Genomic DNA, 144179 nt, shown 5'->3' on the forward strand with positions numbered 1-144179 from the left:
CACACTGTAGGGTGACGATGTCACTACATGACACTAATAGTTACACACTGTAGGGTGATGATGTCACCACAACACACTACTTGCTACACACTGTAGGGTGATGATGTCACTATATAGTTACGTATTCAACATATATGACACTAGTTATTGTGGCATGTTGGGCCATTACATCACCATACAGTGTGTAACTAGTATTAGCTGTATTGCCATGCTGTGAGATTATCACCCTACATTGTGTAGCTAGTAGTGTCATGTTGGGTAACTATAGTATAGTGACATCGTCACTCTACAGTGTGTAACTAGAGTGTTGTGTAGTTACATCATCACCCTATAGTTTGTAACTAGTAGTGTCATGTAGTGACATTATCACTCTACAGTGTGTAACTAGTAGTGTCATGTAGTGACATCATCGCACTACAGTGTGTAACTACTGAGTAGCGTCATGTAGTGACATCATCACCCTACAGTATGTAGCTAGTAGTATCAAATGGTGACATCATCACCCTACAGTGTGTAACTAGTAGTTTCATGTAGTAACATCATCACCCTACAGTGTGTATAATAACTAGTAGTGTCATGTTGGGTAACTATTGTTATAGTGACATCATCACCCTACAGTGTGTAGCTAGTAGTGCCATGTATTGACATCATCACTCTACAGCGTGTAGCTAGTAGTGTCATGTTGGGTAACTATAGTATAGTGAAATGATCACCCTACAGTGTGTAATTATTAGTGTCATGTAGTGACATCATCACCCTACAGTTTGTAACTAGTAGTGTCATGTAGTGACATCATCACCCTACAGTGTGTAACTAGTAGTGTTATGCTATAGTGTGTAGCTAGTAGTGTCATGTAGTGACATCATCACCCTACAGTGTGTAACTAGTAGTGTTATGCTACAGTGTGTAGCTAGTAGTGTCTTGTAGTGACATTATTATCCTACAGTGTGTAACTAGTAGTGTCATGCTACAGTGTGTAGCTAGTAGTGTCTTGTAGTGACATTATCACCCTACAGTGTGTAACTAGTAGTGTCATATATGCTACAGTGTGTAGCTAGTAGTGTCTTGTAGTGACATTATCACCCTACAGTGTGTAACTAGTAGTGTCATGCTACAGTGTGTAGCTAGTAGTGTCTTGTAGTGACATCATCACCCTTCAGTGTGTAGGTAGTAGTGTCATGTAGTGACATTATCACCCTACAGTGTGTAACTAGTAGTGTTATGCTACAGTGTGTAACTAGTAGTGTCTTGTAGTGACATCATCACCCTACAGTGTGTAACTAGTAGTGTTATGCTACAGTGTGTAACTAGTAGTGTCTTGTAGTGACATTATCATCCTACAGTGTGTAAGTAGTAGTGTCATGTAGTGACATCATCACCCTACAGTGTGTAACTAGTAGTGTTATGCTACAGTGTGTAGCTAGTAGTGTCTTGTAGTGACATCATCACCCTACAGTTTGTAACTAGTAGTGTCATGTAGTGACATCATCATCCTACAGTGTGTAACTAGTAGTGTCATGCTACAGTGTGTAGCTAGTAGTGTCTTGTAGTGACATTATCACCCTACAGTGTGTAACTAGTAGTGTTATGCTACAGTGTGTAGCTAGTAGTGTCTTGTAGTGACATTATCACCCTACAGTGTGTAACTAGTAGTGTCATGCTACAGTATGTAGCTAGTAGTGTCTTGTAGTGACATCATCACCCTTCAGTGTGTAGGTAGTAGTGTCATGTAGTGACATTATATATATCACCCTACAGTGTGTAACTAGTAGTGTTATGCTACAGTGTGTAACTAGTAGTGTCTTGTAGTGACATTATCACCCTACAGTGTGTAGCTAGTAGTGTCATGTAGTGACATTATTACCCTACAGTGTGTAAGTAGTAGTGTCATGTAGTGACATTATCACCCTACAGTGTGTAACTAGTAGTGTTATGGTACAGTGTGTAACTAGTAGTGTCTTGTAGTGACATTATCACCCTACAGTGTGTAAGTAGTAGTGTCATGTAGTGACATTATTACCAAACAGTACATAGCTAGTAGTGTCATGTTAGGTAACTATTGTTATAGTGACATTATCACACTACAGTGTGCAACTATAATAGTGTCATGTTGGCTAACTATATAGTGACATTATCATTCTACAGTGTGTCCTAGTGGTGTCATGTTTGGCAGCAATAGTGACATTACAGTATAACCTCTATATAATTAATATTATATTAATTTAACAGACACTTTGGGACCAACCAATTGCAGGTTTGTTGATATTTTACTGTTACAAGGAGGTTATCCTATCTCAGAGGTAATAGGGACCTAATACACTGATCAATAAGCACCTTCATAATACAGTTTAAGACTGTTTCCAAGGTAGCTACAGAGACACATAAACAAAGCTAAACACAACAATGATTATTTAGAGGCACTCAATACGGAAAAAGTTAACCTGAATTGCCATTATAAATAAACACCAAGTCGCATGTTTCTACCTTTTGTTTCATCAAGATTGAGTTTGCAATTTGTTTTTGCATAATTCAGCCAAAAGTGGTGTCCCACCTACTCCAACACCCTTATATCACCCTACATGGTGTACAGTAGCTAGTAGTGTCATCTTAGGTAGTAGTGTCATCATTGGGTACATTATCAAGAGTTTGAACGGTGTAGCTCCGTATTATGCAAAACCCCAGTAACAAACCATAAGTATAAATTGGAATTCTTAACAAAGCTCTGAATGAACTATACAACACTATTTCATAGCACACATTACACGTGAAAAGTCAAGTTTGTCACAATATCCTTTAACAGTATTAGGAAACAGTTCTCAAGAGTATTGATGACCTGCAGTACACATGATAATAAGCAGCAACACAGAACAGAATGTAGCTTACATTGAGAAACACTACGCTGTGTCTAGCATGGTTCGAATCGACCATCTTGTTCCTTGGTGTCTTCTCTATAACACATACTTCTCCAGATTCTTATAGCACACCTACAAAGTTAGAGTTGAACATGATATAACAAAACGGAAAATGGAGAAAGCACATGCACAAACATACTTTTGGACTACATTATCCAACACGCACACACGCACATGCACACACTAACAAAGCAAAAAAAAAGCAGAGCCATGTGAAGCACAGCTACAATGCTTGCCACCCAGTAAACCAGAGCTGGGATGCCTGTGCACTACTCAGGAGCTTGAGCTTCAATAAACCACAGGAGAACTGTCCAAGTCTCATGGAGAGAGGTTGCAGAACTATACAGTATTATCATACTGTAGGATATACATTTTAAAATGCAATCCGTTACAGTGACTGTATATTGTTTCACTTCCACAGAGTTTCGAATGAGACCAAAAAGCTGCTAAAGACCAAATGGCCTTGCTTCATGTCGGATTTGTCAAACCCAATAAATGTGTATAGCATATAAGTACACTCACCAGCAGTAACATGTAATTCTTGGGTGTCCAGTAGCATGTCTGTAAAAAAGAGATGTAATGAAAATTAGACTCTGGGATGGGTGTGAAACTGCAGTATGCAAACTATAGACACTACTATAGTACATGACACTACACAGAGAAACATGTAGTGAGAGACACGTGTATCCATGTATCACATACACAGAGACACATGTAGCAGCATTACATTATGACTACATGTGTCTCTGTGTACATGTGTCTACTGTTGCTAAACTACATGACACTACTATAGCGTGTGTGGTGTGTGCGTGTGTAGTGTGTGTGTGCAGCATGTATGTGTAGGGTATGTGTGTAGTGTGTGGTATGTGTGTAGTGTGCGTGTGTGTGTAGTGTTCGTGTGCATGCCTTAGTGTAGTGTGCGCGTGTGTGTCTCTGTGTAGTATGTAGAAAGTCTGTGTGTAAGGTATGTGTGTAGAGTGTGTGTGTGTGTGCAGTGTACGTGTGTGTGTAGTATGTGTGTGGTGAGTGCAGTGTGTGTGTGTGTGTGTGTGTGTGTGTGTGTGTAGTGTGTGCACCTGTATGTAGTGCAGTGTGTGTCTGTGTGTCTCTTTGTAGTGCGTAGCATTTGTGTGTAGTGTGTAGAGCGTGTGTGGTGTAGTGTGTATTTGTGTAGTATGTGTGTATGTGTGTATTTGTGTATGCAGTGTGTGTGTGTTTCTGTGTGTAGTGCAGTATGTGTGTGTGTGTGTGTGTGTCTGTGCTTGTGTGTGTCTGTGTAGTGTGTAGCATGTGTATGTGTGTGTGTGTGTGTGTGTGTGTATGTGTGTGTGTGTGTGTGTTTGTGTGTGTGTGTGTGTGTGTGTGTGTGTGTGTGTGTGTGTGTGTGTGTGAGTGTAGTGCAGTGTGTGTGTGTGTGCGTGTGTGTGTAGTGCAGTGTGTGTGTGTGCAGTGTGTGTGGGTCACTGTGTGTGTGCGTGTGTGTGTGTATGCCTATCTACTTATCTATGTTGGTCCATACGCACTTACGTAAGCAAAATCGTTAAATGATAAAAGCAGCTTGTACGTAAGAAAAGCGAAATGAAGTTTGTAATAAACAGTTACGAGTAAACTTTGTGATTTCTTTCTGGCAGGCTGAAACATGGGTGACACGACTCTTCTTAGACTTTTTGATTTACTTTCTCTTCAAGTTTTACAGGCATTTAATAACTGAAAAACATTGGTACAGGCCTTGTAGACTTCCAGGAATAGCTTATCCCTTTGAGTTGAAAGTGGGTATGTCCCTTACGAACGTGAATGAAAATGAAGAGCAGCTTTGAGGCTTTGTTGAGAGGATTGGCGAGAAAAAACATGATAGTTAAACTATAAAACAGTTTAGAAGATACTTCTGTGCATAACATGCCATCTAGCATTAATTTTACTCTTACTGTTATACCACGTCATCACTAGCACAGTTAGGTGGGCTACATTTCAAAGGTCCCAAAAGAGTTTCATTCACAATTACAAGTGGGGGTACTTTGTACAGAGCCATTGGAAGGGATAAGCTTTTGAGATGTTTGCCATGAAGACAGCAGGAGAAAATTCTGTTGGGGAATGCATTTTCACACTTTTAGATACTTACCTAGCTCTGGTTTTATTTTTAAAACCAGATCTGGAGTGTTCGAGAAGAGCAACTGTGCATGCTTCTACATAGAAAGATAGTTAACAAACAAGTCTTACCAGAGATTTCTCTCACTTTCTTAACGAGGAAAATCTCAAAAGTTATCCCTTTTAATGGCTATCTGTACAAACAATCCCCACTCTTATTGCCATTTTTGTGCTATGATGTAATTGTGGATAAAGCTCATTAAATAACTGGACGGGACAGACTTGTACTGGAGCACACTGAGAGTGAACTTTAAACTTACAAGCATGCACTAAACATGTCACAATGCATGGCCAATCTTAGGGAAGAATAATTCACTACCATGAAACTTGACAATGATACAATATACAAATAGAAATTGTGACACAAAAGATCTAGAGTAGTAGAGAAGTCAAGGGCATTATGTAGTGTGGAGAACAACTATCAAATGAGTATATTCATACTTTCATTTAACAGTTAAACTTACACTTAGAATTTTCCTCGGGTATGTGATACCAGCGCTCTATCATCTGGCTACAAAAAAATAAATCAAGTGCATTACACTGCATATACCGTATAGCCTAAATATTTTAAGGGGAAACTTTTTTTTGCTGATTGTGCAGTGTTGGGGGGGGGGGGGGGGTATCAGCAAAATTTTATCCTTGAAATATTTAGACCTCCCATAGAGAGTAATACATTTGGGTAGTACAGTGGAACCTGTGTTACGGTCACCTGGATTAAGCGGTCACCTTTGTATAACGGCCATGGTCACGAGGTCCCAAATATTTTCCAATACAAATGTATGCATTGTGGTCTGCATTAAGCGGTCACCTGTCTAACGCGTATAACGGCCAACCAAGAATTTGCCCATGAATCACTGTATACATAACTTTCTTCTTCGTATAGCGGTCGCTACCTTTTATGGTGGCTTGTTAAGCAAATTTCCTGGCACCACGGCATCATTTCAATTAATGCGCCGGGCAATTATCCCACTTCCTACCTTTCAATAAATACTATATAATCTATCAGTCTTCATTGCTTAATCGTATTCAATAGCTATAACCAACATCCATAACAGGCTCACCTTGCTGTTTCTGTACTAAAATATTACTACATTGTGGTTGGCGCGAGCCTCTTTATAATAATTACTCATTTATAACAGTCATAGCCACTAAAATGTTGCTGACCACCTTATGCAGGTTTTCTCTATAACAGCCACCTGTATATAAAGGCCAGATATATCTGGTCCCAAGGTGACCATTATAGACAGGTTCCACTGTATTTGTGAAAATTTTACCTTTAGCAACACTTAACCCTTAAACCTGCATAATCAAGAAAACTGGATTTAAACTTAATAAATACACATGCCTTGCATAGAGCGCTGTAACTTTCGAAGCATCCATTCTATGGCTATGCGATTTACATTATTCTACTTGTGATGGAACAAGGATTAAAATGATACCTAGAGTTTTACCCTAATGTTACATGGTGAGGCCATGAAAATAACTTTTTGGTAGGGAACATGCAAACTTTTTATTACATACCTCTATAAAATGGTCGATGACTCGATGGTAGTTGCTCCTATCACCTTGCAGTGACTTCCATAGGACTTGTCGTGAATTTTTGTATCAGGCAATATATGATTTACGTGAGTAATCCCACAATCAAAAGTAAGCATGTGGCAAGAATTATGAAACACGGAGACTTGACATGTCGATGTTCATCACTTCATAATAAGTAAGCCACTGTAGTCACAGTGCTCCTCCAAGTAGCCCAGTGGACACACTTTTTAAATCTATGTGTGTTTGTAAGGCTGTAAGAATTAAGTTATCTCACCTAGTGTCACCATGCGAGTCCATATTGTGTAAACATGCATTTTCGAAAAGCAGATTTAAGGGTTAACCTTGAAAAGAAATATTTAGGCTATACCTAGTAGTAATACCCCCACCTTTGATGTTGGCCATGAAAAACAAATTTATAAGGTGTCTGTATAAGGAATAAGGCGTCTGCTCTAGTACATTGCCTGCCTTATGATCTCAGGGTGGTTGACGATCCACAAAAGTTGGATTTCTTACCAAGAGTGTACCTTAACCCTTGACTTCTACATACAGCAAAAACTTAAATGAAAATTTCAACAATTTGTTTTGATAAAAGCAACTATTAAACTTTCGTGCTGTAAAGTTTCCCACCCAAAGCTTCTTTTTCCTAGGAGCTTCGGTGATTATATCAGACCATGTATGGAATTATTGGTAAACACCACTTGTCACCCTTAATCACTCACAAACCTTAATGCACTAGTTTGTAATGTACCGGACAGTAAACCAGCCACGTCTCAGGATATTAAACTAAAATTTTAACACAAGATAGATAAGCACCCAATACCTCATTTAACCTATTAAACAGAAAATAAACCAAAAAGGTAGGTTTCCAAGATCACGTTACAATTATTGAATGTAAAAGTGCTACTTGAAATGATGCTTGTACTGTCCTATGCCAAAATCCCTTGTTTAAAGGATGAAGATCGTACAATACAGGATACATTAGAGTGACACCTCCTTGACAGTAGGTAGTATAGGCATGCTGTCTACTTCTAATAACGATACAGTCGAGTCCTTTGTGGAGACTTAAACCCATATGCATGCCATACAATGGTGATGGGATAAGGTAGAGGTTTAACCAGTTTGTATACAATGCATTTATTGCTCTTTCTACTCCACAACCCACATTTTAAAATAAAAGCTGGTAGCCAATACTACTGGATTTTTTTTTTGCGCGATTTTTTTTTTTTTTGAAATATAATAAGTAAATAAACAAGAAACAGCAATTGAAGTACATGCGATGGAAGCATGCACCTGACCCTCACACATTGCAAGGTCAAGTGCTGCGATAGTAACTGGACTGGCAGGGTTACAGTAAAGAAAAACTGGTGGAGCATCTAATCCAGGACACTACACTGGTCTTTCTAAGCAGCAGGCAGAAATGCTAACCTCTTGTAAGCAATACTAGCCGCACCTCCCATTCCCCCAAAAAGTAGGGAATACCAATGGGGTGAAGGAGCCCATTTCAACATCACTCACTATAATATAGCTAAGATCAGACCGACTTTCTTCTTTTGTGTGTGGGTGGGGAATAAGTGATCTAGTACACTTCCCACAGAATTTCTGTGTAACGTTTCACCAGCTCTATGGTGGGTGCTGATTGGCCACTTATTCCGCACTCACACACTAAGAAAAAATTCTGTCTGGTCTATGCAAGATTACCATAGCCACGCCAACTGGTGCATTTTATTTAGAGAAAGTAGTCTGGTACCACACTAGCCTTTCAAAACAATATAATCTCAACGTGTGTATCTACTTATTCTACTTACCTTTAGTCCGTTTGAGCAGTTTTCTCTGTGTGCTGACCACTCCTTGGGGGTAGACTTGAGTTCTGGACAGAGCCTGGTACCACTACACCACGTGCGTACTGAATGAACGCTAAAATTTTAATTATTTGCCATGTCAGGAACAGAGGAAATTAACGCCTCGACGTGTTAACAAACCAGGTCAGCAGTGTTTATAAATTCTTAAACTTTGAGCATTGAAACTTATGCAATTGGAATTTGCGAATTCCAATTGCCTAATGTCCTAGTGACCAAACGGTAAAGTAAATAGGCGCTTCGCGCGCGCAGCGCGCGAAGCGCCTATTTACTTTACCGTTTGTAATATTAGACTTATAATTGGCCCCAAAATACACGGATCGTATAATGCTGCAATAAAAAGTACTGAAACAAGCTGGATCGGATAGTACGTAATGTCCAAATACTGTAAAACAATAAGAAGTGAATATCCCTACTGTGCTACACTCAATGCACAGTAGGGGTATTCACTTCTTATTGTTTTACAGTATTTGGACATTACGTACTACTCCGATCCAGCTTGTTTCAGTACTTTTTATTGCAGCATTATACACTGTCCGTAATCTAATTTAAAATTCCAAATTGTTTCTTATGCTTGTTTGTGAAGTCTTTTTGCAAGCTCATGCATGACCACTAAATATCTGCTGAGTTACTCACAGCACTATTATATATATGCTAGATTATGACACATACAATAACAACTTTTTTGTGTGTGTGTGTTTGAATAATTAAAAAAATAATAATAAAAATCAGTGGGCGTGGCTCTACATAAGCCTGCAGACAATAATGGACGTGGATTCGTGCATACCTACAGACTGATAAATGGACGCGGCTACCATATGTCTACAGACTGTAATTTACGTAAGTGGGCGTGGCTCACAAAAGAAGCAGAACTACGCTATGACACGTAGTAACACGTCCACATTTAATTTAGCACGTGGGGTCAGACCCGAATAATCTTTAAAGCAGGACCTGGATGACCCGACTCGTTGTTACTAACAAAGACTTACACATTGCTATATAGTTTGCCGTGAGTTGCTCTCTCTGATAGCGATTCCGGAATTCCGTAAATTTTGCATAAAATTTTCTCCGTGAATCTTCCATTGGAGAGTTGGCACAATCATTTCGCTGCCATACGAGTGACTGATCTAACAATTGGATCGTTTCTAGGGTTTCTGGGGGCAATGAATATGATGGTGCAGTTAGTTTCCCGCTACAAATATGTTTGTGTGGAGTTTTATGCTAATTATAAGACTATTTTGCAATATAGCCACCACAATGTTATGTTCTTTTTGCAAGAAACGACCCAGCACATGTTAGTTACACCAAGGTGAGCATTTTTGTCCATGTAGTTTTCAATATTACCATGCTAAAAGTCAGCAAATTTGCACCACAAATGGCTCATCTCTTTGATGCACCATTTTGGTAGCTGTCAAAGAGCTGTACATTAAGAGACAAAACAATCATATAACCAGCTATAAATCAACAGTACAACTCCTTGCTTTGCATGCACATTGTATTTTTGAGTGGAGATGACTGGAACAGAGTGGTTGCACTTCACCATGTGTGTGTTGTCTTGCCATCCGCAAGATGCTAAATGCTTGCAACTATTTAGTGGCTTTCTATGGAGGTGACCTTTATTCAGAGGGTCTTACAAGTAAGGTTACACTGTGGTCCATGTAATAAGGTATTTATAACAGAAAACAGAATTTCAAAATGTTATTGCAAAGCTCGGTTATAAGCATTTGTTCAATTGTGCCATTTTTGGGCCTTTTTGCAATGGAAAGATATGGAGAAAATTTTGCCTATTTTAAAGGACAAAATTGCTTATAACTCTACCATCCTATAATGGATTTTTAAAATCTAAGTGTTTATGAGATCCTCAGGGAGTACTACTCAAGGCTATGCTAAATAAAAATTATTTCCATTAATTTTAAAATTCTCCCGGAATCGCTATCTCTGATCGATATCAACAGCGAGTCACGTACGCGTGTTTTTGGTGCAACCGGCGCCGGACCACATTTATTCGAATAGTCAGTTTTGTTAGGCGCAATCTGTGAATTTGTGCAGTTTATAAATTGCGCTAGGGACCCGCCGATTATGCTGGCATAATTTTGAGCATAATAGGTACCTAAAAGCATTGAGCATAATGCCAGCATAATAGGTTAAATATTTGTACGATAGTGTAAATTCTTGCTGGAAAAATGACAATTGCAAAATAAGATCGATATACTCTAATAGAGCAGTCAGTAACTCTAATAGAACAATCATCAAACTGACTGTTCTATTAGAGTATATTGATCTTTTCTCTTACATGCAAGCATGCAGCAAGAATTTATTATTTGTGCTCCAGCCACTCATTTTTTTCTTTCTATACAGTGTTAAACTAGTAGCAAAGCATATGAACTAAAGCATGAACATTGAGCATAATCGAGCATAATAGGTAAATATTGAGCATTAATTTAAGCATAATAGGTGAATTTTTGAGTAGTGAAGCATAGCATAATAGGTAAAATTATGAGCATAATCGGCGGGTCCCTATTTCTCTCTCAGTTTTGCCCTCTGCGTACTCAGCATTTGTGGTAGCTAGCAGGTTCATCTCGTTTCAATCAGCTGATATTGATGGGCACATGTACAGTCAGTGTTTTTCTAGGATTTCTCTTTTGGAGGGGAATCAGGAATTTGGGGGTGACCAGGTGAAAGTCTGTGTATAGTTGTCCAAGTTCACAATTATGTAAAACGCTTGAATAGTTGCCAAACTGGTTAGTAATTTAAGGCTGTGTCATGAGTGTTGATTTTTTTTTTGATTGGGTGAAGCCATGCAGATTGTATGATCAGGCTTTCTGAGATTAAATCCAAGGGGTATTTGTGACAGCTGTGCATGCCATTTTTGTAATTAGAAAATTTTACAAATCACACATAATTTAAAGACAATTTTGAGAGTTAGGAAAAATCTGGGTAGACTTGGGCTCTCAGATATTGAATAGCCATCACTATATGCATGAAATTTTGTTAGTCAACATAACAGGTTAATTGATCTGATACTGAATCTGAGAGCATTTTAAGGTTGCATTTGCAATTTTTAACCTGGGAAAATTTTACATATTAACCACTCTGAGATTGAATCTGAGAGCATTTTTGGTGTGCCATTTTATTAAGAACAAGCTTGACCTAAGTATAGTGTAGTAGTCACTCACAATTTTAGGGGGTGAGTCTGAGATTTTAGGGGGGGGGGGGGGGGGGGAAGTTTTCTAGCAGTTGTCCAGCACAAACAAACACTGCACATGCATGCTCCACCAGTAATGAAATGTATATCAGCACAGAAGGTTTGGTGCATTGTAACTCGTGTCCCAACATTATGTCTTTAATGTCCAGTTTAATGGTACACGTATTTATAGTTTCACTCTCAAATTATCCCATGCATGCAGATGTAACACAACACGCAGTTACATAATGTCACCTCATACAGCTGTTAGTACAAACATATAGTGTTTGGAATCAGTTATGCTGTGTTACACATGTAGCTAAGTACACTCCAATACATGAGTTACAAAGGCACAGCTCCATTTGATCAATTTTGATGAACAGCAAGACCTAGAATAGTTATATCCACTTTCATCTTGCCCGGCTGTAACCACATATCTTCCTAGACGTCGTTCATGGTACCGTACATACCCATGATGAGCAACTATTGCACCTGACCTATGGAATCCACACATAAACACAAAATTTGTTTGCATAACTAGACCTCACCATGTCAGTCATATCATCATCCAAGCTACACAAGAATGATAATAGTCATCAAGTGATTCTAAATAAACAAACATTATCTGTTAATAATGCATGTGACACATCATAACTCATCGGTATATACAACAGACTATGAAAAGAAATTCACTGATTCACCAAGAAATCCAACTATTCACAAAGAAGGTTAGAACAATATAGATACAAACATGTATATGTTTACCAAATGAGTACACAGAATGTGATGATGTATTTTGAACTGTTTGCTGAAGCAATTAATAGGTGCATAATTATAATAATTTTAGTGGCATAGTCTAACTTATTTCAATACATTTCATTTTAAACAAAGGATAGTTGAGTTAGTGGGTAGTCTGCACAAACAGAGTAAAGTCAAATAGTTAACTGAAAACAGGTGCCAGATTTCATGTATTCATCTGAACGTGCCCCCAACAATAATTAGGCCACTACACTTTGCTTTCAGTCATGTTCAGCCAGTTACACAGCATTGCATGGGAAGCTCCTCTGGAACCATTCCAGTCACTACAGTAACATAAAATACAGATAACTTCTGTTACATGTGTAGGGAAGCCATTATGTGAAGCTAGCTACCACAAATCAACATCTTCCACTGTCAGCATAAAAGAAGACTCAAGTAGGTCCATGATGTTCGCATTATAAGTACTGCAGTACGCCAAATTAAGATACCAAGTGACGTTGAACAGTGAAGAAATCAGGGGGTCTGTTCCAGGTAGTTGTAAAGCTAAGTACCATGTGAAAATACACACATAGCTATATAGGGGGTCTGGAGACATGCCCTACAGATTTCATTTACTGACTGCTCTATTAGAACAAATGACTGTTCTATCAATCTTTTTCCATCAGAAAGTTGATAGGTGGGCTCCATAAATTGACTGCTGGTTGCAAGGTTTGGTCTCTTGCAAAAATATCAGCTAAAGTCCAGCCTGACTTGTCCTTCACTACTTCTTGGCATTATTACAAACTTGGGCGGAACTGGACTACTTGTTCAGTATTATAATATTGCTATATAATTAACCACCCATCTCCACAATGTCCAGGTCTTATGACTAGTGGCTATAAATTTAGCATACATAATTTACTATACTTCCATACCTCTGTAAGTATTTTCTTGTAGTGCACATGTCCATTTTCAGTTGAATGCACACACTCTACTACGTCATAAAAATTCTCAACTGTTGCAACTAAACGATGGTGGCCTAAGACAGTTTTTCATTCTCATTCTGTAACTATTACAGAATTTTGTGAAGGGCAGGCACAAACAAAGCAGGTTTAGTTTCTTACCCTTTGCTTGGCAGGCAAATATAGAACATCTTCCTGAACTTCACTGCATGAGCTCTGGGTAGTTTAACAAAACAAACCAGCTTCTTTGTTTCAGCAATGAAAGGGCTAATTAGAATCATGCACTTCTTTCCACTCCATTCAAAACGTCTGTTATCTTCTGCACCTTCTAATCCGTTAAGTTACTGTTTTGTTGTGATTGGGATCAAGATATTTTCCTCTACAGAAGCTCTCTGTGCGTGACCCTCTTTCCGACGTATATATCTCTAAACTCACTGATAGTGATTCGAAACTCACACCTTTCATACACTGCCACGAGGAAATCTCGTGATCCAACACTTCGAATGACAGTAGGTTGGCAAACGATACAACTGTAATGTGTCGCATCTCGCATTGACCTTTGCCATATGTCAGTACGACACCTGCACAATTTATAAATTGTTGCGCATTTTATGAATTCGCAAAATGCGCAGTGCAATTTATAAATTGCGCAAATTCACAGATTGCGCCTAACAGTTTGATGCAATAAACACTGGTATGGAAGCTGTACTGTAGTCTATTAACACTCAGCGGTAGAACCTTGACTGATGGCCATGGTAAAGAAGGATAAAAGATAAGACAATAGCGCAAGCATTGTATGCTTATCAATATACCAAAGGTATTTTCTTAAGCGAACTAGAAACGTTTCTGCGAAAAAATTAGGGCTGTAGCTGTAGCCACTTTTCCGCTACGCTTGACTGAAGGCGTCAGGCAGGCAGGCGGGCGGGCGGGCAGGAAGGCAGGCAGTAGAAAATTCTGTTGAATAATTTTTTTTCAAAATTCTGTAGCAACTTTATGCAAGCATTTCGGGTCGATCTTAAGACACTTTTGGGCTTGGTTTTACCCAACCAGTACTGTCGTGTCATTGTGAGGCAAAATCGTGGCAGATTTTTGGGTTATATTATATCATGGATCGCCCCCACACCTTCGATGTCCCTAATATACAGTTCGATATGATACAAGTACACAGAATTTTCAACTAGAGTAGGGACCAAACACATCGATAAAAAGTACTGAAACAAGTTGAGTAGTGAGTTGAACAATAAAAAGTGTTCTATCATTACTGTGCATTTCTGTATATAACACTTCTAATTGTTTTACTGTGATTTAATATTGTTTGCTATATGCTCCAGCTGGTGTCAGTACTTTTATCGATGTGTTATGGTCCCTACTCTAGTTGAAAATTCCACAATTTTTGTGTTCTTGTTTGGTAACTTTTTTTCTAAAATAAAAACTATTATGACTGGTGTACCGCATCAACAGAAAGCAATGGTGCCGCGTGCCCCAGCTATATCAATTTATTGTCTGAAAAGTGAAGTATCCATTACACTTCGTTGTCAGCTATGTTCAACCAGTTACATAACATTATGAATCAAGAACTGTTTGAAAAGCACACCTGCAATCAAAGTAGCCACTATGAAAAATACGGACGATTTTCGTTACAAAGGGAAGCCATCACGTGCTACCGCCAAATCGACACTTTTCACTGTCAGCAAAGATGAATGGGACACAAGGAGGATACTGGTAAGTTCATGAAGAATACATTGTATGAACTATGGTATGCCAAAAGGCATCTCTTGGGCCGAAGTGATGTCGAACAGTGAAAAAATCAAGCCCACAGCCTTAGCCGTTATTGAGTTAAGCTTGTCTGAAGGGATCAGTCAGTCAGTCAGGCAGTAGAAAATTATGTTTTATAAATTTTTAAAAAGAACTCATAGCAGCTTGTTGAAAGCATTTTAAGTTGATCTGAAGGCTTGTTTGGGCTTAGTTAACCAATACTGCTTCATTGTCATTGACACTCCCCCTCCCCATTATATACTCTTGCTAAAAGTAAAGGCATCTATACAAACAAACACAGCACACAGTTATGTATGCCTCCTATCTAGCTGACTGGGTCACCTGCACACTACTCAGGTGCTATGATTCAGCGTCTGCAAATTCTATTGGAGGTCAGGACTGGCACCCTACAAGAGGCTGTACTAAATATGACTGCTGAGTGAAGGTGTGGCACCCAAAATCTCACCTGAATATCAACTCATTGCTTGGAACATGGGCAGTTGGGATCAGCAATATCCTTATAAATATAGCTGGTGGGCAAGTGGTTCAATTGTGCGTGCGTGTGTGGGTATGGTATGTAGAAGAATGAAAACATACTACAGTGTCAGAAAGAATCATTTTACAAATGATATAATTGGAATTGCTATTACACAAGGGGCCTACGAGGAGGCTAAATGTACTGCAACCCAAAGAAGCTACAATCAGATCATGGGATGCTAAGGTTTAAAAGATACCACATTTATGTACATTTACAGTTACCATTTCAGACATGTGTACCCAAATAAGTGATTCCTTACCAAAGTGATGTTCCTCTGTGATCTGTAGAGCCCACTACAGGTCCTCACAATCCCATGTGATCCAACTCTGCATGTTATCTTCAGCTAACGTCTGAGCCTGTATAAGAAATACGTGTCAACATGTTAGCACTGCTTTAGTAGGGGTCTAGGGGGTGTGACAAGAAATTCCTATTAGGCAGGTCACTTCGTACACAAATGACACATTTAGGGATGCTGATTTAGAACGGTGACCCTACTACACATGTAAGGTACCACAATGAGTGTTTCATTGTATGCATTACATAGTATTTACCACTATCCAACACATTACATGGCTTTACTTGTATTGCTAAAGATAAGTGCTAAATTATCTCACTTTGTTTGATTGACAAAATTGTTCTTGATACGAACACTAGGAAGCCCACACATAAAAAGCAAAGCCTAGAGTTGCTACACACAAGATCATTCCTTGACACTAGTTGATACCTTGAAAGCATAAATTATATTTAATCCCCTGAGATAGCCAATGCTGGCAAATACTCCTAGGACAGCGATAGTGTCTCATAGGGCAGAAGTCTAACAGGTGAGGGTGCAGGTACAAAAGGCTTGTGAGACATGAACATTTGGTTCTCAGTTACAGAGCCTGAAATTATGGCCAGACATCTGTCATTTTCTGACCATTTCTGGCCAACGCCTGAACACCTTTATGAAATTTTAGTATGTCCGACTAAATAGCAGGACTTGTCAGATCATTTCCAAAACACAACTTCGGGCCCTGCATTTACATGGGTGGGCTGCTTTTCCAATGTCCAAAATTAAACATAGACATTTTTGCTTGAGCAACCACAACAGCATCAACTGGACATCACTGACACATGAGAATATGTCACGGTATACTTCCACCCATGTAAGCAAACTATTTTATTGTACAAACAGCCAGAGAGAGTACTCTATAAAACCTGTAGTAAAGTTACAGACACCATGAAGTGACAACAAACCAGACACGGGGCCAAGTACAATTAAGAGTTTTTAAGTAAAGTACTTTTGAATTTTCCAAGTACAAGTACTCCAGCGGCAATCAAGAGAGTACTTAAGTACAAGTACATGCTGGAAGTACTTAAGCAAAGTACAAATACATTAAAGTTTTGCTATAGCAATATATATACTGTATTCAGTGTATTGTAGTATGTAAGTGTGCCTAGGGGGTTGGTACTTTCAGGTTTTTGCCAACCATTCTCTCTCTTAAACTTGTAAAATGCACTGACTTAATCAGCAGCATTGCTTTTGTTTGCCAGAATGCTATGACATCATTAATCATGACTACAAGATAGGGTACAAACTATGTACAATGTTAGCAGTATTTACACCCCTGTACAAGTACTTAGAAGTATTTTAAGTACTCAAGTCTCAAGTACATACAAGTACTTAGTAAAGTACTCGAGTATAAGTACAAGTACATTGGGGAAACTAAGAAAGTATTTAAGTAAAGTACAAGTACTTTAAAATCTGTACTTGAGTATAAGTACTCGTGTACTTGGCCCCATGTCTGCTGAACAAACTACATATGTTTGAGGGGGTGTTTGGTGCCCCTGAGTAGCCGTACAGTACATCCACAGCACATGATCCTCAGGTAGACTGTACTGGAGCAGTGTGAGTAAACTTTGCTGCTCAGACAAACACATCAACACCAACAACTGGACATCACTGACACGTATGAAAATATGTCACACCACATTGCTAATCTCTGGTATAAATGATTGAATACTAACAATGATACAATTTGGCCAGGGGTCAAGGGTATTGTGTAGTACTGTAGCATGGTGAACAGAGCCTATCAAAACTCATAAATTTATGATTGGGGGAATAAGGTATTGTATAATACAGCTGTACATTGCATCATGTAACAATTTAGAAATGACGCTTGGCCTTTGCCAAACTGGAAATCCCTTGTTTGTCTCCTTTTTTTGACTGAGGACAAAAGATTACAGCACATATTGGAGTAACACCTCTGTGACAAGTAAAGATCCCTTGTAGAGTGCCACACTCAGTGATGGGAGAGTTTACATCAATTTAAATGCTCCTCTTACTACAAATCTAGCCCATGTTGTAAGAAAAAGCTGGTAAGCTAATATCACTGGATATCTCATTACAGGCAGTATAGTGATCCAGCCACGCTTGCCATACACTACACAAGTGGTGCGTTTTATTTAGAGAAAGTAGTCTAGTATTGTTTTAAAAACAATAATCTCAACTTGTTTACTTTTTGCTACTTACTTTCAATCCATTTACCTGTGTGTGCTGATCACTTCAGCTCATAGCGAATCGAGCCAGGTGGCCAGGGCCTACACACTGTCATGTGCAATAGTAATCTGCGAAAAATTTTAATATTACTGCTGACGGGAAGAACTTGCTCAACGTGGCAACAAACAAGGTCAGCAGTTAAATGTTTCATTGTGCATCCTTTGTTCATTCTATCCAGTTAGGGTTGATTCACTCCTCTAGCAAAATCAATCAAACGGCTAGAATTTTGACAATTGGAATTCACCAATTCCAATGTACAAAAACCAAAATGGAAAAGAATAAGCGCTTGGCATGCTGCACGCGCCAAGCGCTCCGTTTTGATTATTATACATTGGAATGGCCTGAAAGTACACGGACCCGTATGCAGGCACACAAATACACACACAAAGTAGGCAAATAAGCATTTTGGTTACCATGTAGGTAATGCCTGCCCAGCTCCCACCTGTGCATTGTTTAGGTAGTGCAACAGAAATTCTAAGTACTGAGAATCCATAAGTGGTGTAGTAAAAATAGCCACTGGTAACATCCTACACAGACCCAGGAGGCATTATTTAGAATATGAATGGCCACACATCTTATATTAAACTAGCTTAGGTTACTACTGTGACTATTAACTTACTTAGGCTTGAGAAAGGCAAACAGATACCTCGAGTAACACGATCGGCGGGCATTGTTTAGAAACGTGAACCAGCTCCGTAAATCTAAAAACTGCCAAACAAATGAACTCACTGCAGTAATAGTTCACCTTGTGAACATTTTTCAACATTGTGTAACAACACAGTTTAACTTCAAAAATACTGCAATTGGAATTCGCGAATTCCAATTACCTTAATCCTAAAAAGATTATGGTTGGCGGGAAAATACACAGACCCTAGCAGACTAAGTGTGTATACGTATGGGATATAGTACTGCTGCAGTACTATCCCATGCATAGGCACACTAGTCTGCTGGGACAAAGTACATTGAAAAGTATTTAAGTAAAGTACAAGTACTTTTGAGATTTATAAGTACAAATACATATGGCTTTCAAGGCTATGTACTTAAATACAATGCAAGTACTTTTGATAGTGCTTAAGTACAAGTACACATTTAAAGAGAATTACTACTCTTACCACCTAGTGTTTGTTTGTGCATGTATGTGAAATTTCTACAAACATCAGCTGTGCAAACCTGGCATGTGTGTTGACTGTACTATTGGAGTATTTGACTGACTGCTCTATTAGAGTGTCTCAATCTTGTATGCTTTTTTAAAAATGAGGCACGTGCCCCCTTGGATCTGCCACTATCTCTCTCTCTCTCTCTCTCTCTCTCTCTCACACACACACACACACACACACACACACACACACACACACACACACACAAACACGCACGCACACACACAAACACGCACGCACGCACACACACACACACACACACGCACGCACGCACATACACACACACACACACACACAAAGCTGTGCAAAACATAGCTACTGCCTGCCCAGCAAAGCAGCACTGGAATGCCTGTGCATCACTCATGTGATTGAGCCTTGAACAGGCAAAATCTTCCTGGGACAGGGGTTACAAAACAGTCTATGATGTCACATCATTAACGAGATAATACGGATTATTGAGATAAAAATTAATGGTTTCACTTATCGAGGGGAATATTAGCAGATATTTGGCAAATCTGGGAATAAATTTTCACCAGACCAAATTCATCATCATGTCATCATCAAAACTAGTTACTCATTCAAAAGACCAACCATCATAACTTAAATGGGCATCTAGTAGCATGATAGTACATTTGTGAATATTATGTGAAGAGTGTTTTAAAGAACCACTTGTCTAGGACATCTGAAAGACTACCAGCTGTATACCGCGTTGTTAAGATTGGACTTTATGGGTGTGGCATTTCTGACATAACATAACTACGTATCTACACATATGCATTTATTCAAGGTTTAAAGGGTAACCAATTCATCTTTACTCACAGAATGTGAATACCAATGATTGAGATGCTCTAATATAGCAGTCACTTACTCAAAATAGACCAATCACACAGCATTCATGCTAGCTATGCACATCACTATTCCACTTGTAAACACGCATGCACCCATGTACACACCCACACACCGGTGAGGTGTGTTCTAAATTCTGCAGTACTACTAGTTCACTGGTGTAATAGTAACAATACCTAAACACTATTAAGCCAGTATACAGTATAGCACAATCTGTTACCTTGACTGGGGACGATGGTAGACCACTCCAAACAAACTCTGCTACCTGTCAATCACCTGGAAACACTCCATTGCTCTGTATTCTTTCCCACGTTCAATAAAATCCAACTTGCAAGGTTGTCAGCTCATCAGCACAAATTCACATTTAAGTTATCCCTAAAATGAAGACACAAGCTGAAAATGTTATTAGGTAGTTTGCCCAGAGTTGGGGTCATTACTCTAAAAGTGTAACTCGTTACATATCACTGTGCAATGTAATGCATTACAGCTACACATTACTCCCAGAAAAAAGTAACTAATAATACTAATAGATTCATTATAAACTATAAACTAAGCCCGACCTTCTAAATACAGGCTCCCAGCCTACAACTACAGGTGAAAAGAGTGAGACACGCATTTCATGGTGTAGTTCAACCTCAAAAACATATCTTGTTGTAACATCTTGGTCTCTTCATACTCTATCGCTCTTTGTTCTTGTGGCGGATCTGAGGGGGTTTCAGGTTCAGGAAGTTTTCAATAACTGTGATCCCACTTAGCTACAATCTATGGCTATGCACTTAGCTATAGTCCAGCTGGGGTTGTTAACTCAGTCTTATAGCTCAGTGGCCAATAGCTACATAGATCTATAGTGAATCATAAAATAATCACTCCAAAACATTGTTTCACAGTTGATCCAGGCCTTTGCAGAAAGCTTTGAAGCAAAACAGCACTAAAACGATAATTATTTTAGAGGCGCTTAACAATGTTGGGAGTAACGTGTTACGTAATATTATTACTTTTGTGGTAACTAAGTAATATAATGAAATACGCTATAAAAATGGGTAATATAACTTAAGTTACTTTACTTACAAATGTAACACGTTACCTAAGTAATATAGTTACTGTAACAAGTCTAATATTACTTATTATTATTACTACTACAAGTAACGAAGTTACTAATCTTGTTAGTTATCCTCTGAGTAACGCCTAGCCACAACGAAGTAACGATGCCTACTGAATGAAGCTTATTCACCAGCTTCTTACTTATAACCAAGATTTGCACATTGTCCAACAACGCAATCATGTCATGTGATAAGGTGGTAGTTTCACACGTGACAGCTTAAGGCTGTGGACACAAAGTAATATAATATGTAATATTATTATAGTTACTTTATTTTATGGGTAATATGTAACTGTAACTAAATAGTTCAGTTGCAAGTCATATGCAATATGTAACTAGTTACATTTAAAAAGTAACTTGCCCAACACTGGTGCTTAACATGCTTCAACGCCGTAATGCCATTTTTAGTGATTTCAAAGGCAAAAGTATGAACTTTGGCCAGTACAAAGGTCCCAATGTGATATACCATGTATAACTGTTGGTGATTTTATAATTCACAGGAATTGTAAATAAATTAGGGGCACGCACAAATTTTCAGAGAGGGTTTCAGCTGAAACCCCTTGTATCCGCCACTGTGTAGTGCTGGATATAATGTGCATTAAAAAGAAGCAACCCGTTACAATTTCCAGGTGTAATATCCGTCATATATTACTAGTTACTTTTTGTAATGTAATGCGTTATATTACTTGTTGCTGCAAAAGTAATAATATTACATAACGCATTACATTTGTAACACATTACCCCCCAACTCTGGTTGTGCCCAGGTAAGTATTATGGTTTGAAAAGCTGACAACGCATGCAAATATGCCTGAGAGGAGGGCAGGAAAACAATTTATTTGGAGTGGCCTTAGCAGCTGCACAATACTTACATTGACCAAACTGTATTCATTGTAAGCACATATGCAAGCACACACACACACACACAGAGTAGGCAAATAAGCCTCTTGGTTGCCGTGTAGTAAATGCCTGCCTAGCTCCCACCTGTGTACTGCTTAGGTAGTACAACAGAAGTTGTAAGTACCCAGGATGTAGTAAAAATGTCCACTGATTTCCTACACAGAACCAGGAGGCGTTATTTGGAATATGAATGGCTACACATCTTATATTAAACTAACTTAGGTTACTACTGTGACTATTAACTTACTAGGCTTGAGAAAGGCCAACAGAAACCTCAAGTAACACGATCACAGCGGCTTGTTTGTTTGTTATTGGCGGGCCACCATCTCCGTATTCTCCACGCAAAAATATAACCTGCCAAACAAATCAACTCACTGCAGTGATAGTTGGCGTTGTAATCATAATTGCTAATTTTCAAACATTTTATACCAGCATAGTTCAACATTTAAATTCTAGATAATAAAAATACTGCAATTGGGAATTCGTGAATTCCAATTGCCTTAATCCTAAAAATCAAAACTTATAGGTAATAGGCGCTTCGCGCGCTGCGCGCGCGAAGCGCCTGTTACCTTTAAGTTTTGATTATAAGGGTTACGGTTGGCGAGAAAATACACGGACCCAGGTGTAACACACCAACTCTTAAAGTGAAAGGTCAGTGGTTCAATTCCCACTGTAGGCAAGTACTTTTAGGAACATATTTTTAGGAAGCGCTTTGACTGCTCTATTAGGGTATTTTAGTGTTCTATTAGAATATATCAATCTTTTTTAGCTTCACTCCAATTTCGGCAAGATATTCTAAGGGTGGCTATATAGACCCCCTCAGCAGACCGAGGGAAAGCTTCAGCCCCCCACCGCCTATGGCTACAGGTACTGCAGCGAATCTTCCATGATGAAAATAAGTACCGCGCATTAAACATCATGTAAGTCTGTTCATCTAAGTAGATAATGAGTTACTATATTGTTGAAGCCAAATGAATGATTTTGTGATTTCAGTGTGCCAAGCCAGCATACTGAAAATGATGGTTGTTTAGCATAGTATCTTGCCAAATATTCTATAGGGTAAGAGCTTCACCAAGTTTGTGGATTTAGGATTCAAACAAACATGAAATAGAGAAAAACTGACAGTTTTTAAACATTACATTGTCTGTAAACAACACCAAAGCCCAAAGGTCAAATCTGAGGTGGTTTGTCATATGCAAACTTTGCCAAGTTTCATGCTTTTATCCAAAAGTACACAAAAAGGTCTATTTAAAATGCTTAGAACCCCGACTATTTGTAAGTATGGTATCTAACAATCATTCAAATATGTACAAGTTGAGCTGGATCCTGAAAAACACCTAAAAATTAAAAGTAGATTTTTTTCTCTTGAGAGTAAACACTTCAGCCAACCAGATGATTAACGGCGACACCAAAGGTGTTTGCAACAAACTAGTATGGTTTGGTTCCATTACAAGTTAGAAAAAGGGCTGTAATGGAGATTACACTTTTAAGGCTTACCCATAGGAAATGTATAGTGAAAATGTTGATTGACTGTAAATATTATGTCAGACATTTGAACGAAAAGATTTAAAATATTTTTAGCAGGTCAAGTAGTACTACAAATGAGCCAAATTTCAACATGGTCTGTAATTGCATCTATGAGTTATTAAATGTTTTTGAGGATTCAGCTCAACAGGTACATGCTATACCATAGCTAATACCATAGTAATTATCCCCTATAGTATATTCCATACAATTATTATTATTATAATAAGGCCAGGCAAAGTAGATTGCTAGTTTCTCATCAGCCACTTCCTCATTTTGATGCAGGCGGGCAGTCATTGAAGCACACAAAATCACAACAACAGTAGGCTAGCCATTTCTGTCACTACAAGGATTATCAAGAGTCTTAAAGCTATACATTTTACTACCTTCCCTAAGAAGAAAGAATTAGCTGAAAATGATAGTAATTGTAATATTTACACAGGGAATCCACCCAGTAAAACTGACTTACATTGGAGCCCTGCACATAGCTGAAAATTATGTATAGTTTGTCAAAATCCTAGCACAGCTGATAATTATAGCAGTAATGGAGGTGGCAGGGTTGAAGGTGATGCAGGCAAACTATAAATACAGTTTGGTCGCTCCATATTCCAAATATGAGACCAGGACAAATGACTTGCTGTATTAATTTTTTTTAATTCACAGAGGTTGTGTTATAGATAATATATGTCACGTACAGTATATTATCACCTTGCATTTACTCAAAAGTTTTTAAGGTTTACTGCTTCTCACTGGTGGAATGCAATACCATCCGACTTCCATCCTACTATCACAGACATCCACTACCAGCAATTCCACCATGATTGTACTTCGGAGGTTCCAGGTACAAGGCACAACACTAACTAATGGTATTGCCCTCATGATTTTGTTGCTATAGAAGCCTTTAAAGCAAAAACTATAAATAGAATGACCTCACTTCCTTCCGCTAGTCGCCTGTTTGAGTTGCGAACAAGAAGTTGTCAAATACACTATATATGTATACAATGTATAGTGTATCAACTCCATGCAGATACACAATGTAATCACAGAGTTGATATGAAAGTGGAGGTTATTCCATCCTTGATACCATCGATAAGGCGAACACATGTAGACTCTATGTATTTTTGTAATTTGTGACATGAATTTCTATTTGCTTGAAATCCACCTGTACTTCGAAATTAAAATCTATGAAATTCAGATTTTACTGTTCCTACAAAAATTTCTGGTTCGAAAATAACCAGCTATATGGTAGTATATCAGTTGACAAACAATATAATTGTATCTTTATTGATTCTGGTTGTAATTCTATTTCTCCAGAAGACTGAGTTATAGTGGAGTAATTAACAGCCACTGGCGAGGCAATCAGCTCGATCAGGGTATAACAGCAGCAGCAGCAGCAGCAGCAGCAGCAGCAGCAGCAGCAGCAGCAGCAGCAGCAGCAGCAGCAGCAGCAGCAGCAGCAGCAGCAGCAGCAGCAGCAGCAGCAGCAGCAGCAGCAGCAGCAGCAGCAGCAGCAGCAGCAGCAGCAGCAGCAGCAGCAGCAGCAGCAGCAGCAGCAGCAGCAGCAGCAGCAGCAGCAGCAGCAGCAGCAGCAGCAGCAGCAGCAGCAGCAGCAGCAGCAGCAGCAGCAGCAGCAGCAGCAGCAGCAGCAGCAGCAGCAGCAGCAGCAGCAGCAGCAGCAGGACAGCATTGATTCCCAACAATGGCCATTATGGATAGTTTACTGCACTCACAAATCAAGGGGGAGGCACTATATATTCTGTACTCTGATCTTCGTCCTCGGTCAAAACAAAAGTCAAGCAAGAAATTTGCAGTAGGTCAAAAGACAGGCTTCGATTGTAAAAGGTATACCACAATTGGTACTTTTAAAGTTACAACATAACTGTATTTTTATGAAAATATGCAAGAATTTGGTCAAGAGTCAAGCATGGATTTTAGCAAAGGGTCAAGGCATTTTTCTTTTTACTTTGATCCAGGACGAAGATTGGAGTACAGGGTATATGGAGTATCACCCCCTTGCAAGTGTCATTCTGTGATGCTTGTGAGAGCCTAAGTGAGAGCCTAAGTGAGATGTGATCTGTGTACATGACAAGAGGCGCAAAGTTGCTTGAGTAAATAAAACTTAGCTTCATTAGTTGGTTTGTCAATACCAATTTAACACTCCTGGAGCTGGCCTTTATTCCCGGATTTTGGGAGCCTGGAGATCCACCAGATCTTTTTCATGTCAGCTCATGCTGTAGGTACAGTAGATCTGCGACTACGGTCAAAGTCTTGACCAGGGAAAATTTCACCTTGACCCTTGACTTGCAGCATTTATTGTCTTTGACCTATGACTTGAGCATTTCTTGTCAAACTTTTGACCTCCACTTATTTCTCTATTTTCCTATACACACCTGTGCTTGTAACCTAGTATAATATTTTTAGTGCATGCTACCAACAGCCAGGAGAGAAAAAATCGTTATAATTACGCCTGTTGGAGCTTTAAAACATCTTCATGGAGATCCTTACTTCTTGTGAATTACATATAATTCCGTAAACTTGATAATGCTACGTATAGTTTTCGATTGTGGGTTTCGAACCTTCCGTATCGTCTTGACCCACTGTAAGAGCTATTTTGTGGCCTTGACCGTTGACTTAGAGTTTGACCGTAGTCGCAGATCGACCTACAGCAAGACCCTGAATGACACCCCCTTGCTTTTTCCTCTCCCACACACAAAGCCGTTTGGGTATATACAAGACTACCGATATTACGCTCATAATCACGTACCTCATCTCTGGCACAGATTTTGATAAATTTTTTTCTTTGATATGGCTGCTTCGATTTTCATCCCGAAATCCAATTCCTTCCTTCCTATTTATATATATCCTGTACAGGTGCGAAAGAGAAGTACAAGTTAAATATATACATTGTGTTAAGCCCTAACTTGAGGGTGTGCTCTTTAGAGTGCTACTCACTTCTAGGCATTCTTCGATTTTCACCGAGTGACGATAATATGTATATAAAAAAATCCCCCTGGTTTTCAGTAATTCTTGAAAATCGAAAAGCGAGTGTAAACGTACATATAAAGTAGTCTGGCGCCGCCCGCGTATTTTTTTGCGAAGGGCAGGCGGCGCCAGACTACATATAAAGGTGTGGCATTGGCTGTGTGCAAATATTAGCTAATCATTAGATCTTTAGTTTTGTAATGTTGTACAATTAATTGCAATATCTGGTAATTTGTTCTACAATTTAATTGCATCTGGGTAAAAGGAATATTTTAAATGAGATAACTGTGGCCCTAAAATGGTTGCTTGAATCAATTAATGTCCTCGGGTAAGTAAATTATTCCTGATGAGTGAGTTCCCTGTTTCAGTTTCAACAAGATTAACAATTTTATCCATCCCTGATTCCCTTCTAACTAAAGTGTTGTACAGGCTCAGGTCCCTAGAGGGGTAGTTGCCTAATAAGTTGACCCAGAAAGAAAAAAAATGAGAAGTCAAGATGTACTGGCAGAATGCAGGGGAAATCCCAGATCCAGGTTGTGTGGCTCCTCAGGCACTTGCAGCTAAGTCACTGCCTGACCTGGGATTTTTTTCTGTATTCAGCAGTTCTCAATTACAGGTCTCTGACTCCCTACTTCACAGACATACTGTTGAGCTGGGGAATAACAGATTGTCCACTGCATCCCATTTAACATGTTAGTGACAAATACATTGAAAAATCACTACAATACTGCTTGCTTTCCTTTGTACTTTTTCTAGTTTATCAATATTAGTCAGAGTATAGGGTGACCAAACTACACAGGCATACTGTAATATGGGTCACACTAAAGAATGATAGAATCTTTCCCTTACACTTGTTGATCACTATCTCAAATTGCACTGCAGATATGCTTGGACATTGTTTGTTGTATACAGAAGTAACGTGGAAGTTTCAAGAAAATGTTTCATCAATATAAATTCCCAAGTACTTGGCTTGTGGATCTTAAATACTTAGCCTTCTCTATACATTTGATGCAGTTTATAAACAAACGTACACAAGTTCATTACACAATAAACTGACTGAGTACTCACATTTTAATGTGTCTATCTCGTCCACCACTAGCCACTTGTTCCCCATTAGTACTCCAGTCAACACTAAACACTTCATCAACATGACCTGGTAGATCCATCAGTAACTTCCTGTTCTTAATATCCCACACCTGTAGGGAAGGGTGGGTAATGAGTGGGTGGGGCTGATGGTGCAGGTCACCTTTAGTGTACTATCTGAACTACCACTACACATTAACCTGCTGTCTGCTGACCAGGAGATCTGTATGGGACAGTAGCCAAGAGTTATGTGAGATACATGTACATGCACACAAGTTTAGTACACAACTTGGAATGGTATAAAATTATATATAGCACATTATCAGTACTTCCAGATGTGGGTGGGAAGGATTTTTCTTTTTTAAAGAGATTGTATCAGTGCCTGTGTGACACTCACATGAGTAAGCAAAGCAGAATGCTACGGTAGCTACTTACAGAGAATGTCTTTAACATTAAGGATGTACCAAGTATGGACATTTTAGAATCAAAAACATTTAGTGTTAATATACTATGTGACTGGATTTTACAAAACCAGGTTTCCACACACATCCAATTCTTTGACGTTAATCACTTGTAACTTGACAACTCAATATGCTATTGAGCTACAATTTTCACACAATGCTTTCATTGCATTATACAATAACAGGTCCAAATTTGAAACTGACAGCATTTTTATACATTGAGTTATGGTCCTTTAAAGTCACAAATCTGGATGTGTGTGGAAGCCTGGATGTGTCAAATCCGGCCACATAATTATGTTGATTGAAGCATTACAAATTCTAAAAGGTGCACACTGGCATCTGCAGCACCATCCCATAGACACAGTTAGAACTTTTGTAGATAGCTCCTTTGCATGCCAGTTTATATGACAACTGAACTACTAGTGACTGTCATTGATCCCTACAAATCTTGACCAACGCAGACCACTTAGAAAGCAATATTATTTAGATATTTACCTAAAACTGCTCAAAACTGCGTCAAAAACCTCATCCCTGAAGTACCTTGGGAGGCTGTGCCTTCCAGATCAACCTTCTGCTGCTCCAGATGCCCACTTTGCCAAGCCCTGGATCCACCTCTGCTTTTTTAAAGTTCAATATGACATCTTCAAAATGCACACATAATCACATACACAATACTAGTTCAGCTCACCTGATATACAGCACTGACATGACCCCTCAAACTAGTGATGTACCTGTATGGTGTGTATACTAGTAACATTACTAGTGTAACTATCTCCTCACTGACTTGCCCGTCCTGCCATCCCATAACTTCACTGACTTGTCAAATGAAGCACTAGCAATGAGACGAGCATCAGGAGAGAAACTGACTTGATTGATAAGTTGTTGATGACCTAAACAATATCACACTGTAATAGCCTGATGTTACAGGGTTTGCAATTTCAAGTAAAATGCATAGTGAGGTTACGCATGTGTATTTGCTATACTGTATTTACTCGATTTGTGCCCCAGGGGTACTATTATTTTTCGTCCAAAAATAAGGATAACACCCATGGAATAGTGCCGCAATATTTGAGGATGCGCTGCTAATATTTTAAACCTGCCACTACTATAGCTATTCTACATTATAGTTTTATAAAACAATCACAACACGTTGCTACTTACTTTGTCTACACAGAACCTTCTTTCACTCAAGTCCTTGTAGCACAACTATGTCACCCCTCGTGCTATGTGGTCAATTTATTAACTAATATCCGGAATTTTCAATATGTGACAGCTGTTCAAGTTTTACCAGGACAATGCATTCCTCAAATCTACATTGAGATTAATACTAAAGGTATGAGAGCACTAGTAAAGAGTAATTATGAAAGTATAATGTGGCACTATTCGAGGGTGTGGTACAATTTAAAAACTTTTCAGAAACAAGCTTCAAATAGTACCGCACTACGGTACTATTCGAGGGTGTGGCATAAATCGAGTAAATATGGTATTTGGCTTTTCTTGAAGTGAAATAAGTCATGTTACACCATCCCTGTTAAAGAGATTTGTCGAGTGTATAGCAGCCTGAGGCACAATATGGACCATTGTGGTACCAGATAAATCGCTTGCAAAAACACGCATGTGTACGCATTCACACTACACAATTTGTATGAAATTTCAAGTGTTGAAACCCTGTAGTGAATACTCAGAGGCGGTTGGTCACACCATAACATGATCACACACTGCTATGTGTAATTGTACAACCAAATATGGCAACAAGTGCATGACAATAATTTTATATCTTAGTTGGAAGGTACACAAGAAGGCTTTGTCAGTGCACTCATTACTAATGGGTATGTATTGTATAATTCTTAGGAAATAGGAAACAGGAAATTTTACATTAGTGTTTACAAGGTTAAATTACGTACACACACAGCACAAGTGCTGAAGGTCTGTAGGACTCTTGGTCCTACAACTTCAAACAGGCTGTAGGCCTACAGACCTTCAGCACTTGTACTGTGAAGTCTAATAAAATAAATAAATAAAATACACTATAGTTGACACGGATGGGTAGAAATACGCATCCACACACTGCCCAAACGATTATGCTATTGATCATTCGTCTCATTTAGTAACTGTCAACTAGTTGAAACTTAGCAACTACATTGAGCCAAGATTAACCTGTAAACCCAAACCCATAACTAAACACTCAACGTTGCCCAATATAATGATAGTCATATCTTTGAACTTGTTGGGCATCAAAGCCATGAACAAACTACATTCCCAGGTAATATCTTGCATGACAATATGCAGGTTAAACTGTAAGCAGTGCCTTTGAACGCCCACACAAAAGTGGTATACGTATAATAAGGACACTATAAAACCATAGTACATATTTACTATAAGATATGTACTGTATTGTACCTACCCATCATTCAATGGTTTCTTGCCAGTGGATGGTTGCCATAGGAACAGTGTGAAGTCATTAGATCCAGACACAAGCAGTTCTTCACTGATCACTTCCTAATATGGTAATAACCAATGTACTATCAGTACCTATTACTGGTACTCACCTTCACTGGTGGAGGTCACCTGTGTAGAGTAGAGATTCAAATTAGCAACACATTAAATAATGTCATTACGTGAGGGGCTAGAAAATCAAGAGCCTTCTCCATATACTATACAATACCAAAATGGCTTCTAGAAACTTCACAGATACCGTATAGTGGGAAATTTTCGAAAGGTCAAATTTTCAAAAACGAGTGCTTGATAGTAAGTTTGAAAAAATATACTTGATACAGTTTCTCTCTGCCATTACCACGTCGCACTGTAGATAAGACAGATTTATGAACCTAACTGGAGGAAGCTAACAATTGTTGTATTGATCACGTGTATGTAGCTACAGTAGAATTTGCTGCTTTGATTGCTCAGTATAGACAAAGGCCGTGGTAGAATCGTGTCTAGCTACTTATTCCTCCTTTGTGGCTTGAACCATATTGTTTGGTAGACTATACTAGTCTGGCGCCGCCCGCCCCTTCGCAAAAAGTAAGGGTCTGGTGAAATACAAATACCTAATCATTTCAAAAGGAATTCAAATAGACAGCGCACGTAATGCTTGTTACGTAAGATGATTGCACTTCAATTCGAACAACAAAAGTATTGTGTTGCCAAGGCGATTTCTGTGTGAACGTCATTGGCATGCACTAATTGGCTATTGCCGAATCTGGGCGCTAGAAATGATTTAGTATCTGTATTTCACCCGACCCTTACTTTATGCGAAGGGGCGGGCGGCGCCAGACTAAGACTATACATGGCTTTAATCCACTGAATGGCCTGCAGATTGAGCCATCACTAGTTAGCACTATTCATCACTTCCAGATATTCACTATCATTTCACTCAAGCTGGAATAATAATTTTCTCGAGCTCTTAGGCTTCAAGACTCATGGTGACACTCATTGTATAGCTTGCATCGTGTTTGCCAGTGGCCTAGTACCTATAGTTAGCTAACTGATAAAGTAGAAAACATGCAGCACTTACCCTTGTTTATAGTTTGATAGGTGTTTTTCTGGTAAGCAAATTACATAAATATGTTATTGAAAGGCAGTCGTTTTGAATTTTTTGAATATTTAACCTTTCAAAAATTTCCTTTTATACAGATATGTATGAGGTCTCTGATACTGTATACCAATTAAATTTGGCGGTGAACTAAATTTGGTGACTTGGTGATTTGTCACTAAACCGCCAAATTAAATTTTCTTCAATATTATTTTGATACCTTGGGTCCAAGCTTTTGATACCAGTTGCAGAAGTAGGTTTCAACATCCCAAGCATGACTTCGTGGATACTACTTAAATACACCTTTAAATTATCACATGCAAATGGGTGTGGATTACAGACTAGACTAGATAATAGATACTAAACAACTCATACTTGAATAGTGGGCATGGCTCCACGTAAGCTTGCAGGTAGCAAGACATGAATTCGTGTGCAGCCATTGATAAATGGGTGAGGCTCTACGTATGCCTACAGACAGCAAATGATCATGATAAGTGGGCGTGACCCATGACTGCAGAAGGGCCTGGATTTTCTTTAAAGCAGATCAGACCCAGACCTGTCCCATGAAAACGACTCTGCCAGACTCATGCATGCAGTGACTGAATCCATAATATTTCAACACAAAAAGGATTGTACGTTACAGCACGCACCTTACACCACTCGTGTGCACCGCCAATTTTTCAGTGACAGCATTTCACCAAATTACATTTTTGCCAACTGCAATTTTATAGCAAATCACCAAATATCAGTTTTGCCAATATTTGTTGTTATACGGTAGGGCATACAACATTACTAGCCAGAGAACTACTACACAATACCTTCTGGTTTGTCATTAGCTGATTCATATGGTCCAGTCCTTAACACATAGTCAGTGTTGAGACATAGTGTGTTCACCTGACAGGAGCTCACATGATCCAGTTACTACTACATGTACACCACTAACCCAGTGACCACATCCTGATAGTGTCCTACATAACATAATATTCCTATGGAAGATGACGGAATTCTGCTTTGTATCCTATAGTGTGGAGTACATACACTACTATCCTATAGTGTGGAGTACATACACTACTATCCTATAGTGTGGAGTACATACACTACTATCCTATAGTGTGGAGTACATACACTACTATCCTATAGTGTGGAGTACATACACTACTATCCTATAGTGTGGAGTACATACACTACTATCCTATAGTGTGGAGTACATACACTACTATCCTATAGTGTGGAGTACATACACTACTATCCTATAGTGTGGAGTACATACACTACTATCCTATAGTGTGGAGTACATACACTACCATCCTATAGTGTGGAGTACATACACTACTATCCTATAGTGTGGAGTACATACACTACCATCCTATAGTGTGGAGTACATGCACTACTATCCTATAGTGTGGAGTACATACACTACTATCCTATAGTGTGGAGTACATACACTACTATCCTATAGTGTGGAGTACATATACAAGATCCCTAACAGGAATTATGTACCATAAAATATTATGTAATTATCAATGCAAAATATAGTGTATACAAGCACAGGCTGTTATGATCGCAGTACACAAAGTGTTATAACTACCAACACAATTAATGATAAATGTACGCAAGGACCAAAAGTTGAAAGCAAGCACAAAGCTTGTATAGCTTCTAGAAAAAAATGTTACAGTGGTTGTTACATGTAGACCTACATGTAGCTAATTGACTATACTTTCCATTGGCATCACAATAAAAGCTAATGGAGGTAAAAGCTAAGTCCACACTGATCATTTCCAACAGTTTGACTTCACATTTACAAGTCCCATACAATTCAGTCTCACAACTATATGCAGAACGTCTATATATGGTCTGCATATGAGCATACTTACTGATGCATTGGTCTCCATGACAACCATGTTATCCACTGTCTGTGGCCAGTTAGGAATTTCCCCAATTGTTTACCAGTTACTGGGTCCCATATACACACCTGTAGATTGTATGATAAACTGATAACAATTGTATCGTGGTGTGTAGAAGAGAAATTTTCACAAGTATTGGATATGTCTCACACTGTGTAGTAGGGTATTAACATACTGTGTATAACTGTGTAGTATAGTGGAACCTCTCTTAATGGTCACCTGAGTTGGGTGGTCACCTCAGCAAAATGGCCATGTGACTGGTCCCGACTGATTCCTAAACAGTTTGTACAGAAATAGTTTGCATTAAGCAGTCACCTCTATAACACATATAACAGTCAGCTTTTGGAAGCACTTCGTTATACAAAAAAGCCTCTTACAAAGCAGCCACAGCAAGTCATAACAGTGAGTAAACCAGGTACACTACTTTATACTTCTATAACATTTTATACTCACAGTTGTCTGTATAGATAAACTTATAGCCACTCCATGGCTTTGTCTCTTCACATGATTCCAATTAAAGCTCACCCCACAATATGCTAATTTTTTGAATTTATCTCGGAATTTACAGTTGTGTAGTTACTAGTTACCAGGTAACTGTCTTTCCAGTATAAAAACCATAGCCTTTCCTTCACTGGCTTTGTAGCAAGGCAGCCTAGTGATAATGTCTCCATATAGTGGTTTCTCGCTCTTGTTGGTCATCCTTTCTGGTTTCTGCTACTTTGTTTATGCCTGTTATGTAAGTAATGGATTGAAGAGTAGGCATGTGTGAGGATAGCTATAATCCCAGGAACCATTGTATAAAGGTCAAACCTTGGTTTGTGGCCTATGGCTGCTTTATAGAGATATGATAGTGAGTTAGGCAGCCACCTCTCTATAAAGACCAAATATTTCTGGACTGAAGGTGACCGCTTTAGACAGGTTCCACTGTAGTAGTAGTAAGAGTATTATTAAGGGTGGTAGAGGGAAATGAGGTGGACAACTCCATACATTTCACTCACCTTGCCAGCTTTACAACCTGATTCAATCTTCTTCCCATCTGGTGACCAGGCAATACTGAGGATCCAATGGGAGTGAGCTACATGTATGTAGAGCAAGAGAGAAAGATAAGATACTACATCAACCTTTTAGTATGTACACTACAATAAGGTACCACTCAATTGTGTTAGCTATACAAGCACATTTCAACAACAATATGAACACCTAAAATGATACCTTTAATGTGACCATTGTAGGAATTAATTGTGAACCACAGTGCTTATATTTTTAGTGAAACAAGTAAAAGTTGGAAGGTTGTCTATACCTGTTGATATACTAGTGGACATTAAAGCCCTAAACTTCAGTCTATACCCATGACTTAATTAGGGATTAAATGTCCACTGCAGGTATAGGCAGCCTTCACCACTTTTAGCTATTCCTTTGTTTCACTACTTTTTTGCTTTGATGAGTTTGATCCCTATAAAATTCCTACTACTTGTTTGTTTGTTTATTTTTTCATAACATAATGAGCCCACGCATACCACATTAAAAGAAAGAATGGCACCATGCACACCAGAATAAAGTAATTTTACATCAGAACAGGTACCCCAACAAACAATTATGTAACGGAAAGAGAGGTGACCACCACGCTCTGTTTTCAGCTATGCTCCACCCATTACACAGCACTACAAACAAAGAACAGTATGAGAAGCGTCTCTGCAATCGATCCAGTTACCATGGAAAATATGGCCAATAAGCATAATAGCCAACACAGCCGCATCACACTATCATAAATCAATACCTGCATTGTCAGCGAAAATAACTAGGACACAAAGGAGGACAAAGGCAAGTCCATGATTCATGTATTGTATGTACTACAGTTGACATGGCAAAAAGACACATCTCGGGATGAAGCAATGCCGAACAATGAAGAAATCAAGCCCATAGTCTGTCAAGTTATGCTTGGCTAGAGGCATCAGTTAGTTAGTTAGTTAGTCAGTTGGCATAAAATTATGGTGAATAGAAGCTTTATTAAAATTCCGTAGAAAAGGGTTTGGGGCTAGTCTGATTACATTTTTGGGCTTAGATGTGACTAACCAATGCTGCCAAGCTGTCATGACAGGAAAGTGAGGCTGGTTTTAGGGTGATATTTTTGGCTGGAAAGAAAATCCCAGTTCTGTATGATCACAATGCCACAAAACTGCTTTATAGTCATGTGTTTAAAATAAAATAATGAGCTCATTTATGTTGTTTACGTTTGAATGTCATGGACTTCAATATGAATTCAGCAATTACCCATGTTTTTTTGTGATATAGGAAAGGTCATTCAACAACAGTTGCAGTGATATGGATGAGTTTAATGTATTGCTCTCATCTTATGATTTAGATGGAGCTGCCAAAAGGTGTGTACTTGTTGAATATTTTCATTTAACTCATTTAAATTTCAATGAGTTTCAAAGTCGCATAATTGATGCTGTCTTAGAAAAAACAGATTAGTTGGTTATTCAACCCACTGGCAGTGGTAAAAGCCTGTGTTATCAATTTCAAGCTGTTTATACAAAGCAATCGACACTTTTAATTACGCCAACCATTATTCTGATGCAAGATCAGACACACGAGTTGGAAAACTTGGGTTGTTTACTTGGGATCAGCTCAAGTAGATCCCAATGCTGAAAAAAAGGTATTCAGTGCTGATTTGAGTGCAGCAGTGGTTTTTGTGAACCTAGAATGGTTGATTAGTGACAAAGACAACCATGTAAAGGTTCAGGCACTAAATGCAAACAATCAATTGGGTCCAGTAGCCATACACGAAGCACATCTCGTCTATGATTGGCAAGACTTCAGACAAACATACAGAAAATTGAAGACTTACATGCATTTTTTCCCAATGTTCCTCTGGTGGCTCTCTCTGCCACTGTTGTTCTTCAAGTAGAGGCAAAATTGAGGTCTTTTATGCACGATCCTTTAATTGAGAGAAGCTCAGTGAATCATGCGAACATTTATTTGGCTGCTAGAGTGTGAAATTCTACAAGGTAAGATGGCTCAAAACAATCTGTTTCATTAGACTCCAGAGATTTCAACAATTTTGTAGATCTCATAACAGATTTGATTAAGGGGCAATGTAGCATTATTTGCCTGTCACGTAGGACCTATTGTTTTAGCTTTGAGGGAGAGGGATGTGCTGGCTATTGGATATTATGGCAAAATGAAAGAATCAGAGAAGAGAGAAGCCTACATCAAATGGAAAGGTGGAGATGTCCAGGTGATTGTTGCCACACATGCATTTGGGCTTGGTATAAATAAGAGTAATGTAAGGTTTGTCACATGGAATGGTTTGCCTCCATGCATGGGCACGGGAGTTTGGAAGAGCAGGAAGGGATGGTAAACAGTCTTATGCGTACATTTTCTATAATGATAATGACATACAGCATGTTGGGTACTGGGCTAGAGACATGGCAAGGCAGCATCGTCCTAGTGACATTGATGATGCTGCACAATAAGAAAATTGCTTCTTCAGTTATTTGGAGAAGAACTGTCTGACATTACTTACCCCAAGTAAGGTTGTGATATCTGTGATCAAACCATAGGTTTGCTCACAGACAGAAAACCAGAATTAGCCTTACTTATACAAGCTATTGATGAATTGAAAAGCTTAGGTGAGGTGAAAATTACTGCATGGCTGAGGGGTGGAAATGTTGCTTGGATGCAAAATATTATCAAGGCAAATCCTTCAGCATATGGGAAGAGTCCTCATGGACTATCTAAGGAATGGTGGAGGTGCTTTATTCATCAGTGTGCTGCAGCAGGATATATTCTATGTGCAATTAAATTAGCTATTTTTGGATCTGCAGCTACAACCATTCAAGGAGTATACGCAAAATTAGAACCAACATCTAAAGGAAGAAATGCATTGACCAGTCAAGAAGCAGTAATGCTTCCACAGTTGAACGTGCCTAATGAAAAATTGCAGACATCTGTATTAGGCCTGAGCGATTATATCGATTCTACGATTAATCACGATTGCCACTGAACAATCGCGATGTCGATGTGTATTATAGAATCATCACGATGTTATGATGTCACACGCATGCGTATTGGCGAATTCAAGATGGCGACGCATTCTTTCGCGGAAGAAGATTTAGTAACTTTGTTACCGTTAGAGAACTCGACCAGTGTTGTGTGGAAGCATTTCGGCTTCCCCAGCAGAGATGAGAAAATGATAGAACCTGATAAGAAGAAACGAAAACGTGTTTTTTGTAAACTGTGCAAACGGGACTACTCTTATGTTGGGAATACAACAAATTTGTGGCAGCACTTGGAAGAATGTCACGTGGAAACCTATCGAGAAGCGAAAGAAGAAGCCAAACAAGCCAGTGAGAAGGAGTCGTCGAGTAGTACTACTGCTACGAGTGTTTCCATGGCCAGCAGCGATCAACCGACGATTGATTTAGTGATTGCTCGAAAGCAGCCTTACCCTCGAAACTCCGCGAGGTTGAAAGTTTTGAATGATGCAGTCTGTTATTTCATTTCGAGAGATATGCACCCGTATCAAACTGTAAATGACACTGGATTTCGAGCCATGTTAGCTGCCTTCGATCCCCGATATGTTCCCATGGACCGCAAAACACTAGCTACTAATTATATTCCCAAGCTTTATGACAAAGAAAGGGAACGGATTTGTGGTGAGTTGTGTAGTTCTGAAATAAGTAGCTATGCACTTACCACTGATGTTTGGACTTCACGTCACAATGAAGCCTACACTGGTGTGACGGTTCATTTTGTGGCTAAATCTTTCCAGTTAAAAGCTTACCTGCTAGAAACCGTTGAATTTCCAGTGGCTCACACAGGTGTTAACATCGCTGCAGAGCTACAGCTGGTACTTGATAATTGGAAACTGCCAGAAGACAACTTATCTGCTGTTACGACAGATAATGGCAGCAACATTGTTGCTGCCTTTGACATCACAAGATGGCTGAGGATGCCATGCTTTAGTCATACTTTGCAGCTCGCTGTTGAAGTAGTGCTTAAGCTTCCAGAGGTATCACGAGCTTTAGCTAGAAGTAGACAGCTAATTGCCCATTTCAACCGCTCTTCAAAATCTACTTACCTTTTTAAACAAAAACAGATTAGCCTTCAGCACAAACAATTAAGTTTAGTTCAGGATGTTAGTACCCGATGGAATTCAGCCTATTACATGGCAGAACGCCTGTTATCCCAACAACAGCCACTGTGTGCTACCCTGTTAGAGTTACATAGAGGTGACCTGATGCCATCTGATACAGAGTTCAAGACCCTGGAGCTATTTGTAAAGGTAATGGAGCCTCTTGTTGAAATAACTGAATCCATTGGTGCACAAAAGTGGGTAACTATCTCTGCAGTACGTCCTGTGCTTTATAAGTTACTTGAAGTATACTTCAGACCGAAGGAGGGTGAAAGGATTACACAGCTAGAGAAAACAATGAAGACAGTCATGCGTGCAAACCTAGCAGATCGTTACAAAGGTTCAGTGCTGAAATTACTAAACAAAGCTGCATTCTTAGATCCGAGATTTAAGGCACTGTCTTTTCTTCCAGATGATGACAGATTAGATGTGATTGCTTCTATTGAAGCAGAGACAGTTATGGTGGCACAAAACATTGCATCAAAAGATACAGAATCAGCAGTGAGTTCATCTGCAGAGTCTGCAGAAGCAACTGAAGAATTGGACTTACCTCTTTCAAAGAGATGCAAAGTAAGCAAAGCAGAAAAACGCCTCCTTTCTTTTGTCGATGACATAGTCAAGTCTAAACATCGGGGTACAAGTCCTGCTGAAAAAGCAAAAGCTGAAATCCACAAATATGTAGATGAAGAACCAGAGGCTGAATCACCATTGGTTTGGTGGAGGATGAACAGTGCAAGGTATCCTTGTTTGTCATATGTTGCCAGAAAGTATCTTGCTATTCCTGCAACGTCAGTACCAGCTGAGAGGGCATTTAGCCTAGCAGGCCATATTGTTAACCAAAAAAGATCAGCCTTGTTATCTGACAACGTGAATAAACTAGTGTTTTTGGCAGAAAACTTACCGTGATTCATACCAGTTAAACTATACCAGAATACTATACATGATTTTGATAAAGTGATTGTATTGAACTATAACTGCTTATGGTCTTGTACTTTTTGCATTGAAATGTTGTACGCAAGTTCATATTGTTTTTTCTTTAAAATAATTCATACAAATTATGACATACAGTGTACGTACATACAATGTTGCATGTCAATGCATGTGAAGTTATAACATCGTGATGGTTATCATAATCGTGATATGTTGCTTCTTACAATCGTGAAAGTAGCAAAATTTCACAATCGCTCAGGCCTAATCTGTATCTAAGACAGCAGAGCACAAGAACAGGAAAAGGAAAGCATATTCTTCCAATTCTCAAGCCCCTACCATGTTCCAGTGAAAATTGGGTGCCTTTGCAAACCAAGAAAAAGTACCAATATCCAGGATGGCATGATGAAAACACTGCTGGAAACGTACTGTACTTTGCTGAAAACATTGAATCTTTGCCCCATTATAGTGGTCCACATTTTTTGTGGTCAGACATTCAGCTAAGTAAGAGCAGTACAACTAAAAATAACTTTACGATGCAGATTAATTTGAAATCAGAACATCTGCACTATTGGCTCTCGTGGTGCAATGGGGTCAGAAGATGTGGTCAATGCAACCATGTTTTGCCACGATCATTTATACTGGACTACTGGACTGGAATACTGGAATGGACTACTGGACTGACATTTTTTTTGGTTTTACACATTTTTAAGGTGGGGTTACTGTACATTTGGGTGGCTTGTAACAACATTTCAACACTGAGTGGTGAATATGATACTAAAAAGTAGCTCTGATAAGTCAAATGGGTTCAATTAAATGTATTCTATCCACTGCTTGACAGTATCCGCTCTACTGTATAGCAGATACTGACATGTAGGTATACCCAGAAATGTTTCTCTCGCTCATAGAGGCACACGTGATTATTGTGATACAACTTTCTATAACATATGCATATTGCGAATTGGTGACTAGTCACTGGAGTCCATGATATGTAATTGTGCAATAGGGACACATTAAATTAACCTACGTACTTTTATAACTTGTATGTACTGTGTGCCGTACTGTATGCCATTGTGCTATGACAATGCAATTTTCTACTCCTATTAACAGCTAAATGACATTGTAATACAATTAAGGGGGCAAGCAACTATGTCCTATGGCTTACATCAATAAAATTATGTGTTTTATGTGAAGCTGTAAAAGCAACACAGATACTGTTCTCCACCTGATGAGTAACACATGTTGTAGTTGAGACATTGAACTTATGTTTAGTGCAAATCTGACTGAAATCCTCTGAAGTATGTACAAATTATCGCATGGTTACAAAACACTGTAATTTTAACACTAAAATTGATTCTCCTCCTACAGCTAATTGTGAAAGTCCCCAAAAATTCTTGCTGTGGCTTGTAATAGCATTATCTTTAAAAGTATGGAAATAGATTTTTAGGAATGACTACTATGGCTTCAAAAGAGAAGATTACTAAAACTGTGAGACTAGATTCATAATTTGTAGAATTCCCATTCTTTAGGTCTAAAATACTAAACTGAGTCTTACAGTCAGTACTTCTAACTGGAGATGGTGATTTTTAATTACCATAAACACATCTGATACAAAAGGGAGTGGAAAGCAAGCATAGATCAATGAAAACCAAGATTTTGCATGTGAAGCCATAGGAATTAGTAGCGTGCCCCATTTACAGAATACAGACATTTCATTCCAGTAATGAAATATTATATAGTTATACAACGGCCACGAGTGCTCTGCCTGATATAAACGCATGAGCCTGAGGGCCGTTAGGCCCGAAGGCAAGTGCGTTTATACAGGCAGAGCACGAGTGCACGTTGTATAACTGTTATGTACCACTTACCTAATAGGTGGGGAGAGTCTCACAAGACAGCTGTAACGCTTATAAAGGCCAGGTTTCTAACATCGATTGTGGGTAACCAAGCCGGACGTTGCGATGACGTTCCCCCTGCAGTACTGCAGCCACCTGAGATATTGAAAGCTAGTACGCTATGGGTTATATCACTAACCTGCATTCGCTGTTCGACTCTCATTATGTAGTGCTCAGCATGCCAGCGTGATCACTCAATCGCCATATAGACTAAGCGCCAGACTAATCGCCATAGTGATTCCCTCGAGCGAAAAAAAGTAGCTAAATAGATGTTTTAAGTAAACAAAACCCAACTACTAAACGATACTAGTCTAATTCTTACTATTCACACTGGCTAAACTCGAATCTGGTGGCATGACAAAACTGGTTACCACAATCGAATGTAAAGGTTAGTATTACTTAGAATATATTTGTTTTATTGAGTCATTCTCGAAGTGGACTACAGTTTAATATGGGCTAAGATGGCACCAGACTAGTAAGGTGTATAAGTACGTTTATATATATGTAGACTAGAGTTGTGGCCACCCGTGTTGGCTTCTTCGATCGCCATTGGCTGCTTGTAAACATTATACGTATTGGTGACGTTATGGCCCACAATCGACCTTTACATGTCAGGCTATAAAAGAATTCGAGTGATCTGTGAAGTGTCCTTCCACCTATTAGGTGAGGTGTCGTAGTGGTCTTCGCCACCGGCACTTGTGCTATGCTGCACAAAACCGCAGCCAGTGCAATATCTGTATATTGCACTACGGTCGGTGCATTATAACTTATAATGCACTCGTTGTGGTCTACAAAACTGCAACCAGTGCGTTATAAGTTATAATGCACTCGCTGCAGTCTGCAGCAGTGCAATATACAAATTATGGCACTGGCGGTGCCTTTGAACTGCCCACGCAGAGTGGTACATAACCAGTTATGTGATGGGATCTAGTTTGTGTGTTCACACACACCATTATGTTACTGTATAGCAGATATACTGACATGTGTGTATGCCCAAAAATGTTTCTTTCACTGTTAGACACACGAGATCATTGTGATACAACTATCTATATCAGTAGATACTGTCAAGCAGTGATTAGAATCGATTTAATTGAATCCATTTGACTTATCACAGCTACACTGTACTTTTTAGTATCATATTCACCACTCAAGGATGAAATGTTGTCACCAGTCACCCAAATGCACAGTAATCCCACCCTTAAAAGTGTGTAAAACTTTAAAATATGTCAGTCCAGTAGTCCAGTCCAGTGATTAGACACTACCCAGCCACTAGGTAGTCCATAAGTGGGCAGTTGAACATGACAGATTAATGGTCTAAAGTAATCACTATTGTAATTGCTTGTGGTGACACATTTACATTACCTACAGATGTCTCAGATGTGGGACTTGGGGCTGTCCTGTCAACAACCTATAGTGATGTTGTTGAGTATGCACAAAGCTACAAAACAGTGTCTGGCAATGATATGGGCCACCATGAAGATTAGGTATTACCTGACTATTTGTACATTACAAATACTTGGGTCATCAAAGTCTAGCAGGGCTTGATCACAATGTCTGCCCTTAGAACTTCATGTGTATAACTTCCAAATATTGTTCATCTTACTGGTAGACCAAACCAATAAACCGATTCCCTGTCCAAATGGCCTAATGCTTTATCGACGTATTAGAGGTATAACATGCTTTTGGTAGTGAATACAACCTTCCCCACCTTGTTTCGGGAGTTAGTAAAACGCGGAATACGGAATAACGGAATTGGGGAATAACGAAATAAGCAAAACTTACCATTTGCAAATTGTACAAATAGTTACATGCTCTATAGCAATCGCACTTTATTTACACCTTGCAACAGCTCTGCATGGCACGCCACGGCGATGGATAGCTAAACAGCAGCTAGGCGAGCATTAAATGGGACAAGCAAGCACACAACCAATCACCGTAGAACGATCTACCTTCGCTAAACTTACTTATCTATACTCCTTAGTTGATATAGCTACAAAGCGCCAAGACCTAGTTCTATTCTTAGGTTAAACTAGCTGCCCTTCATGCGCATACGACAGAATTTATTAGAGTCACACTAGAGTTCAGTAGGGAAGTCCAGTGGTTGCGTGTCTTTAAATGGATTTCAAAACTCTTCAAGTTTGAATCAAGAGTGTAGCTAAGTAAAGTTAGCGAAGGTAGATTGTGCTAGGGTGATTGGTTGTGTGTTCGTCCCATTTAATGCTCGCCGGCTGCTGTTCTATCCATCGCCGTGGTGCGCCATGCAGAGCTGTTACAAGGTAAATAAAGCATAATTACTATAGAGCATATAATATTTCTACAATCTGCAAAAGATTAATTTCGCTTATTTCGTTATTCCGCAATTCCATATTCTGCGTTTTACTAATTCCCCCTTGTTGCACAGAGTGGTTAAGTCAATACAAACAATGACGATTGTAGCTGACTATACTAGTCCATCTTTTGTGGTCACAAAGTCAAGTCTTCCACTACTCAACAATAGTCAGTTATTGATTGTGGAACAGGAAGAACACTCACAGCTCCTACTGCTCACGTAACTACATACCAAACATGTCACTACTGAACTGTCTTCCTTATGAGATCCTGTTTAACTGTCAGCGGCTACCTAACCAGTACTGATCTATCAGTCTGACTACAATGAGGAGCTGAGGAGAAACTCCTTCTAGTAAAATGAGATAGTACATGCCACGTGTCAGATCAGCAGGAACACTCATAATTATAAAAGAGAAAGAGTATACTCAGCTAGCCCCTGGACAACAAGTCCTTCTAGCAATGAAGAAGCTAGATGCACAATAGACAGGACCTTGGATGGTTATAGAAATGACTATCAACTGCACTACTGAGTATAGACAGTATTAGACACTGCCAAATACTCAGTCCACATCAAAAGAATGCACCCCTTGATACACAGAATACCACAATGGAACAAGACTGTAGAACTCTCCTGTTTACTTATGAGTGAGCTCAGACACAGTCAACTCATTCTACATTAGACATCATCTCCTCCACAACTAGACCACATCCTGTGACTACTGGACAAGTTGCCAAGACAGTTCATAGACTTGGCAGGACACTGAGGACTCGTAAGAGACATGTGATAACTGAACTGTTTGTATATACTATTGCACATTAATGATTTGTATTATACAGCTATGGAGACTATTATATGATTGTATCCTTGTTATACACAGTGTCTACCATGTGATCTGTATCTTCAACACATGTACACAGTACACACTATACTATACACACCTTTACAAACATGATGAGGAGTCTCGGTACTGCTATCCCATAATCTAACAGTACAGTCACCTGATCCACTAGCTAGACCCCTGTACAACATAATGATAAGATATATGAACGAACACACACACACACACACACACAAACAAGCACACTTGTACTTTGCAGCAATTGGTTCAAAAGAACCCAATTGTAATACTGAGGATGGAGCTGGACTGTAATTACAATCAATACACACATCTACACAAACTTCCGACATTTCATAAGGTCCTTATACACACACTCACCTTCCATCAGGACTAAATGATACTGCTATGACAGCCTCACTGTGACCTGTGTGTAACAACAGGAACATAGTAATCACTATCAATATGAAGTGCTCTTTATCATACAAGTTCATAGTATGAACTTTTAGCTGTAGTAATGGTCTAACAGGAACACCTCTGAGACTCCCCACAAAATGTGGACATGTTTACAACTAAACACATCACATGATAATCCCAGTCCAGCATAAACACACTTCACTGATTATAATAAGTAACCTGTACATCTACATACACACAGACAGACATACCTGGTATACTAGTGGTACATCTCGTCACTGTGTTTGAACCTTAAACCTGGCCTGTGGCTGGTACTGTATTTCTCATCTTTTAACTGTTCCAGTGTCTCCTTCAGGCTCTTGTCTATTCGATGATCACCAACAAAAAATTTATAGGAGATCTTATCCTGTGAAATAACAAATTGAACTACAATAACAGCAACCAAGTTTGCTGAGCCTGGCAAATACAGACACACAGCACATGGGCAATTCCATGAAAATGTCAATCAAGACCTTAAAATTTAAAAGTGCATTTGGAATAAATCCTACTGTGCCATTTTAAAGCTACAGTGGAACCTCTTTTAATGGACCCACCCTGTAAAGGACACTGTACATTTAACCTCCTTATAAAGGACAGTTACTGAAGTCCCTATAGACCTTTACCAATACAATTTTACCTCTGAAAGAGGACAACCTCCTTATAACAGTAAAATTTCACCAAAATTGGTTGGTCCCAAAGTGTCCGTTAAATAGAGGTTCCACTGTAGATACATGATGTTCCCTATTATACTGTTTATAGCCAAATATGGTCAACAGACAACAACATATGGTTCCTTCTTTAATAAGCAATGACATCACACTTTACTGGCAATCCACTAGACTGAGTCTTTTTGTGACACCTCATGAAAGGTGTATGGTTGATGGGATTAGAGTGACAGGGAAGAAGACAATGTGAAGAAATGTTTGATCTGACCAATCACGTTACTAACAGTGACGTACTAGCCACTAGGACTGTATAAACTTCGTCAAGTTCTCCGAAATCGACTGCAACCAGATTTTCTATATAGACAAAGGTGGTGATGGCTTCACTGTATACAGTACATAGAGTTTGTTGTATTTCAAGCCTTTGGGGCAGGCTTAAGTATTTCCAACAAAATAGAAACAGGCTTTCAACTTTGCTAGTATTCCATTCGAAGATGTCAGGCATCAAGTCAGAAGGGAAATTCACAATCGTACTGTCAGTTGAGTTCCCTTGAGAGATAACCAGACAATAATATTAAAGTAAACAGATGCACAGGAAAAAATTGAGCTTGGTAATGGCTAAAGCCAGAAATCTGGATGGTAGAATGGCTTAGAGGAGGAGAGAATGCTCTGCACGACAATAACCCATTAAACAAGTACATAAAAATTTGGAGCTTTCAACTAGAGTAGGGAATAAAGCACTTTGATAAAAAGTACTGAAACAAGCTGGAGTAGTGCACAATATTAAATCACAGTAAAACAATAAGAAGTGTTATATCCCTACTGTGCATTTCCATTATGTTATCTTGGGCACAGTAGGGACTTCTTATATTTTTACTGTGATTTAATATTGTGCACTACTCCAGCTTGTTTCAGTACTTTTAACCAGGTGCACACCCACAGGCCGGCCATCTGTGAGCGCGTGACTGGTTTACTGAAATTGTATTTGTAAAAGTGTGTGTGTGTGTGTGTGTGTGTGTGTGTGTGTGTGTGTGTGTGTGTGTGTGTGTGTGTGGGTGCGTGTGTGTGGGTGTGTGTGTACCTATATATCTACCTATCTATGTTTGTCCGCATGCACCCACGTGAGCAAAATCGTTAAATAGTAAAAGCAGGAAGTAAAGTGAAATGAAGTCTGCATTAACTTACACACAGGTAAACTTTGCTCTGAAGTGGTTTCTTTTCAGCAGTCTGAAATACAGGTGTGGTGACTCTCCTCAGACTTTGTGAATCACGGGTTTTACAGGCATTTAACAATTGAGAAACAACAGTGCAGGCCTCGTAGACTACCAGGAATAGCCTATCCCTTCGAGTTGGAAAGGGGGCTTATCCCCAACGCACGTGAACAAAAATGAAGAGCAGCTTTGAGGTTTTGTCGAAAGAATTTGTGGGGAAAACACTATAGTCAAACTATAAAACAGTTTAGAAGATACGTCTGTGCATATGTTGTTAAAAAGTGGTTTGTTTAACAAGCGCTTCCTTAGCAGTGCATAGCAATGCAATTGAAGAATTACAAAAATTTCATGAATTATGAAATCCGAGAATTAATATTTAATAGTATATACATTCTCTTATGTGTGTTGTTATGTTTGTTTATCACTGTGAGTTATTTACCTTTAGAATTAATTATGTGTTGTTGCACAACATAATAAAATAGTAATACATATTTGTTTAATTTCAGATGAGTTAGCTAGCTGCATGGCACCTGGTAGTTGAAAATTCCTTTTTTTTTGTGTACTTGTAGCTATGCAAGATTGAATTAAATATGATGACAGTGTGGGAACCCATAAATGTAGACACATTCATTAGAGATGTACCGATTCAACTTTTCTGAGCTTTACCAATACCAATCTGATCTAGGAAATTTATTACCGATCTATCGATATTGTACTGATCTGATATCAGTTATCTAATATGACTGATCTTGTACAGGTAGTTCTTATAGCATTTTATAATTTCAGACTAAGCTAATTGGTCAATTGTTAGCTGAATGATCACAGCATTGTTACTGGAGTCAATACCAATGATGGTGTAGCCTCAATTACACCCACCCAGAATAAAAGCAGTGACAGCACCCACAAATATTTTAATGCATGCTCCTACCAAGACTTTTAAGCTGTCGTAGCAGAGATTGTAATTGTTTAGTCTATTTGATATGGTGTAGTTGTTTTCTACCAAGGACCTCTGGTAAGTTCAAGGGTAAGTTTCAGTATTTAAAACAGCTAACTCGTGCGCATTTATATACCTTTCCCCGCTACGGGTAGCTTCTCGTGGAGTGGGTTATTCAACCCGGCCCCACTTTTGGGTGTCCATGTGAAAATGGTGTTATATTATGGGTTTCGATTTTCCGTTATTGGACTTCTAAGTGTGATCAAGGTCACAGGATTGAACTTGCAAAGTACCCGTGTAGCAGTATTTCCTGTCATAGGCCTAGCGCCCTTCCCGCGTTGCCTGCTGTCTCGAAAGTACACACGTGACATTATAATACCTGTATTTCATGTTCTCGACGTCTGCTAAATCAGCGCACTGTCCACTGAACTGTCTTCATCGCGCCCGAAATCGCACATTGCAGTATCACGTGGATTCTTACATCACGTGATCACAAAGCAGACGCACGCCCATGAGGCACAGAAATCCCTCTGAAATAGCGCGCGCCCCTACGATTCGTCTGGGTAAGAGCATAGAGTATAAGGGATATGGTAAGAGTTATACATACTGTATTATAATATTATGGCAAAACTTCATTTAAAAAGCGTTCAAAACCACATAGTGACCTTCTTTCTTTTTTTTGGTCTTCAACTTGCAGCTAGGCTGAAGTTGCAATTCCAGCTAGCAGGGCCGCCCACAGGGGGGGGCAACTGGGGCATTTTGCCCCGGGCCCCAGTCTGAAAGGGGCCCAGGAGGCCCCATGAAGGGCCCCCTGAATACCTGTTTAAAAGATCGATATACTCTAATAGAGCAGTCAGATCTAAATACTCTAATAGAGCAGTCACAGTAGTCTTCAGAGGAGCAGTGTAGCAAGCTTATAGATAAGGAAATATGGTTGGTGATGGGTAGTTATTGTCATTGCCAGCAGGTTGTGACCTTTTTTTTTTTTTTTTTTTTTGGTCTTCACCTTACAACTTGGGTCAAGAGCCCCACTTTAACTCTTTGCCCTGGGCCCCTTAATTTCTCTGGGCGGCCCTGCCAGCTAGGGAACCTGAAACCCCCTCTGAAAATTTCTACCCCTATATATTATATCAGAAATCAAAACGCACAGGTATTAATCATATTACAAAACTGATTAAGTGTAGGGGAGTTAATTACAGTGGGGGGGAGAAGGAGGGAGTTCCATAACTTAACAGTGGAGGGGAAAAAAAGAAAATTTATATGATTCTATTCTAGTTTGTAATTGGGTAAAGTATCCTCTTCTTGAATTGCGTTAATTGGGGATCAGTGAGTTGGAGGGATGTGTGGTTTACATTACTACCCCAGAAATCCTTCCTTGTTTAGTGGCTTTTTTTCAGCGATCCCTGTTTCATGGCTTATTCCCCTTTTAATTTTTTTTATTCATTAATATAGAACCATCCTGCAAGATTATGCCAGAAAAAGTCCTTTTATATTGCAAGAAAAAATCTTGTAGGAGAAAGGTCCTGCAGTATTCTTGCAGGAAAGGTCCTTTTTTATTGCAAGATCTTGCATTTTTGCTCTTGCAAGATGGTTTCTTCTGGAAGTAGATGTAACTGAGTGTCAGGTATGTCAATTAATAAGATTGTGTAAACATAATAACTTTTAGTTGGTCTCAACAATGTAGTATGGTTGGCTAGTTTAGCTTTTGACTGGTAGGAATAATCATTAACCACAAACCTTGTAGCACGTCTCTGTACTGACTCAATGCTAGATATATCCAGAACTTGAGGACTTATATAAAATGGTAGACCCTTTTGGCGATCCAATAATCGGTACACCTCTACCTAGCACTGCATACTGCACAGTCTGCTCCTGGCAATTAGATTTGTGTAGTACATATAATCTAGTATCATTCAGTATTTGATCATAAAATATTATTTTAGGTGGTGTATTAACTAATAGCTACACTATAGAATTATAAATTCCACTATTGTTGTGATTTGTGCATATGGTGCATCATTTCCTAGCCCAGTTATAATCAAAATAATTTCATAACAATGTTAAACACATATAGCTATATGCATACTGACCTAGGTGCTGAGAAGAAAACAATAAGGATCAAAGAAATAAAAAGTAGTGAAACAACTGAGGTAGCTAAAACAAGGAAGGTTGTCTACACCTGCAGATATATACTAGTTAATATCAACACTAAAGTTCATTTCAGTTAATCATGACTGAATTATGAACACATGTCAACTATATTAGTATAGGTAACCTTTCTTGTTTCAACACTTTTTAGCTATATTCCCTTGTTTCACTACTTTTTAATTCTTTGATCCCTAATTCAATTTAAAATTCATAAGTTTAATTTCTACTAGTTTGTTTACTTTATTAATAACATATTTTTGACAAATAAACCACATAAAAAAGAATAGCACCAGGAATGCTATAAAAGTAATTTTGCATCAGAATGTGAGCCCAACGATCAATTACATAACAGAAAGGAGGTGGCTATTACGCTTTGTTTTCAGCTACTGAGGATTTTCTGTTCATTTGAACATTGCGTACTGCGTGCTCCATGGATAATAATGCAGTACGCAATACACAATGTTTGAATGGACAGAAAATCTTCAGTATGCTCCTCCTTGTTACACAGCATTACAAATGAAGAACAGTACGAGAACCGTGTCTGCAATCCAGTCATTATGGAAAATACGGACGATAAGCTATACAACACAGCCACAAGGAAGCTCCATTGCACTATTGTGAACTGACACCTTCTGTTGTCAGCGAAAGAACTAGGACACAAAGGAGGATATGAAGGCAAGTCCATGATGTGTGTATTGTATGTACTGTGGTTGGCGAAAAGGCACATCTCAGGATGAAGCAGTCAAACAGAGAAGAAATCATGCCTGTAGCCTCATCCATTGTCGAGTTGTACTTGGCTGGAGGCATCAGTTAGTTAATAATGAGTCAGTCAGTATAAAAACCTGTTACATAGAATTTTGTTTTAAATTTCATAGAAACTTTTCAGATGGCCTGAAGACATTTTTGAGTTTAGCTGTGCCTAACCAATGCTGCCAAACTGTCATGGACGGAATGGTTTTAGGGTGATGTTTTTGGCTTCAAAAGCCCAGTTCTTCATGATCGATCCCTATACAGTAGTACCGTACTGTACGATACAAATTAGGGCTGACACAATCATCGTTTTTTAGTAGTCAAGTACTCTCTAGAGTTAATGATCGTGTACTCACAATTACTAGTTACAAGTAGTCATACCCATTTGACATGTTTTGTACCAACCTTTAACAGTTCACAGCTTTTTTCAAGTAACAACAATGATACACACACTGTATTAAAGTACTGATGTGACAAGAAATTATGCCAATCAAACTCTACAGTCTTCATTGTGTCACTCCCTGATGACAATTCATCATGTGAGCTGGGTCACATGATCTTAATGAGTACTAGAGTACCAATTTTACTATCCGAGTACGAAAATCCTTAATGAGTACCCGTAAGTATTACTATTTGTTTCAGCCCTAATACAAATACTAAATATTGACATCATGTCTATCACTCTATGTAGTGCATGCTATTATAATCCATCAGTCAATACTACAACAGTACACCAACATCAAACAGTTTCAATAAACTGCTTCTGTTCTTACAATAACAACAGTGTTCTTGCGTGGCTGCAGCAGTTCCAAAGCATATTAAATTTCTGCATTAAAAAATGACCCATCTAAGGACTCTGTGGTGATGCTCTGTCCACTAGCGGTTGCTGTATCAACACTTGAGGTACTTTGAGTTACATTCCTTTTCTTGATCTTCATCCACCGTGCAGTCTTAGGGTTTTCACAGTGGGCACAAGACTGATCATCCCCATTGTTAAGCCTTCCACAATGATCACACTGTATTGTAACATTTTTCTCTCCATGTGGCATCATTGCTTTAGTATTATACTCTCCATAGGAATCTAAATGATTGGTATAATTATTGGCTTTAAATTCATCATATAAATGTGACGATTTAGTTGTTGTAATTACTAGGCCTGGGGCACATACAACTAAGTACAATCACCAAATGGACAACCTACCAATAGGGCATGTGTGTACTGTGCATTGTAGGGAACTGCAGAATATGCCAGAAAAATTTGGTGGTAAATAGAATCAGAATAATTCCAGAATAAATTAATAGGAAATAATCATACAGTACAATAGTACTGTATACTAAGGATCATGGAGGTTTTGGTTTTGTCTGGCCAAAAATATCACCCAAAATCCAGCACCATCCTGGTGTCTTGGCAGTATTGGTTAGGTATAATCAAGCCCAAAAGTGCCTTCAGTATGACCCAAAATATATTTAATGCTTCCAGTAGAGTGCTATATACAAAATTAAAAAAAAAATTATTCAATGGAATTTTCTACTGACTGACTAACAAGCGTAACTCAATAACAGCTAAGGCTACAGGCTTGAATTTTTCACTGTTCAATGTTGCTTCATCCCAAGACATGCCTTTTGGCATTATGTACAATGAATGCATCATGCACTTATCTTTGTCCTCCTTTGTGTCCCATTTCTTTTTGCTGACAGCCCATGCAAGGTGTAAATTTGTGGTAGCGCGATGACTTTCTTACATTTGTGAATACTGAGGAATCGTCTGTATTTCTCATAGTGACTGGATTGATTGCAGAGATGCTTCTCCCACTATTCTTTGTTTGTAATGCTGTGAAACATAGTTGAAAGCAAAGCATAATGGCCACTTCACTTTCGAGTCAGTAATTAATATCTTGGGCGTGTTCAGTCAAAAAACATCTATGTTTAGCTGTATTTCAGGAATTACTCCTAGAAAGTGTAGGGAATAATTTCTGGAATAATAGGTGAAGAAAAAATACTAGAAAGAACAATAGGAAGATTTAAAAGCACACTCCGTGGGTCCCTGAACACAGTGTGTGTGTGACGAAAGATAAACATGTACAGTAATACTATTCTAGGGGTATTGGCATATAAACACGAGTGATACGTTAGTACGCAATTAAATCTGAGGGACTATATACTGTACTAGTGAATTTAAAAATTGTTAATTTAGAAATGGAAGTAGGGATCAAGTGATAAAAACTACTGAAACAAGTGATTTGAATGATGGCAACTATTACAACATAGCTTTGTGGGGAAATCCTTACATTGGCATCTCACCACGTCACCATATATGTTCAATGCCAAAGTAGGGATTTCCCCACAAAGCTATGTTGTAATAGTTGCCATCATTCAAATCACTTGTTTCAGTAGTTTTTATCGCTTGATCCCTACTTCCATTTCTAAATTAACAATTTTTAAATTCACTGGTTTGTTAACTTTTTTTGGTATAGGTATATAGCTAGTATTGATCTTTGGCACTGACTGCTCTATTAGAGTATCTCGATCTTGCTGCTTGCTTTATGCAAGCTGCTCAATTACTAAATTGAAAGGCATGCAGGGTTTCTATCTCCTGTTTTCTACAATTAGTTACAGCTGGACCATTAATAATGGGCGTGGTCCACTGATCGTTAAGTACGAGTGCGCGCTCTGATTGATAAGGGCGTGGCAGTGTGTTCTTCCTTCACTAGGCTGTTTGATCGCTTTGCAAGTGTTGCTGTACAGGCATCTACTTGCCCTTACAGTACGGAATCCGTTATTAGTTTTGTGGCGTCCGAATACGGCTGCTCTAAGGAAAGTGTCGATACGAATTATTAACGCCTCCGTGACTGGAAAAGAAGAAGACGATCCGTAATTGAAGATAAAAGGAAAGGCAAAGCGCAGAAGGCAGACACTCGTCGGAACCCGAAAAGGCACATCCCAGCAGCGAGTTAAATATTGTGGCAAAGAATGGTGATCCTTCGCTGCTTTGTTTGGCCTGTAGCCTTGTGAATGTGGTCAGGCAGGCAGGCTGGCAGGCAAGCAGGCAGACGAAAATTTCTGTTTTAGCGATTTTTTAGAAATAAAATTCCAGCACTTTTCTAGTCGTTTCCTGATATATAACGCTAGAAATAAAGTTAGAAACTTGAAGACTCTTTAGTAAAAGGTTTATTTGCTGTGTGAGATATTTCTAGGATGATTTTTGAGGGATCGAAATTTGAGGCGCACGCCAAATCCACCCCGATCCCTACTTAAACAGTACTATCGTACTGTTTGATAAGAATGACTGTTCTCTTGCTATTGATTCAACTATCATACCTCTGATGTGATTCTCTCTAAAGTGCAATCTCACCCAAGGTATTCAATCTCACACCTAAGCAACGAAACTTAAACTTCCAATAAACACTAAATAAACTTTCTAAAGTTCTGGACATTTACACACACAGTTTGTGTCATGTGAGATCCTTCTCACATGAGTGTCATGTGATCCTTCTCACATGATACTGGTGTTTAAACAAGAAAATGATGTGGATAACACTGGATTGAGACATGGGTATACTGACTGATAGTTTAATAGCAATTAAGCTGCAGCAATAGACAGTAAGCATACAATAGGTAAATAACTACACAGCAATTATCAGCCTTAGGGCACATTTCATGTATGAGGCTATTTGTCTGGTTCCACATGAGTAGACAAAAAGGTTGCTAAAATGAAATATAATAACCTGCAACACTTTCAGGGTTAGAACCATGGACCACTGATGTGTGAGATCAGTGTAGTACCAACTGTGCTTCCACTGCTAGCTACCCACCTCCTCTACTTTTCTATCTTGTAAATGTGATTCAAGAAGTAACCTGTACAACCTATATACCTGGGCGTAGGCGTAGCAAGCCAGAGTGGGGGAGAAAGAGGGCTGGAGCCTCTCTAATAATTTTCTGCTGTTAGTTTGCAAAAAGATCGAAATACTCTAATAGAACAGTCAGTTGATCTAATAGAGCAGTCATTGTGTACGTTAATTTCAGAAGGTTAAACCCTCAAAATTTTCCTATGGGGGGCATGTTCCTAGATCCCTAGAGGGATAATGCTTTGCATGTTGACTGTGCTTGACAATTGCATAAACAGAGTCCTCCTATCTAAAAATAGTTTGCTACGACTACACGTGAGTGAAGAAGAAACCAAAGCTGAACCTGACCCTAACGCTATTACCAAGAGTATATAATAGAAACCAAGAGTATCGAACGGGTGTATTACGCCATGATTAATGATTGCATAAAGTAACATGGATATATCACTAATTGTTCGTTTTCATTACCATTAAGGTTTGCTGTATTTAGCCCAATTCGGCCACTAAACCAAGCGAAAACATGATAGGAGTAAAAGGGAATTGGTAAAGTTCTGGCACTGTCAAGAGGATCCCTGAAGGCATGGCAACATGCTCATTTGTGCAACCATTGTTTTAGTGAGCTGGAGTATCTTGGGTCCTTACTACACTTTCCTTGTACAATAACTGTTCAATACTTGGTTGAATAACATGGAAAACTGGCAAACAAAGACCTGTTGCCACTTACGCATTTCAAATTACCATTTTGTGTAAACAAACAATTACTGAAATATCCCTGTTACTTTACGCAATCATTAATCATGGGCTAATACACTGTTCGACACTCTTGGTTTCTATTATATACTCTTGGTATATGCTATGAAGGTAAATTTTGGTGAGTTTGAGACATACTATGGTTGGCACTTGCTCCAACTCTAGCTCCCCTTGGACTCATCAACCTTTATACAACTAGTGTCCTTGGGTGAGTGCCAGATGAATAGCCTGAACAAGTAGGTGTCTGGAATCAGATGAATAGCCATTATGTTATTGTTGGATAATGTAGCTATTAGGCAGGTACTACTGTATGAGGCCCCCTTGGGTCCCATTACAAAGTGTGGTCCAGTTCCCCCACCCCTTCCTGTCGGCAGCCCTGTTTACATACATATAAAGTATTTGTACAGTTAAGATGCTATCTGGTTATGGACGTCCTTACTTATTAATAATAATCTCTTATTAATTACCTGGAGGTGCTGGTCTTTTAGAATACAAATTGTGTGAACTAGTTTCTCGCTTCTCCAAGAGAGCAGACAGTGCATCTTTGAACTCTTCTAAATCTCCACTCGATATATAAACAAACTGAGCGATCTGAACACTGAATCACCCGTATCTATGTAACAAAACAGTACATACAGCTAGGTGATTTCACAAGTATAAAAAGTGTATAATACACAATATTAATTTGTGCTTGTATATGATACTAGTAAGCAATTATACAGTAGACAAATAATTTGTACATTAATGCACCTTCACAAATATTCCACGTTTGTTCTCTCTCAAATCAACACGGCATTGTGTTTCTGTGTCACTCCAAAGAACACGAGTCTCTAGTTGTTTTTGGTGACGGCACTTCTCTCTTGACACTTGGCTCCGCTCATTTATCTTTTTCAAGAGACCATCAAAAATACCTGCAAGACTTTGAACATGACTCCATTCCATTTTGATAGTACGTGGCTATAATCAACAACAAACAGCAATATAAAAATCTATATGCATGTCAGATATGCATATTTGAAACTTATTTAATAGTTTTAAATATAAGAAAAGCCAATTCTTCCTCACAGTGTTGTGATTAGTGTTGGGCGATATTCCCTTTCTGATAATCTAGATTACCATTTTAAAAATAATTTCGATTTTCGATTAAATCTCGATATCTGGTTAACTGAAGTATGCAATGTACCTCTCTGCATCAAAACATTCAGCAAGGTCTCCATCAATCATGATGGTAGTTTTGTTTGCCAACAAGCTCAAATTCTCAGTATGCTAAGCCCTTTCTACGACCAAAAAAACTTTCACAAGACCAAATCTATTAAGGGTGGGGTAAAACTAATCTGCGCTATTGTCATGCTCCACCTGCTTATTGCAACAAAATTGATGTTTGTTATTTGACAAGATGTAAAATGGATTAGTGACCAATATCCACTATGGCACCACAGTGTTACTGTTGCAAACACTAGCAGGCAGTGGCGGAGGATGTGGGGGTGGGGTGTGATAGGGGTGTGTGACCAGAATGTATAGATTAGGGGCCCCAGAAGCTGTACCTATTTTCACGATGTCTCAAAGTTCATCAGAATTAATTCTATACATACAATTTGAAGCATTTTCAACTAAAACACCAACTTTTTAACTCTAAATACGCTACAGTGTATTTGAAGTCAATAAAAACCTTTTGTGACAAAGTTTTTAGCTGTTGACTACAGTACAAAACAACCTTTAGGCAGTTGGAAATACTTGGTACAGGTGTAACACATCCACTCTTAAAGTGAAAGGTCAGTGGTTTAATTCCCGCTGTAGGCAAGTACTTTTTAGGATCATATTTTTATGAAGCACTTTGACTACTCTATTAGGGTATTTTAGTATTCTATTAGAATATATCAATCTTTTTTAGCCCCACTCCAATTTTGGCAAGATATTCTAAGGGTGGCTATGTATATAGACCCCCCTCAGCAGACCGAGGGACAGCTTCAGCCCCCACCACCTATGCCTACAGGTATTGCAGCGAATCTTCTATGATGAAAAATAAGCACTGTGCATTACATACATGTAAGTCTGTTCATCTAAATAAACTAGTAGATTATGAGTTACTATATTGTTGAAGCCCAAATGAATGATTTTGTGATTTCAGTGTGCCAAGCCAGCGTACTGAAAATGATGGTTGTTTAGCATAGTATCTTGCCTATAGGGCAAGAGCGTCACCACGTTTGTGGATTTTGGATTCAAACAAACATGCAATAGAGAAAAACTGACAGTTTTTAAACATCACATTGTCTGTAAACAACACCAAAGGTCAAATCTGAGGTGGTTTGTCATATGCAAACTTTGCCAAGTTTCCTGCTTTTATCCAAAAGTACACAAAAACGGTCTATTTAAAACGCTTAGAACCCCAACTATTTGTAAGTATAGTATCTAACAATCATTCAAATATGTATAAGTTGAGCTGGATCCTGAAAAACAGCTAAAAATTAAAAGTGGATTTTTTCACATGAGAGTAAACATTTCAACCAATCAGATGATTAACGGCGACAGCAAAGGTGTCAACAACAGACATGTGCGGTTTGGTTCCATTACAAGTTCGAGAAAGGGCTGTAATGGACATAACATTTTATGGCTTCCCATAGCAAATGTAAAGTGAAGATTTTGACTGGCTGTAAATATTATGTTAGACTTTTGAACGAAAAGATTTAAAAATAGTTTTAGCGGATCAAGCAGTACTACAAATGAGCCAAATTTCAAGATCATCTGTAATTGCATCATCCATGAGTTATTAAATGTTTTTGAGGATCCAGCTCAATAGGTACATGCTGTACCATAGTAATTATCCCCTATAATATATTACATACAATTATTATTATTATAATAAGGCCAGGCAAAGTAGATTGCTAGTTTCTCATCAGCCACTTCCTCATTTTGATGCAGGCGGGCAGTCATTGAAGCACACAAAATCACAACAACGGTAGGCTAGCCATTTCTGTCACTACAAGGATTATAAAAAGAGTCTTGAAGCTATACATTTTACTACCTTCCCTAAGAAGAAAAAATTAGCTGAAAATGATAGTAATTGTTTTTAAGGTTTACTGCTTCTCACTGGTGGAATGCAATACCATCCGACTTCCATCCTACTATCACAGACCTCCATACCAGCAATTCCACCATGATTGTACTTTGGAGGTTCCAGGTACAAGGCACAGCACTAACTAATGGTATTTCCCTCAAGATTTTGTTGCTATAGAAGCCTTTAAAGCAAAAACTATAAATAGAATGACCTCACTTCCTTCCGTTAACTGCCGGTTTGAGTTGCGAACAAGAAGTTGTCAAATATGTATACAATGTATAGTGTATCAACTCCATGCAGACACACAATGTAATCACAGAGTTGATATGAAAGTGGAGGTTATTCCATCCTTGATACCATCGATAAGGCGAGCACATGTAGACTCTATGTATTTTTGTAATTTGTGACATGAATCTCTATTTGCTTGAAATCCACCTGTACTTCGAAATTAAAATCTATGAAATTCAGATTTTACTGTTCCTACGAAAATGTCTGGTTCAAAAATAACCAGCTATATGGTAGTATATCAGTTGACAAACAATATAATTGTATCTTTATTGATTCTGGTTGTAATTCTATTTCTCCAGAAGACTGAGTTATAAGTGGAGTAATTAACAGCCACTGGCGAGGCAATCAGCTCAATCAGCTCAATCAGGGTACAACAGTAGCAGCAGCAGCAGCAGCAGCAGCAGCAGCAGCAGCAGCAGCAGCAGCAGCAGCAGCAGCAGCAGCAGCAGCAGCAGCAGCAGCAGCAGCAGCAGCAGCAGCAGCAGCAGCAGCAGCAGCAGCAGCAGCAGCAGCAGCAGCAGCAGCAGCAGCAGCAGCAGCAGCAGCAGCAGCAGCAGCAGCAGCAGCAGCAGCAGCAGCAGCAGCAGCAGCAGCAGCAGCAGCAGCAGCAGCAGCAGCAGCAGCAGCAGCAGCAGCAGCAGCAGCAGCAGCAGCAGCAGCAGCAGCAGCAGCAGCAGCAGCAGCAGCAGCAGCAGCAGCAGCAGCAGCAGCAGCAGCAGCAGCAGCAGCAGCAGCAGCAGCAGCAGCAGCAGCAGCAGCAGCAGCAGCAGCAGCAGCAGCAGCAGCAGCAGCAGCAGCAGCAGCAGCAGCAGCAGACGGCATTGATTCCCAACAATGGCCATTATGGATAGTTTACTGCACTCACAAATCAAGGGGGAGGCACTATATATTCTGTACTCTGATCTTCGTCCTCGGTCAAAACAAAAGTCAAGTAAGAAATTTGCAGTAGGTCAAAAGACAGGTAAAAGGTATACCACAATTGGTACTTTTACAGTTACAACATAACTGTATTTTTATGAAAATATGCAAGAATTTGGTCAAGAGTCAAGCATGGATTTTAGCAAAGGGTCAAGGCATTTTTCTTTTTACTTTGATCCAGGACGAAAATTGGAGTACAGGGTATATGGAGTATCACCCCCTTGCAAGTGTCATTCTGTGATGCTTGTGAGAGCCTAAGTGAGAGCCTAAGTGAGATGTGATCTGTGTACATGACAAGAGGCGCAAAGTTGCTTGAGTAAATAAAAATTAGCTTCATTAGTTGGTTTGTCAATACCAATTTAACACTCCTGGAGCTGGCCTTTATTCCCGGATTTTGGGAGCCTGGAGATCCACCAGACCTTTTTCAAGGGGGTGTCATGTCGGCTCATGCTGTAGGTAGATCTGCGACTACGGTCAAAGTCTTGATCAGGGAAAATTTCACCTTGACCTTTGACTTGCAGCATTTATTGTCTTTGACCTATGACTTGAGCATTTCTTGTCTAACTTTTGACCTCCACTTATTTCTCTATTTTCCTATACACACCTGCACTTGTAACCTAGTATAATATTTTTAGTGCGTGCTACCAGCAGCCAGGAGAGAAAAAATCATTATAATTACGGCAAAATTTCTGTTGGAGCTTTAAAACATCTTCATGGAGATCCTTACTTCTTGTGAATTACGTATAATCCCGTAAACTTGATAATTCTACGTATAGTTTTCGATTGTGGGTTTCGAACCTTCCGTATCGTCTTGACCCACTGTAAGAGCTATTTTGTGGCTTTGACCGTTGACTTAGAGTTTGACTGTAGTCGCAGATCGACCTACAGCAAGACCCTGAGTGACACCCCCTTGCTTTTTCCTCTCCCACACACAAAGCCATTTGGGTATATACAAGACTACCAATATTACGCTCATAATCACGTACCTCATCTCCGGCACAGATTTTGATAAACGTTTCTTTCTTTGATATGGCTGCTTCGATTTTCATCCCGAAATCCAATTCCTTCCTTCCCATTTATCTATATCCTGTACAGGTGCGAAAGATAAGCACAAGTTAAATATATACATTGTGTTAAGCCCTAAACTAGAAAAAGTACAAAGGAAAGCAGCAATATTGTAGTGATTTTTCAATGTATTTTAGTGTCACTAACATGTTAAATGGGATGCGGTGGACAATCTGTTATTCCCCAGCTCAACAGTATGCCTGTGAAGTAGGGAGTCAGAGACCTGTAATTGAGGACTGCTGAATACAGAAAAAAATCCCAGGTCAGGCAGTGACTTAGCTGCAAGTGCCTGAGGAGCCACACAACCTGATCTGGGATTTCCCCTGCATTCTGCCAGTACATCTTGACTTCTCATTTTTTTTTCTTTATGGGTCAACTTATTAGGCAACTACCCCTCTAGGGACCTGAGCCTGTACGACACTTTAGTTAGAAGGGAATCAGGGATGGATAAAATTGTTAATCTTGTTGAAACTGAAACAGGGAACTCACTCATCAGGAATAATTTACTTACCCGAGGACATTAATTGATTCAAGCAACCATTTTAGAGCCACAGATATCTCATTTAAAATATTCCTTTTACCCAGATGCAATTAAATTGTGGAACAAATTACCAGATATTGCAATTAATTGTACAATATTACAAAACTAAAGATTTAATGATTAGCTAATATTTGCACACAGCTAATGCCACACCTTTATATGTAGTCTGGCGCCGCCCGCCCTTCGCAAAAGAATACTTTTTGCGAAGGGGCGGGCGGCGCCAGACGACTTTATATGTACGTTTACACTCGCTTTTTGATTTTCAAGAATTACTGAAAACCAGGGGGATTTTTTTTATATACATATTATCGTCACTCAGTGAAAATCGAAGAATGCCTAGAAGTGAGTAGCACTCTGAAGAGCACACCCTCAAGTTATCAATATTAGTCAGAGTGTGGGGTGACCAAACTACACAGGCATACTGTAATAAGGGTCACACTAAAGAATGGTAGAATCTTTCCCTTACACTTGTTGATCACTATCTCAAATTGCACAGCAGATATGCTTGGACATTTTTTTGTTGTATACAGAAGTAACGTGGAAGTTTCAAGAAAATGTTTCATCAATATAAATTCCCAAGTACTTGGCTTGTGGATCTTAAATACCACAAGCACTTGTGCTGTGGTATTTACACTTGCTTGACCTTCAGCACTTGTGCTGTGAAGTCTAATAAAATAAATAAATAAAATACACTATGGCTGACACGGATGGGTAGAAATACGTATCCACGCACTGCCCAAACGATTATGTTATTGATCATTCGTCTCATTTAGTAACTGTCAACTAGTCGAAACTTAGCAACTACACTGAGCCAAGCCTAACCTGTAAACTCAAACCCATAACTAAACAATCAACGTCGCCCAATATAATGAAAGTAATATCTTTGAGCTGGTTGGGCATCAAAGCCATGAGCAGGTACTATCTTGAATGGCAATATGCAGGTTAAACCGTAAGCAGTGCCTTTGAACGCCCACACAAAAGTGGTATACGTATAATAAGGACACTATAAAACCATAGTACATATTTACTATAAGATATGTACTGCATTGTACCTACCTGTCATTCAATGGTTTCTGGCCAGTGGATGGTTGCCATAGGAACAGTGTGAAGTCATTAGATCCAGACACAAGCAGTTCTTCACTGATCACTTCCTAATACGGTAATAACCAATGTACTATCAGTACCTATTACTGGTACTCACCTTCACTGGTGGAGGTCACCTGTGTAGAGTAGAGATTCAAATTAGCAACACATTAAATAATGTCATTACGTGAGGGGCTAGAAAATCAAGAGCCTTCTCCATATACTATACAATACCAAAATGGCTTCTAGAAACTTCACAGATACCGTATAGTGGGAAATTTTCGAAAGGTCAAATTTTCAAAAACGAGTGCTTGATGGTAAGTTCGAAAAAATATATTTGATACAGTTTCTCTCTGCCATTACCACGTCGCACTGTAGATAAGACAGATTTATGAACCTAACTGGAGGAAGCTAACAATTGTTGTATTGATCACGTGTATGTAGCTACAGTAGAATTTACTACTTTGATTGTTCAGTATAGACAAAGGATGTGGTAGAATTGTGTCTAGCTACTTATTCCTCCTTTGTGGCTTGAACCATATTGTTTGGTAGACTATACATGGCTTTAATCCACTGAGTGGCCTGCAGATTGAGCCATCACTAGTTAGCGCTTTTCATCACTTCCAGATATTCACTATCATTTCACTCAGGCTGGAATAATAATTTTCTCGAGCTCTTAGGCTTCAAGACTCATGGTGACACTCATGGTATAGGTTGCATCGTGTTTGCCAGTGGCCTAGTACGTATAGTTAGCTAACTGATAAAGTAGAAAACATGCAGCACTTACCCTTGTTTATAGTTTGATAGGTGCTTTTTCTGGTAAGCAAATTACATAAATATGTTATTGAAAAGGCATTGTCGCTTCGAATTTTTTGAATATTTAACCTTTCAAAAATTTCCCTTTATACAGATATGTATGAGGTCTCTGATACTGTATATCAATTAAATTTGGTGGTGAACTAAATTTGGTGACTTGGTGATTTGTCACTAAACCGCCAAATTAAATTTTCTTCAATATTATTTTGATACCTTGGGTCCAAGCTTTCGATACCAGTTGCAGAAGTAGGTTTCGACATCCCAAGTGTGACTTCGTGGATACTACTTAAATACACCTTTAAATTATCACATGCAAATGGGTGTGGATTACAGACTAGACTAGATAATAGATACTAAAAAACTCATACTTGAATAGTGGGCATGGCTCCACGTAAGCTTGCAGGTAGCAAGACATGAATTCGTGTGCAGCCATTGATAAATGGGTGAGGCTCTACGTATGCCTACAGACAGCAAATGATCATGATAAGTGGGTGTGACCCATGACTGCAGAAGGACCTGGATTTTCTTTAAAGCAGATCAGATCCAGACCTGTCCCATGAAAACGACTCTGCCAGACTCATGCATGCAGTGACTGAATCCATAATATTTCAGCACAAAAAGGATTGTACGCTACAACACGCACCTTACACCACTCGTGTGCACCGCCAATTTTTCAGTGACAGCATTTTGCCAAATTACATTTTTGCCAACTGCAATTTTATAGCAAATCACCAAATATCAGTTTTGCCAATATTTGTTGTTATACGGTAGGGCATACAACATTACTAGCCAGAGAACTACTACACAATACCTTCTGGTTTGTCATTAGCTGATTCATATGGTCCAGTCCTTAACACATAGTCAGTGTTAAGACACAGTATGTTCACCTGACAGGAGCTCACATGATCCAGTTACTACTACATGTACACCACTAACCCAGTGACCACATCCTGATAGTGTCCTACATAACATAATACTCCTATGGAAGATGATGGAATTCTGCTTTGTGGTAGGGATGTCACGATAGTCGTGACATAAAGTGATATGACATAGGCTTCTTTGTCGTGACATAAATATCTCCAAATAATGCACACTTTTCCATTCATATTGATCAAATTTGATGCAATAAATATGAGAAAATTGACAAGTAAGTACAAGCAATGCTGGTTGTTTGTTGATGTCATAGTTAATATAGCTGATGTTTAAGCTGATATTTTTGCATATTTGAATCAAAATAGCTATACAGTTTCATAAGTAACAGCTTCAGTTGTGAAACTTTAAGAATTGCTTATGCCGTGACATAAACCTCTATGACATGTGACATAAAAATTTCTATGTCGTGGCATCCCTACTTTGTGGGTACGGATAATACATGTACACACACATGCACAAACATACATACACACTCACTCACACACACACATGCACACACACACATGCACACACACACATGCACACACTCACTCACACACACACATGCACGCACACACATCACGGTCTCTCCACACTTCACAGTCCTATCTTGTGATGAGGTATATATCAGTCCCTCTCCACCCCATTGTACACAAGTCACTGACTGACTGTGACCAGTTAATATCATCACTGAATGAGCCAGCCTTGTATCCCATATGTGAACTGTACTATCCTATAGTGTGGAGTACATACACTACTATCCTATAGTGTGGAGTACATACACTACTATCCTATAGTGTGGAGTACATACACTACCATCCTATAGTGTGGAGTACATACACTACTATCCTATAGTGTGGAGTACATACACTACTATCCTATAGTGTGGAGTACATACACTACTATCCTATAGTGTGGAGTACATACACTACCATCCTATAGTGTGGAGTACATACACTACCATCCTATAGTGTGGAGTACATACACTACTATCCTATAGTGTGGAGTACATACACTACTATCCTATAGTGTGGAGTACATACACTACTATCCTATAGTGTGGAGTACATACATTATTATCCTATAGTGTGGAGTACATACACTACTATCCTATAGTGTGGAGTACATACACTACTATCCTATAGTGTGGAGTACATACTCTACTATCCTATAGTGTGTAGTACATACACTACTATCCTATAGTGTGGAGTACATACACTACTATCCTATAGTGTGGAGTACATACACTACCATCCTATAGTGTGGAGTACATACACTACTATCCTATAGTGTGGAGTACATACACTACTATCCTATAGTGTGGAGTACATACACTACCATCCTATAGTGTGGAGTACATACACTACCATCCTATAGTGTGGAGTACATATACAGGATCCCTAACACGAATTATGTACCATAAAATATTATGTAATTATCAATGCAAAATATAGTGTATACAAGCACAGGCTGTTATGATCGCAGTACACAAAGTGTTATAACTACCAACACAATTAATGATAAATGTACGCAAGGACCAAAAGTCGAAAGCAAGCATAAAGCTTGTACAGCTTCTAGAATAAAATGTTACAGTGGTTGTTACATGTAGACCTACATGTAGCTAATTGACTATACTTTCCATTGGCATCACAATAAAAGCTAATGGAGGTAAAAGCTAAGTCCACACTGATCATTTCCAACAGTTTGACTTCACATTTACAAGTCCCATACAATTCAGTCTCACAACTATATGCAGAACGTCTATATATGGTCTGTATATGAGCATACTTACTGATACATTGGTCTCCATGACAACCATGTTATCTACTGTCTGTGGCCAGTTAGGAATTTCCCCAATTGTTTACCAGTCCATATACACACCTGTAGATTGTATGATAAACTGATAACAATTGTATCGTGGTGTGTAGAAGAGAAATTTTCACATAAGTATTGGATATGTCTCACACTATGTAGTAGTGTTGTATTAACATACTGTGTATAACTGTGTAGTATAGTGGAACCTCTCTTAACGGTCACCTGAGTTGGGCGGTCACCTCAGCAAAATGGCCATGTGACTGGTCCCGACCGATTCCTAAACAGTTTGTACAGAAATAGTTTGCATTAAGCGGTCACCTCTACAACACATATAACAGCCAGCTTTTGGAAGCACTTCGTTATACAAAAAAGCCTCTCACAAAGCAGCCACAGCAAGTCATAACAGTGAGTAAACCAGTTACACTACTTTATACTTCTATAACATTTTATACTCACAGTTGTGTTCTGTATAGATAAGCTTATAGCCACTTCATGGCTTTGTCTCTTCACATGATTGCAATTAAAGCTCACCCCACAATATGCAAATTTTTTGAATTTATCTCGGAATTTACAGTTGTGTAGTTGCCAGGTAACTGTCTTTCCAGTATAAAAACCCTTCACTGGCTTTGTAGCAAGGCAGCCTAGTGATAATGTCTCCATATAGTGGTTTCTCGCTCTTGTTGGTCATCCTTTCTGGTTTCTGCTACTTTGTTTATGCCTGTTATGTAAGTAATGGATTGAAGAGTAGGCATGTGTGAGGATAGCTATAATCCCAGGAACCTTTGTATAAAGGTCAAACCTTAGTTTGTGGCCTATGGCTGCTTTACAGAGATATGATAGTGAGTTAGGCAGCCACCTCTCTATAAAGACCAAATATCTCTGACCACAGGTTCCACTGTAGTAGTAGTAAGAGTATTATTAAGGGTGGTAGAGGGAAATGAGGTGGACAACTTCACACATTTCACTCACCTTGCCAGCTTTACAACCTGATGCAATCTTCTTCCCATCTGGTGACCAGGCAATACTGAGGATCCAATGGCAGTGAGCTACATGTATGTAGAGCAAGAGAGAAAGATAAGATACTACATCAACCTTTTAGTATGTACACTACAATAAGGTACCACTCAATTGTGTTAGCTATACAAGCACATTTCAACAACAATATGAACACCTAAAATGATACCTTTGATGTGACCATTGTAGGAATTAATTGTGAACCACAGTGCTTATATTTTTAGTGAAACAAGTAAAAGTTGGAAGGTTGTCTATACCTGTTGATATACTAGTGGACATTAAAGCCCTAAACTTCAGTCTATACCCATGACTTAATTAGGGATTAAATGTCCACTGCAGGTATAGGCAACCTTCACCACTTTTAGCTATTCCTTTGTTTCACTACTTTTTTGCTTTGATGAGTTTGATCCCTATAAAATTCCTACTACTTGTTTGTTTGTTTATTTTTTCATAACATAATGAGCCCACGCATACCACATTAAAAGAAAGAATGGCACCATGCACACCAGAATAAAGTAATTTTACATCAGAACAGGTACCCCAACAAACAATTATGTAACGGAAAGAGAGGTGACCACCACGCTCTGTTTTCACCTATGCTCCACCCATTACACAGCACTACAAACAAAGAACAGTATGAGAAGCGTCTCTGCAATCGATCCAGTTACCATGGAAAATATGGGCAATAAGCATAATAGCCAACACAGCCACATCACACTATCATAAATCAATACCTGCATTGTCAGCGAAAAGAACTAGGACACAAAGGAGGACAAAGGCAAGTCCATGATTCATGTATTGTATGTACTACAGTTGACATGGCAAAAAGACACATCTCGGGATGAAGCAATGCCGAACAATGAAGAAATCAAGCCCATAGTCTTATCCATTGTCAAGTTATGCTTGGCTAGAGGCATCAGTTAGTTAGTTAGTTAGTCAGTTGGCATAAAATTATGTTGAATAGAAGCTTTTTTAAAATTCCGTAGAAAAGGGTTTGGGGCTAGTCTGATTACATTTTTGGGCTTAGCTGTGACTAACCAATGTTGCCAAGCTGTCATGACAGGAAATTGAGGCTGGTTTTAGGGTGATATTTTTGGCTGGAAAGAAAATCCCAGGTCTGTATGATTACAATGCCACAAAACTGCTTTATAGTCATGTGTTTAAAATAAAATAATGAGCTCATTTATGTTGTTTACGTTTGAATGTCATGGACTTCAATATGAATTCAACAATTACCCATGTTTTTTTGTGATATAGGAAAGGTCATTCAACAACAGTTGCAGTGATATGGATGAGTTTAATGTATTGCTCTCATCTTATGATTTAGATGGAGCTGCCAAAAGGTGTGTACTTGTTGAATATTTTCATTTAACTCATTTAAATTTCAATGAGTTTCAAAGTCGCATAATTGATGCTGTCTTAGAAAAAACAGATTAGTTGGTTATTCAACACACTGGCAGTGGTAAAAGCCTGTGTTATCAATTTCAAGCTGTTTATACAAAGCAATCGACACTTTTAATTACGCCAACCATTATTCTGATGCAAGATCAGACACACGAGTTGGAAAACTTGGGTTGTTTACTTGGGATCAGCTCAAGTAGATCCCAATGCTGAAAAAAAGGTATTCAGTGCTGATTTGAGTGCAGCAGTGGTTTTTGTGAACCTAGAATGGTTGATTAGTGACAAAGACAACCATGTAAAGGTTCAGGCACTAAATGCAAACAATCAATTGGGTCCAGTAGCCATACACGAAGCACATCTCGTCTATGATTGGCAAGACTTCAGACAAACATACAGAAAATTGAAGACTTACATGCATTTTTTCCCAATGTTCCTCTGGTGGCTCTCTCTGCCACTGTTGTTCTTCAAGTAGAGGCAAAATTGAGGTCTTTTATGCACGATCCTTTAATTGAGAGAAGCTCAGTGAATCATGCGAACATTTATTTGGCTGCTAGAGTGTGAAATTCTACAAGGTAAGATGGCTCAAAACAATCTGTTTCATTAGACTCCAGAGATTTCAACAATTTTGTAGATCTCATAACAGATTTGATTAAGGGGCAATGTAGCATTATTTGCCTGTCACGTAGGACCTATTGTTTTAGCTTTGAGGGAGAGGGATGTGCTGGCTATTGGATATTATGGCAAAATGAAAGAATCAGAGAAGAGAGAAGCCTACATCAAATGGAAAGGTGGAGATGTCCAGGTGATTGTTGCCACACATGCATTTGGGCTTGGTATAAATAAGAGTAATGTAAGGTTTGTCACATGGAATGGTTTGCCTCCATGCATGGGCACGGGAGTTTGGAAGAGCAGGAAGGGATGGTAAACAGTCTTATGTGTACATTTTCTATAATGATAATGACATACAGCATGTTGGGTACTGGGCTAGAGACATGGCAAGGCAGCATCGTCCTAGTGACATTGATGATGCTGCACAATAAGAAAATTGCTTCTTCAGTTATTTGGAGAAGAACTGTCTGACATTACTTACCCCAAGTAAGGTTGTGATATCTGTGATCAAACCATAGGTATGCTCACAGACAGAAAACCAGAATTAGCCTTACTTATACAAGCTATTGATGAATTGAAAAGTTTAGGTGAGGTGAAAATTACTGCATGGCTGAGGGGTGGAAATGTTGCTTGGATGCAAAATATTGTCAAGGCAAATCCTTCAGCATATGGGAAGAGTCCTCATGGACTATCTAAGGAATGGTGGAGGTACTTTATTCATCAGTGTGCTGCAGCAGGATATATTCTATGTGCAATTAAATTAGCTATTTTTGGATCTGCAGCTACAACCATTCAAGGAGTATACGCAAAATTAGAACCAACATCTAAAGGAAGAAATGCATTGACCAGTCAAGAAGCAGTATTGCTTCCACAGTTGAACGTGCCTAATGAAAAATTGCAGACATCTGTATCTAAGACAGCAGAGCACAAGAACAGGAAAAGGAAAGCATATTCTTCCAATTCTCAAGCCCCTACCATGTTCCAGTGAAAATTGGGTGCCTTTGCAAACCAAGAAAAAGTACCAATATCCAGGATGGCATGATGAAAACACTGCTGGAAACGTACTGTACTTTGCTGAAAACATTGAATCTTTGCCCCACTATAGTGGTCCACATTTTTTGTGGTCAGACATTCAGCTAAGTAAGAGCAGTACAACTAAAAATAACTTTACGATGCAGATTAATTTGAAATCAGAACATCTGCACTATTGGCTCTCGTGGTGCAATGGGGTCAGAAGATGTGGTCAATGCAACCATGTTTTGCCACGATCATTTATACTGGACTACTGGACTGGAATACTGGAATGGACTACTGGACTGACATTTTTTTTGGTTTTACACATTTTTAAGGTGGGGTTACTGTACATTTGGGTGGCTTGTAACAACATTTCAACACTGAGTGGTGAATATGATACTAAAAAGTAGCTCTGATAAGTCAAATGGGTTCAATTAAATGTATTCTATCCACTGCTTGATAGTATCCGCTCTACTGTATAGCAGATACTGACATGTAGGTATACCCAGAAATGTTTCTCTCGCTCATAGAGGCACACGTGATTATTGTGATACAACTTTCTATAACATATGCATATTGCGAATTGGTGACTAGTCACTGGAGTCCATGATATGTAATTGTGCAATAGGGACACATTAAATTAACCTACGTACTTTTATAACTTGTATGTACTGTGTGCCGTACTGTATGCCATTGTGCTATGACAATGCAATTTTCTACTCCTATTAACAGCTAAATGACATTGTAATACAATTAAGGGGGCAAGCAACTATGTCCTATGGCTTACATCAATAAAATTATGTGTTTTATGTGAAGCTGTAAAAGCAACACAGATACTGTTCTCCACCTGATGAGTAACACATGTTGTAGTTGAGACATTGAACTTATGTTTAGTGCAAATCTGACTGAAATCCTCTGAAGTATGTACAAATTATCGCATGGTTACAAAACACTGTAATTTTAACACTAAAATTGATTCTCCTCCTACAGCTAATTGTGAAAGTCCCCAAAAATTCTTGCTGTGGCTTGTAATAGCATTATCTTTAAAAGTATGGAAATAGATTTTTAGGAATGACTACTATGGCTTCAAAAGAGAAGATTACTAAAACTGTGAGACTAGATTCATAATTTGTAGAATTCCCATTCTTTAGGTCTAAAATACTAAACTGAGTCTTACAGTCAGTACTTCTAACTGGAGATGGTGATTTTTAATTACCATAAACACATCTGATACAAAAGGGAGTGGAAAGCAAGCATAGATCAATGAAAACCAAGATTTTGCATGTGAAGCCATAGGAATTAGTAGCGTGCCCCATTTACAGAATACAGACATTTCATTCCAGTAATGAAATATTATATAGTTATACAACGGCCACGAGTGCTCTGCCTGATATAAACGCATGAGCCTGAGGGCCGTTAGGCCCGAAGGCAAGTGCGTTTATACAGGCAGAGCACGAGTGCACGTTGTATAACTGTTATGTACCACTCACCTAATAGGTGGGGAGAGTCTCACAAGACAGCTGTAACGCTTATAAAGGCCAGGTTTCTAACATCAATTGTGGGTAACCAAGCCGGACGTTGCGATGACGTTCCCCCTGCAGTACTGCAGCCACCTGAGATATTGAAAGCTAGTACGCTATGGGTTATATCACTAACCTGCATTCGCTGTTCGACTCTCATTATGTAGTGCTCAGCATGCCAGCGTGATCACTCAATCGCCATATAGACTAAGCGCCAGACTAATCGCCATAGTGATTCCCTCGAGCGAAAAAAAGTAGCTAAATAGATGTTTTAAGTAAACAAAACCCAACTACTAAATGATACTAGTCTAATTCTTACTATTCACACTGGCTAAACTCGAATCTGGTGGCATGACAAAACTGGTTACCACAATCGAATGTAAAGGTTAGTATTACTTAGAATATATTTGTTTTATTGAGTCATTCTCGAAGTGGACTACAGTTTAATATGGGCTAAGATGGCACCAGACTAGTAAGGTGTATAAGTACGTTTATATATATGTAGACTAGAGTTGTGGCCACCCGTGTTGGCTTCTTCGATCGCCATTGGCTGCTTGTAAACATTATACGTATTGGTGACGTTATGGCCCACAATCGACCTTTACATGTCAGGCTATAAAAGAATTCGAGTGATCTGTGAAGTGTCCTTCCACCTATTAGGTGAGGTGTCGTAGTGGTCTTCGCCACCGGCACTTGTGCTATGCTGCACAAAACCGCAGCCAGTGCAATATCTGTATATTGCACTACGGTCGGTGCATTATAACTTATAATGCACTCGTTGTGGTCTACAAAACTGCAACCAGTGCGTTATAAGTTATAATGCACTCGCTGCAGTCTGCAGCAGTGCAATATACAAATTATGGCACTGGCGGTGCCTTTGAACTGCCCACGCAGAGTGGTACATAACCAGTTATGTGACTAGTTTGTGTGTTCACACACACCATTATGTTACTGTATAGCAGATATACTGACATGTGTGTATGCCCAAAAATGTTTCTTTCACTGTTAGACACACGAGATCATTGTGATACAACTATCTATATCAGTAAATACTGTCAAGCAGTGATTAGAATCGATTTAATTGAATCCATTTGACTTATCACAGCTACACTGTACTTTTTAGTATCATATTCACCACTCAAGGATGAAATGTTGTCACCAGTCACCCAAATGCACAGTAATCCCACCCTTAAAAGTGTGTAAAACTTTAAAATATGTCAGTCCAGTAGTCCAGTCCAGTGATTAGACACTACCCAGCCACTAGGTAGTCCATAAGTGGGCAGTTGAACATGACAGATTAATGGTCTAAAGTAATCACTATTGTAATTGCTTGTGGTGACACATTTACATTACCTACAGATGTCTCAGATGTGGGACTTGGGGCTGTCCTGTCAACAACCTATAGTGATGTTGTTGAGTATGCACAAAGCTACAAAACAGTGTCTGGCAATGATATGGGCCACCATGAAGATTAGGTATTACCTGACTATTTGTACATTACAAATACTTGGGTCATCAAAGTCTAGCAGGGCTTGATCACAATGTCTGCCCTTAGAACTTCATGTGTATAACTTCCAAATATTGTTCATCTTACTGGTAGACCAAACCAATAAACCGATTCCCTGTCCAAATGGCCTAATGCTTTATCGACGTATTAGAGGTATAACATGCTTTTGGTAGTGAATACAACTTTCCCCACCTTGTTTCGGGAGTTAGTAAAACGCGGAATACGGAATAACGGAATTGCGGAATAACGAAATAAGCAAAACTTACCATTTGCAAATTGTACAAATAGTTACATGCTCTATAGCAATCGTACTTTATTTACACCTTGCAACAGCTCTGCATGGCACGCCACGGCGATGGATAGCTAAACAGCAGCTAGGCGAGCATTAAATGGGACAAGCGAGCACACAACCAATCACCGTAGAACGATCTACCTTCGCTAAACTTACTTATCTATACTCCTTAGTTGATATAGCTACAAAGCGCCAAGACCTAGTTCTATTCTTAGGTTAAACTAGCTGCCCTTCATGCGCATACGACAGAATTTATTAGAGTCACACTAGAGTTCAGTAGGGAAGTCCAGTGGTTGTGTGTCTTTAAATGGATTTCAAAACTCTTCAAGTTTGAATCAAGAGTGTAGCTAAGTAAAGTTAGCGAAGGTAGATTGTGCTAGGGTGATTGGTTGTGTGTTCGTCCCATTTAATGCTCGCCGGCTGCTGTTCTATCCATCGCCGTGGTGCGCCATGCAGAGCTGTTACAAGGTAAATAAAGCATAATTACTATAGAGCATATAATATTTCTACAATCTGCAAAAGATTAATTTCGCTTATTTCGTTATTCCGCAATTCCATATTCTGCGTTTTACTAATTCCCCCTTGTTGCACAGAGTGGTTAAGTCAATACAAACAATGACGATTGTAGCTGACTATACTAGTCCATCTTTTGTGGTCACAAAGTCAAGTCTTCCACTACTCAACAATAGTCAGTTATTGATTGTGGAACAGGAAGAACACTCACAGCTCCTACTGCTCACGTAACTACATACCAAACATGTCACTACTGAACTGTCTTCCTTATGAGATCCTGTTTAACTGTCAGCGGCTACCTAACCAGTACTGATCTATCAGTCTGACTACAATGAGGAGCTGAGGAGAAACTCCTTCTAGTAAAATGAGATAGTACATGCCACGTGTCAGATCAGCAGGAACACTCATAATTATAAAAGAGAAAGAGTATACTCAGCTAGCCCCTGGACAACAAGTCCTTCTAGCAATGAAGAAGCTAGATGCACAATAGACAGGACCTTGGATGGTTATAGAAATGACTATCAACTGCACTACTGAGTATAGACAGTATTAGACACTGCCAAATACTCAGTCCACATCAAAAGAATGCACCCCTTGATACACAGAATACCACAATGGAACAAGACTGTAGAACTCTCCTGTTTACTTATGAGTGAGCTCAGACACAGTCAACTCATTCTACATTAGACATCATCTCCTCCACAACTAGACCACATCCTGTGACTACTGGACAAGTTGCCAAGACAGTTCATAGACTTGGCAGGACACTGAGGACTCGTAAGAGACATGTGATAACTGAACTGTTTGTATATACTATTGCACATTAATGATTTGTATTATACAGCTATGGAGACTATTATATGATTGTATCCTTGTTATACACAGTGTCTACCATGTGATCTGTATCTTCAACACATGTACACAGTACACACTATACTATACACACCTTTACAAACATGATGAGGAGTCTCGGTACTGCTATCCCATAATCTAACAGTACAGTCACCTGATCCACTAGCTAGACCCCTGTACAACATAATGATAAGATATATGAACGAACACACACACACACACACACACAAACAAGCACACTTGTACTTTGCAGCAATTGGTTCAAAAGAACCCAATTGTAATACTGAGGATGGAGCTGGACTGTAATTACAATCAATACACACATCTACACAAACTTCCGACATTTCATAAGGTCCTTATACACACACTCACCTTCCATCAGGACTAAATGATACTGCTATGACAGCCTCACTGTGACCTGTGTGTAACAACAGGAACATAGTAATCACTATCAATATGAAGTGCTCTTTATCATACAAGTTCATAGTATGAACTTTTAGCTGTAGTAATGGTCTAACAGGAACACCTCTGAGACTCCCCACAAAATGTGGACATGTTTACAACTAAACACATCACATGATAATCCCAGTCCAGCATAAACACACTTCACTGATTATAATAAGTAACCTGTACATCTACATACACACAGACAGACATACCTGGTATACTAGTGGTACATCTCGTCACTGTGTTTGAACCTTAAACCTGGCCTGTGGCTGGTACTGTATTTCTCATCTTTTAACTGTTCCAGTGTCTCCTTCAGGCTCTTGTCTATTCGATGATCACCAACAAAAAATTTATAGGAGATCTTATCCTGTGAAATAACAAATTGAACTACAATAACAGCAACCAAGTTTGCTGAGCCTGGCAAATACAGACACACAGCACATGGGCAATTCCATGAAAATGTCAATCAAGACCTTAAAATTTAAAAGTGCATTTGGAATAAATCCTACTGTGCCATTTTAAAGCTACAGTGGAACCTCTTTTAATGGACCCACCCTGTAAAGGACACTGTACATTTAACCTCCTTATAAAGGACAGTTACTGAAGTCCCTATAGACCTTTACCAATACAATTTTACCTCTGAAAGAGGACAACCTCCTTATAACAGTAAAATTTCACCAAAATTGGTTGGTCCCAAAGTGTCCGTTAAATAGAGGTTCCACTGTAGATACATGATGTTCCCTATTATACTGTTTATAGCCAAATATGGTCAACAGACAACAACATATGGTTCCTTCTTTAATAAGCAATGACATCACACTTTACTGGCAATCCACTAGACTGAGTCTTTTTGTGACACCTCATGAAAGGTGTATGGTTGATGGGATTAGAGTGACAGGGAAGAAGACAATGTGAAGAAATGTTTGATCTGACCAATCACGTTACTAACAGTGACGTACTAGCCACTAGGACTGTATAAACTTCGTCAAGTTCTCCGAAATCGACTGCAACCAGATTTTCTATATAGACAAAGGTGGTGATGGCTTCACTGTATACAGTACATAGAGTTTGTTGTATTTCAAGCCTTTGGGGCAGGCTTAAGTATTTCCAACAAAATAGAAACAGGCTTTCAACTTTGCTAGTATTCCATTCGAAGATGTCAGGCATCAAGTCAGAAGGGAAATTCACAATCGTACTGTCAGTTGAGTTCCCTTGAGAGATAACCAGACAATAATATTAAAGTAAACAGATGCACAGGAAAAAATTGAGCTTGGTAATGGCTAAAGCCAGAAATCTGGATGGTAGAATGGCTTAGAGGAGGAGAGAATGCTCTGCACGACAATAACCCATTAAACAAGTACATAAAAATTTGGAGCTTTCAACTAGAGTAGGGAATAAAGCACTTTGATAAAAAGTACTGAAACAAGCTGGAGTAGTGCACAATATTAAATCACAGTAAAACAATAAGAAGTGTTATATCCCTACTGTGCATTTCCATTATGTTATCTTGGGCACAGTAGGGACTTCTTATATTTTTACTGTGATTTAATATTGTGCACTACTCCAGCTTGTTTCAGTACTTTTAACCAGGTGCACACCCACAGGCCGGCCATCTGTGAGCGCGTGACTGGTTTACTGAAATTGTATTTGTAAAAGTGTGTGTGTGTGTGTGTGTGTGTGTGTGTGTGTGTGTGTGTGTGTGGGTGCGTGTGTGTGGGTGTGTGTGTACCTATATATCTACCTATCTATGTTTGTCCGCATGCACCCACGTGAGCAAAATCGTTAAATAGTAAAAGCAGGAAGTAAAGTGAAATGAAGTCTGCATTAACTTACACACAGGTAAACTTTGCTCTGAAGTGGTTTCTTTTCAGCAGTCTGAAATACAGGTGTGGTGACTCTCCTCAGACTTTGTGAATCACGGGTTTTACAGGCATTTAACAATTGAGAAACAACAGTGCAGGCCTCGTAGACTACCAGGAATAGCCTATCCCTTCGAGTTGGAAAGGGGGCTTATCCCCAACGCACGTGAACAAAAATGAAGAGCAGCTTTGAGGTTTTGTCGAAAGAATTTGTGGGGAAAACACTATAGTCAAACTATAAAACAGTTTAGAAGATACGTCTGTGCATATGTTGTTAAAAAGTGGTTTGTTTAACAAGCGCTTCCTTAGCAGTGCATAGCAATGCAATTGAAGAATTACAAAAATTTCATGAATTATGAAATCCGAGAATTAATATTTAATAGTATATACATTCTCTTATGTGTGTTGTTATGTTTGTTTATCACTGTGAGTTATTTACCTTTAGAATTAATTATGTGTTGTTGCACAACATAATAAAATAGTAATACATATTTGGTTAATTTCAGATGAGTTAGCTAGCTGCATGGCACCTGGTAGTTGAAAATTCCTTTTTTTTTGTGTACTTGTAGCTATGCAAGATTGAATTAAATATGATGACAGTGTGGGAACCCATAAATGTAGACACATTCATTAGAGATGTACCGATTCAACTTTTCTGAGCTTTACCAATACCAATCTGATCTAGGAAATTTATTACCGATCTATCGATATTGTACTGATCTGATATCAGTTATCTAATATGACTGATCTTGTACAGGTAGTTCTTATAGCATTTTATAATTTCAGACTAAGCTAATTGGTCAATTGTTAGCTGAATGATCACAGCATTGTTACTGGAGTCAATACCAATGATGGTGTAGCCTCAATTACACCCACCCAGAATAAAAGCAGTGACAGCACCCACAAATATTTTAATGCATGCTCCTACCAAGACTTTTAAGCTGTCGTAGCAGAGATTGTAATTGTTTAGTCTATTTGATATGGTGTAGTTGTTTTCTACCAAGGACCTCTGGTAAGTTCAAGGGTAAGTTTCAGTATTTAAAACAGCTAACTCGTGCGCATTTATATACCTTTCCCCGCTACGCGTAGCTTCTCGTGGAGTGGGTTATTCAACCCGGCCCCACTTTTGGGTGTCCATGTGAAAATGGTGTTATATTATGGGTTTCGATTTTCCGTTATTGGACTTCTAAGTGTGATCAAGGTCACAGGATTGAACTTGCAAAGTACCCGTGTAGCAGTATTTCCTGTCATAGGCCTAGCGCCCTTCCCGCGTTGCCTGCTGTCTCGAAAGTACACACGTGACATTATAATACCTGTATTTCATGTTCTCGACGTCTGCTAAATCAGCGCACTGTCCACTGAACTGTCTTCATCGCGCCCGAAATCGCACATTGCAGTATCACGTGGATTCTTACATCACGTGATCACAAAGCAGACGCACGCCCATGAGGCACAGAAATCCCTCTGAAATAGCGCGCGCCCCTACGATTCGTCTGGGTAAGAGCATAGAGTATAAGGGATATGGTAAGAGTTATACATACTGTATTATAATATTATGGCAAAACTTCATTTAAAAAGCGTTCAAAACCACATAGTGACCTTCTTTCTTTTTTTTGGTCTTCAACTTGCAGCTAGGCTGAAGTTGCAATTCCAGCTAGCAGGGCCGCCCACAGGGGGGGGCAACTGGGGCATTTTGCCCCGGGCCCCAGTCTGAAAGGGGCCCAGGAGGCCCCATGAAGGGCCCCCTGAATACCTGTTTAAAAGATCGATATACTCTAATAGAGCAGTCAGATCTAAATACTCTAATAGAGCAGTCACAGTATTCTTCAGAGGAGCAGTGTAGCAAGCTTATAGATAAGGAAATATGGTTGGTGATGGGTAGTTATTGTCATTGCCAGCAGGTTGTGACCTTTTTTTTTTTTTTTTTTTTTTGGTCTTCACCTTACAACTTGGGTCAAGAGCCCCACTTTAACTCTTTGCCCTGGGCCCCTTAATTTCTCTGGGCGGCCCTGCCAGCTAGGGAACCTGAAACCCCCTCTGAAAATTTCTACCCCTATATATTATATCAGAAATCAAAACGCACAGGTATTAATCATATTACAAAACTGATTAAGTGTAGGGGAGTTAATTACAGTGGGGGGGAGAAGGAGGGAGTTCCATAACTTAACAGTGGAGGGGAAAAAAAGAAAATTTATATGATTCTATTCTAGTTTGTAATTGGGTAAAGTATCCTCTTCTTGAATTGCGTTAATTGGGGATCAGTGAGTTGGAGGGATGTGTGGTTTACATTACTACCCCAGAAATCCTTCCTTGTTTAGTGGCTTTTTTTCAGCGATCCCTGTTTCATGGCTTATTCCCCTTTTAATTTTTTTTATTCATTAATATAGAACCATCCTGCAAGATTATGCCAGAAAAAGTCCTTTTATATTGCAAGAAAAAATCTTGTAGGAGAAAGGTCCTGCAGTATTCTTGCAGGAAAGGTCCTTTTTTATTGCAAGATCTTGCATTTTTGCTCTTGCAAGATGGTTTCTTCTGGAAGTAGATGTAACTGAGTGTCAGGTATGTCAATTAATAAGATTGTGTAAACATAATAACTTTTAGTTGGTCTCAACAATGTAGTATGGTTGGCTAGTTTAGCTTTTGACTGGTAGGAATAATCATTAACCACAAACCTTGTAGCACGTCTCTGTACTGACTCAATGCTAGATATATCCAGAACTTGAGGACTTATATAAAATGGTAGACCCTTTTGGCGATCCAATAATCGGTACACCTCTACCTAGCACTGCATACTGCACAGTCTGCTCCTGGCAATTAGATTTGTGTAGTACATATAATCTAGTATCATTCAGTATTTGATCATAAAATATTATTTTAGGTGGTGTATTAACTAATAGCTACACTATAGAATTATAAATTCCACTATTGTTGTGATTTGTGCATATGGTGCATCATTTCCTAGCCCAGTTATAATCAAAATAATTTCATAACAATGTTAAACACATATAGCTATATGCATACTGACCTAGGTGCTGAGAAGAAAACAATAAGGATCAAAGAAATAAAAAGTAGTGAAACAACTGAGGTAGCTAAAACAAGGAAGGTTGTCTACACCTGCAGATATATACTAGTTAATATCAACACTAAAGTTCATTTCAGTTAATCATGACTGAATTATGAACACATGTCAACTATATTAGTATAGGTAACCTTTCTTGTTTCAACACTTTTTAGCTATATTCCCTTGTTTCACTACTTTTTAATTCTTTGATCCCTAATTCAATTTAAAATTCATAAGTTTAATTTCTACTAGTTTGTTTACTTTATTAATAACATATTTTTGACAAATAAACCACATAAAAAAGAATAGCACCAGGAATGCTATAAAAGTAATTTTGCATCAGAATGTGAGCCCAACGATCAATTACATAACAGAAAGGAGGTGGCTATTACGCTTTGTTTTCAGCTACTGAGGATTTTCTGTTCATTTGAACATTGCGTACTGCGTGCTCCATGGATAATAATGCAGTACGCAATACACAATGTTTGAATGGACAGAAAATCTTCAGTATGCTCCTCCTTGTTACACAGCATTACAAATGAAGAACAGTACGAGAACCGTGTCTGCAATCCAGTCATTATGGAAAATACGGACGATAAGCTATACAACACAGCCACAAGGAAGCTCCATTGCACTATTGTGAACTGACACCTTCTGTTGTCAGCGAAAGAACTAGGACACAAAGGAGGATATGAAGGCAAGTCCATGATGTGTGTATTGTATGTACTGTGGTTGGCGAAAAGGCACATCTCAGGATGAAGCAGTCAAACAGAGAAGAAATCATGCCTGTAGCCTCATCCATTGTCGAGTTGTACTTGGCTGGAGGCATCAGTTAGTTAATAATGAGTCAGTCAGTATAAAAACCTGTTACATAGAATTTTGTTTTAAATTTCATAGAAACTTTTCAGATGGCCTGAAGACATTGTTGAGTTTAGCTGTGCCTAACCAATGCTGCCAAACTGTCATGGACGGAATGGTTTTAGGGTGATATTTTTGGCTTCAAAAGCCCAGTTCTTCATGATCGATCCCTATACAGTAGTACCGTACTGTACGATACAAATTAGGGCTGACACAATCATCGTTTTTTAGTAGTCAAGTACTCTCTAGAGTTAATGATCGTGTACTCACAATTACTAGTTACAAGTAGTCATACCCATTTGACATGTTTTGTACCAACCTTTAACAGTTCACAGCTTTTTTCAAGTAACAACAATGATACACACACTGTATTAAAGTACTGATGTGACAAGAAATTATGCCAATCAAACTCTACAGTCTTCATTGTGTCACTCCCTGATGACAATTCATCATGTGAGCTGGGTCACATGATCTTAATGAGTACTAGAGTACCAATTTTACTATCCGAGTACGAAAATCCTTAATGAGTACCCGTAAGTATTACTATTTGTTTCAGCCCTAATACAAATACTAAATATTGACATCATGTCTATCACTCTATGTAGTGCATGCTATTATAATCCATCAGTCAATACTACAACAGTACACCAACATCAAACAGTTTCAATAAACTGCTTCTGTTCTTACAATAACAACAGTGTTCTTGCGTGGCTGCAGCAGTTCCAAAGCATATTAAATTTCTGCATTAAAAAATGACCCATCTAAGGACTCTGTGGTGATGCTCTGTCCACTAGCGGTTGCTGTATCAACACTTGAGGTACTTTGAGTTACATTCCTTTTCTTGATCTTCATCCACCGTGCAGTCTTAGGGTTTTCACAGTGGGCACAAGACTGATCATCCCCATTGTTAAGCCTTCCACAATGATCACACTGTATTGTAACATTTTTCTCTCCATGTGGCATCATTGCTTTAGTATTATACTCTCCATAGGAATCTAAATGATTGGTATAATTATTGGCTTTAAATTCATCATATAAATGTGACGATTTAGTTGTTGTAATTACTAGGCCTGGGGCACATACAACTAAGTACAATCACCAAATGGACAACCTACCAATAGGGCATGTGTGTACTGTGCATTGTAGGGAACTGCAGAATATGCCAGAAAAATTTGGTGGTAAATAGAATCAGAATAATTCCAGAATAAATTAATAGGAAATAATCATACAGTACAATAGTACTGTATACTAAGGATCATGGAGGTTTTGGTTTTGTCTGGCCAAAAATATCACCCAAAATCCAGCACCATCCTGGTGTCTTGGCAGTATTGGTTAGGTATAATCAAGCCCAAAAGTGCCTTCAGTATGACCCAAAATATATTTAATGCTTCCAGTAGAGTGCTATATACAAAATTAAAAAAAAAATTATTCAATGGAATTTTCTACTGACTGACTAACAAGCGTAACTCAATAACAGCTAAGGCTACAGGCTTGAATTTTTCACTGTTCAATGTTGCTTCATCCCAAGACATGCCTTTTGGCATTATGTACAATGAACGCATCATGGACTTATCTTTGTCCTCCTTTGTGTCCCATTTCTTTTTGCTGACAGCCCATGCAAGGTGTAAATTTGTGGTAGCGCGATGACTTTCTTACATTTGTGAATACTGAGGAATCGTCTGTATTTCTCATAGTGACTGGATTGATTGCAGAGATGCTTCTCCCACTATTCTTTGTTTGTAATGCTGTGAAACATAGTTGAAAGCAAAGCATAATGGCCACTTCACTTTCGAGTCAGTAATTAATATCTTGGGCGTGTTCAGTCAAAAAACATCTATGTTTAGCTGTATTTCAGGAATTACTCCTAGAAAGTGTAGGGAATAATTTCTGGAATAATAGGTGAAGAAAAAATACTAGAAAGAACAATAGGAAGATTTAAAAGCACACTCCGTGGGTCCCTGAACACAGTGTGTGTGTGACGAAAGATAAACATGTACAGTAATACTATTCTAGGGGTATTGGCATATAAACATGAGTGATACGTTAGTACGCAATTAAATCTGAGGGACTATATACTGTACTAGTGAATTTAAAAATTGTTAATTTAGAAATGGAAGTAGGGATCAAGTGATAAAAACTACTGAAACAAGTGATTTGAATGATGGCAACTATTACAACATAGCTTTGTGGGGAAATCCTTACATTGGCATCTCACCACGTCACCATATATGTTCAATGCCAAAGTAGGGATTTCCCCACAAAGCTATGTTGTAATAGTTGCCATCATTCAAATCACTTGTTTCAGTAGTTTTTATCGCTTGATCCCTACTTCCATTTCTAAATTAACAATTTTTAAATTCACTGGTTTGTTAACTTTTTTTGGTATAGGTATATAGCTAGTATTGATCTTTGGCACTGACTGCTCTATTAGAGTATCTCGATCTTGCTGCTTGCTTTATGCAAGCTGCTCAATTACTAAATTGAAAGGCATGCAGGGTTTCTATCTCCTGTTTTCTACAATTAGTTACAGCTGGACCATTAATAATGGGCGTGGTCCACTGATCGTTAAGTACGAGTGCACGCTCTGATTGATAAGGGCGTGGCAGTGTGTTCTTCCTTCACTAGGCTGTTTGATCGCTTTGCAAGTGTTGCTGTACAGGCATCTACTTGCCCTTACAGTACGGAATCCGTTATTAGTTTTGTGGCGTCCGAATACGGCTGCTCTAAGGAAAGTGTCGATACGAATTATTAACGCCTCCGTGACTGGAAAAGAAGAAGACGATCCGTAATTGAAGATAAAAGGAAAGACAAAGCGCAGAAGGCAGACACTCGTCGGAACCCGAAAAGGCACATCCCAGCAGCGAGTTAAATATTGTGGCAAAGAATGGTGATCCTTCGCTGCTTTGTTTGGCCTGTAGCCTTGTGAATGTGGTCAGGCAGGCAGGCTGGCAGGCAAGCAGGCTGGCAGGCAGACGAAAATTTCTGTTTTAGCGATTTTTTAGAAATAAAATTCCAGCACTTTTCTAGTCGTTTCCTGATATATAACGCTAGAAATAAAGTTAGAAACTTGAAGACTCTTTAGTAAAAGGTTTATTTGCTGTGTGAGATATTTCTAGGATGATTTTTGAGGGATCGAAATTTGAGGCGCACGCCAAATCCACCCCGATCCCTACTTAAACAGTACTATCGTACTGTTTGATAAGAATGACTGTTCTCTTGCTATTGATTCAACTATCATACCTCTGATGTGATTCTCTCTAAAGTGCAATCTCACCCAAGGTATTCAATCTCACACCTAAGCAACGAAACTTAAACTTCCAATAAACACTAAATAAACTTTCTAAAGTTCTGGACATTTACACACACAGTTTGTGTCATGTGAGATCCTTCTCACATGAGTGTCATGTGATCCTTCTCACATGATACTGGTGTTTAAACAAGAAAATGATGTGGATAACACTGGATTGAGACATGGGTATACTGACTGATAGTTTAATAGCAATTAAGCTGCAGCAATAGACAGTAAGCATACAATAGGTAAATAACTACACAGCAATTATCAGCCTTAGGGCACATTTCATGTATGAGGCTATTTGTCTGGTTCCACATGAGTAGACAAAAAGGTTGCTAAAATGAAATATAATAACCTGCAACACTTTCAGGGTTAGAACCATGGACCACTGATGTGTGAGATCAGTGTAGTACCAACTGTGCTTCCACTGCTAGCTACCCACCTCCTCTACTTTTCTATCTTGTAAATGTGATTCAAGAAGTAACCTGTACAACCTATATACCTGGGCGTAGGCGTAGCAAGCCAGAGTGGGGGAGAAAGAGGGCTGGAGCCTCTCTAATAATTTTCTGCTGTTAGTTTGCAAAAAGATCGAAATACTCTAATAGAACAGTCAGTTGATCTAATAGAGCAGTCATTGTGTACGTTAATTTCAGAAGGTTAAACCCTCAAAATTTTCCTATGGGGGGCATGTTCCTAGATCCCTAGAGGGATAATGCTTTGCATGTTGACTGTGCTTGACAATTGCATAAACAGAGTCCTCCTATCTAAAAATAGTTTGCTACGACTACACGTGAGTGAAGAAGAAACCAAAGCTGAACCTGACCCTAACGCTATTACCAAGAGTATATAATAGAAACCAAGAGTATCGAACGGGTGTATTACGCCATGATTAATGATTGCATAAAGTAACATGGATATATCACTAATTGTTCGTTTTCATTACCATTAAGGTTTGCTGTATTTAGCCCAATTCGGCCACTAAACCAAGCGAAAACATGATAGGAGTAAAAGGGAATTGGTAAAGTTCTGGCACTGTCAAGAGGATCCCTGAAGGCATGGCAACATGCTCATTTGTGCAACCATTGTTTTAGTGAGCTGGAGTATCTTGGGTCCTTACTACACTTTCCTTGTACAATAACTGTTCAATACTTGGTTGAATAACATGGAAAACTGGCAAACAAAGACCTGTTGCCACTTACGCATTTCAAATTACCATTTTGTGTAAACAAACAATTACTGAAATATCCCTGTTACTTTACGCAATCATTAATCATGGGCTAATACACTGTTCGACACTCTTGGTTTCTATTATATACTCTTGGTATATGCTATGAAGGTAAATTTTGGTGAGTTTGAGACATACTATGGTTGGCACTTGCTCCAACTCTAGCTCCCCTTGGACTCATCAACCTTTATACAACTAGTGTCCTTGGGTGAGTGCCAGATGAATAGCCTGAACAAGTAGGTGTCTGGAATCAGATGAATAGCCATTATGTTATTGTTGGATAATGTAGCTATTAGGCAGGTACTACTGTATGAGGCCCCCTTGGGTCCCATTACAAAGTGTGGTCCAGTTCCCCCACCCCTTCCTGTCGGCAGCCCTGTTTACATACATATAAAGTATTTGTACAGTTAAGATGCTATCTGGTTATGGACGTCCTTACTTATTAATAATAATCTCTTATTAATTACCTGGAGGTGCTGGTCTTTTAGAATACAAATTGTGTGAACTAGTTTCTCGCTTCTCCAAGAGAGCAGACAGTGCATCTTTGAACTCTTCTAAATCTCCACTCGATATATAAACAAACTGAGCGATCTGAACACTGAATCACCCGTATCTATGTAACAAAACAGTACATACAGCTAGGTGATTTCACAAGTATAAAAAGTGTATAATACACAATATTAATTTGTGCTTGTATATGATACTAGTAAGCAATTATACAGTAGACAAATAATTTGTACATTAATGCACCTTCACAAATATTCCACGTTTGTTCTCTCTCAAATCAACACGGCATTGTGTTTCTGTGTCACTCCAAAGAACACGAGTCTCTAGTTGTTTTTGGTGACGGCACTTCTCTCTTGACACTTGGCTCCGCTCATTTATCTTTTTCAAGAGACCATCAAAAATACCTGCAAGACTTTGAACATGACTCCATTCCATTTTGATAGTACGTGGCTATAATCAACAACAACAAACAGCAATATAAAAATCTATATGCATGTCAGATATGCATATTTGAAACTTATTTAATAGTTTTAAATATAAGAAAAGCCAATTCTTCCTCACAGTGTTGTGATTAGTGTTGGGCGATATTCCCTTTCTGATAATCTAGATTACCATTTTAAAAATAATTTCGATTTTCGATTAAATCTCGATATCTGGTTAACTGAAGTATGCAATGTACCTCTCTGCATCAAAACATTCAGCAAGGTCTCCATCAATCATGATGGTAGTTTTGTTTGCCAACAAGCTCAAATTCTCAGTATGCTAAGCCCTTTCTACGACCAAAAAAACTTTCACAAGACCAAATCTATTAAGGGTGGGGTAAAACTAATCCGCGCTATTGTCATGCTCCACCTGCTTATTGCAACAAAATTGATGTTTGTTATTTGACAAGATGTAAAATGGATTAGTGACCAATATCCACTATGGCACCACAGTGTTACTGTTGCAAACACTAGCAGGCAGTGGCGGAGGATGTGGGGGTGGGGTGTGATAGGGGTGTGTGACCAGAATGTATAGATTAGGGGCCCCAGAAGCTGTACCTATTTTCACGATGTCTCAAAGTTCATCAGAATTAATTCTATACATACAATTTGAAGCATTTTCAACTAAAACACCAACTTTTTAACTCTAAATACGCTACAGTGTATTTGAAGTCAATAAAAACCTTTTGTGACAAAGTTTTTAGCTGTTGACTACAGTACAAAACAACCTTTAGGCAGTTGGAAATACTTGGTACAGGTGTAACACATCCACTCTTAAAGTGAAAGGTCAGTGGTTTAATTCCCGCTGTAGGCAAGTACTTTTTAGGATCATATTTTTATGAAGCACTTTGACTACTCTATTAGGGTATTTTAGTATTCTATTAGAATATATCAATCTTTTTTAGCCCCACTCCAATTTCGGCAAGATATTCTAAGGGTGGCTATGTATATAGACCCCCCTCAGCAGACCGAGGGACAGCTTCAGCCCCCACCACCTATGCCTACAGGTATTGCAGCGAATCTTCTATGATGAAAAATAAGCACTGTGCATTACATACATGTAAGTCTGTTCATCTAAATAAACTAGTAGATTATGAGTTACTATATTGTTGAAGCCCAAATGAATGATTTTGTGATTTCAGTGTGCCAAGCCAGCGTACTGAAAATGATGGTTGTTTAGCATAGTATCTTGCCTATAGGGCAAGAGCGTCACCACGTTTGTGGATTTTGGATTCAAACAAACATGCAATAGAGAAAAACTGACAGTTTTTAAACATTACATTGTCTGTAAACAACACCAAAGGTCAAATCTGAGGTGGTTTGTCATATGCAAACTTTGCCAAGTTTCCTGCTTTTATCCAAAAGTACACAAAAACGGTCTATTTAAAACGCTTAGAACCCCAACTATTTGTAAGTATAGTATCTAACAATCATTCAAATATGTATAAGTTGAGCTGGATCCTGGAAAACAGCTAAAAATTAAAAGTGGATTTTTTCACATGAGAGTAAACATTTCAGCCAATCAGATGATTAACGGCGACAGCAAAGGTGTCAACAACAGACATGTGCGGTTTGGTTCCATTACAAGTTCGAGAAAGGGCTGTAATGGACATAACATTTTATGGCTTCCCATAGCAAATGTAAAGTGAAGATTTTGACTGGCTGTAAATATTATGTTAGACTTTTGAACGAAAAGATTTAAAAATAGTTTTAGCGGATCAAGCAGTACTACAAATGAGCCAAATTTCAAGATCATCTGTAATTGCATCATCCATGAGTTATTAAATGTTTTTGAGGATCCAGCTCAATAGGTACATGCTGTACCATAGTAATTATCCCCTATAATATATTACATACAATTATTATTATTATAATAAGGCCAGGCAAAGTAGATTGCTAGTTTCTCATCAGCCACTTCCTCATTTTGATGCAGGCGGGCAGTCATTGAAGCACACAAAATCACAACAACGGTAGGCTAGCCATTTCTGTCACTACAAGGATTATAAAAAGAGTCTTGAAGCTATACATTTTACTACCTTCCCTAAGAAGAAAAAATTAGCTGAAAATGATAGTAATTGTTTTTAAGGTTTACTGCTTCTCACTGGTGGAATGCAATACCATCCGACTTCCATCCTACTATCACAGACCTCCATACCAGCAATTCCACCATGATTGTACTTTGGAGGTTCCAGGTACAAGGCACAGCACTAACTAATGGTATTTCCCTCAAGATTTTGTTGCTATAGAAGCCTTTAAAGCAAAAACTATAAATAGAATGACCTCACTTCCTTCCGTTAACTGCCGGTTTGAATTGCGAACAAGAAGTTGTCAAATACGTATACAATGTATAGTGTATCAACTCCATGCAGACACACAATGTAATCACAGAGTTGATATGAAAGTGGAGGTTATTCCATCCTTGATACCATCGATAAGGCGAGCACATGTAGACTCTATGTATTTTTGTAATTTGTGACATGAATCTCTATTTGCTTGAAATCCACCTGTACTTCAAAATTAAAATCTATGAAATTCAGATTTTACTGTTCCTACGAAAATGTCTGGTTCAAAAATAACCAGCTATATGGTAGTATATCAGTTGACAAACAATATAATTGTATCTTTATTGATTCTGGTTGTAATTCTATTTCTCCAGAAGACTGAGTTATAAGTGGAGTAATTAACAGCCACTGGCGAGGCAATCAGCTCAATCAGGGTACAACAGTAGCAGCAGCAGCAGCAGCAGCAGCAGCAGCAGCAGCAGCAGCAGCAGCAGCAGCAGCAGCAGCAGCAGCAGCAGCAGCAGCAGCAGCAGCAGCAGCAGCAGCAGCAGCAGCAGCAGCAGCAGCAGCAGCAGCAGCAGCAGCAGCAGCAGCAGCAGCAGCAGCAGCAGCAGCAGCAGCAGCAGCAGCAGCAGCAGCAGCAGCAGCAGCAGCAGCAGCAGCAGCAGCAGCAGCAGCAGCAGCAGCAGCAGCAGCAGCAGCAGCAGCAGCAGCAGCAGCAGCAGCAGCAGCAGCAGCAGCAGCAGCAGCAGCAGCAGCAGCAGCAGACGGCATTGATTCCCAACAATGGCCATTATGGATAGTTTACTGCACTCACAAATCAAGGGGAAGGCACTATATATTCTGTACTCTGATCTTCGTCCTCGGTCAAAACAAAAGTCAAGTAAGAAATTTGCAGTAGGTCAAAAGACAGGTAAAAGGTATACCACAATTGGTACTTTTACAGTTACAACATAACTGTATTTTTATGAAAATATGCAAGAATTTGGTCAAGAGTCAAGCATGGATTTTAGCAAAGGGTCAAGGCATTTTTCTTTTTACTTTGATCCAGGACGAAAATTGGAGTACAGGGTATATGGAGTATCACCCCCTTGCAAGTGTCATTCTGTGATGCTTGTGAGAGCCTAAGTGAGAGCCTAAGTGAGATGTGATCTGTGTACATGACAAGAGGCGCAAAGTTGCTTGAGTAAATAAAAATTAGCTTCATTAGTTGGTTTGTCAATACCAATTTAACACTCCTGGAGCTGGCCTTTATTCCCGGATTTTGGGAGCCTGGAGATCCACCAGACCTTTTTCAAGGGGGTGCCATGTCGGCTCATGCTGTAGGTAGATCTGCGACTACGGTCAAAGTCTTGATCAGGGAAAATTTCACCTTGACCTTTGACTTGCAGCATTTATTGTCTTTGACCTATGACTTGAGCATTTCTTGTCTAACTTTTGACCTCCACTTATTTCTCTATTTTCCTATACACACCTGCACTTGTAACCTAGTATAATATTTTTAGTGCGTGCTACCAGCAGCCAGGAGAGAAAAAATCATTATAATTACGGCAAAATTTCTGTTGGAGCTTTAAAACATCTTCATGGAGATCCTTACTTCTTGTGAATTACGTATAATCCCATAAACTTGATAATTCTACGTATAGTTTTCGATTGTGGGCTTCGAACCTTCCGTATCGTCTTGACCCACTGTAAGAGCTACTTTGTGGCTTTGACCGTTGACTTAGAGTTTGACTGTAGTCGCAGATCGACCTACAGCAAGACCCTGAGTGACACCCCCTTGCTTTTTCCTCTCCCACACACAAAGCCATTTGGGTATATACAAGACTACCAATATTACGCTCATAATCACGTACCTCATCTCCGGCACAGATTTTGATAAACGTTTCTTTCTTTGATATGGCTGCTTCGATTTTCATCCCGAAATCCAATTCCTTCCTTCCCATTTATCTATATCCTGTACAGGTGCGAAAGATAAGCACAAGTTAAATATATACATTGTGTTAAGCCCTAAACTAGAAAAAGTACAAAGGAAAGCAGCAATATTGTAGTGATTTTTCAATGTATTTTAGTGTCACTAACATGTTAAATGGGATGCGGTGGACAATCTGTTATTCCCCAGCTCAACAGTATGCCTGTGAAGTAGGGAGTCAGAGACCTGTAATTGAGGACTGCTGAATACAGAAAAAAATCCCAGGTCAGGCAGTGACTTAGCTGCAAGTGCCTGAGGAGCCACACAACCTGATCTGGGATTTCCCCTGCATTCTGCCAGTACATCTTGACTTCTCATTTTTTTTTCTTTATGGGTCAACTTATTAGGCAACTACCCCTCTAGGGACCTGAGCCTGTACGACACTTTAGTTAGAAGGGAATCAGGGATGGATAAAATTGTTAATCTTGTTGAAACTGAAACAGGGAACTCACTCATCAGGAATAATTTACTTACCCGAGGACATTAATTGATTCAAGCAACCATTTTAGAGCCACAGATATCTCATTTAAAATATTCCTTTTACCCAGATGCAATTAAATTGTGGAACAAATTACCAGATATTGCAATTAATTGTACAATATTACAAAACTAAAGATTTAATGATTAGCTAATATTTGCACACAGCTAATGCCACACCTTTATATGTAGTCTGGCGCCGCCCGCCCTTCGCAAAAGAATACTTTTTGCGAAGGGGCGGGCGGCGCCAGACGACTTTATATGTACGTTTACACTCGCTTTTTGATTTTCAAGAATTACTGAAAACCAGGGGGATTTTTTTAATATACATATTATCGTCACTCAGTGAAAATCGAAGAATGCCTAGAAGTGAGTAGCACTCTGAAGAGCACACCCTCAAGTTATCAATATTAGTCAGAGTGTGGGGTGACCAAACTACACAGGCATACTGTAATATGGGTCACACTAAAGAATGGTAGAATCTTTCCCTTACACTTGTTGATCACTATCTCAAATTGCACAGCAGATATGCTTGGACATTTTTTTGTTGTATACAGAAGTAACGTGGAAGTTTCAAGAAAATGTTTCATCAATATAAATTCCCAAGTACTTGGCTTGTGGATCTTAAATATCACAAGCACTTGTGCTGTGGTATTTACACTTGCTTGACCTTCAGCACTTGTGCTGTGAAGTCTAATAAAATAAATAAATAAAATACACTATGGCTGACACGGATGGGTAGAAATACGTATCCACGCACTGCCCAAACGATTATGTTATTGATCATTCGTCTCATTTAGTAACTGTCAACTAGTCGAAACTTAGCAACTACACTGAGCCAAGCCTAACCTGTAAACTCAAACCCATAACTAAACAATCAACGTCGCCCAATATAATGAAAGTAATATCTTTGAGCTGGTTGGGCATCAAAGCCATGAGCAGGTACTATCTTGAATGGCAATATGCAGGTTAAACCGTAAGCAGTGCCTTTGAACGCCCACACAAAAGTGGTATACGTATAATAAGGACACTATAAAACCATAGTACATATTTACTATAAGATATGTACTGCATTGTACCTACCCGTCATTCAATGGTTTCTGGCCAGTGGATGGTTGCCATAGGAACAGTGTGAAGTCATTAGATCCAGACACAAGCAGTTCTTCACTGATCACTTCCTAATACGGTAATAACCAATGTACTATCAGTACCTATTACTGGTACTCACCTTCACTGGTGGAGGTCACCTGTGTAGAGTAGAGATTCAAATTAGCAACACATTAAATAATGTCATTACGTGAGGGGCTAGAAAATCAAGAGCCTTCTCCATATACTATACAATACCAAAATGGCTTCTAGAAACTTCACAGATACCGTATAGTGGGAAATTTTCGAAAAGTCAAATTTTCAAAAACGAGTGCTTGATGGTAAGTTCGAAAAAATATATTTGATACAGTTTCTCTCTGCCATTACCACGTCGCACTGTAGATAAGACAGATTTATGAACCTAACTGGAGGAAGCTAACAATTGTTGTATTGATCACGTGTATGTAGCTACAGTAGAATTTACTACTTTGATTGTTCAGTATAGACAAAGGCCGTGGTAGAATTGTGTCTAGCTACTTATTCCTCCTTTGTGGCTTGAACCATATTGTTTGGTAGACTATACATGGCTTTAATCCACTGAGTGGCCTGCAGATTGAGCCATCACTAGTTAGCGCTTTTCATCACTTCCAGATATTCACTATCATTTCACTCAGGCTGGAATAATAATTTTCTCGAGCTCTTAGGCTTCAAGACTCATGGTGACACTCATGGTATAGGTTGCATCGTGTTTGCCAGTGGCCTAGTACGTATAGTTAGCTAACTGATAAAGTAGAAAACATGCAGCACTTACCCTTGTTTATAGTATGATAGGTGCTTTTTCTGGTAAGCAAATTACATAAATATGTTATTGAAAAGGCATTGTCGCTTCGAATTTTTTGAATATTTAACCTTTCAAAAATTTCCCTTTATACAGATATGTATGAGGTCTCTGATACTGTATATCAATTAAATTTGGTGGTGAACTAAATTTGGTGACTTGGTGATTTGTCACTAAACCGCCAAATTAAATTTTCTTCAATATTATTTTGATACCTTGGGTCCAAGCTTTCGATACCAGTTGCAGAAGTAGGTTTCGACATCCCAAGTGTGACTTCGTGGATACTACTTAAATACACCTTTAAATTATCACATGCAAATGGGTGTGGATTACAGACTAGACTAGATAATAGATACTAAAAAACTCATACTTGAATAGTGGGCATGGCTCCACGTAAGCTTGTAGGTAGCAAGACATGAATTCGTGTGCAGCCATTGATAAATGGGTGAGGCTCTACGTATGCCTACAGACAGCAAATGATCATGATAAGTGGGTGTGACCCATGACTGCAGAAGGACCTGGATTTTCTTTAAAGCAGATCAGATCCAGACCTGTCCCATGAAAACGACTCTGCCAGACTCATGCATGCAGTGACTGAATCCATAATATTTCAGCACAAAAAGGATTGTACGCTACAGCACGCACCTTACACCACTCGTGTGCACTGCCAGTTTTTCAGTGACAGCATTTCGCCAAATTACATTTTTGCCAACTGCAATTTTATAGCAAATCACCAAATATCAGTTTTGCCAATATTTGTTGTTATACGGTAGGGCATACAACATTACTAGCCAGAGAACTACTACACAATACCTTCTGGTTTGTCATTAGCTGATTCATATGGTCCAGTCCTTAACACATAGTCAGTGTTAAGACACAGTGTGTTCACCTGACAGGAGCTCACATGATCCAGTTACTACTACATGTACACCACTAACCCAGTGACCATATCCTGATAGTGTCCTACATAACATAATATTCCTATGGAAGATGACGGAATTCTGCTTTGTGGTAGGGATGTCACGATAGTCGTGACATATGACATGTCGTGACATAAAGTGATATGACATAGGCTTCTTTGTCGTGACATAAATATCTCCAAATAATGCACACTTTCCCATTCATATTGATCAAATTTGATGCAATAAATATGAGAAAATTGACAAGTAAGTACAAGCAATGCTGGTTGTTTGTTGATGTCATAGTTAATATAGCTGATGTTTAAGCTGATATTTTTGCATATTTGAATCAAAATAGCTATACAGTTTCATAAGTAACAGCTTCAGTTGTGAAACTTTAAGAATTGCTTATGCCGTGACATAAACCTCTATGACATGTGACATAAAAATTTGTATGTCGTGACATCCCTACTTTGTGGGTACGGATAATACATGTACACACACATGCACAAACATACATACACACTCGCTCATACACACACGCACGCACACATCACAGTCTCTCCACACTTCACAGTCCTATCTTGTGATGAGGTATATATCAGTCCCTCTCCACCCCATCGTACACAAGTCACTGACTGACTGTGATCAGTTAATATCATCACTGAATGAGCCAGCCTTGTATCCCATATGTGAACTTTACTATCCTATAGTGTGGAGTACATGTGTGGAGTACTTACACTACTATCCTATAGTGTGGAGTACATACACTACTATCCTTTAGACTCTATTTAGGCTGTTTTGGGTGGGTAATAAATCTCATATACTCCACCTTGTTTTCTAATATACTCCACGCCTTCAAGCACAATATAACATATGCTCAAAATCGGGTTTGTCCAATCGCTATGCGTTGTTCACGTGCAGTGATTTAACGAGCGCGATTATTTAGTCACGTGAGGACGCATAGTTGCTATGGCGCTATTATTATCGTAAGAAAACCAACCGCTTTAGCCGAGCCTACAGCAGAAACAGCCATGGATGAGGTAAGTAATCTGAGTGTAATGTGAAATAGAGTCTAAAGCAGTTATACGGGCACAATGTGGAGTCTATGAAATTTATAAACCCTCAGGCCCTTAGTAGCGCCCTCGCTTCGCTCGTGCGCTACAGCCCGGGCCTTCAGGTTTATAAATTTCATAGACTCCACATTGTGCCCGTATAACTATTATTTAGACTACAACAAGTTTGATACTGAAATTTGATTGGCTGAAAACGTGGTCTCTAAATCTCGTAGAGCCACGGTCATGTCCAATAGAGACCACGCTCTGAGGCGATACGAAACACGATAATTACGCGCCTGTAACATTGGCAACGCATGGGCGTTTAAATGGCTAGTAACAGCCGTACTGAATTAGAGGGAGGTATAATGGGCTTGTTTGTACTAATCAACACTACATTACTTGCTTACAAGCAGCTGTCGAGGCACAACAACAGCAACAATGAGTTGTAGTCCAGTCGCTGAGTCCAGTACTTCGATACATAGCATGCGCCTGTAACATTGGCAACGCATGGGCGTTTAAACGGGTAGCAACAGCCACGCTGAGGTCCTGAGGTCCCGCCATGTAGGGAGGTGTAGAGGGCTTGTTTCTAGTAATTAGCCATACATTTCCCATTTACAAGCAGCTGTCAACTCAAGGTACAATAACGAGTTGTAGTCTAAATAAGTTAGACGTCAAGAACCACTGGGTTCTACGGGATTTAGAAAACCCTCAGGCCCTTAGTAGCGCCCTCGCTGCGCTCGGGCGCTACAGCCCAGGGCCTTCAAGTTTTCTAAATCCCGTAGAACCCTGGTTCTTGACGTCTAACTATTATATAGTGTGGAGTACATACACTACCATCCTATAGTGTGGAGTACATACACTACTATCCTATAGTGTGGAGTACATACACTACTATCCTATAGTGTGGAGTACATACACTACCATCCTATAGTGTGGAGTACATACAGTGTACACTACTATCCTATAGTGTGGAGTACATACACTACTATCCTATAGTGTGGAGTACATACACTACTATCCTATAGTGTGGAGTACATACACTACTATCCTATAGTGTGGAGTACATACACTACTATCCTATAGTGTGGAGTACATACACTACTATCCTATAGTGTGGAGTACATACACTACTATCCTATAGTGTGGAGTACATATACAAGATCCCTAACAGGAATTATGTACCATAAAATATTATGTAATTATCAATGCAAAATATAGTGCATATAAGCACAGGTGGTTATGATCACTGTACACAAAGTGTTATAACTACCAACACAATTAATGATAAATGTACATAAGGACCAAAAGTTGAAAGCAAGTATAAAGCTTGTACAGCTTCTAGAAAAAAATGTTACAGTGGTTGTTACATGTAGACCTACATGTAGCTAATTGACTATACTTTCCATTGGCATCACAATAAAAGCTAATGGAGGTAAAAGCTAAGTCCACACTGATCATTTCCAATAGTTTGACTTCACATTTACAAGTCCCATACAATTCAGTCTCACAACTATATGCAGAACGTCTATATATGGTCTGTATATGAGCATACTTACTGATGCATTGGTCTCCATGACAACCATGTTATCCACTGTCTGTGGCCAGTTAGGAATTTCCCCAATTGTTTACCAGTTACTGAGTCCCATATACACACCTGTAGATTGTATGATAAACTGATAACAATTGTATCATGGTGTGTAGAAGAGAAATTTTCACAAGTATTGGATATGTCTCACACTGTGTAGTAGGGTATTAACATACTGTGTATAACTGTGTAGTATAGTGGAACCTCTCTTAATGGTCACCTGAGTTGGGTGGTCACCTCAGCAAAATGGCCATGTGACTGGTCCCGACTGATTCCTAAACAGTTTGTACAGAAATAGTTTGCATTAAGCGGTCACCTCTATAACACATATAACAGTCAGCTTTTGGAAGCACTTCGTTATACAAAAAAGCCTCTCACAAAGCAGCCACAGCAAGTCATAACAGTGAGTAAACCAGTTACACTACTTTATACTTCTATAACATTTTATACTCACAGTTGTGTTTTGTATAGATAAGCTTATAGCCACTCCATGGCTTTGTCTCTTCACACGATTCCAATTAAAGCTCACCCCACAATATGCTAATTTTTTGAATTTATCTCGGAATTTACAGTTGTGTAGTTACCAGGTAACTGTCTTTCCAGTATAAAAACCATAGCCTTTCCTTCACTGGCTTTGTAGCAAGGCAGCCTAGTGATAATGTCTCCATACAGTGGTTTCTCGCTCTTGTTGGTCATCCTTTCTGGTTTCTGCTAGCTACTTTGTTTATGCCTGTTATGTAAGTAATGGATTGAAGAGTAGGCATGTGTGAGGATAGCTATAATCCCAGGAACCTTTGTATAAAGGCCAAACCTTGGTTTGTGGCCTATGGCTGCTTTATAGAGATATGATAGTGAGTTAGGCAGCCACCTCTCTATAAAGACCAAATATCTCTGGCCCGAAGGTGACCACTTTAGACAGGTTCCACTGTAGTAGTAGTATTATTAAGGGTGGTAGAGGGAAATGAGGTGGACAACTCCATACATTTCACTCACCGTGCCAGCTTTACAACCTGATGCAATCTTCTTCCCATCTGGTGACCAGGCAATACTGAGGATCCAATGGCAGTGAGCTACATGTATGTAGAGCAAGAGAGAAAGATAAGATACTACATCAACCTTTTAGTATGTACACTACAATAAGGTACCACTCAATTGTGTTAGCTATACAAGCACATTTCAACAACAATATGAACACCTAAAATGATACCTTTGATGTGACCATTGTAGGAATTAATTGTGAACCACAGTGCTTATATTTCAGCAGTTCCTTATAAGCGTAAGGACTCCACTGAGAAGATGGCATTCAGCCCTGGTACTGGGTAAAGATTATGGGAGTTCACACTGATGCACAAACATGCTATTAGCCATATCCACAATAACGTTTTATGACATCACGAGAATAAAAATGACCGCGATAGTTGGGGGACTGTTATACAAGCATCTATGAAGAAAAAATGTTAATTGCTCATATTTCAGCCAGAAAAGAAGATATCAAGTTCTAAACAACAGGTACAATTAAGTTTTATATAAGACATTATGATAAACGAGTTTTGCCATGTTTCAATTTTTTCTGAATAGCATACGTTTACAACAGCTTTTGTACCTGTCGTCGTCGATATCTCCATACCTAGCTGAAATATGAACGACCAAAAATTTATCTCCATAGGCACCTGTATAACCATTGCAGCCATTTTTATTCTCATGATGTCATAAAATGTCATTGTGGATAAGGCTCATACGTACTGTAGGAGATAAAACAAAGTGTTAAGAGATCACAAAGACTGTGTTGATAATTAGAGTATGTCAACAATTGTAGTTTTTCAGCCTCACATGCTAATGATCTCTCTCTCATGTTCTTGGCAAATTGGATTTAAGTACCACCCTCTCTGGCCAGTTTTATCTGAAATAAGAATACTGTCTCACACCTGGAATTCAAGTACTCCAATAATGGTAAATTCCAGAAGGAAATTCTAGTGTACTTTATAAATGCTCAGGTCATTTATTGGTCTAGCTAATTCTACCAGTATATTTGTCCTAGATTTGCTGGCATGGCCACCAGGGTAGTCCATAAGTGGGCAGTTGAACATGACAGATTAACGGTCTAAAGTAATCACTATTGTAATTGCTTGTGGTGACACATTTACATTACCTCTGAGACTCCCCACAAAATGTGGACATGTTTGCAACTAAACACATGACATGATAATCCCAGTCCAGCATAAACACACTTCACTCAGATGATAAAAAGTAACCTACACATCTACATACACACAGACAGACACACCTGGCATACTAGGGGTACATCTCGTCACTGCTTGAACCTTAAACCTGGCCTGTGGCTGGTACTGTATCTCAACCAGTTTCTCTGTTTGTACATCTTCTAACTGTCCCAGTGTCTCTCTCCTTCAGTCCAATGATCACCAACAAAAAATTCATAGGAGATCTCATCCTCTGAAATAACAAATTGAACTACAATAACAGCAACCAAGTTTGCTGAGTCTGGAAAATACAGACACACAGCATATGGGCAATTCCATGAAAATGTCAACAAAGACCTTAAAATTTAAAAGTGTATTTGGAGTAAATCCTACTATGTCATTTTGAAGCTAGATACATGATGTTCCCTATTATACTGTTTATAGCCAAATATGGTCAACAGACAACAACATATGGTTCCTCTTTAATAAGCATCATGACATCTAATGACATCACACTTTACTGGAATTTTAGAACATATGCCTCTTACAGTCAGGAATAACAAATATTTTATTACCATTACAGTATGTTTAGATCAGTTGTACAATAGTTAAGGAGATTCAGCACCAAAAAATTAATACCTTCTCAAGTTTACATTTGATGGCTTGCAAAGTCAAAATGTCATTGATACTGTACGGCCGTCACATCCTTTCAGAATATCTCTGTAATATTACAACATTTTTTGAAACCAATTCATCTTCATTTTTACTTTTTTCATTAGGCATATTGTTCACCCTTAAGTGAAAGGACACACCTCTTCGTGTCTGTAAAAAAACATACCACTTTCTTGTATGTCCATCACATCTAGCAAACATCCATCTATACTACATTGCTTCATAGCTTTATACTACCACATTCTATTCATGTATGTCATCACTTTGACAACCACAGATGCTCACTACTGGAAAATGTTTACCATACACTATAATAATCACGGATATGGTGTACACATGTGTAAACCAGAATTGTTTACTTCATGAGGTAAATGATGATGAAATATCAACATGTATTCCAATTTACTACCTCTAATTTAAACTGAGTAGTAGAAGCAAGAGTTGATAATATAAAGTAGTAAGAGAGAGTGTCCGACAGGAGTACATTCCACCAAATACACTGAGTAAGATAGAATAGTAAGAACTTGCAGGCCCAGTCACATATTATAAACTCTTGGTAGAAGGAAAAGGTTAATGAATGAAAAGGTTATTTCTTCACATGTTTGTACAGGTACTCAAAATTAAAGACTATATCAAATCCCCATTTAACAACTTCACAACATAAAGATACACCAGAGCCCTACAGGCATCACCCTACATGTACATGCATTTGTTATGAAAGCTTGGATCAGCAGTTAAAATGTTATTTTACTACATTGCTGATTTCAAGAGATTGGAGCAAATATAATTGCTTTCATGTAGTTTACCAGTCTACCATCATTGTCTGAAAATAAAATTCATTCCCCCTCTCCCCTAAAAAAAATCATAAATGTGTTCAGAGATACGTAGCTTAACTTACAGATTTTCTCTTTCTATTGGACATGAATACTCAATCCACTAGACTGAGTCTTTATGCAACACCTCATGAAATGTGATATCTCATGAAAAGTGTATGGTTGATGGGATTAGAGTGACAGGGAAGTGGAAAATGTGAAGAAACGTTTGATCTGACCAATCACGTTACTAACACACTGAAGTACTAACCACTACAGCTGTGTAAGCTTCGTCAAGTTCTCCAAAATCGACTGCAATCAGATTTTCTATATAAGCAAAGGTGGTGATTGCTTCACTGCATACAGTATGTTGTATTTCAAGCCTTTGGGGCAGGTTTAAGTATTTCCAACAAAACATAAGCAGGCTTTCAACTCTCCATTCAGAGATGTCAGGCATCAAATCAGAAGGGAAATTCACAATCGTACTGTCAGTTGAGTTCCCTTGAGAGATAACCAGACAATATATCAAAGTTAACAGATGCACAGAAAAACATGAGCTTGGTAATGGCCAAAGCCAGAAATCTGGATGGTAGAATGGCTTAGGGTAGGAGAGAATGCTCTGTATGGCATTAACCCATTAAACAAGTACACTTTTTTTTTGAATTTTCAACTAGCAGAGCCGGCCTTAACCTTAGGCAGAGTAGGCAGCCTGCCTAGGGCTGAGGGGGTCTCCAAGCACCAAAAAAATGCCTCAGGCTTACATATTGCATGTACATCAAACGGTATGGTTGTACTGTTTAAGTAGGAATCCAGGTGAAATTTTCGTGCGCCGCCCAAAATTCCACCCTTAAAAATCATCCTAGAGATATCTTACGAAATGAAAATCACCTTTATGGAATAGTACTAGCCCATATAATACATAAAACAGCATTAAATACTCACCAGTGGGATGTGCCTTTTGGGGTTCCGACGAGTGCGTTCCCTCTGCGCCTTATCTTTTCTTTTATCTTCAATCAGGCTGCTTGTCTTCTTCATCCAACAAAACCATATCGAGGCGTTAATTTTCCACATCACTTTCTTTAAGCAGCATAATAGATGCCACAAGATTATTTAAGGCGCTTAGACTACGCTACAGTACGGAGCAACAGATTATATTCCTTACTGATATAATCTATGACGGAGGGTACTATATGGAGGTACTGGTACTAGATAGCTTCAAGATAGGTCACAAGATCATGCCCATTCTTCATTCTACACATTATCGATCTATTGATTGAAACCACGATGACACACCCCTTTTGCACTAGCTGTATTTCAGTGACCACACACCTGCAATTTGGAAAGCTGACTCAAGATACTCTAACACAGCAGTCACCCTAATAGAACAGTCACATGTTTATAGCTAGCTGTATGCCTTAAAAAAAAAATCTAAACAAACTAGTATATTAAAAATAAATTAGGAATCCAAGCGATAAAAAGTAGTAAAACAAGAGAAGAACGATGGTAGCTATTACAGCATAGCTCGATGGGAAATTCCTACTGTGGCATTGTACACAAAATAATGGTTAAATCATGCCAAAGAAGGGATTTCCTACCGAGCTATGCTGTAATAGCTACCATCGTTCTTCTCTTGTTTCACTACTTTTTATTGCTTGGATTCCTACTTTATTTTAATTTTTTTTAATTTTTAATATACTAGTCTATAATAAAATACTATTCATACAGCCAATTGTATTCACATTCCCTTATGCAGCCATACACTAGTGGACAGTTCTAGGTATTCCCAGGCTATGAATAGCCTTCTATCAACTTGCTATCAACTTGTTATCATTACACTGGCATCATCAGCAAACCAAACCTGAGATACATCAGGCACTTCAGTACTCAAATGACGAATCAGAGGAACCAAAGCGAGTGCATACATGCCCATAGCAAGGGGGTCACCTTGCATTGTGCCCTCAGTACATGAAATTTCACCTTCACCAACAACAAAAAGACGGACTAAGGTACGATAAGTATTCTGCAGGATGGTAGAAAACGATGGACAAATCTTGGAAATATTGTGAAGTGCAGCTTGACGATTAACACAGTTAAATGCATTAGTAGCATCAACAAGAGCAGCTTCACTTGTGGCAGCCCCAAACAATTCCTTCATTACATGAACTGCTACTTCAGAACCAGCCTCATGACCAGCACAAGTCAAGTAGCAGCTTTCAAAATTCTGACATGTCACATTGCTAATTCTTTACACACATACAAGCTCAATATTTTATTAGAGTAGATATTTCCTCTGTTGCAAATGTTGACATCTGCAGTGTACAGTAGGTACATCTCAAAAGTCTGGAAAACCTCAACCTAGCTGTGACTTAATTAGAACATGAGAACTGTGACTTATGTTACGGGTTGATCCATTGTTTGGGACTATTGGACTCCTAAGTCACCCCTGTAAGTGTGATCAAGGCTTGGATCAAGGTCACAGGATTAAACTTGCAAAGTACTCGTGTAGCACTACTTCCTGCCATAGGCCTACCGCCTTTCCCACTGTCTCGAAAGTACACACATGTGACACTATAATACCTGTATTTCATGTTCTCGACGTCTGCTAAATCAGCGCACTGTCCAACTGTCTTCATCGCGCCCGGAATCGCACATTGTAACATCACGTGGATTATTGCATCACGAGATCATAAAGCAGACGCACGCCCATGAGGCACGGTGGTTATAGAATTAAAATTGTGTCTCGATCGAGAGGGAGAATGTCAGGAAGACCAAAGAAGCTGAGCTTTAAGAAGATGCAGTCTGTCATGTTGGGAACCTCTCTGGAATGGACTCTCTGAATTAAGGATACAATAGGAAAGGTTGTGTGTATTATTTTTGTCTCAGATACTAAACCAAAACCTCGACCAAAACACATGATAGTTTGTTGCTGAGCTAGTGTAGCATTTGTGATTGTAGTTGTTTGGTGACCCAAATCAGGGGCGGATCAAGGGGGGGGGGGGGGGGTTAAAAGGTTCCATGGAACCCCCCTTTTGAAAGAGCCTCTCTTACTCGAGATACTCTAATAGAGCAGTCAAATCGAGATACTATAATAGAGCAGTCTTTTGAGGAGCAGTGTAGGAAGCTATGTATCTAGTTATAAATAAGGTCAGCAGTTGATGACCTTTTTTTTTTTTTGGTCTTCAGCTCTGAAGTTGCAATTCCAAAGTGGAACCCCCCTTTTTAAAAGTTAGGATCCACCCCTGCAAATCAATTTAACACACTTTAAGCTGTTAGATCAGGGAAACCATTGTCACCATATCAAAAAGGCTAATGGAAATTGTAACATTTGGAAAATTTTACAAAGCACTACATATTAACCTTAATTCTTATGAAATCTGCATTAAAAAAAACTACTTCATGTCCTTTTTGTAGCTTTAACTTGGTCCCACTGATCAGTTTAATTTTTTTTTTGAACAGCCATTCACCAATAGAAAATACATGTATTTGTGTAATATACAAATAAGGCAAAAGTGCATCCGCTAGAATCCATAATTTGCCCGACAAACCAGACATAAAAACAAAGCCCTTGAATTGCTCTATACACTGGCATCCGAACATTTGTTGCAACACTTTCATAGTGACTGTTATTAGCAGTTTACTCCACCACAATGCGCTCCATACAATTTTCTATAGGAGAAATTCATTATCTCAGTGCACAAACCTCAAAAGTTCGGCAGTAGGTTGCCCTTACCCAAATTCACTAAACTTGGTTTCATTCGACGTGTTGAATCGTACAGATTAAGAATCCACCTGAACTAATGGCTTAGCTGGCCATTCTACAAAGATACATCACAAAGCATGTGAAAACAAGGTTTTTTCACAGTACAATTTTGTACCTGGATGCATAAATTCGCCATACAAGGAAGGCTCTCTCCTTTCTTTTCTACTGGTCACTATGCAAAATCTTGCATATCACTCGATGCGCAATTTATCAATGAGTCTGATAAATGCAACCCCATCTCTGTAAACTGAAGTATGCGGAAGTTATGATGCGTTATTTGAAAGGAAATGTTATTTTCCGTAAATTTTAATTCATAAAAATTAAATGTACAGTAAATGTGTCAAAGTTTTTGATACATGCTACAAACAGCCATGATTGTAATCCTTGTTCCCGTTGCATTGTATCAAGGCTATACAGTGCTTTAAACATTAGTCATAGACACCGATGATCACAGAGTGTATGTGTATTAAATTTGTCACTATATGGTGGAGACTGAATGTTCACATCACCAATCAGATCTGATAATTTTCAGTGTACAGAAATCATCAGATTGTCACTATAGCTACCTGTAAACTAAGTTAATCTTATTTGTTTGTTGTATTTTGTAGTTGTAGTGTTCCTTTTTGTGGCTGGCACCTTGTACAGGCTTTGCCTTTTGTGTATACCTTCCATTGTGGAAATTGTGATATAATAATAAATATCCAAGGAGTTATTAGTGATAATTCACACCAATATGTTGTCACGCCTACAGGGTAAACCACTTACGTGTATGGGAAGAATCTAAACATCGGTATGTGGATAGGTTAACTACTGAACCTCAAACCTTTTGTGGTTTGAAGAAATTGAGCTAAAAACCATGAAGATACAACAAAAAAACCAACAGTGTGTAACAATTATGCAATCAAGATTGGCTAATAAAAAAATGACTACTTGCCACACCTACCAGAAAAACCACCTGGAATAATGCTTTGGAAATCGCTGTACAGATGGAGTAATCATTTTAGAAAGGTTCTTCAATGGTGTAAAAGAATCAGACTTAAAGCCACAGAGTTATAACACGAAATCCAATCAGGTGTAGCAAGTGTGAGATCAAAATACTCTAATAGAGTAGTCACCCTGAGGAGAAATCAGCTGGAGAGAGATCAGCTGGAAACAAATCACCCCATAGAGAGATTAGCTAGAAACAAGTCACTCAGCTAGAAACAAGTCACTCTGTAGAGAGATCAGCTGGAAAGAAATCACCTTGTCGAGATATCAGCTGAAACAAGAGTTCAACTATATACATTTCAAGTCACCCTTCAGCTAGAAACAAGTCACCTTGTAAAGAGTTTAACTACAAATAGGCTTGAGTACATTATGCTTTTTAAATTACCTATTATTCTTTCTGGCAATTCTTTTTTTTATTCACCTATTATTCCAAAAATTATTCCCAAATATTCCTGGAGTAATTCTTAAAATTGTAAAGGTCAAATGGATATTCTTCTGCAGCTGAAACTCTAACCACTTGCAAGCATAAAAACTAAACCCAAAGATCGAAATACTCTAATAGAGCAGTCACAACTAAACTTGTTTGACCGTTCTATTAGGGTAAGTGACTGCTCTATTAGAGTATCTCGATTTTTTGCCCGATTTTGTGCTAGCAATGATTGTGGAAGTTCCTCTACGGATTTTTCTGCAACACTACACGAAAAATGTGTGAATTCGAATTAATTATTCCGGAAGACCACCCTATTATTCTGGAATTATTCCTGATTCTTTTTACTACCGATTATTCTAAAAATTATTCCAGCATAATGTACGCATGCCTAACTACAAACAATGAGAGTTCAGCTATAGTTCACTTATGTAACAAGTCACCTTATTACTTATGTGATAATCATTCAATATATTTAGTAACACTAAATATACGAGTATTTGATCTGACAAAAAGCTATGCACACATTGTTATGACGGCTTCTCTTGTTCCACAATTCCTGTTGTAAAGAAAAAAAGGAAGCACCAAAGCCACTTTAAGGCCAATTTTGTGGCTTGCAATAAACCAAAACAGCCAAGCTGTAAAAAAAGTGAAGCCTCCAAAAAGGCCAGGTGAAAAAGTTGTGAATAGCAAAAGTGGTGGCCAAAAAATGGCTGTGATGGTAGGTTAATTACAAAAATATTAATTATGACAATTCAGGTGAATTTTGTGCTGGATCCTAGTGATTGAAACTTGGAGGAGGCAATGCAAATTCATCTGAATTGTCGTTATTAAATTTTTGCCATTAACCTATCATCGCAGCCATTGCTTGGCCGCTACTTTTGATTTCACAACTTTTCACAACTGGTCTTTTGGGGGCCATACTCTTTTTTATAGCTTGGCTGTTTAGGTTTAGAAGAAGGTTTACATAATTTTTCAGGATGCACAGTCCAACACAGTTCATTTTACTGTGTCACATACACAGACATACTGTGTATACGCTATCTGTGTAATAGTATTTGTTAGTATTTAGAAGTGATTCTGTATGTTACACATTATCAGGACACATTACGGTATGGAGGTTGAAAGTTTTAATCATTAAAAGTTTGTCAGCTTAGAGATATGCCATCAGTTACCATATAGAAAGACAACACTGATGTGTCTACACTGAATTCTGTGTTATATCACAACATTATACAGGAAATTGTATTATGTGATTAGTAGTAACAAGTATGTATGTATTATGTGTATTATTGTTAACTGAAATCCCTCCTAAAATTTCTTGCACCACTTAAGTCCCCCTAACAGATCCGCCTATTTGTGTATTTATTGTTAATCCTCAAATTATCATATAATTATAGGCTGAAATCTTGACCTTTCCACATGGGTTTAAACCAGGGGCGGATAGAGGGGGTGGGGGGGATAAGGGGGTAGGGGAACCTCCAAAAATTTTTAGTATACCAAGATCGAGATACTCTAATAGAGCAGTCACAGTATTAGACAGTGTGTAGTGAGATTTTTATGTACTCTATCAGTGATAAATGTGTGGTTGGTGAGGTGGGTAGCTATTGTCAGCTGGTTGTGACCCTTTCTTTTTTTTGGTCTCACCTTACCAAACCAGGCAACATATATAGTGTCTCAGTTCATTTTGTCCTCCCCTTTCCATAAGTCTGGATCCTCCCCTGGTTTAAACATAACATGCAGTGTGATGTCTGGATTATTTTATTTGTGAGTACTTACAGAAGGATAGTCTGGAAACCTCAACCATGTGTTGTCTGTAAAGAGTGGAGGCTGTTACCACACCATCCTTCACAGTTTGCACTCTTTGTGCTAGGTCACAAGCTATAGCTAGTTGTCATAGCTTCTCTAAGGCATGTGCTGTCTTTAATATAGCACTCTTTGTCATTTTGATACAAATACTGTAGTAGCAAAAGCAGTTAAGTATTTAGTGAGACCTCAATTGTTCCATTATCTGAACAGCTGTATTTCATTCCCATACATTCATGGAGAATCAGCAATAGATTGTGGTAATAAATTCCAGTCATTGATTACTCTGTTACTGGATATTGTGTATGAATTGTGTGATAATATCATTATGTGACCTCTTGTTACCAGATCATATTAAATGTATACCAGTTTTATATTACCAGATACTCTAATTGAATGGTCACGTATAGTTCACTGTAAGGTTGTAAAATTTAATCTAGTGTTACATCTTGATGCAATTCAGTGTGTTAGCAGACTGTAGGCTAGATTGCATAAGGCCTAATGTAGCTCTGGTAGTAAGCATTCTACAGTGGTCTCTCCGTTATCCGGCCATCAATTATCCATTATCCAAACTGTGAAGATATTTTCCTAAAGTGTATGTTTTATTAGAGTATTTTAACTGAGCTCTGTATGTAAATGTATGGGCTTTGTTTATCCATTATCCAAACACACCTAGGGCCCAATGAGTTCAGGACGACTGTATTTGTTTCATTCTATGGGATTAAATTCTTTGCCACCATATTATTGATGATGTTAATAGAATAATATTAGACAACTTATGATGGAGAAGAATCAGAAGACTAAAAGGTTAAGTGATCCATATAAGGTTTCAGGTGATTAGCACACATGGAGTAAAGCCACAGATCATAATGTAGCCATACCCAAACTTCATTGTAACAGTGTTTGGATTAGGCTCACAGTGCTTGTAACTAAACTGTCACAACCAAACTAATGAACTAGCTATAGTGGTTGTGGTAACATGTTCATGACTCTGTGTACTCTATACAGTCAGAGGCTCAAGTATATTGTATAAACTATTAGTTAAAAGCTGGAAGTGTTAGTTACACTGTATCATAGAGCATGACATTCTGTGTATGTATTGCAGGGGCGTAGGGAGGGGGGGTTCCGGGGGGTTCAGGAACCCTCCCTGTAAAATTTTGACTTCTGCAAGCAGGATCCTAACACACCATTTAGTGTGGCAGGACAAAATGAGTGAGTAATATAGTGTAAGGCCACTCCAATTTGTTTTTATGTTTCTGGTCATTTGAAGTTTAGTTTTAGATGCGGGCGGGCGGAATTCAGCAACAAAGCAACAATGAAGTGACTGCTCAGTTAGAGTAATTTTGTGATTTACTGACTGTTCTATTAGAGTATATCGATCTGTACTATGCACTATGCCTATTTCTTGTAGGTTTTCACTGATAAAGGCCATTTATGATACTTAAGTAGTTTGATTTAGCATCTTTGTTGCAGTCTAATATTTGTTTCTGAAATCTGGCTTTTTTAAAAATCTGAGGCGGGCATTTTCCCAGTGTATTTTTGAAATTTCACGTTCTCCGAAAAAGGATGCGGGCGGTGGACCAGAAACATAATTACCAATTGGAGTGGCCTAATGGCACAGCACAACAATTGATAAAGCTTGCATTCATCTCTCAAGGAAGGATTTACAGAGGTAACATGAGCCTTAGGCTTCTTCAAAACTTGTTGAAAAGATGGATATACTCTAATAGAACAGTCAGGTATATACTCTAATAGAGCAGTCAGGTTTATATTCTAATAGAGCAGTCAGGTATACTCTAATAGAACATGCATGTAAATATATCCATGTCCATATGAAGTTTTTCAGACATTCTAACATTAAATGCAAAACTTAGCATGACCTTATACTGCTATAGCTTTGGTGTGCAGTGTTTAAAGATATAGAGCTCCAGTAGTTTATCACTTGTGTTATGCAAAATGAATTCATGCTATGCATATTTGTATAGTTATATTGTTTTGATTGTAAGTCATTCCATTTGTATCAGTGGATTCATGGCTCTTATACCACAGTGAGATAACTATCACTTACAGATTACTAGTATGTGTCTCTATGAGTTATGCTGTCTGTTTCCACTAGGTGGCTTTATCTAGTACTACCTTCATCGTGGGGCACTTATATGCATCACAATTAATGTACTTTTGCGTAAAATATAGGAATTTGCTGAGTTTTGATTCATTAAAATATTGAAAGTCTCTCAGCGGCTGGGGGCTGCACCCCCAGACCCCTGCTTCTGGTAACTCAATGCCGGTCTGGAACCCCCCTTCAAAACATCCTGGCTACGCCCCTGTATTGTACCCCTAAAGTTTCACAGTGCCACATACATATCAGAAAATCCCTTGTATCTATAATCAAGACACACGGTAGTGTGTTGTGTGGCTAAGAAAGCTGGTATGCCACACCGTGAGTAATATTTACAGGAAGAAACAAATTTCACGCATATGTAGCTCCATGCTCCCTTCTTGAATTAGAAGTGTCTTTATACTGCAAGTGCCCTGCACCTTCAGCACCTCACATACCAAATTTGAGCAAGATTACCTAATGCAATCATGAAATATGAACTTTCAAAATTCCCCCCCCCCCCCCTTTTTTTGGGGCTCGGGGGCTTAGATAATTCTTTTTACACACACATATGTATCAAACGATCCCTTATTCCTATAATATAGTTTATAGTTATTACATACTGTTAAAAGTTTTATAAATGGTTATTGTAATTAAATTGTTTTAAGCTGTAGATTATGCATTATAAATGTGTACAATTATACTTGTCTCTATTGCTAGAAAAAGAAACACTTATCTGCTAAGGATGACAACAGCACATCTTCAACAGGTAGACCAAGTTCATTGCCTAAAACTAGACCAGGCTGGACTACCAAACCTCACCAGTCAGGGAGTAATGTGTTTGCGGATATGATTTATCAGAATATATCACACCAGTTGACATTATATCATTTATGGTAAAATTTAAACATGTAATTGATGATGTTGAGGTTGTCCTGTATGAAAAATGGGGAGGTTATGCAAAAGTTTCTTTATCAACATCTTCTAATGCATACACAGTAATGAAATACTACAGTGGGAAATATTAGCCTGAATTTGACCTCACAGTTACACTGAAGCCTTGGAAAGAAAGGGCAGACTCAAAGAAGTCACAGAGCCAAGCAGTTTCTTATACAGATGTTTCTGTGTATGATGACGATGACAATTTCAGTGACAGTTGTGAATCATCTCACAGTTCAGTGAGTCAGTTGAGTCAGAGTTTTAGTGGGTTGTAGGGACCTGCCGATTATGTTGGCATAATTATGAGCATAATAGGTACCTGAAAGTATTGAGCATAATGCTAGCATAATAGGTAGAATATTTTGTAACAGTACGAATTCTTGCTTATAGAAATAGCTATCACAGAAAGATCGATATACTCTAATAGAACAGTCAGTAACTCTAATAGAACAATCACATAGCTGACTGTTTTATTAGAGTATATCGATCTTTTCTGTGATATACATTTTGACAAGTGAGTTTGTGCTTCAGCCACTTATTATTATTATCCATAAACTGGAAATTATTAGCAGAGCATGAGAACTGAGGCATAAGTAATTGGGCATAATTTGAGCATAATAGGTAAGTATCGAGCATAAAGTTTAGCATAATAGGTCAATTTTTGAGCAGTGCAGCATAGCATAATAGGTAAAATTATGAGCATAATCGGCGGGTCCCTAGTGGGTTGTATTATTTGCTGCCCTATTCCGGTAGTGTTGGTGATAGTAAAACAGGTAAACCTGTTTATTCTCACAGCAAAACGCAATTAGAAACACAGCAAAAAAAAAAGAAACCTGATCACAAGACTGCTGATTCTCATAAAGGTCGATATAATAAAGAATATACCACTAAGCTTTTTGGTCTTAAAATAGATGTTGAAGAAAGGGAAATATTTGAACTAGTTAACCCATTTGGTGACTTGACCAGTTGTGTTAGAATTGCAAGTTATCCAGAGAGTGGAGTGTGCTATGCCTACGTCAACTACTATAGTATTCAGGCAGCACTCAATGCAGTTTCACAACTTGATGAAAGTGAGTTCTGTGGTCAAAGGATTCATGTGTGCCACAGAGGTGGGCTTGGAGTTGAGCATGGTTGTAAGAAAGAGCTTCAAACTTTGGCTGAGAGAAGCTCTGATTGTGCAATACTTTGTAGTGGGAACACTACGGCTTCAGCTGAGGATATAAAGGAAATTTGGGGATATGATGATTCTGATGTAGTCATTGTGCAGTCACCTAATGCTAAAATGAAGGCTAAAATTCCAAGTTATGCATCAGTTGTCAGTGATAGTCCAAAGGTGACTAAAGCTACATCAGAATCTCCCAAAGGACCAGAAAGAAAGTCAAAACCTAAACGTCAGTCCAAGCCTCCTACCAAACAGCCAACATTTTCATATGGAAAGAGTGGTTTCAGAGGTTTGCAGCCTTACCCAAGCATTGAAATAGATGTTTTGCAAGAGCCACAATTTGACAAGGCTTCATTACATGATCAAGATGTGATCAAGAGTCTGTTACATGCTGAAACTGTGATCAAAGGTCCACTGCATGATCAAAGTATGATCGCAACTTTACCACATGATGAAAATGTGATTGACATTCTGCCAGGTAATCAGTTTGTGACTATTCTTCCACAGAGTGATGAAAATTTTATCAAGATTTCAACACATGGTGTAAATGTAACTCCACCATATAATGAAAATCTGTCTCAGAATTTTCAAAATGTGATCATGGCTCCACCATGTGATCTCATTGTGAGTGAACCTCCAACTCTTCATAATGTGATTAAGATTTCTCATCAAGATGATGTTATAGTCAATTATCTGGAATGTGATCAACACCTTCCACCACCAGTTGATCAAGTCAATACTCCAGATTCAGTTGCCAGTGGTGATGTGGACCCAAATTGTATGTCTTTACAAATAAGCAACCTTCATCCTGATACTTCAGTTCAGGACTTGGAGAAGTACCTTAAACCATATGGTAGCCTGGCAGCTCCAATATTCGTTATCATGGTGATAGTGACTCTTGTTCTGCTGTTGTGCGTTATGATTCTGTTGATGTTTCAAAGAGTGTCATGGAGAAACTTGATGGTAATGATTTTAATGGTTATCAAATGTGTGTTGTTTGAGGTGATGGTAAAACATCAAGGCCAAAAGTAGCCAGTAACATTGGTACCATTCAAAAAGGTGAATCACTGATTGGAGACCAGATGTTTGTCAAACAAGCTGATAATACTGGTACTCAGAAAATCAAAACACCATCTCTCAGCCAAGAAAACAAACAACACTTTATCATCAACACAGTAAGTTCTTTGTCATCAAGCCATAACTGTGCACATACATATGATAATTTTTAATACAAGAGGGACAATTGGAAACAGTAGAAATGGAAACTGGAAACGGAAAGTGGAAATGGAAAACAGAAATAGTCAAATCGTCATATAAATGTACCCTAGAGTGAAACCCTTGTTTAGTGGCCACCTCTTAAGACCACCTTCTTATAAAGACCACCTCCATACAAAGACCACATTGTAATTAGATCTCAAAGATACATGTAGCAGACCTTATAAGACCATTTCATGATCTGCTGAAAGACCACTCTCTTTACAAAGACCACCTCTCACATTGTAATAATAGCTAAGATTCCAAGCATCTATTTCATGACTTTATCAAAACAGCTAGGCTCTTACGGTTCTAGGGTAAAACCCCACTTAGTGTCACCTTTAAAGACCACCTCTGTACAAAGACCACTACTATACAAAGACTGCATTATAATTAGGTTCTAAAGATAGGTACCTTTTATAAAGACCACCTCTTAACATGCAAACATGTATTTCATGACTCATAGAAAGTGGTCATGTCATCCCCATATTTTGGTCCACACTTCACTCCAGTCATCTACCATTATCGCTTAGTTTGTATCAGAATGTGTCAAGTCCTTAGTCCATGCATGTCAAATGTGCTAGTACACTATAACCTACTGTATCAACAAAAAGTGAGGTCTTGTAAGGAGATGATGACCTTAAGAGTGTAGTATTTTTTAGCTGACTTAGCTGTTTTGATAAGTCACGAAACGTGAAGGTGTTTGGAACCTAGGTATCATTACAATGTGGAGAGGTGGTCTTTGTAAAGAGGTGGTCTTTATAAAAAGTGACCATGAAGTGGTCATGTCAGTATACCTTAGCCATCTTTGTGATTTAATTACAAAGTGGTCTTTGTATGGAGGTGGTCTTTATAAGAAGGTGGTCTTTAAGAGGTGGCCACTATACAAGGGTTTTACTCTAGGGTACATTTATATGATTTGACCATTTCCGTTTTCCATTTCCGGTTTCCATTTCCACTGTTTCCAATTGCCCATACAAGAGTATAGCAAGTGTTATTGAAGCACTGTGTACATCATGTATGGGGTTTCAGGGTTCTTGTACAGGGTATATTCTGTCAGACTGTTCATTTAGTTCCTTTACACATTAAGTACATTAATAAGCTCTACTTTTTTGTACTAGGCCTTTGTCTATATAAGTTGTTTAACTGTCATCCCCATAGTAGAGTGTAACTACATGTGCTTGTTCTATTACTTTATTCCACCTAAAGGTGCTGCTATCATTGTTATTCTATCTGCAAACTGATTTTCAACTTATTCCCTTAAGTGGTTTACCTTCTAAACAATTTGTCAAATTGAATTCTGAATGTTTATTACATACACTCCCTTTATTTGTGATAAACGTTTAGGCATGTTTGCATACAGAATGTACAAAGAAGAAGGAAAATCATCAAAGTTGTCAAAGAAATTAAGCCAAAGTCTGAGAACTCATCAAACAGTGTGGTAGTACTGTTTAATAGTAAATGATGGGTGCTGCCCAATATTAAAAATCATCATACATGAAAAGACAACCGGATATTGAATTTTAAATAACAAAGCTAAAACCTTATTTTTGGTCTGCCTGCCTGCCTGCCTGCCTGCCTGCCTGCCTGCCTGCCTGCCTGCCTGCCTGCCTGCCTGCCTGCCTGCCTGCCTGCCTGCCTGCCTGCCTGCCTGCCTGCCTGCCTGCCTGCCTGCCTGCCTGCCTGCCTGCCTCACCACCACATTCTCAAGGCTTAAGTAGTGTATAGCCATCACAATGACGAACTCACTGGTGGCATGTGCCTTTTCTGGTTCTGACAAGTGTCTGCCTTGTGCCATTTGCCTTTCCGTTTATCTTCAGTTACGTAGTAGTCTTCTTCATGTAAGGAAACCATACCAAGGCATTAATTTCCGCATCAATGCTTTGTTTAGATGCCACAAAAGTAGACTATTTAAAGCATTTAAGTGGCTGTATGTGTAGCTGCACATTTAAAATGATCACATATCCACTACGCCTCTAAACAATTAGAATATACCGACACCTTATTAACTAATTAATGATCAGAGCACACCATATGACCACGCCCCTTGATTATCTGGCTGCAATCAGCTGTGGTTTTGCTGTACATGGTAAACCACCCCCCATTAATCTATTGCATAGTTCAAGACAAGAGATCAAGATCCTCTTTATACACAGCCACACATTTATAACATAGCTGTAACAAAACGGTAATCAACTAGTAAAAATATTAATTTAAAAAATGAACAGGTTCCAGCGATAAAAGGTAGTGAAACAAGGGATACAAATGATGATAGCTATTACAACATAGCTATGTGGGAAAATCCTTACTTTAATTGGTATTGAACAAATGGTGGTAATAATACCAATATAGGGATTTCCCCATATAGCTATGTTGTAATAACTAGCTACCATCTTTCATATCTCTTGCTTCACTACTTTTTATTGTTGAAACCATATTTCATTTTTTAAAATTAGTAATTGTTAGTTGGGAATACATTAAGTCAATTTTATTCAAATTTAATATATAGACTGCTAGCACTCTACTTTTGAGAAGGGAATATGGAGCTATGTATGCATTCAAAAAAATGCTGGCGCACACCCACAGCCAGCTATGGGAATGTGCCTGGTTTCCTGAAATTGGTTTGTCAAAAACTGTGTGTCGATATGTCTGTATGTCTGTCCAAAACCTACGTGAGCAAGTAGACTTTTAGCTACTGAAAATCTTCATTCAATGAAAGGTTGTTTACATACGTACTGTATTAAAGCTCAACTTTCTGCTTTCATCATGTTTACGGTGGTGTAGTCGGTAAGTGAAACAGTTCAGTAGGGGCTAGCCTACATGCTGTAACAAGCATATATTGCCTGAAAAACAATGTAACGGGCCTTGTAAGTTACCAGGAATGGCGTATATTCCCTTTATACACTAACAAAGATTAAGAGCGGCCATGAGGCTTTGTATAGAGAATGTGCATATGAAAATGATAGACAAACAAAACAGTTAAGAGGATGCTTCTGTGCATAATTTGTGGTTTGCTCGAGTTACTCTTCCTTAGTGATGCATAGCAATGTAATTGATGGATTACTTCAGTGTACTAAATAATTTGTGAATTATTAATGTATAGTGATGCACCGATACCACTTTTTCGCTACCGATCCAATACCGATACATTTGAGGCTGGAAAGGGCCGATACCGATCCGATACTGATACTTTGCTCCACAGGAATTTCTCACAAGAAACAGCTAGTGATTTGAATAATAGTTAATACGTAACTTACTAAACTCATTTGCTAATCTCATCAACTACAGTTTGCTGGTTTTGTGGCCATCAATTGTGCATCAAGATAATAGTTTATGGCTTCAATAAATCTTATTTTGTGGCTTACTGCAGTTTCCACTGTACCACTAATGCTAGTAGCTGGCTTTTTTTAAGGAATTCATGGCTTAAATCAGCTCTTGCTCAACTCCGTTTGATGCGCTATGTACGCCGCCATCTTGAAAAGTAATTAAATGATGTCATTTGAAGTATTAGTTGGTATCTAGCATTTATAGCTTTACCGATAAAGTCTGATACTGCTAAAATAGGGCCGATACCGATACTAGTATCGGTATCGGTGCATCACTATTAATGTACTGCATTTATTGTTACAAAACAAGGTGAGAAACAAATTTTCAATAATTAATAGCATGCTGTGTATTAATTTAATTTTGGGTGCTTGGTTTTTAGAAGTAGCTCAGTGTCTAAATGTTTGTTTATGAACAGGTTTCTTGACTGCAGAATAGTGATTGTAGAATAGCAAAGAAGTCCTTATTGTACACCCTGTATTGTACTTACTATACATATATGTTCTCTATGAGATAGTAGTAATGGTTATGCCTTACATCTCTCATAAAATGTTTGTTTAATTAGGACCAAAGCTTTCCCAGTAGTCAAATCAATGTCCAACAATCTTCGGTACTATGTACAGGCAAGACTAGCTGATAACATAACTGAACTACAACAGCATGATGGAGATGTTGAGTGGAGTGAGAACTCTGTTATTGTGACTGGCACTGATCAAACAAGGCCTTGATGATTTTGATAAACATATCTTGAGTTCTTTAGATGAGTTTACATCCCCATCATTGACCTCAACTAATTGGAATAAGCTTACACATGTCAATGAAGATGATATTAATTTTATATCACAGCTAACAGTTGATTATTCAGAGGTCAAGATTGATTTGGATTGCAAAAATCGATCAGTCACTATATTGGGACCTCAAGTGATGGTACTGGAGGTCAAGAATAAGATATCTAATCAAAAACAGCCAAGCTGTAAAAAAAGGAGTGTGGCCCTTGAAAAGGCTATGGTGAAAAAAGATGTGAAATCCAAGGTGGCGTACAAGAAATGGCTGTGATGGTAGGTTAATGGTAAAAATTTTAATAACGACAATTCAGGTGAATTTTGTGCCAATTGACCAAGTGGCACCAAATTCACCTGAATTGTTATTAAAATTTTTACCATTAACCTACCATCACAGCCATTTCTTGGCCGCCACCTTGGATTTCACATCTTTTTTCACCATAGCCTTTTCAAGGGCCGCACTCCTTTTTTTACAGCTTGGCTGTTTTTGATTAGATTTCACTTCTTTTTGTGTATTTGTATACCCCAAAGCTGGCCTATGGCCAGCTTTGGGGCTTTTTAACCCATATTTTTTTCTTTACCACAGGAAAAAGAAAAAGATGAAACAGATGATATAAATACTTTAACTCATTCTGATTTTATCAGTAAATGTACAAATTATATATCAAGACACACGGTAGTGTGTCGTGCGGCCCAAGTAGCCGGCGCGCCACACCGTGAGTATATTTACAGGAAGAAAGTAAACGCGATTTTCACACCTTTGTAGCTCCGTGATTCCTTATCCTATTAAAACCAAAGTTGCTACCGAAATGTCAGCGAGGTAGGGGAGTACACATACCAAATTTGAAGAAAATCGCTCCAGCCATTTCCGAGATACGAGCGGCCAAAGTTTGGGTTTTTTTTCTTCGTTTTTTTCTTCTTCTACTTCTTCTTTTCGCACACTTTGCAAAATCCGCAATAAAACACGAATTCGTGCTTGGATCGGGCTGAAATTTGGCACACTTAAAGGGCTCATTAAGGCGAATCTCAGTACCAAGTTTGGTAGGAATCCGATGAACATTCACGGAGTTATGACCGATTATCTACGTAAAATAAGGTCGAAGGTCTGTCACGCCCACAGGGTAAACCGCTTGAAGGAATGAGCTGAAAATTGCTATGTAGATGGAGTAACTATCGTAGGAGTGCCTTTTTGTGGTTTGAAAGGAATCCAGTTAAAGGCCATAGAGATATGACACAAAACCCAACCTATGTCACAATTACGCGATCGACTTTTATGAATAAAAAAATATTAGTTTTCACGCCTACCAGCCAAACCGCTTAGAACAGTGAGCTGAAAATCGGTGTGTAGCTGGAATAATTATCATAGAAAGTTCTTGCAGTAGTACAGAAGAATCGGATTACAAACCACTGAGTTATGATTCCAAAGCCAACTACGTGTAGCATATGCGAGATCGAGATACTCTAATAGAACAGTCACCCTAATAAAGCAATCAGCTACGTTTATAACTTACTCCATTATAGAATTTCTTTGGCATTGCAAGTTATTCTGTAGGGAGTTCAGCTACAAACAGTTAATCTTATAGACAATTCAGCTACAAGCAAGTCATCCTGTAGAGAGTTCAGCTACAAATATGTTGCTGTAGAGATTCAGAACATTATAAGTCACACTGAAGAGAATTCAACTATAAACAAGTCACCTTGTAGAGAGTTCAGCTACAACAAGTCACTCTGTAGAGAATTCAGCTACAAACAAGTCACTACGTAAAGGGTTCAGCTACAAAAAAAGCTACCTAGTAGAGAGTTCACCTAGATCAGCTACAAACAAGTTACTTTATGCAATGTTCAGCTACAAGTAAGTCACCCTGTAGAGAGTTCAGCTACAAACAAGTCACTCTGTAGTACAAACAAGTCACCGTGGAGAGAGAGTTCAGCAACGAATCAAAAAACCACCATGTAAAAGAGTTCAGCTATACAAACAAGATATAACTCTATAGAGAGATCATGTAGAAACTTAACAGATCACGCTGTAGAGAGTTCAGCTAGAAACAAGTCATCCAGACTGAGTAGAGAGATCAACTAGAAAACATCACCTTGTAGAGAGTTCAAATCACCCTGCAGATAGTTCAGCTACAAACAAATCACCCTATAGAGAGATCAGCTAGAAGAAGTAACCTTGTAAAGAGTTTAGCTACAAAGAAACTACCATGTAGAGAATTCAGCTATGAACAGATCATCCTGTCGAGAGTTCAGCTAGAAACAAGTCATCCTGTAGAGAGATCAACTAGAAGAAGTTACCTTGTAGAGAGTTCAGCTACAAAGAAACAACCATGTAGAAAGTTCAACTGCAAACAAATCAAACTGTACAGAGTTCAGCTACAAACAAATCACCCTGTAGAGAGTTCAGCTATGAAAGGATCACCCTGTAGAGAGTTCAGCTAGAAACAAGTCATCCTGTAGAGAGATCAGCTAGAAGAAGCTACCTTGTAGAGAGTTCAGCTACAAAGAAACCACCATGTAGAGAGTTCAGCTGCAAACAAATCGAATTGTAGAGAGTTTAGCTACCAACAAATCACCATGTAGAGAGTTCAGCTAGAAACAAGTTATCCTGTAAAGAGATAAGCTAGAAGAGGTTACCTTGTAGAGTGTTCAGTTATGAACAAACCATCATGTAGAAAGTTCAGCTGCAAACGAATCACCCTGCAGAGAGTTCAGCTACGAGAAGATCACCATATAGAGAGTTCAGCTAGAAGAAGTCACCTTGTAGAGAATTCAGCAGCAAAGAAACCACCATGTAGATAGTTCAGCTGTAAACAAATCATCTGTAGAGAGTTCAGCTACGAACAGATCACCTGGTAGAGTTCAGCTAGAAACAAGTCACCCTGCAGAGAGATCAGCTAGAAACAAGTCATCCTTTAGAGAGACCAGCTAGCACAAGTCACTTTGTATGTAGAAAGTTCAGCTACAAAAAAAAAATTACCCTGTAGAGAGGTCAGCTACAAACAAATCTCCCTGTATAGAGATCAGCTAGAAGAAGTTGCCTTGTAGAGACTTCAGCTACAAAGAAACCATCATGTAGAGAGTTCATCTGCAAACAAATCACCTGTAGAGAGTTCGGCTACAAACAAATCACCCTCTAGAAAGATCAGCTAAAAGAAGTCACCCTGTAGAGAGTTCAGTTACAAAGAAACCACCACGTAGAGAGTTCAACTACAAACTAGTGACCTTGTAGAGACATCAGTTACCTTGTAGAGAGTTCAGCTACAAAGAAACCATCATGTAGAGAGTTCAGCTGCAAACAAATCACCTGTAGAGAGTTCAGCTACAAACAAATCTCCCTGCAGAAAGGTCAGCTAGAAGAAGTCACCTTGTAGAGAGTTCAGCTACAAAGAACCATCATGTAGAGAGTTCAGCTGCAAACAAATCACCTGTAGAGAGTTAAGCTACAAACAAATCTCCCTGTAGAGAGATCAGCTAGAAGAAGTTTCTTTCAGCTACAAACAGATCACCCTGTAGAAAGATCAGCTAGAAGAAATTACCTTGTAGAGAGTTCAGCTACAAAGAAACCATCATATAGAGAGTTCAGCTGCAAACAAATCACCTGTAGAGAGTTCAGCTACAAACAAATCTCCCTGTGGAAAGGTCAGCTAGAAGAAGTCACCTTGTAGAGAGTTCAGCTACAAAGAACCATGATGTAGAGAGTTCAGCTGCAAACAAATCACCTGTACAGAGTTCAGCTACAAACAAATCTCCCTGTAGAGAGATCAACTAGAAGAAGTTACCTTGTAGAGAGTTCAGCTACAAAGAAACCATCATGTAAAGAGTTCAGCTGCAAACAAATCACCTGTATAGAGTTCAGCTACAAACAAACCTCTCTGTAGAGAGATCAGCTAGAAGAAGTTACCTTGTAGAGAGTTCAGCTACAAAGAAACCATCATGTAAAGAGTTCAGCTGCAAACAAATCACCTGTATAGAGTTCAACTACAAACAAATCTCCCTGTAGCGAGATCAGCTAGAAGAAGTTTCGTTCAGCTACAAACAAATCACCCTGTAGAAAGATCAGCTAGAAGATGTTACCTTGTAGAGAGTTCAGCTACAAAGAACCATCATGTAGAGAGTTCAGCTGCAAACAAATCACCTGTATAGAGTTCAGCTACAAACAAATCTCCCTGTAGAGAGATCAGCTAGAAGAAGAGAAGTTTCCTTGTAGAGAGTTCAGCTACAAAAAAATCACCCTGTAGAAAGATCAGCTAGAAGAAGTTACCTTGTGGAGGGTTCAGCTACAAAGAAACCATCATGTAGAGAGTTCAGCTTCAAACAAATCACCTGTAGAAAATTCAGCCACAAACAAATTGCCCTGTAGAAAGATCAGTTAGAAGAAGTTACCTTGTAGAGAGTTCAGCTCCAAAGAAACCATTCTGTAAAGAGCTCAGCTGCAAACAAATCACCTGCACAGAATTCAGCTACAAACAAACCACCCTGTAGAGAGATCAGCTAGAAGAAGTTACTTGTATATTGTTCAGCTACAAACAATTCACCCTATAGAGAGAGCAGCAAGAAGAAGTCACTTTGTAGAGTGTTCAGTTACAAAGAAACCACCATGGAGAGTTCTGTAATAAATATATGTATTATATGTATAATTTGTACATTTACTGATAAAATCAGAAATATTTAAAGTACATCTGCTTCATCTTTTCTTCTTCCTGTGGAAAAGAAAAAAAGACAGGTTAAAAAAGTCCCAAAGCCGGCCTATGGCCGGATAGGCTGGCTTTGGGGTATACAAATACAAAAAGAAGTGAAATCTAATCCAAAACAGCCAGCTGTAAAAAAAGTGTGCGGCCCTCAGAAAGGCTATGGTGAAAAAAGATGTGAAATCCAAGGTGGCGGCCAAGAAATGGCTGTGATGGTAGTTTAATGATAAAAATTTTAATAATGGCAATTTAGATGAATTTTTTGCCAACAAGTGGCACCAAAATTCACCTGATTTGTTGTTATTAAAATTTTTACCATTAACCTACCATCACAGCCATTTCTTGGCCGCCACCTTGGATTTCACATCTTTTTCACCATAGCCTTTTTGAGGGCCGCACACTTTTTTTACAGCTGGCTGTTTTGGATTAGATATAATGCATATATTTATTACATGTCAATTAATCCCCACAGGATAATTTGCAGCTGATCTCTCTACTGGGTGACTTGAAATGTAGCTGAACTCTCTGCAGGGTTATCTGTTTGTAGTTGAATTCTCTACAGGGTGATTTGTTTGCAGCTGAAATCTCTACAGGTAATTTGTTTGTAGCTGAACTCTCTACAAGGTGATACTTCTAGGCAGCGGCGGAGGAAGTAGTTGATATGAGGGGGGGCTGGGCTGACCCAGACTTACTTTTATAGTTTGGTAAGGTGAGACCAAAAAAAAAAAAAAAAAAAAGGTCGCAACCAACTGACAAGAGCTTTTCACCTCACTAGCTACCATTTCTAGCTGATAAACTACATAAAAATCCTTTCATAGCTCGCTACACACTGACTACTTTATTAGAGTGACTGCTCTATTAGAGTATCTCGATCTTTAACACGGTTTTCAGCCCCACTCCAAGAAAGATAATTTCGGTGTGATATCATTCTGAGGGGGGGCTAAGCCCCCCCTCAGCGGACCGAGGGGGGGCTTTAGCCCCCTAGCCCCCCCCCCTTTCCGCCGCCTATGCTTCTAGGTGATCTCTCTACAGGATGACTTGTTTCTAACTGAACTCTCAACAGGGTGATCTGTTCATAGCTGAACTTTCTACTGGGTGATTTGTTTGCAGCTGAACTCTCTACATGGTGGTTTCTTTGTAGCTGAACTCTCTACAAGGTAACTTCTTCTAGCTGAACTCTCTACAGAGTGATTGATTTTTTTTGCAGCTGAACTCTCTACAGGGTGATCTGTTCGTAGCTGAACTCCCTACAAGGTAACTTCTTCTAGTTGATCTTTCTACAGGGTATATTTGTTTGTAGCTGAGTTCTATACAGGGTGATTTGTTTGCAGCTGAACTCTCTACATGGTAGTTTCTTTGTAGCTGAACTCTCTACAATGTGACTTCTTCTATAGCTGATCTCTCTACAAGATGACTTGTTTCTAACTGAACTCTCTACAGTGTGGTCTGTTCATAGCAGAACTTTCTACTGGGTGATTTGTTTGCAGCTGAACTCTTTGCATGATTGTTTCTTTGTAACTGAACTCTCTACAAGGTAACTTCTTCTAGCTGATCTCTCTGCAGGGAAATTTGTTTGAGCTGAACTCTCTACGTGATGGTTTCTTTGTAGCTGAACTCTCTATTAGGTACCTTCTTCTGGCTGATCTGACTACAGGGTGACTTGTTTGTAGCTGAATTCCCTACAGAATAACTTGCAATATAATATAATTGAGTAAATTATAAATGCAGCTGAATACTTTATTAGGGTGACTGCATGTTCTATTAGAGTATCTCGATCTCGCATTTGTTACACGTAGTTGTCTTTCGAATCATAACTCAGTGGTTTGTAATCCGATTCTTCTGTACTACTGCAAGGACTTTCTATGATGATTATCCAGCTACATACTGATTTTCAGCTCATTGCTCTAAGCGGTTTGCCTGGTAGACACGAAAACTAATAATTTTTTTTCCCATAAAAATCGATCGCGTAATTTTGACACAGGTTGGGTTTTGTGTCATATCTCCATGGTCTTTATCCCGATTCCTTTCAAACCACAAAAAGGCACTCCTATGATGGTTGCTCCATCTACATATCAATTTTCAACTGATTCCTCAAAGGAGTTTACCCTGTAGGCGTGACAGACCTTCGACCTTATTTTACGCAAATAATCGGTCATAACTCCGTGAATGTTCATCGGATTCCTACCAAAGTTGGTACAGAAATCTGCCTTAATGAGCCCTTTAAGTGTGCCAAATTTCAGCCCGATCCGAGCACGCATTCGTGTTTTATGGCGGATTTTGCCAAGTGTGCGAAATGAAGAAGTAGAAGAAGAAAAAACGAAGAAATTAAAACGAAATTTTGTTCGCTCCTATCTCGGAAATGGCTGGAGCGATTTTCTTCAAATTTGGTGTGTAGACTCCCCTAGCTGGCCGGCACGTCTGTATCAAATTTGGTTCCAATCGGATAAGGGATCACAGAGCTACATAGGTGTGAAAATTGCGTTTTCTTTCTTCCTGTTAATATACTCACGGGTGGCACGCCGGCTTCTTGGGCCGCACGACACACTACCGTGTGTCTTGATTTGAAGAGATTTATCAGGAATTATCACTTTTCGAGTAAGTACATGCTATTGTACATAACAATTCAGGGGCGGATCCAGACTTTTAAAAAGGAGGTTCCACTTTGGAATTGCAACTTCAGCCTAGCTGTAAACTGAAGACCAAAAAAAGAGAAGTCATCACCTGCTGACATTAGCTGCCCCTCACCAACCACATTTCCTTATTTATTACTAGATACATAGCTTGCTACACTGCTCCTCAAAAGACTACTGTGACTGTTCTATTAGAGTATCTCGATTTGACTGCTCTATTAGAGTATCTCGAGTAAGAGAGGCTCTTTCAAAAGGTGGGTTCCATGGAACCCTTTGAACCCCCCCTGGATCCGCCCCTGCAATTCTATTAATGATAGCTATATTGTACAGCATCTTGACTGATATAGCTAGACCATTGCTGCAGTACTATCTAGTCTGACTGTTATGTACATGTGACTATAAATTTCAAAGAAAGTTGCTCATTTGTTGTTAGGCACATAACCTAATAAAGAAACATTGGCATCAGTAATATTATGTCTTCAGATGGCATGTTTCCAGCTGCCATGACATTAGGGGTCTGATTTCTGTGCCATTGTGTGGTACTTACAGAAGACCATTCGCATGGCTGTTGTATTAGGGTGATTGCTGTATTAGAGTACCTTAATCTTGCTTTGAGCATCTCTCATGGTATTATTATTATTATTATTATTACTACTAGGCCCGGGGCAAATACAACCAAGTACAATCACCAACAGGACAACCTACTAATGGGGCATGTACAAACAGTGCACGGCCAACTAAACACAGTGTGTGCAGGTAGAAAGATGTACAGTAATACAATTCTAGAAGAATTGACTGGCACATAAACATAAGGGATGTATTAGTATGCAATTACAATCAATGATTATCCGACCATGGAGATGTGAGATTGCACTTTAAATTGTGAGAATCATGGTATTAAATCTGACGCCTACAAGCAGTAAAGCTTAAGCATCCAACGAATACTTATTACAATAATTTTATGCAATTGTATACACAATTTGTTTTATATGATATGTTCAAATGAGGATGGATTATAGCACTGGATTACAGGTTTTTGCAATTGAATTCGTCGCCTTTGCACTGAATTGAATTCGTCCCGTTTGCAATTGAATTCGTCCCGTTTGCAATTGAATTCGTCCCGTTTGCAATTGAATTCGTCGGTATTGCAATTGAATTCGTCCCGTTTGCAATTGAATTCGTCGGTTTTGCAGTTGAATTAGTAATTTAACTACAAAACTAGTTACCTTAACTACAAAACTAGCTACACTGTTAAAATGAAGAGTAACCACAACTCTCAAGGAGTTCCCAGTGTAGGGAGGATTTAACACCCCTGGAGAGTAACCATTACTCTAAAGGAGTAACTGGGGAGTAACACATGCTCTGAAGGTGGTGTTGCTTACTCTTCAGAGTAATGGTTATTCTCTTCAGAGTGTTGGTTACTCTCCATGAGGTGTTAAATCCTCCCTACACTGGGAACTCTCAGAGTGGTGGTTACTCTTTATTTTTAACAGTGTACCTTAATTACAAAACAACCTTAATTAATAACTTAGTTCAACAAGTCTATGCCATCTTCTGGGCATAAGCCATAATGCCTCAGGATCATTTTGGCATTATATCGCCAGAGAGTAACTGACAAGCGCTGAAGCAATTGTTTCCTTGCAAACTGTCTGGGAATACCACTTTTAACAGTGGTACGGTCGGCAATCGAGGATAAGGTTGATAAAGCAAAGGGTGTCCAAACACCAAACGACTCGCAAACCAGGGGAAAAAATTCACCACCATGGTTATTAACAGTTTCCAAATAATGGTCATCCTTAGCCTCCTCACCGGCAGCAGCAGCTATCCCAGCCTTAGATGCAGCAGCGGAAATAAAGGAAGGCTGAGTTGTGCACCTGACAGAGAGGTCAAAGTAAGCAGGACGGCCTAGAGTAAAATCAGGATGGTAAATGTCCCCAGGACGAGATTGATCAGAGGCAATGCTTTGCTCAGGGAGAACACCAGGGTGATCTTGCAGTAGAGCATGATGTACTATAGAAACAAGAGCATCATGGCGTTGGATACGTAGTGGGCCATGAGAGCAACCAAGAAGATGGTCACCAAACTGATCTATGACAGACAAACATGTACAAAGTGGTAACAATGGGAAAAGAGGAACACCCAACCATAAACGGACAGCGATAACAAACTCATGTGGAGAAAAGGCCAAACCCAATGTTGGTTGAGGGATGGCCTTCAGCCAGCCACTGCTGACACCAGAGGAATGAGCAACAGCATGTAAACGAGCCTGGTCACGGATTGTGGAGGTGTTGAAAATGCTTGCAAATAATTGATCATCAAGGGAAGCCTGTAAGTCGGTTTTGCAATAGAATTCGTCGCGTTTGCATTAAAATTCGTCATAAACAAAACGGCTCCAAGAAACCAACCCGTTCATTAAGAGATGAACTATTTATGCCTTGGAGAGTTACACTTGAGACACTAGAATTAAGGTAATTGAAGCTGGTAGTACGCGAAGCTGATAGCTGTCTGACAAGTTAATTAGCTTGCTCGCGAGTGACCACACCCATCGCGAATGGCGTAGTAGAGTTTGGAATGTTGCTGGAGAGGCTGTAGAGGAAGAATTATTGCCTTATAAAGAGTTGTTTACTACTGTTGTACTTGAACAAGTTCTTGTAGCAGCTGCTACATCATGTTTTCGTGTTTGCTCCAGCTGCCATTCTTGTTACGGACGAATTTAACTGCAAAAGCGATGAATTCAATTGCAAAACCGACGAATTCAATTGCAAACGGGACGAATTCAATTGCAAAACCGACGAATTCAATTGCAAACGGGACGAATTCAATTGCAAAAGCGACGAACTCAATTGCAAACGGGACGAATTCAATTGCAAAGTTGCCGAATTCAATTGCAAAAACCTGTAAGACATGGCTGGAGTTGCCAAGAGCAGACCATGGTAAGATTGGGATAAAAGCAGAGTATTTGAACTGTCTGTCACCTACAACTGTTATCTGAGTTATGTATATATTTAACATGTTGTTTGTACTAAAATGATCACATGATGCCATGGATATGCTGCAAGACAAAATATTTTTGGAGAACAAATGTGGCTGGAATGCAATATCAGAATTTCATGGATATGTCAGTGTGCACAAGTATGTGGAGCGGTGGCAGACCGTAGCTACATTTAATAATAGCAGTTAATAGCAAGCACAACCATGCACACAGCAATTATCAGCCTAAGGGCATGTTTTGTGTATGTTGTGTTTGTTCTCTCCATCAGTGTTCAGTACGTGGGATGCAACAGGGCCCATATCAACGTTGAAACCGGCAGTAGTGACCCGGATGACCCACTGACCCGGATGACCCACTGACCCGGATATGACCCGGATTAATTAAAGCCGAGACGCGTTTTGGCTAGTCTCGAGCGAGCGAACGAGTCTACATTTTGAGCGTTCGATTCGTGTTGAGTAAATATTGCAACTTCAGCCTAGCTGTAGGTTGAAGACCAAAAAAAAAAAAAAAAAAAAGGTCTTCACCTACTGACAATAGCTACCCCTCACCATAGATACTCTCAATTTCGTGCTACATACTACACTTACTAACAAATGAGCGTGGCTGAGCGTATGTTGGTAATGCGATAAGTGGGCGTGGCTCACGAAATAGCTACGCGATAGCGTTTATAAGTTTCCACGTCGTCAAATGAACAATTTCGTTTCTCACGTGATCCAAATCCGGGTCAGACCCGGATAAATTGTAAACCGGGTCAGACCTAGTCTCGCGTAGTCAGACCTAGTCTCGCGTAGCCAGACCCTATTTCTCCGCACGGCGCTTATCGATTGGAAACTTGATTATAAGCGCCTGCTCCGAAAGGGTCTGGGGACTCTACAATAGAAACGTTCTGCAGGCAAATCACCCCTGGGTAGGTGAGCGTTGATTGGTCCTAAATCACTTTCAGAAGAGGTGTGGATGACCACAGTTGGCTTCATCCTTCAGCCTGTTCAAACTTTAATTACATCGTGGCATAGAAGCCAACTGTGGTCATCCACACCTCTTCTGAAAGTGGTTTAGGACCAATCAACGCTCATCTACCCAGGGGTGATTTGCCTGCAGAACTTTTCTATTGTAGAGTCCCCAGACCCTTTCGGAGCAGGTGCTTATAAATTCCAATCGATAAGCGCCGTGCGGAGAAATAGGGTCTGGCTGCGCGAGACTAGGTCAGACCCGGATGACCCGGAGAAAATGTGACCCGGATGACCCGACCCGGTTTCAACGCTGGCCCATATCAGTGATCAGTCTGGGCACTTCTGGCACCAAAAGGCTTCAGGTGGAGAGCTGTGCATCATCACACAAACTTACCAGCTGGAAACTGCACCTTCTTTGCACAATGGCCTGCCAGGTGAGGCTTTCTCCCATCCCATACACTAGTGAAGGTACCCTAGTTATGCGAGACTAAAGAAACAAGACTATCAAAATGTTTTAACCTAACCTCCAGCAATTGGTAGCACTGAACTTCCAATCATGCTGTTTATTAAGCAGGCGTAGCAACCACTCATCTTCCAATCAAAATAGTCGCTGTTGCCCACTGTCAAACACAAATGAACAGTAGTTCGCTTGTCCAGTGGGCATCACTTGCAAACTGTTTTGATCAGTGTTAAATAGAATTGTTGTATGTTTCTATCACTTCCCCGAAAACACCCGTCCATTATACGATTGTCTGTTCATACAACATGGATTCTATTCCTGGTGAGTGTGAAGCCTTAGGCCTTGTAGTTTTCTCAAACATAATTTATTATTATTCATTATTCATTCATTATTAATGACATAATTTTAACCACATTTCATATTGTCTTTAGACTTACCTTTGTCCTCCTTTGTGTCCCATTTCTTTTTGCTGACAGCCAACGGTGTCAATTCCTGCTAGTGCGATGCATGGCTTCCAGTTTGTAAACGGTAATCGTCTGTACTTCTATGGTGGCTGGATTGATTGCAGAGGCGCTTATAATACTGTTCTTCATATGTAACACTGTGTAATGGGCGGAAAGCGAAGTGTAATGGCCTACACAAGCAATGTTGGAAGGGAATTATTCAAAGCTTTCTAAAGCTAAGCACAAGTCACTTTTGCTATCCTTGTTGAGTGGATTTCATGACAATTTTGTGCCATTGTATATGAGTGGATTGCTTCCTGAACCATTTGCATCATTATTCCATAAAGATAATCAAGAAGTACCATTTCAAGATTTGCTAAAGGCATGTGATGCCTATGACAGGTGTCTCTAACTTCAGAGCAGGTCCACATGGTAGAACTGAAAAGGATCAATCTAAATGTGGGCTGTGGCACAAACAATGAGCTGGCATCAAATTTATGTAGTACAGATTTTTCAAAGCCTTTATGTCATTGGTAAAAACCATTTGCTATCCAAAGTCTACAAGGTTTTACAGCAAGGCTTGTGACTATATACTTACCTGAGAAGCTGATGCATTGCATATGTACAAAGATAGCATGTAAACTACGCATGTTTTTTTGAGCTAAAAAAAGTGTGGGTTAGTTCTTGATAGTGAGAATCCTTTAATTAGAGCTTCACCAGATGAGATTATTTCCTTTTCATGCTGTGGCAAGGAATTGTAGAGGTGAAGTGTCCATTTTCATACAGGGATAAGTCTTTTGATTAAGCTGTCAAAGACAGGGAGTTTTGATGAGAAGAAGAGTTGCTTAAACAAGATCATCTGTATTATTTTCAAATGCAGCCACAAATGAAGCTATGTAAGGCAAAGTTTTATGACTTTGTGGTTTGGGGGAAAGATGGTGCTTTGAAGCAGCAAGTGGATTACAATACAGAATGCATTAATGATGCATTGAAACAAGTGATAGACTTTGTGAAAATGTGTCTACTACCAAAACTGCTAAGTTGCTGTTTACCAGTAGAAAGATAACACCTGATCCTCCTGCTGTTGAATCCAATGAAGAACAAGATGAAGAAAGTAAAGATAACAATTTACTACCATTGGATGATGATACAGCAAATCAACCCACCAGTAGTACAGGTACTAGATGTTGAAGAGGATGGAGCTGATAGACTGTGGTGCTATTACCTGTAAAATGAGGATTATGATCAAACTTGACAGAAGAATCTGTTCCCACTGGTCAATGGTATTGTCCTGACTGTGCTGATCATTGATTTAGTGTCATTTTGTCATAATGTACATAGATTACAGTAAATTGTATAATGGGTTTTGGTAATTATTAGTGTCATTTACAGTGTTTCTATGAACTATTGTCACAATTAATAGCAATTATTTTGACAATTGAAATGTGATACTACAGAATTACAGTGGCTGTATAAAGCAACATATTGTAACTCATACTAATGGGAAGTGTAGCATATAAAATCATGTACTTCTGCCTAAAAGCACCAATAACTCTCTCCACATGTATTCTTACTTGAGAGAGCTGTCTTGAGGTATCAACTTCCAGTTTGCTAAGCTGAGGCTTTCCTCGTGTGAAAGGAGGATGCTTAACGTCTGCACATAACAAACCTACACTTTCCTCAACAATAAACGCTGTCTACAAGTACAACATCATCTGGAAAAAAGTGGTGTAGAAGGCCACTATTTGCTGTCAGATGTACATCAGACACTATCCCACCCCAACCCTTTGAAATAAAGGAAATAGATCCTTGTGGAGTGATACCAATCAAAAATTTAAGTGTTTTTTGTAGTTTGACCATGTCTGAGTTCGTGCCTTCAGTGAGGTTGGCCTTTCAATGAAAACCTCACAACAACCTATGATGAGAGCACAAGTTTTCGAAACACCATATGGGCATAGATTTTAGCCTCTCTGGCCAATTTATAAAAACATGCAACTTTGTATACAACACATCAAACCACTTGCTAAAGTATCAACACATATAACCTAAAAAACAAAGTTTTGTCACTGGTGGGTTTCAAACTCTCACCCTAACCACTACTGGTGCTTTACCAGCTGAGCAGTTTATCGTGTGGTTAGCCATGAAATGCAGCTGAAGTTTTCTCTACATCATGGTCTTCAATATGTTGTAGCAGATGAAGAAATGCATGTAGAAGCTAGCAATAAACTTTGCAACATAGTCAGATGGCGAGCTTTTCATTTCATGTGTGAATTGTGTCGATACATGCATAGATTGCCGAGCAAGCATCATCAATAGCTGACACATGAAAAATGTGTCACAAAAAGGTGGCACTGAGAAGAAAAAAGTTGTCATGGGCAGAAATCGAACACTGGACCTTTCAGTTAACAGTTCTATGCACTAACACTTTGGCTGTTCATTCGTGGTTTTGACAGGAATGTAACTAAGTTTTCCTCTACACCAACACCTTTAACACTCTGTAGAGAGCGAATGAAAGCATGTAGTGATTTGTAACCACAAACTTGGAGTTGCCAGATGATGAGTGCTTAATTATTTTCATTAAAGTCTCATGTTGACAAGTGCTTTGTTTGTCGAGTTAGCATTGTCATGAAGCAGACAGACAGACAGCTTTATGTATATAGGTATGAAAGGTAGATAGATTAGACTGACTGAACTAACTTTCATCTATTTTTTTCTAGGAAAGTGCAAACCACTATGATCCCTACTACACACTAATATTTTTTTGTACTTGTGTACTTATGTTTTTGTAACTGGTGATTCAGTGGTGAACCTGTGCATACCACATTAAAAGAAAGGATAGCAGCAGAACATATGTATCATAGAATTAATTTTGCATTTAAACATGCACCCCAACTATAAATTGCGTAAAGTGAAGGCTTAGTGTTCCACATGTTACAAGTGAAGAACAATATGAGAAACAGATCAGCAATCAATCCAGTCACGGATGATTCAGCATAGGGAAGCTACAGTGCACTACCACAAATCAACATCTTGTGCTATCAGCAAAAAGAAATGGGACCCAAAGGTAAGCCCATGATGTATGCATTGTATGTACTGTGGTATGCCTAAAGGCCCTGAAACAACATGTTACAATGAAAAATCAGGCCCATAGCTAGCCATTATTGAGTTAGGCTAAGCATCAGGCAGCAGACGGTTAGTCAGATAGTTGGTCGGTCAGTCAGTAGAAACTTCTATTACATATTTTAATTTCCTTAGCACAATTTTGTGCTTGATTCTATCTAACCAATACTGCCAAAGCACTATAAAAGTTCGTGAGACAGGTTAATTTCTAATCAATAGATTTTGTGAGAAAGTGCAAACCTCCATGATCCGTAATAAACAGCTGTATGATAGTGTGTAGATGTGCAGTGTACTTTTCACAGTTTGATGTTTTGTTTTACTGTACATTAGGCATCAAATGCTTGTTCTCATTACATGCATACCAAATTTGGTGAAGGATATTGAATTTAAATTTGGTGTTACCATTGTTGAAGATTCAAATAGTTTAAAATTTGTGGGTAAAAAAATAAATTTAGCGTACGAGTATGTAATGGACCGAGTTGAATTGTGTAAGAGCAGAGAGTTACCCTGCAATATGGATATACCGCTGGTGATAGTTGCTATAAATCATTTTAAGAAGGTTGGAATAGCTGTGGTGGTGTGTAGCACTGATGGTCAAAGGTTGCTCCCTATTTTGTTGAGTAACAAAAATGCCAACATAGATGTGTTGGTGGTACACTCCTTGTCTGTGAAGGAAATTGATCGTGCAATTGATGTACTAGAGTCACCTCCACATGAGCAAGAAGTGAAGTTACCTTCAGAGGATATTCTTCCTAAGTTACAGGAGAGCATTGCAGAATTACAGTCAGAGCATTCTCTTAATTTGCTAGTTTCAGTCAGTCAAATTGTGATACAAGGTTATTCAGAGGATGATGTTATTGCTGTGTCTGATAAACTACAGAGAAAGTTGAGGACTTTTCTATTAAGACTACTATACTGAGCTTTAGTTTGAACAAAGAAGAAATACAATATTTAAAACACATCATTTTTGTCAAGCCAACTGAGCAAGCCAAAGAGGTGTTGTCTACACTCTCAAAGTCACTGACAGTAAAGAATTCACCAGTTTCTATTGAGTTTACTGGTACTTCTAAAGCTATTTCTGATGGCAAGAAGCACATCAACCAAGAATTGCTAAAGAACTTTCAGGTGAAGGCAGTCAACAGCAGGTGTCATCCAAATTTCTTATCACAAATTGATGAATTTGTGCAAAAGCCACTTGAAGAAGAATTAAATGTGGTTGTGTACTATTTTCCAGTACACGGAAGTGAAGAGTTTACACCTACTAAAACTGTCATGATTTACATCAAGGTGTACATTACTGATGATGATGACTTTAAGAAAGCATGTGAAGTTATTTCTGTGAGTTACATATAAATGATGGATTGATATACCGTATTTGACCGGCTAATAACCACAGCTACTATAACTTTCAACAAGGAAAACCCTGCGGCTATACAAAGGCAGCTACTATCTGAGGGCGGCTACTATGGGCTTGTGTGGTAGCAGCTTGCGGCATTTATACGGATTCACGAGTGACTGACCTTGTTTAATCATCCTTCAATAGTATCATTCATTTTAACTTCTCTCTAAAACGTTATTTCCTGGCTTATAACAACTTCTTTCATGGTTCCTGCTTCAAACGTGTCCTGCATCATTATATCCAGATACAAGTCCCGGCTCTTATGACAATTCCAAGCTGTGGAGCGGATACTATCCGGGGTCGGCTATTGTACAAGCTGTGGCTATTAACCGGTCAAATACGGTAATGTAGATAAGTGTTTGCATGTTCATGTGTGTGTATACAGTGGAACCTCAGTTATCTGAACCCCTTGGGACTAGGGGTGGTCCATAAGTCTGAAAAGTCCATATCTCTGAAACTGTGTATAAATAACTTAAATATATAAAAATATTGGTTAAAATATAAAAATATTGGTAAAAATATCAGTATTATTCAATTACCCTAATAAAACAGTCACTACAGTCATTTCTGTAGTTCGCTTAACTAATAATCCAGATAAGTGGGGTCCTGATAACTGAGGTTCTACTGTACATAGACAAACATATGCCCAGGCATTTGTATTAGCTATATATCTATGTAAATTTGTATAGAAATTAGATCCAAAGAGTCATTTGTTCTTACTTCATGATGATGAGTTTGACTGCATAGAAAGCAGTAATGGTATTGATCCTCCCACTATTGGTAAACCATACAGGGTGAGGATTGAACTACGACACAATCAAGTTGCTGTTGTACTACATGCCTTCACTGAACAAGATGCTAAGGATTGCTTTGAATCACTCAAACAACACATATCCAGTTTAAAGATAATTAAAAACATTGAAGTTACCCTACCAGAGTTGAAATTTGTGCAGTTAAGCAAACCAGATTTGATGAAGGCTCACAACATACAAGTTGAAAACCTTGTGCATTCATCTCCCAAATTGAGGTTGGAAGGTATAAAATCTTAGGTTGAAAAATCCTCTAAACACATAAAGAACTATTTGAGCACAATTGTAATCAAGTCTCACAAATGTGTACACAATAACTACTTGTTGATGTGGAAAAGGTGCTGGCAAGCTATTAATCACTGTGAAAAAAGAGGAATACAATATGGTATATCTAATGGCTTAAACTATACAAATAATCTCAGTATAGCCTTGCATTATACTAACTATCTTGTACTTTAGTATAAACCCCATCATATATTATGGGAAACAGATTATACTTTAGTTTAATACACATTCTTTGTATGGCTTTGTTTACTTAACTAAATGTGATAACTTTTTAGCTTCACCATTATTGTCTCATTTTTAATTTCACCATCTCATTATCACCATCTCATGTGACTTAAGTTTTTTTTTACTGTACCAAACAAAGTCATGATGATTTTACAATAAGTAGCTACACTTCTGTTAATCACTATATCTAGCTAACTAGCTTCAGTTTGTTGTGATAATTTCATACGTACACATTTTCATACAGCAAAGCATATCATAGTAATACCAGTAAAATTAATTATTCAATCTAAGAGCCATACAAATCTAGAGTTTCTTGCACAGTTAGCACAGCTGCAAAAGTTCGTAGTAATGCTTGTTTTAAAATTGAAGGGGAGCGCATGCGTATTACTGATGCAATTAAGTCGCCATCTTTGTCGCTATTGTTGTATGAGAGGTTGTAAATGTGAGTGATACGACGGTGTATCTCGCGGAGAGAGTGTACGCGATCGGCGCCATCGTCCAATGAGCCAAGATGATAGTTATGGACCACAACTGTACATCCCTGCTGGTTGTAGTGGTGAAGTGGCGCCGCCAAGTGGACAATTCCTTCGATGGCAGCAATCAAAAACAGCTCTAGATGAGTAAGTATTAGACTAAAATGATAGCTTGTACGATAGGTTTAGCCGTATTAAATTGTTTATTGTGTATTGTATGACAATGGCCTGCAAATGATTCAACTTTGGTGTTGCTGTGTACGTATTACATGATTTATATCCTGTTATATCTCAGCTTATGGCGGATGACGAGTGGACACAGTTCATCAGCCATCAACGGTAAGAGTATGCATGGTCTGCTCTTACGATTTTGTATATTATCTCTTCAGAGGTACAGTTTCTTGTTGAACCTCTTAGTTCTACAGGCTGTCAGTGTACAATATCTGCAGTGTTAGTTTCCTTCAATGGCAGCTTCTTCCTTTAAAGAATCTGGTAGTGACCATATGTGGACAGTTTTGTTCTTTTTTCACGGAGTTGTTCAACGTCATCTAATTACTTACAGCTGTAAGTGCATTAAGCCTGATTATGTTTTTATTCATTTTCTTTTCAATGGGGTAGGAATTACAGACTTGGTGATTCTTATTGCTAACATCTGTAAGTAAGTACACTGAGAGTGCATGTCCAGTATACAATTTATATTTACCTTCGTTTAGGTTTGTGGAAACTGGTCTCATTTCTTCATGTTTTTCACTACTTTTTATCAACAGCTGACGGCTGCTACCTTGTCTGGCACTGTAAATGAGTTGAGTGCTTTCAAGAACCTGTTTTGTCTTGTTTGTCCTTATTTCACTGATCATGCTCGTATTGCTAACAAAAGTAAGTTCACTGAGAGTATGCAAATTATATTATATTTAGTCTTGTTTCAGTTGTACTTAGTGATTACAAGATTCTTGGACTTGGTTATCAGTGTATCAGATGCTTCTTGTGAGCTTACGTAACACGTTAGCCCAACAAAGTCACATACTAAGTGGCTGTTTTATGTCTGGTTAGACTCACTGATAACACCTGTAAGTACACCAAATAATCCAGAATATGAATTATGTTTGCTTCCATTTAGGGTTGTGAGACCTGGTCTTATCAGACTTGTCTTAGATGTACATGGATTGTCGGTCTCAGTTTTAAAAGATTGTTATAAACTGTAAGTATAATGGTTGTTCAGTATACGCATTATATTTACCATCTTTAATAGAGTTTTTGTGGGACCTAGCCACCATTCTACATGGTAATACTAGGTTTCCAGACAAGGTCGTGGTTTTATGAGATTCTTATTGTTACAAACTGTAAGTCCAACGATTATCCAGAATACACATTATATTTACCATCTTTGTATGACAGTTCTACCAGACGACTAACAGATTGTCACAGAGTTCTACATAGTGATGATAATACAGGTAATTTGTAATGGAACTTGTGAATTGTATTTACTGCCTTACCTGCTGCAGTTGGATAAAGACTGATAAATGACGAAATTGATTTGATACTGCCATGGCCAAGGAGACATTGATTTACTAGCTGTACCTATTGTGGTTTCAACATATTTACAGAATTAAATTCATTACAAATATAATTATAGAAATTATTTAATTAAGGTAGCCACAGATTATAGGAAAGTAAAAAAGTACAGTAGTATAGTAGCCAATATATGGTTGAAATAGGCTTAGTATAGTCTGATAATACACCGCACTATACTAGTGATTTAATCTCTAATATATGACTGTCTTAAATGTATTCAATAAGCTTGTTATAGTAAAGTCCTAATCTAATAATATATGTGACCGGATTTGCGAAAAGGTACCTTTTTCACACATTTTACATGTCAGCAAACAAAATGATGTAACACTTGACTCCTTATACTGATTAACTTGTTCTTACTTTCAAAATGCAGCCAGATACTTTAGCTACACTCATAGAAAATTTCAGGCAATTACATGCTATGATCAAAACATTATGAAACTTCAAAGTTCAAAAAATGGGTCAAATTTTGTGTGTGAAAAAGGTACCTTTTCGCAAATCCGGTCACATATGCTGTACTATTTCATTCCAATACTAACATAATAAGACTGTTATATACCTTATTATTCTGAGCCTTTTTCACAGTGAATGAAGAGATCTCTACAAACAAAGAGCTTTATGTGGAGCTAAACACTTTAGTGTCTGGTGACACCATCACGTGTGAGATAGTAGTAGTTGGTGACCTTGTTTGGAGGGTAGATAGTGCAATCTCCTCTGCTAAAAGAATTGATGGTAGTGTCAGAGAGTGTGTTATACCTACAGATAGAATGGGAATAAAGTTATTGAAAGAAGGCTTAGGCAAAGTAATTAAAGGAAGATTTGATATTTCATTTTGAAGCTAAGGACAGTGATATCATAATTGTGTCACCTTACTGCACACATGCAGAAGAGGTATCCAAAACTATTGAGAATTTCATTTGTTCTGAAAAAGATAAATGGACAATTGTGAAAAAGTTGTTTGAAGTGAAATACTCATTTTCAACTAAAAAGATGCTATCACAATGGAATGAAGTACTAGAATTAGCAAAGAGCAATAAAATTCCTAGTGTCACAGCAGTCACTGGTCCTTGTGGTGGTATTGAAGTGAAGGGAACTGAAGCTGCTATTAAACAAGCTGAACCACACTTCTTGAAGTATATTTCATCCCTAGAAAGTGATATAACTTGTTCAGAGCTTGCTGTAGACTACCTCTCACGTCCTGTGTTGAGATCACCAGAGTTTGTTCAGTTGTGTAAAGAATTACAAAGTGATCTACCAGTGTCACTCACAGTACAATTTCAACCTGAAGTATTGTCATCAGCCTGTGTACCTGGTTGTGATATAACTGTAGAGATTTGTGAAGGAAGTATTGCATTAGAGAACAGTGATGTGTTCATTAACTTTACAGATGAAAATCTAAAGAAGTGAAGGATGTTGTCAATGATACTGCAGTAGTTGGGTGTGAGCTTCATGTGAAGTGTCATGGAATTCAACCAGCTGGGAAGGTGGTCATGCAGTTGTCAAGATGATGGTCAAAAAGTTATCCATGCAGTTTTACCCAACTGGGTAGATGGGGATAGTGGTGAAGACATTGCCATTATTTCTGCTGTTACTGACAACTTGAGGATATCAGAGAGTTGTAATGCAACGAGGGTGTCTTTGCCTTATATCAGTTACATTGATAAGAGTCTTCCCATAGATGTTCTGGCTAAGGCTTGTCTAAATGCCATACATGACATTTGCATGCAGTCTTGTTCTATTGAAAAATTACGGATTGTTCTACCAATTGACATGGCTGAGAAATTTCAGTCGGAATTTAAGTCAGGATTATTTCAGCAATGGATCACCACAAAGCCATCACATGATTTTTCATCTGGTGATGTAAAAGAGCCAGCAAATTCAATGTGGTTATGGAAAGATGATGATGGCAAGTATTATCTTTACCAACCGGAAGACAACAAAATCTTAAATCAGAAAAGTCTAACAAGTTCTTTGTGTAATCTGATAATTGGGAGGTTTGATTATGTGATTGACTTTAGTTCAACGACTCAAACCAATACAAGAACAAACAAAGTTAGAACTATTAAACAAGTAACAAATTATCATGTGTGGATGTTCAAGAATGATATGCAAAAATGGGAACTATTTTCTCAATGTGATTCAATGAAAATTGAAGCAATGTATGTTACAGGCACTCGTCATTCCCTAACAATTAATGGTGAGATTTTCAGTTTCCAGTTCTCACACGTGTCAAACATGATGCAGATAAATGAGGATACTTACAGTATAAATCCTATAAAACGTGTACCTGTGAAAGAATCAGTGAAGAATGATCCTGAAACTGGTAGTCACATCTAAGATATTAATTCATGCCTCACCTTCAGATGGTAAAGAAGCAGAAGAAAAGCTGAGCTCATGTATCGATTCCCTCAATACTTCAAATTCATTGATGTTCAGCCAAACATGGTTCCAATTTTGGACAAGCATATTAAACAGATCCAATGATTACAGGGTAGAAATATCTGCCAGTCCAGCTAGTTCTGAAGGTCCAGTAAAGTATAATACTGCAGGCTATAAAGAATGTGTACAAGATACAGTTTATCAAGTTTTAGCTACAACTACTAGTATTCCTGTGCAACAGTCGTTCCCCAAGCCAGTGGAATGGGAACCTCAGACTGATCCTATTGAGCTAAAATATGTCCATGAAGGCTCGTCAGAGTGGACTAAAATTTTAAATCGCATGAGGGAAACAATACCTTATGTGGAGATGGTCTTAATTGATCGTATTCAAAATGAATTTCTTTGGGAGAAATATTGTCAGCACAAGGAACGGATGAGCCGTAAAGGATCAGAGAATAAATGAAATGGAATTATTTCATGGGTCATCATCAACTGCCCCAGAAGAAATATATAAATCTGAAGAAGGTTTTAACATGAGATTTAGCCAAAAAGGCATGTGGGGCCAAGGAAATTATCTTGCTGAAAGTGCAAAATATTCTTGTAGTTATGCTTATGAGAATCCATCTTATTCATCATTATATCTCAGGACCCACAGTAGTGCAAAACAGATGTTTCTTACTAAGGTTTTGACTGGAGACAGTTATTATTCTTCTTCTGATCCACTATTGCGCATGCCTCCATACAAACCATCAATATCTTCAGAGAAGACTTGTTATGATACTGTGAATGGTGAGACACGTGGATCAAGAGATTTACATCACCTACTCAAATGACAAGGCATATCCACTGTACCTTATTTCTTTTTGGCACATCTAGAGCTATTAACATTTAGTACACTTTATCTGTTTTAAGAATTTTGTTATTGTACATATACTATGGTGATATAGAAACCATTATGTATTTTGTTTAGAATTAATGGTAATATATCAGTGGTACGGCCAAGTTATTGTTTACTTTGTGTTAATTCAAAAGTGTCAAATTTGATGTGGTGATATTACTTCATACCTTTTTTCATTTGTTGGGTACCATTAAACATTCCAATGGTATAACTAGAACTACTTGAACATACATAATAACATACTGTAACGTGAAAGCATACTTTATGTGTATCAAGAACACATTTGTAGTAAATTGTTTGTATTTCTGTGTAATCATGACAATGGACCATCATTCACATTCTTGATAACAACTGATGCAGCGAAGTATCATGAACCACAGTCATAGGCGGATCTGAGGGGGGGGCCAAGGGGTGCTGTGCCCCCCCTGGCCTTTCTCTTGCCCCCTTGGGCTCACAGTTGATACCAGAAACTGGAATCACGTATTCATACTGTATTCAGAAGTATAGAAAGCAAATGGGCAAATAGAAGACAACAATTGTAAATGTACTTTACAGTTATACTGTACATTGTAAAGAAAGTGAGACATATAAGTTTGAATTTTTGTGCCAAGATCGAGATACTCTAATAGAGCAGTCACAATTGTAATGTCATTACAACAATACTAGCTATAGCTACACCTTATCTCTATTTAGCACACTTTACCATCAAATAGGCTTTATCTCAATTAGGCTAACTAATCTTTATATTATGCATTGTAAGCATACACTTTGTTAGCTAAATGCTATCAAAAATGCTCCCAGATTCAAACCTAGGAAGTCTAATTTTAAAATTTTTTTGCCAACTACAGTCTTACAACCGTATGTCTATCATTCATCCAACTATACTGAATGAAGTTATGTAACTGAATATAACTTGCGTACTAGAATTCCTCTTAGTGGAATAAACACTTTTGTACACTAAAACTTTTTGCCCCCCCCTTGGCCCCCCCTGACAATGCCTCCTAGATCCGCCTATGACCACAGTAGTGGTTCATAATAGAGATCGCCTATGTTTTCTCCAAAATCCTAATAGAACACTCAACTAAACACTACCTTAGAAACCTTTTCCAACCACAAAAGAACCTTAGAAGTAAATTTGGAAGACGTTTAAGTCTACTAGCAAAGATGAAGTCAAAAGGACTTGATAAAAGAACTTTTTTAAAGAACTGAAATCTGCCATTTTGAGCAATTTTTCATCTTATTATTATTTTTTCTCACAGGGCTAGAGCAAAATGTGGGTACTTTTTGGGGATAAAAACTACATAACTTTTCTTCCTATGTCTTTCTTCATGCCCATGACCTATTTTTAAATACGTATTACAATGATAACACCCATTCTCAAGCAATTTTGCTTCTTGTAGGTTCACTTAGCCATTGATCTTCTGACTTAGTTTCTGGAAGGGTAACCAACGTGTTAATTGTGTTAGTAACTATTTATGTTAACAAGTTCATTTGGAAACCTTATATCATTAACTACCTTTGACTTAATTATGACATAGATTATATATTCCTTACCGGGATTGGAAACCAAGGCAATTTACACCAATCAACAGTTCCACTCAGCGTTGTAGTGTAGTAAACGGAATCTCGTTTCACTATACTGTGTTCTTTACTCTACGCGATAAGATGTCACAAGTGACGGCAGGCCAAAAGGAGTAAAAAGAAGAGTACTGCACTAAAGACGCTACGAAAGATACAGATGAAACTGAAGAGTAAGTTTCATTTAATTATAAGGATCCTCGAAATTTCGTACTGAACTATTGTCCCATCATATAAAGGAAAGCCTAAATACATTTCATAGTGGCCATTACAAATGCGGTTCTGGAAGATAGTTCATTTGAAATAAAGTCTCCCGTTGCAGCTGAGGCTAGAAAGGTTGCAGTGAATTTGTTAGCCTGATGTTCAAATGGAGTCAATGTGGCACAACCGAGAAGATGAATAGAAGGGATCATGTCATATCAAGGAGGCCACTATGTATTTCTAGCTATTGAGGAAGAATTGAAGGAGTGTCTTCACACGCTCATGCACTGGGTTGCCAAAAAGGATGAAATTATTCAAAGGGTCACTCTGCAAATGATGACGTTGAATTCTATTGGACAGCTGGTTTTGAAGTTGATGAAAGAGAAGTGCATCAAGAACTCTTAAGCAAGATAGTGGAACTGTGTACAGGGTTTTTCTTTCACCAGTGCATGGCTTGAAAAAATACAAACAGAAAACCAAAGAGTACACAGCAATCCAATAGTTTTTGTAGAGGTTTATACGACAGCAGTATGTAGATTTATTAAGCAACAAAATTGTTCAATTACATAATTGTACAATTATTATTGCAATCTATATGTTCTTCAAAATAATTATATGATTAAGGTAATAGCTTCCGCTCAACTATAAGCAGCTCAAGTTTTTCCTGACAGTTAAAGATAGCAAAACTACACAGCCATATTCAGAGGAACCCAATTTGTAGATCATAATTTGATCATTATCATGATTCGATCCAACCTGCAGTCACATGAAGAGCTAACACAAATGTTTCATATTAATATGCATATCTGTAGGTACAACAGCACACTCCTTCAATCTACTGTGTATAGTGCTTCTAAGCTTTCAACTGGTGCATCACAGTAGCTATGCTGACAATGGTAGCTTGACATTGAACGACAAGGGCAAAGATACTTTCAGGACTGAAACTTCACTCAATGGGATTGATACCCATCAGGCTTAGGCTTAAAATGCTTTCTACTAGTGAGCCTGAGTGGTCTTTTCCTTCTCCTGTCATTGTGCTGTTAAAACACAGACAAATTAAGTAATTATGATACAAATACGTTTTTAAAAATAAATATTTCAGAGCAATGCCTACTGACAGCAGCCAGAAATAACCGACAGAACATCTACTATAAGACTGAATTCTTGGAAATACACAGCAAACCTAATGATAACAGCTCCGGCAATGCTCTAAAACCTCCAAACTTCGACATTTGAAACCGCGATGGAATGCGATTTTTCTTGCAATTTACCTTAAAAATCAACTGGATGAGAGCGATAACCAAGTCAGAACGGCGTAAGAATCACTTGTCTGTTACTTGGAATTGTTCTCAGGGAGCTTGGACGCTTCCATAGAGCAATAAAACCTCCAAACTTAAAGGGTGCAACGAACAGCATTTCAGTAAACTAAACGGACAATGCGAGTAACTTAACCCGGTTTTCGATGATCATTTGCCAATAAAACATTTGTGTTTAACTTACTATGACGAGAAATCCTTGTAATGAAAGGGGCAAGACACTAAACTGCTTTTCCTCTTCTCTGCTTCATCGACAAACGAAACCATAGTAATCAAAGGAGAGGTGTTGATTATTACAACGCTGACAGCTTGCCCTCTTTATACAGGAATATCTTCGGTTTCCAATCCCGGTAAGGAATATATAATCTATGATTATGATCACATAGCTACACAAATCAGAAGCCATACTATTGCTGACCACAACATGCCTATAGTTGGATATGTCAATGCTGTATAGTACAAAGTACATTCAATAGTATGGAAACATGTCTAACTCTGATAATATTAGCTGATTACTTAATAGCTACGTGATGACTAACTTGATATACATGTTTAGTCTGTGTAATATCAAGCACTACCAGCACCTCTTATTATCATGTTAGCTATCCATAAATGGATTTATAAAAATAAACAAACTAGTGTAAAAATAATTTTCAAAAATTAAAACATGGGAATCAAGACACACGGTAGTGTGTCGTGCGGCCCAAGAAGCCAGCGCGTAACACCCGTGAGTAGAGTAACTCACCTAAAATCGAACGGGCTCCAAAATCGGACGCAATTATTCGAGCTACAACAGGAATTTTTGAACAACTCATATGTCTTCAGATAGTTCAAGGCTGTGGGACTTTGGGCACCAAGTATCAGC

At 38.7% G+C, this 144179-nt stretch overlaps 4 protein-coding genes and 1 long non-coding RNA gene across 19 annotated transcripts; all 5 read right to left on the reverse strand.

Moving 5' to 3' along the window:
- Positions 1 to 2692: 2692 nt before the first annotated feature.
- On the reverse strand, positions 2693 to 8687 carry LOC136244467 (uncharacterized). Its single transcript, XR_010695268.1, has 5 exons — positions 8402 to 8687; positions 5522 to 5568; positions 3435 to 3473; positions 2884 to 2984; positions 2693 to 2833 (listed from the first exon to the last, which is right to left on the reverse strand). It is a non-coding gene; the product is annotated as an uncharacterized lncRNA (long non-coding RNA).
- Positions 8688 to 11806: 3119 nt separating this feature from the next.
- Positions 11807 to 45270, reverse strand: LOC136243991 (notchless protein homolog 1-like). The gene is made up of 17 exons (XM_066035523.1): positions 45158 to 45270; positions 44880 to 44959; positions 34652 to 34728; positions 33624 to 33721; positions 32693 to 32717; positions 32568 to 32643; positions 30767 to 30785; positions 30622 to 30716; positions 29002 to 29107; positions 28906 to 28948; positions 28713 to 28858; positions 27920 to 27979; positions 27742 to 27869; positions 20392 to 20546; positions 15889 to 15985; positions 12185 to 12242; positions 11807 to 12133 (listed from the first exon to the last, which is right to left on the reverse strand). Exons 1-7 carry the CDS (start codon positions 45268 to 45270, stop codon positions 30769 to 30771), a joined length of 486 nt encoding a protein of 161 aa, XP_065891595.1. The 3' UTR covers positions 11807 to 12133; positions 12185 to 12242; positions 15889 to 15985; positions 20392 to 20546; positions 27742 to 27869; positions 27920 to 27979; positions 28713 to 28858; positions 28906 to 28948; positions 29002 to 29107; positions 30622 to 30716; positions 30767 to 30768.
- LOC136243990 (notchless protein homolog 1-like) lies at positions 27738 to 30625 on the reverse strand. Its single transcript, XM_066035522.1, has 5 exons — positions 30622 to 30625; positions 29002 to 29107; positions 28906 to 28948; positions 27920 to 27979; positions 27738 to 27869 (listed from the first exon to the last, which is right to left on the reverse strand). Exons 1-5 carry the CDS (start codon positions 30623 to 30625, stop codon positions 27738 to 27740), a joined length of 345 nt encoding a protein of 114 aa, XP_065891594.1.
- A 6263-nt stretch (positions 45271 to 51533) lies between the features above and the next one.
- On the reverse strand, positions 51534 to 78476 carry LOC136244465 (notchless protein homolog 1-like). 14 transcript variants are annotated; one of them, XR_010695258.1, is made up of 16 exons: positions 78367 to 78476; positions 75407 to 75561; positions 75120 to 75165; positions 74842 to 74921; positions 66995 to 67071; positions 66204 to 66302; positions 66003 to 66091; positions 64767 to 64943; positions 64235 to 64259; positions 64110 to 64185; positions 62601 to 62619; positions 62456 to 62550; positions 60780 to 60880; positions 56283 to 56489; positions 56000 to 56145; positions 51534 to 52018 (listed from the first exon to the last, which is right to left on the reverse strand). XR_010695258.1 is itself a non-coding variant. In XM_066036079.1 (16 exons), exons 7-10 carry the CDS (start codon positions 66027 to 66029, stop codon positions 64166 to 64168), a joined length of 231 nt encoding a protein of 76 aa, XP_065892151.1. In that variant the 5' UTR covers positions 66030 to 66091; positions 66204 to 66302; positions 66995 to 67071; positions 74842 to 74921; positions 75120 to 75165; positions 75407 to 75561; positions 78367 to 78476; the 3' UTR covers positions 51534 to 52018; positions 56000 to 56145; positions 56283 to 56489; positions 60780 to 60880; positions 62456 to 62550; positions 62601 to 62619; positions 64110 to 64165. The 14 variants fall into 14 exon arrangements, 1 of the variants encoding a protein (XP_065892151.1); XM_066036079.1 differs by having other exon boundaries at positions 64785 to 64943; XR_010695263.1 differs by lacking the exon at positions 64767 to 64943.
- A 3013-nt stretch (positions 78477 to 81489) lies between these two features.
- On the reverse strand, positions 81490 to 103158 carry LOC136244464 (notchless protein homolog 1-like). Of its 2 annotated transcripts, none has more exons than XR_010695253.1 (12): positions 102935 to 103062; positions 98960 to 99126; positions 97883 to 97990; positions 97669 to 97745; positions 96647 to 96744; positions 93947 to 94739; positions 92438 to 92456; positions 92293 to 92387; positions 90617 to 90717; positions 86240 to 86446; positions 85957 to 86102; positions 81490 to 81967 (listed from the first exon to the last, which is right to left on the reverse strand). XR_010695253.1 is itself a non-coding variant. In XM_066036078.1 (12 exons), the coding sequence occupies exons 2-7, from the start codon at positions 98964 to 98966 to the stop codon at positions 92440 to 92442; spliced, it is 300 nt and encodes a 99-aa protein (XP_065892150.1). In that variant the 5' UTR covers positions 98967 to 99126; positions 102935 to 103158; the 3' UTR covers positions 81490 to 81967; positions 85957 to 86102; positions 86240 to 86446; positions 90617 to 90717; positions 92293 to 92387; positions 92438 to 92439. The 2 variants fall into 2 exon arrangements, 1 of the variants encoding a protein (XP_065892150.1); XM_066036078.1 differs by lacking the exon at positions 97883 to 97990 and having other exon boundaries at positions 93947 to 94022; positions 94072 to 94096; positions 102935 to 103158.
- Between the last annotated feature and the right edge of the window lie 41021 nt (positions 103159 to 144179).

Source organism: Dysidea avara, chromosome 14, assembly GCF_963678975.1.
Source record: "Dysidea avara chromosome 14, odDysAvar1.4, whole genome shotgun sequence".
NCBI classification, from domain to species: domain Eukaryota; kingdom Metazoa; phylum Porifera; class Demospongiae; order Dictyoceratida; family Dysideidae; genus Dysidea; species Dysidea avara.

What these genes read in the sequence shown, in the direction of transcription:
- LOC136243990 (XM_066035522.1), bottom strand. An exon ending in TGGGATGGCAGGACGGGCAA is followed by an intron (nt 28,949 to 29,001) that starts GTCAGTGAGGAG and finishes CACACCATACAG; the next exon opens with GTACATCACTAGTTTGAGGG. An exon ending in GTTCAGATAGTACACTAAAG is followed by an intron (nt 27,870 to 27,919) that starts GTGACCTGCACC and finishes CCTTCCCTACAG; the next exon opens with GTGTGGGATATTAAGAACAG.
- LOC136243991 (XM_066035523.1), bottom strand. Translation starts at nt 45,270, where the DNA reads ATGAACTTGTATGATAAAGAGCACTTCATATTGATAGTGATTACTATG. An exon ending in TCCTCATCATGTTTGTAAAG is followed by an intron (nt 34,729 to 44,879) that starts GTGTGTATAGTA and finishes ACATACATGTAG; the next exon opens with CTCACTCCCATTGGATCCTC. An exon ending in TCATGGAGACCAATGCATCA is followed by an intron (nt 32,718 to 33,623) that starts GTAAGTATGCTC and finishes TATGTTATGTAG; the next exon opens with GACACTATCAGGATGTGGTC.
- LOC136244465 (XM_066036079.1), bottom strand. Translation starts at nt 66,029, where the DNA reads ATGGTTGTCATGGAGACCAATGTATCA. An exon ending in TCATGGAGACCAATGTATCA is followed by an intron (nt 64,944 to 66,002) that starts GTAAGTATGCTC and finishes TCCACACTATAG; the next exon opens with GATAGTACAGTTCACATATG. An exon ending in TATCAGGATGTGGTCACTGG is followed by an intron (nt 64,186 to 64,234) that starts GTTAGTGGTGTA and finishes AGCTCCTGTCAG; the next exon opens with GTGAACATACTGTGTCTTAA.
- LOC136244464 (XM_066036078.1), bottom strand. An exon ending in CAGGTTGTAAAGCTGGCACG is followed by an intron (nt 96,745 to 97,668) that starts GTGAGTGAAATG and finishes TACAATCTACAG; the next exon opens with GTGTGTATATGGGACTCAGT. An exon ending in TCATGGAGACCAATGCATCA is followed by an intron (nt 94,097 to 96,646) that starts GTAAGTATGCTC and finishes TATGTTATGTAG; the next exon opens with GACACTATCAGGATATGGTC.